Source organism: Stegodyphus dumicola, chromosome 8 (genome assembly GCF_044657685.1).
Source record: "Stegodyphus dumicola isolate Sdum_Otavi_A_Nest chromosome 8, ASM4465768v1".
In the NCBI taxonomy this organism is placed as follows: Eukaryota; Metazoa; Arthropoda; class Arachnida; order Araneae; family Eresidae; genus Stegodyphus; species Stegodyphus dumicola.
Genome location: NC_140775.1, coordinates 47932159 through 48068730, shown reverse-complemented (window position 1 = coordinate 48068730; position 136572 = coordinate 47932159). Strand labels below are relative to the sequence as shown.

Genomic DNA, 136572 nt, shown 5'->3' with positions numbered 1-136572 from the left:
CTTTAACACATATTCACAATAATTTGCTCTTTTTACAGTCACACGAATAAGTTAAAATTTTTGGCATTACTCTAATATTTTCACTTTTAACATATCATAGTATTTCTTAACTTTTAAGATAACAGTTCACATTGTATATAAGGACATATTAACATGCCGTTAATTTTACGCATTTTAAAACATACATTAGTAGTACATTGTTAACTTCTATTCTTTTCCAAGCAAGTGCCAATTCTTCTACATTGAAATACTACATTTAAAAAGTCTTTCAGATTAAAACTTCTTTCTTGCCAGAATCTTTTAAATAAAATTTTATACAATAATTTTTACAATTTTCATAAGGTACCTTTCTAAAAGATTATCAATGCTTTTACAATATTCAAGTATTTACACATTACTATTATACATTAATTTTAGTTTTACTCGCGAGTAATTGAAAAAACATAATTACCAAAATAGGTAACAACTCATTTGTCGCCTTTTTGGCGATAAAGGTAGGCCTCACATGAGGTAAAACTTCTTGAATTCTGCCACTTGCAGTAAGAATGAAAAATTAACTTAAGGTTTCAAAGTAACATAAAGTTTTACTTATCTTTGTGATATTCAGACATCCTTTTTTCTGCCCAGTCCTGGAAAGTAGCGAAGACTACAGTCTGGTTTATCTTCCTTCTTGTGCGGGTTCGCCCTTCGGTTCCTTCCTCCCTGAGCTTTCTTTTTCTTCCAGTTCGGTCATCCTTGAAGACCTTCTTTTTAGCATCTGCTTGTGGTCTCGGCCGTTTGATGGCAGCTGGTCTTGGCGGAACCGGGACAACTCTCTCTCGTTCTTGCCTGGATCTCGTTGCTGGCTGTTCAAATTTTCCTTGCTTCTTTGCATCTGCAGCTGGTCTTCCTTCATCAATTCGTCGACATTTGCTGCGTAGACTCCTATCCGATGTGTAGATCTTCCGTTTTGGAGCCGTGTTATAGTTGCTGTCATTTCTCCTGGCTCTCTTTGCATTAGTCGTACTTCTCCCTTCTTCATTCTGGGGGTGGTCGTGAAATCTCTTTTCTGGTCGGTGGAACGGCTTCTTTTTCTTGTTACCTTCAGTTTTCCAACGGGGAAACTTTCTTTTCAATTGCTCCTGTCTACTAATGGCTTGCCCTTGTGATTGTCGTTGTTCCAGCTTGTGCCTGCCGTGCCGGATCCTGCAAAAGATCTTGAAATATTAGCATTTTATTACGATTATAAAATGGTTTTATCTGGTCAACGTTTGCGGTGCAGGTTTCACCATTCCTGGCGTTTAACACCACTACAGCCTGAGTTTCTTTTTCTATTACATATGGTCCTTCAAATCGTGGATAAAATTTGGCAGTTTTATCTTCTGGTGCTGAAGAAAGTGAATGCTTAATTTTTAACACTTCATCCCCTACTTTATAAGTTACTCCTCGTCGTTTCATATCATAATAAAGCTCCTGTTTTCTCTGTGCTACTTCAGTGTTCTTTTTTGCTTCTTTAATTAATTTTTCTATATCGCCCATTTTAAATTCTGGGGCTCTTTGTTGAACATAAAATAATTTATCTAACGGCGTTATAATCTTTCTGCCTGTAAAGATCATGACTTATAAAGATCGAGACTTAAAGAGAACGTGAAATATAAATAATAGGACAAGAACTTGCATTTTACGGTGTGGCAACAAGAAGAGGGTTCGAAAGATTTTTATATATATTTTGTTTTAGAGAGTTTAAGATTTTTTGAGTATTTTTAATAGTTATAAGAGTTTTAACTGCAGTAATTAAGAGTTTAAAATTTTGATAGTTTAGAGCTGCAGTATTTATTTTTTTTTGTTCTGTTTTAAAATTTAAATAAAGGTATTTTGTTTATTCTGAAAAATTAGCTTTATTCTTCCTACAAGATTCAATATTCATAATATTGAAATAAGGAAAGGATTTTTACTGGCGCAGCCGGTAGGATCGGAGTTTCCCCGCATATAATTACGAACCAAAATAACTCAGGTGAGAGCTCAATTTACCTTGGAAACGTAAAATAGTTAATTAAGATTATGGAAAGTTAATTATTGTTTCCGTCATGGAATCTTAGTTTATTTACTTTTCAAAGTAATGAATACGCCAGTGTTCAAATGTAATTTACAAAGTAATGAATACGCCAGTGTTCAAATGTAATTTTCAAAGTAATGAATACGCCAGTGTTCAAATGTAATTTTCAAAGTAATGAATACGCCAGTGTTCAAATGTAATTTCGTTTGACTCGCCAGAGTAGGTGAACAACACATTAAGTATTGATTCTACTGATTGATTTTCGTGTCGAATAAAATTAAATTCATTGTGAATTATATTTAAATAGAAAAAGAAAAGAAAAAAAATAGCTTTTCATAAAACTAAGAGTCTATTGGCTGAATAAAATCGAGACATGGCTTTTATGGGACGTGGGAAAAAAGAGGATTTGCTGGCTTTAGCTGCTGAATTAGAAATTCAAGTAGATCCAAGTATGAAAATCGTGGCGATAAAAAATGAAATAATTCAAAGTGATACATATGATGAAGCATTTGCTAAAGAAGTGTTTTTAACGATTATTGAAGAGAGGAAAAGAAAAGAAGAGGAACAGCGAAGAAAGGAGAAAGAAGAGATTGAGGAACAGCGAAGAAAGGAAAAAGAAGAGATTGAGGAACAGCGAAGAAAGGAGAAAGAAGAGCTTGAGGAAAGGCGAAGGAAAGAAGAATTAGAAGCACAGCAGAAAAGAGAGCAAATGGAGTTTGAATTGAGGAAACTCGAAATTGAATCTCGTGTTCGACTAACACAAACTCCACCAACAAATGAAAATGGACATCATAATTTTGATTTAATTAAGCTTATTCCCAAATTCAATTTAAGACACGATGATATTGTGATTTATTTATCCTTATTTGAAAGACAAGCTAAAAGGACAAAGATTAATCCTAAAGATTGGGTTTCATGTTTATTGACTTTAATGCCATCTGAAATCATTCAATTAATTGGTAGGGAATCTGAAGAAAATTTTGAAGATTATGAGTACATTAAGGCCATTTTATTGAAGAGATTTAAATTAAATCCTGAAAGCTTTAGAAAAAAATTTGTGATGCACCAAAAGAGCGCTGAAAAATCATGGAGAGATTTTTGCTACGAAATTACAAGTTATTTTGAAGAATGGATCAATGGTCTTGAAATCACAAATTTTGCCGCGTTAAAAGACTTGATTATTACTGACCAAATTAAGAAAAGAGTACCCTATGAAGTAAGAGACCATCTTCTGGACGACTGGGCGAAATTCGTTTCTCCAACCAAATTAGCTGATAAACTTGACGAATATGACAGTGTTCGTAATATCTCAAAACAGAATGGTGGTAATCCATCAGCAGACAGAAACCTTTTAAGTTTAAGGGTGAAAACATGGAAGATTGAACAGAAAGTTATTCGGATGACAGCGAAGAACTGGAAGACGAGAAAGAAACGGAAGGAATTGCTGAATTAATAGAAGAGCCCGAGTCCGAGGTAGACGATCTACATCATGTTGATGAAGAATTATTAGAAAAAGCAGTAGAAAAAATTGCTGAGATTTTTTTTAGTTTATAGGACTTTCAGCAAGCACAGAAATCCCATATTTGAAGAAATTGATAAAGCTGAAACAATTGATAAATGGTATGAGCTACTTGACAAAGCCATTGGAAAGATAGAACAGAGGAAAGATGATAAGGAACAACAGCTACTAGGATTGCCTACCATAGGTAAGAATGATAATAAACATAGGCCATTTACAAAAGAACTGCCCATAGCATTTTTCAGCAAGAAACTAACGCCCTGTCAACAATGATGATCAACCGTCGAACGAGAAGCATTTTGTGTCATCGAAGCCTTGAAAAAATTTGACACATGGATTTTTGGTGCCAAAGTGCAGATTGTGTCTGATCACAATCCCCTCACCTACTTGACCCAAAGCGACCCTCATGGTGCTAAACTGTCTCGTTGGGCCTTAGCGTTACAACGGTATAACATGACTGTGACATACCGCAAAGGGAGTTCACATGGGAATGCTGATGCTTTGTCAAGGTTAGCTGTTAACTCTTTCTCTCTCAATGAACTCTGAGCAACATTGTCTCTACGGTGACGAATGTGCTTCTTGTGGGGGGACTTGTAAAGATCATGACTTATAAAGATCGAGACTTAAAGAGAACGTGAAATATAAATAATAGGACAAGAACTTGCATTTTACGGTGTGGCAACAAGAAGAGGGTTCGAAAGATTTTTATATATATTTTGTTTTAGAGAGTTTAAGATTTTTTGAGTATTTTTAATAGTTATAAGAGTTTTAACTGCAGTAATTAAGAGTTTAAAATTTTGATAGTTTAGAGCTGCAGTATTTATTTTTTTTTGTTCTGTTTTAAAATTTAAATAAAGGTATTTTGTTTATTCTGAAAAATTAGCTTTATTCTTCCTACAAGATTCAATATTCATAATATTGAAATAAGGAAAGGATTTTTACTCTGCCTAAAAATAACTCAGCAGGAGTTTTGCCCGTTGTATCATGTTTTGCGGTCTTAAGGGCGAAAGCTAATTCATTGACATAGTTATCCCAACTTTTATGAAAATTTTTAACATAACTACGGATAATTTTCACTATATTTCTATTGACCCGTTCCGCTATATTTGATTGCGGCCGATACGGACCATTTTCAAATGACGTATGCCCAGTTTTTGGCACATGTCTTCAAATATATTACTTACGAATTGAGGACTATTATCAGATATAACTTTTACGGGCGCCCCGTATTTTAAAATATATTTATTTAAAATAGAATCAGTAACTAATTTCGCGGAGGCTCGTTTTAAGGGAACAATTCGGTCCACTTACTAAAATGATTGATGTACGTGTGAGTAACACGTGCATTAGAAAATATCCCTAACATTAACTAGGAAAGCCGAAATCTTAGTTAAGATAGACATGTACAATTAATAATCAAATTTAATAAGGAAAAGTAACAGTTGCCGGGTACATTATAACGGCTTAAGAAATTCAGAGCACAGTACAGATGCGAGTACACAAGTTCACATATCTCGGCGAAGCAGAGACGCACACATTTGTTGAAGTAGTTCCACTTGACTGCCGGGGAAAATTCCTCTCTCCCCGTCAGCCTGTAGGTTTGCCAAACGGGTTTACTGTTTCGCCAATTGGCGCTTTTCTGTACAGTTTTTAAGTCCGTATCGCCTGTTTGGCGCTGCCGCTGCATACTCCCTCCGCAGTGTCAACGAAATGTGACATACCGATGCGGGGGTCGGATTAATCGTCCAGAACGGGTGATACAATTGTCCGAAGTTTTTTTCACACTCTTGGAAGCAACTTGAGAAGAGTCCATGGTTACAAAAGCGGGTTTCAGTCTATCTATGGAGATCGTTTGCTTAGTCCCTTTTATTTCGAGATCAAACGTTTTATTTTGTCTTTCTAGCACCTTAAATGGTCCATCATAAGGAGTTTGAAGTGGTTTTCTAACTCCGTCGTGTCGAACAAACACATATGTGGACTTGTGAAGGCGTGGATGAATGAAACATGTTCGCTGGCCGTGGCTAGAAGTCGCGGTCGGGCGGACACTGGCAAAGTGAGATTTTAAATCCTCCACAAACTGTTTGGGGGACGCATCCGGAGGTGTCGGATTGAAAAATTCTCCTGGGAGACGGATAGTCTTTCCATACACCAGTTCAGTAGTGGTTGCTCCTATGTCCTCTTTGAGAGCGGCGCGGAAACCCATCAGCAGCGTTGGAAGGGCAGCCATCCAGTCACTGGTATCGTGCGCTTTTAAGGCAGCTTTCAAAGGACGGTGGAATTCCTCGATCAGTCCATTCGCCTGTGGGTGGTACGGAGACGTCCTGATCCTCTTGATTCCCAATAATTGGGAAAGGGCTCGAAATAAGCCGCTTTCAAACTGTCGCCCTTGGTCGGTAGTAATAACAGTCGGACGACCAAATCGAGTAATCCAGTGGTCATAGAAAGCCTGTGCTACTGTGCGTGCTGTTATGTCTGGTATGGGTACTGCTTCGGGCCATCTAGTAAATCTATCTATCATAGTTGGACAGTAATAATTATTTTGAAAAGGAGGTAGGGGACCAACAAGGTCAAGGTGGACGTGATCAAACCTCTGTGATTGGTCTGGAAACTTCATTAACGGGGTTCTAGTATGCCTGCTTACTTTTGCTTTCTGGCACGGAATGCACTGCCGTGCCCATTTCGCGCAATCTTTGCGGATGGAAGACCAAACAAACCGTGAACATACTAACTTTGTTGATGCGCGAATGCCGGGGTGAGACAATTTGTGCAAGGTGGCAAAAACTTTCTCACGGAATGCCGGAGGAATGTAAGGACGGGCGTTACCTGTTGACACATCGCAATATATCGGTAAGCTACAATTCGATAAGGTAACTTTTTTGAGGTGTAGAACTTTTGACTCTTTAAGCAATGTTTGTAATTCTGGGTCGATTTCTTGCATTTTAGCGATTTCCTCATAGTCGATAGGGTTAGGCATGCTTATTGCTTCTATACGCGAAAGTACGTCGGCAGCGATATTCTCCGAACCTTTTATATGGCGAATTTCAGTGGTGAATTGTGAGATAAAGTCTAACTGCCTAGCCTGACAAGGTGAACACTTATCCAAACGCTGTCGGAATGCATACGTGAGCGGTTTGTGATCGGTGATTAAAGAAAAGTTCCGTGCTTCCAACATATGCTTAAAATGCCTAATAGCAGCATAAGCTGCCAATAGCTCTCGATCATACGCACTATAGTTCCTTTCCGCCTGCGAAAGCTTTCGTGAGAAAAATGCGAGAGGCTGTAAATTTCTATCAACTATTTGTGATAGCGTTCCACCGATCGCGAAGTCTGACGCATCAACCTGTAAAACCAACTGGGCATCTTTCTTCGGGTGTGCCAAAAGAACAGCATTAGCGATTAGCTGTTTGCACTTTTGAAATTCACTCCGCGCTTCCTCAGGCAAATTCAGGATTGTCTTATAATTTTTCTTAGCCCCTTTTAAATACGAAGTTAAATGTATTTGATTCTGGGCTACGTTGGGTAAAAATCGACGGTAAAAATTTAAAAATCCTAAAAATCTCTGCAAATCTTTTACCGTTTTAGGAAGTGGGTAGTTAAGTATCGGTTCCACTTTGTTCGTCAGAGGCTTGGTACCATCTTTATTGATTATATGGCCTAAAAAGGATATTTCCGGAACGCCGAAAACACATTTAAGCGTTAATTGTCAATCCATATGAAGTTAATCTTTCAAAAACAGTACGTAGGTGAGATTTATGCTCATCTCCCGTATCACTAAATATCAAAATATCATCTAAGTAGACGTAGGCGAATTTTAGATCTCCAAGAATTTCGTTCATAAACCTTTGAAAGGTTTGAGCTGCTCCGCACAGTCCGAAATTTAAAAACGGAAATTCGAAAAGACCCAATGGGGTGCAAACTGCAGTTTTCGGTATATGATCTGGATGGACTGGTATATGATGATATGCCCGAACGATATCAATTTTTGAAAAAATTGTCTTTCCGCTAAGCGTATTATTAAAGTCTTGTAAATGCGGGATAGGGTATCTGTCGGGTTCGGTGCACGCGTTTACTTTTCGGTAGTCTCCTACTGGCCGTATGTCGCCCGAACTTTTAGAAACTACATGAAGAGGTGATGACCATGCTGATTTTGATGGTCTACAAATAACTTGATCTATCATAAATTGAAATTCTTTTTTTACTGCTTCGTATAACTTAGGGCTTAACCTACGCGGTTTACTGTGCACAGGAGGACCGTTTGTTTCGATGTAATGAACCGTACTATGCTTTACTCTACCCGAATCGGATTTTAACTTCAGTACTTCCGGAAAGTCTTTCAAGATTCTGTGATATGGTGAATCACCAGATATTAACTTTACCGAAAAATAATTTTTAGAATCGGAAAGAGAACCAATACGAGTTAATTTCGTAGTATTATCGATAAGCCTACCTCGTTTTAAATCGATTAAAAGATCAAAATGCCTTAAAAAGTCGGCTCCTATTATAGGCACTGGTACATCGGCGATTAAAAACTTCCAAGAAAAGTTTCGTCTAAGTCCTAAATTCACAGTTAACAATTTTGTTCCATACGTAGAAATTCTGGAATTATTCGCGGCAAATAATTGAAGCGAATCAGGATGCATTTTCTTAAACTTAGAAGTCGGTGTCACACATGAAACATCCGAGCCCGAATCAATCAAAAAGTTTAAATTTAATCTGTTATCGTAAACATGTAAACGACATGCATGTGCGACTGCCGATGAATTTCGATCGACAGCCGCTACTACTAGTTTTCCTGGGCCGTAGTGTTCTGAGAAAAGGAACAAGGTGCTCGACATTTTCGTGCATTATTACCGAATCGCGAATGAAAATAACAATAATTGTTCACACGCTCTCGGGAATGCCCACGCGAAAAACTACGTGTTTTGTTATGTTGATCCCGGGGGAAATTATTCCTCGTTTTTCCGCGGGAGAGTCGTTCGACTTGTTTACTTAGGGCAGAGATTTCACTCCTTAAGGCCTTAAGCTCCTCGGGGGGGGGCACCAGAATCGTTAGGGTTTCTGGGGGAACTGCCTGGACCGCGAACACTCTGTTGTTCGTTGGCGTGCGCACTTCAGCTATCTTATCAGCCATTTTTGCTAAATTGTCTAAGGATTCCGAACTTAAATTGTCTAAGGATTCCGAACTTATTGATAAAATGGCATGCACCTCGGAAGGTAACCTTTGCAGCCATAATGATTTTAAAAATTCGTCAGTTATACAGTTTCCACCTAATTCTCTCATTTTTCTCAATAAGTGAGATGGTTTGTCGTCCCCTAAATGCAATTCAGAAATAAGTCTGCGTATTTGCTCGCTTTCCGAAACTGAGAATTCTACTATTAACCTAGCTTTAAGGGCATCATATTTAGCCGTCGCTGGGAGATTAAATAAAATATCTGATACTGCGGAAAGAGTTTCAGGGTCTATCGAAGAAACTACGTGGTTGTATTTTGTACTATCGCTACTAATCTTCGCTAAAGCAAAGTTACTTTCAACTTGAATAAACCAAAGTTTAACATTTTTTTTCCATAAAGGGGGAATTTTAACTGCCACGTGTGAGATTTGTGGCTCCTGAACCGCCATATTCGATTCCTCGTTGGTTTGGCCTTCCATGGTTGCCAATTATAAATATATCGTAAATCGTAAACTTAATGTTTTGCACTATACCTTATCAAAACAGTATCAATTTAGAATAAAATAATGAAGACATTCAATATCTCAATAAAAGTGTGAGCACAAATATTACCCAAAGATCAATTTTAAACAATCCATAATTAAATTAAAACTATAATTTTAGAGCAAAACATATCACAAAAACATAATTAAGACCAATCACAGATAATTAAAAAAATTTGACCACATACCTGTAAATCCTCCTTAAGTGTGATAAACCACGTGTAATCCGTACGCTAAAATGAGGAGGAAATAAATAGGGTGGAGCCTTTATCAGTCATAAGGAAGAGCATTGGCATCAAAATAAGGCATATTTTTAGATTTTTAACAAAGATTGAGACAGATAGTCATTAGGGATCGAAACAGAAGGAGCGAGGGACAGGGTCACCAATGATGTACGTGTGAGTAACACGTGCATAAGAAAATATCCCTAACATTAACTAGGAAAGCCGAAATCTTAGTTAAGATAGACATGTACAATTAATAATCAAATTTAATAAGGAAAAGTAACAGTTGCCGGGTACATTATAACGGCTTAAGAAATTCAGAGCACAGTACAGATGCGAGTACACAAGTTCACATATCTCGGCAAAGCAGAGACGCACACATTTGTTGAAGTAGTTCCACTTGACTGCCGGGGAAACTTCCTCTCTCCCCGTCAGCCTGTAGGTTTGCCAAACGGGTTTACTGTTTCGCCAATTGGCGCTTCTGTACAGTTTTTAAGTCCGTATCGCCTGTTTCGCGCTGCCGCTGCATGATCAACCATAACAAGGAGATACCGACTTTTATTAAACTGACTTTTTGGGAAAGGGCCCAATAAATCGATGCCTAGTTATTTCATTTGGAAATTCCGATTTAATGCTATTTAGAAACCCGGCCGGGTGGAAATTAATATAATTAACTGCTTGACATGTTGGGCAGGACTGGACATACGCCCTTGTTAACTTTTGCAGCTCAGGAAAATAAACTGCTTCGCGTACGCGTTGGATGGTTTTTCGAATACCAGAATGAGATGCTAAAGGGGAGTCGTGTAACTCCTGCAGTATATTTAATCTAAGACTAGCTGGGATAACAGGTCGAAATTCGTTGTTGGAATTCGTAGTTTTTGTATAAAATAATAGACCATCTATTAGTTCGTAATGGGCCGCCCTATTTCTTATCACCACAATATCTTGGTGGCTAAAATTTTCAGGATCCTTTAAATACTCATAAATATTTTTAAATTCAGGATCCTTACCCAGTTCGGTTATTACAGTTTCTCGGGAATGTATCGTACATGCTGTGAGCATTGTCACCTTTACAGTATTACCTTCTTCATCTATTTTTATTCTGGATAGGGCATCTGCTACGATATTTTCCTTTCCGGGGGTGTGCTTAATTACCAGATTATACTCTTGTAACTTGAGTGCCCATCTTATTAACCTTGGGGATAAGTTTTTCCCTGAGTACAATCTAGTTACCGCCGCATGATCAGAATACATCTAGCAGCAATAAATGTTTGTAAACTATTTGTTAACAGGAATTTTATGATTAAAATACATTATTTTGTCTGAAAAGGTTATGCAACAACGTCATAAGTCAATTCATTGAAATATAGCACCGCCTACTCGTGTTTAATATTCCTAATGAATTTGAATAAAAAAAATTCATTTTTAACAACCCATGATTATATCAATAATTTTATTTATTCAGGAATTATACCTATCATGTAGCTACAAATATACTATATATCGTAGATACCAATAAGCAGTGAGTAAAAATATAACAAACATTTAACAAAAGTAATAGGAAGAAAAATAAAAAAAATTAAATAACTATCGATTAAATCATAAAACATATTATCTTGCATACACACATATATATATTTTAACATATGCAGTGAAAGGAAATTGCAATACATATTCCTATTTATACCCTTTTTAAATCGATTCCACCAGTGACCGTGTTTCAAAATCGCTGAACACTGGTAGTTCGGTTCGAAGTCCGAATACTGCGAACGGGTTTGTTGCATTACCAATATATCTCTGATAACCAATATATCTGTCATTACCAACATATTTCTCGTAATTTCCAAAAGCATAAAAAATTAAGACATACAAAACCTGTTTTAAATAAATAACTATATCTATATATAAATGTATTATAAATATATTAATATATGCAGTGAACGGAAATTGCAGTGCATATTCCTATTTATGCCCTTTTTAAGTCGATCCCACTAGTGGCCGAGCGGTAAAATCTCCGAACACTGGTAGTGCGGTCCGAGGTTCGAATCCCGCGAACGGGCTGGACGCATGGACATGACAGATATATCATTGGTAACTTCCAGAAGCATAGGAGTTTAATGGCACAGAAAATCTGTTTTTTTTATATATATATATAATTGTATAAATATATTAACAGATGCAGTGAAAGAAATTGCAGTACATATATATTTATACCCTTTTTAAATCGATCCCATCAGCGGCCGGTAAAATCGCTGAACACTAGAAGTTCGGTCCAAGGTTGGAATCCCGCGAACGGGCTGGTTGCATGGACGTTTTCGTGGTTTTCCCCATGTGTTACGTGTATACGAGCTAGTTTCCCTTAGAATATCCTCCACGAAGGCAACTCTCACTTTAGGCAGATAGCCCTCGAGGCTTTGCCGTAATTACATAAAACCAAAACTAAGCACTTTTTAGATCTGAATAAATATACACAAAACTGATGCAATATCTAAAAGTTGACCACATTAAAAAATCTAATAACTAATTATAAATCTTGCATTATAATATTGACAAGAATTTAACCGAAACTTATACATAAATTTAACTTGTTTTATACAGGAGATTCTAGAAACTATTGGAAATTGACATTGATATCGGTACAGTTAAAATTACTTAAATAAATTTTTAACTCAAAGCAATTTAATGTAAATGTTGAATTTAGGATGTGCATAGTTTGAATTATATACTGCATATTCTTTAATGCATGTCTAATGTATTACATTTTTATACACTACAAATTCAAATAAAAGTAGAGGGAAATATATTATAATTTAAAAAATAAAATTTAAAAATTTAAAAATTACTCATCAAAACATGAAATTAGTTTAAAAATTACAATTTTAAATTAAAAGTATGCACCCCTTCTTTATATGTGAAATAGAAAAACACCAAAGATATTATTTTCACTAAAATTTAATTAAGGCATTGGTAATGTAGAATCGCCAGCATCAAATGCGTTATTTCTATAGCGAAATACTCGAGTTTTTCACAAATCTTAAGAAATTAAAATATCTATTACGTACACTTTCAAAAACAATTCGTGACATCCGCCGTCCTCAGTTTAGCTCTAAAACGACAATCAGAAACTTAAACGGTAGCTGTCCAGCTGACGGAAAAATTTCCGAAGCGTCGATCACTGTAATGATCGAGACAATGACACCACACTCGCTCTCTGTCGAGTAGATCGCAAAAAACGACCCGTTCTTCTATCTCGACGGTGTCCAGACTAAGGCCCTAAATTATGTGGCCACTAGAGTGTCGGAAAATGGAAAAGTTTTGCACAGAACCTTACGATCCCCCAGCTATGATACTTTTTTAATGGGAATAGTGTTCTCAATAGGGACTTGTAAAGTGCGAAGTATTAAGTATATATATGTATCAGCTTTCTAAGATCTTTATTTGCCGGAGATGGCATTATCCTTAATTTATGGGCATGAGTGTAGATTCAAAAATCGAAATAATCTTCATGTCATACAGATTACAGGAGAAGCAGCAAGTGGAGATATCAAAGCCGCGGCTGGGACATTGAGAACAATAATTGAACAATAATTCCTAGGGACATTGAGAACAATAATTGAACTATAAAACTATCCTCCAGAATTAGTTCTAAATGTCGATGAAACGGGCCTATTTTGGAAAAGAATGCCAAAATATATATTTCTATCTCCAGAAGAAAAACATGCACCAGGATTTAAAGCTGTGAAAGATCACTTAACTCTGGGTGCTAACGCCAATGGAGACTTCAAATTAATAAAGCCACTTGTTGTTTATTCCCCAAACGTAAGAACGATGAAAGAAATATCAAAATTAACTTTACCTGTAATTTGCGAGTCTAATAAAAAATCATGGATGCTATAAAAACTTCCTTAAAATATTTCTTGGTTTATATATGTATAAGTAAAATAATGAATATGTAAAATATAAAATATCTAATATGTAAAATATAAAATATCTAATATGTAAAATATAAAACCTAGCTTTCAAATAATAAATCAATAGCCCTTCCGTTTCATTCTAAAAATAACAGCAATAAATGTTTTTCCCTGCAGTTCTGATGATCACTTACCGATGAAATCTGAACCCAAAATCATGTACATTAATTTTCATGTGATCTGAAATGGAATCCGTATAAAAGCTTAATTGCGTCGCAGCTCTCCGTCTTCTGTCTTTTCTTTTGCTTAGTGACGCTGCTTTGCATTGCCGCTAGTTTCGTAGAGTTTACTTTTCTAAATTTAATCCATTCTTGAAGAAATGAGAGCTGAAAAAAGAATTCGCACCCATAGTGATAATGTACATTATCGAAAAATAAAATTAGGCGTGGAATTTACCATTATGTGTGTTCTTCGAGTGTCATCTTGCTAATTGCGCAGCAAAGTCTTCAAGTTATGATGCAGTCCTCTCCAGCACCAATCCGTTGCTACTCTCACCAAGTCATCTTATTTTAACAACAACGCGGTTTGATTACTTTAGTTTAGTAGTTTTATCACACACACACACACACACATATGTACATATAAGGTAACAGAAAAATGTTTGAAAGGAGTGTGGAAAAGTATTGCGCCAGATTTAAACAAGGACAATAGCATTAGAGATTAGGCACATAGCCCTCGAGTGCTTTGCCGTAATGTAATAAAACCAAACCAAGAGATTCTGTTGTTGATATGAACGAAGTAGTGGAATTATCGAAACAAAGAGGTTTAGATGAAGTAAATTTGGAAGATTTCGAAGAAATTTTGCAAGAAACAGCAGGAAATCTTCCTAATGATGAGCTTAAGAAGAGCACAAAAATATTACAAATAGTGCTTCTAAAGAAGAGCAAAAAGAACTTTCAGCTGCATTTCTAGAAACTAGTTTAAGTTCCATAACGGAAATTATGGATTTATTTACTGAAAACAATGCAGATTTTGACAGGAGTTCAAAGGCAAGACAAGGTGTCATGAATGTCTTCTCCTCCTTGCCTTTTATCCCTTGTCCCTTATCAACAACTTCTTGCGAAGCGCAAAAGGAAAACGCAAATAACATTCTTGATTACAAAAAAAAAAAAAAAAAAAAAAAAAAAAAAAAAGGAAATGCAGAAAATATGAATGACTTAAGATATAAATGGTGACTTAAAATTGTATTTATTTATATAGTATATTCATTTGTTAGGTTTCAGTATTTGTAAGAAATAAGTTTTTATGAATTAAACTAAATAACAAAATACTTGAAAATTTTTTTTTATTTTATACCCGTTGTCTCCTAACCCCATTATTTATTTACACGATCGGATGACTTTGTTCAAAGCCAATTTTCTTCCTCCTTTTATAAGATTTTAAATTCACGCGCTAGAATTTTCCAGTACTTTCTCGAAATCAAAAAGAGATATTTATTTATTTAATGCACGCGCTCTTGTATTTTCAATGTTTCGGCTTAGCTTTCTTTTAATATTCGTCACGCGCTGCACTGCGCGAGAAATAAAACCATTTAATTTATAATTGAACTAACATTAGCTTTTTAAATACCAAATTCGTAACAATACGTTTTGAATCACATCCACGGTATTCTTTTAAGAGCAAAAAGACGCTGTATTAGCTGCAAAATTAAGTGTTTATTTTTTGTTTTGATCGATTACCGGTGCATAACATTTGTAATTCCAACTGTTTAAATCCAAATATACATGGCACCTCCATTAAAAGTTAAAGTTTGTATATGTTTTAAATAGCTTTGAAAAAATATGTGCAATCTTTTGTATGTGTGAGTCATATTATATATTAACATGTGTGTGAATTATAAACATGTAAAATTATATACATTATTTAAGAAAACGAAAATATTTCGGCTTTTAAATATGATAATTAGGCAGTTTCCGAGAAGAAAGCAAGATCCATAATATCATAGAAATGGGAGCAGTAATGAGATTAATGTTCAGTTTCCATAAATCGTCAAATATTACAAAGTGAAAAAATCACTAGATTGGAATTTACGTTTATCATTAGTATTAAATTTAACAATTATTTTGTATTTATTGTTTTGATAGTACCACGAGTAATTTCTGAGAGAAAGAGGAAGACCAAAAGTATTTTTCGATAATGAAAAATGATTCGGTCTTTAATTTAGGGAAGAATAATGTGTTTTCATGCTGAAGAAAAATATGTATTTCCTTGATAAAGAAGCCATTACAGAAGCTGTAATTGACTAAGCTCAGTAGTCTGTTTGAAAAGGAAGTGGGAAAAATTTAAGTAATCATAAAAGCAGATGTTTGTTTTTAACCTTCTATATGTACATAGTTTTTTAGAATGTAGTGAATTTATGCTAAATGTATATTTGTATTGTCAAAAGTTACTGAACATTCACTATTGATATACCTTAAGGCTGTCATGGGATATCAGACTGATGCTTGTGTATTATCCACTTCGTGGGAATGTTAGTACTATTTTCTGATGACTTCGTGTGAATGATTGCATATTTAATTACATAGTGTAGCAGATTTCCTGGAAACCATTGTGTTTAGATTTTAATACAGCAGTTGTTGGATTATAATTTGCATTCTTTCATTTGTTCTGTTGGGGGGTATTATTAAAATTTAGGATTTGTTTTCAAATGAAGAAAGATATATAATTTTTTTTAAATGTCATGTAGTTTTTGTAGAAGAAAAATATCATTTGGTAGCTCAGAGCAGGATCTGTAGCAGCTTCAAATACTTCATCTGCTAATAAGGATGGATAAGATATATTCTATATAAATGATGCTCTCTTTCATCCCAAAGCTATTCATTGAGATTGGAAAAAGAGCGCTGGACTAGCCAGTATAGCTTTTTGATCTGCATGTCTTCAAACTGTAAAATTAGAGGCTTTGTTTTTTTGAACAGATGGGTTACTGAAACATGACTTAATTGTTGTTGAGGATAGAATTTTCTTTTAGCCAATATAGTTTTGTGTTCTTCAGGATTCAGTGATCTAGGGATTAAAACTTTTAATTTTAGATTGTTTTAAATATTGCAATATTATATTACATTTTTACATTACTAGTTTAAAATTTCACTGCTGTCTGGCATACTTGCACATACAATCTGCCAGAGATATTAGAGTTCTGCACAGACAATGCTGGAATGCCTAATTCTATATTTTAATTCATCACATCTGCCATAATATTCTCTTCCCTGTTGTTCTATAGCCTAATATGGCTATGTGTGTATAGTTTCATTTTTTTAAATATATTTTTAATTTTTTTTAAAATTTGGTGATAAACACTCTTCATGAGGTGTTGGATTGTTATCTGGAGTCTTCATATTTTATGTAACTAGTGCAATTTTTTTTTAAAAAATTTGTTTTTGTGGTAATGCACTGTAAAGCAAAATCTACAGACTGTAAAGTTCTTTTTTTTTTCTTTCCCCCCTTTTTCTTTCACAGGATACTACACTAGAGTCAGAAACAGGAGCAGGAAAAACTTTAGTTATCCTTGCAAAACCTCCTGATAAGGTAAAGTATTAAATGCACAATAGAATTTCTTTCTACTTTTCAAGAAACCTACTTTGTTGGATTAATAATAGCAATTTCTCTCCTTCAGAATAAAAGTAATCAAAGTGCAAACACCTTGACAACAAATCCAACTACTCAAACAGAACTTCTGAAATCACCAACCATAGCGCAGAAATCATCTAGCAGCTCAGAGCAGGATGAGATATCTGTAGCAGCTTCAAGTACTTCATCTGCTAATAAGGATGATCCATTTTCTGATGTAGTGAAAAATGTTGTTCAGCGTTTTTTTCATGTACAGCAAAAGACATCTGCTAGCCAGTCTGAAGGTAGTGATATATGATTGATTGTATTCAAATTTGTTTGACAATAAGTCATTAGGTCTCTTTACTGAGTTCTTTTCTTGGTATTTTCTTTCTTTAAAATGTTAAATTTTATAGTGAGAAGTTTTTTTAATTCAAGAGTAAATTTTCTGCCTGTGATTTATTGATAATTTCAAATGAAATTTTTATGGCTAATACTAATATAAACTATCACAAATTTTGTTTCTGTAATCAGAAGAAATATTTGCTATTGCAAACATATGCTACCTGATGCTGCATTTCAAATCATATCAGAATTTTCTTTCTTATAAGTAATTTTATATCTGAATTCTATTTTTATTTCTATTTTGAAAGCAGTCTGGTAGACTGCTTTCAAAATAGAAATGTACATTTCCAGACTGCCATGCATTTTAATGTACATTGATCTTGACTTCCAGCTAGACAGATGCAGTACGAAGTCCAAAATAATTAATATCCAAAAAAAAAAAAAAAAAAAAAGAAGTTACAGAATTTAGGGTAAAAATATATTTATGAGTGCCACTTGGGGAAAGTTGGCAATTTTTTACGGTACATGGATACCGAGTTTGTGCAATTCTTTGATTTGTTATTTTGACTTTGCGTAGTGGCAATTTTTGCTCCAAAAATCGCGGCTACACAAAGACAAAATAACAAGTCAAAGAATTGCACAGACTCGGTATCCATGTACATATCAATCTATTTTCACTTAAAAAAAAATCAGAGAATTCCACAAACTTGGCATTGTGCTCTCCTTTGACTTTGTCCATGTACACATTGATCTATTTTCACTTAAAAAGTCAAAATTCCTTAACAGCATCCAAAAACTTCCTAAAATTATCTGAACTATCATATCAGAATATACGAGGGCTATCCAGAAAGTAGATTACGTTTTGGAATAAAAAAATAAACAAAGTATAGGAAACAAATTTTATTATATACAGATGAAAGCCACACTCAAATACTACTTTTCTACATAGTCACCATACAAATTAAGGCATTTATCGTAGCGATGTACGAGCTTGGAAATTCCTTCGTCGAAAAATTCGGCCGCCTGCGCCTTCAACCACTTCGTTACCTCTTCTTGCCTTCCATCTTGCACAAAACTTGTGGTAACCAAGCTTTTCGCTGATGATTTCGTGCAACAAACTTCGCGAAATTTGTGGAAAACTCAAAGAAAGTTCCGTTATTGTGAAATTTCGATTTTCACGGACTTTAGCATCGACTTTTTCGAGAAGTTCGGCGGTCACTATGCTGGGTCTCCCACTTCGATCTTCGTCGTGAACATTGGTTCGGCCATTTTGAAATCTTATGACCCACTGACGCACTCCACCTTCAGTGATAATGTTGTCCCCATACACTTCACGAAGCTGCCGATAGATTTCTATCGGTTTACACTTTTTTGCAGTCAGAAACCTTATTACTGAGCGCACCTCGCAGCTCGCGGGATTTTCAATTAACGCAGACATTTCAAACCATCACAGTATCTGAACGGAGCACAGCACGAACCTCTCACTAGCACGGCTAGATGCAGACTGAGCTGCGCAACGCTCTGACCCCAAGATGGCCGCGCTAGCCCCGCCCATAGCGGACACAGACGGAAACGTAATCTACTTCCTGGATGGCCCTCGTATGTATATCAGCATTGCCACATAAATTCACAAAAATAAGACCAAAAAATATCCTCCGACATTCAACCATACTCATTTCCTTCCTGCAAACAGAACACTTATGGTTACTAAGTAAACCTTCATTTACACACCAGTCAATTAATGCTGTTTTCCCCCTTTTGTTCCAAATCGTACAGAAACTTCAATTGAATCATACCACATTCAGCCATTCTACCGTCTAAACCAGGGTTTCTTAAACTGTGGGTCGTGACCCTCGATGGGGTTGCGGCACCTGCAGCAGGGGTTGCCAAAAATTTTAAAAGTTTTGATATTTTTTTAAGTTATTATAATCATTTTACAACTACAAATATTTTTACACAGTGTAAAACAGATAAAAATAAAGCAATACAGGCAAAAGAAAACAAAAAAGTTTCGACACATTCTTTTAATAATATAAATGTTATTTTCTTTGCTTTGCACATTACGCTGTCATTTCTTCTGTTTCTTATTTAAAAATTTGACATTGTTCTATGTCTTAAAATTAGAAACTAAAGTTAATGACCTAAAACTGCAATAGTATATTACAGTACAAGTGAAAAAATTGACAGTTTCACTCACGCATATGTTGTATTTGTACAATACTTATGGCGTCCCACAAAATTTTTGTAAGTATTATGGTGTCCTGGGGGTCACGAAAAATGCGACTGAGAAAAGTTTAGGAAACCATGGTCTAGACTACAAAACAAGCAATGTATTTCCTAACCAACACACACCACAAGCCCTAACAAATCTTTCCCATCATTCAAAATTTACCGCAACCATGCAACCAATTATGTCATAAAAGGGTTTCCATAACATTCAACTACATAAATAAAACAACAACCTGGCTATAAATGAAGCAACAATTTGGCGATAAATGAAACAGCAACTCCCTGATAATAAAAAGGGCACCCTTCAATCTACTTTAACCAAATTTAGAAATGGAGACTATAGTACTCAACAAAAAGAAGCAATTTGGGCTTAAATATGATTTTTCTCCTGATTGAGATTCCAGTATGTCACTTCCAAACCCTTGCTAGCTAACAATACATTGATTGGTAGTGTACTGATGTTAGCCAGGTTCACATTTCCAGCCCTTGAGTGGTTGTGGAGCAGGGGCAAAGCAAGTGTTATGCATTTGCTGGCCTCTGCAATATCTGCTAAGTCCTGAATTCTGCTGCCTGGCAGCTCCTTAAATTCTAAAAATTTTCCTGCCATTAATTTCTTTTTTCCCATTTCCATTTCTAAAAATTTTGACTTCTCTAATTATTGCTGCTTGGTGTTCCTCTAAATTCTAAAATTTTTGTTACCCCTGAATTCTGCCATCCAGTGTGGCCACACTGGCTCTGGCACCAGCCCGGTTGGGAACAGGCTACCATTTTTCTCATTGAGATAAACAATAAGCAAAACTGCAGAAAGGCCATGTCTGCATGTCATCTAACTAGATTTAAAGTGATGATCTACATTCCAGAAATTTCTGAAACCAGGAATCGCTGAAGTCATGACGATTCTGGATCTCAGCCTTTGTACTGTAATGTGTTAAATAGTATTTATAATGATTTATATATAAATCCTTATGAAAACTAAAGCATAGTCTGATAAAGTATGCCTACTCGTTAAAGTTTTTAATTAGTTCCCCGTGGTGTAATTATTTATGCAGGTTATCTGTGAATTAATGCAGAATTAAATTTCTGTGCACAGTTTAGTAGCAGCCTTGTTGAAATTTGAGAATATAATGTTGTCTAAAGTTAATGTGATTTCCGAGAATGATCAGTATTCATTTATTATGACTCAAAGGAGAGAAGGGCAAAAGTATTGATTAGTTGGTCGACTCGATGGGAAGACAAGTATAAATGGAGGTCGTCCAAGATCTGATTATCCTGATAATAATCTCGATGAAACTATCATACTTTGGAACCACTTTTTTAACCCTCTGAGTGGCATGGTTTGGATCTGCTCATGAAAACCTGAAGTAATAAATTCAGTATGTAGATTGGTGGCCAATTGCAATAACTGCATTTTGTGTTTGAGGATTGTGTAGTGTTCTTATCAGCTCAAAAAAATGATTTCATGAAAATGAAAGTCACTTTGAGAGATTTACTTGTAGACCTTCAGGCTGCTAGAACTTAACTCAGCTATTCTACTGCTACACAAAAGCTTCATGAGATATGGCATTATGCAAGAAAACTAGTGATTTGTGTCCCACTCACTTAATCTTCCAAAGGGGCCTGATTAGGGTGGTGTCACTATCATGTTCAAATGAAGTTAAAAGAAATTGGATCATGCCTTATTTACTGAAATCTGGATGTAGACCAAATTGTGATCCTTGACATGTTTTGATTTGGAAAGAGTGATCCATGTCAAGTAACTTGCCAGAAACATGTACTTGCCTCTTCTTATTCATGAAAGATCACATTTTTATGGAAACAACGTCATGGTTTGGTGGGGAATGATCAAAAATGACTACATTGAGCTGTTGTTGTTGTAATCCCTGAAGTGGTCTAGTCTGGTTAGACCAAATCCATGAGTTCAAATACCCCCAAAAGGTGTAAAAAGATAAAGTTCTGTAAAACTTTATCCAAGGTAAAATCGAGGCAAAATAAAATATGATCAGGTGATGCCCAAACAGCTGTACACTTGGCACAGGTTTTAAAAACTTTCTGCCTTGTTCGTAGGAGAGACTCCTCAAGTGTTCACTGGCAAAACATGATATGCAAGTCTGCTGGCTTCTATGGCTCCCAAAAGTAGGGCATCACCAGGGCAAAATCTCAAGTACGAGCCATGTACTGGAGGGACATTCCAAAGACCCTTAAGTGATTTCTTACACTAAAAAAAAAAAAAAAAAAAAAAAACTCGCTGTAAGTGCAAAGCATATTTGACTGGGGAGTCTTTAAAGCAGCAACCTTTGCCATAGAATCCGCAATCTCGTTGCCAGTAATGCCAACATGGAAAAGATTCCATTGCATGTTCACCTTGGAATTAACTGAAAGGCAAGAAAGTATATTGAGGATAGGTATGCCCACCCTGTCCCCAATCTTTGTCCAGTCACTTAGATGTTGAACTGAGGATCGGCTGTCCGTTAAGATCCATACATCTACAAAATAAGGTTCAGCAGTATTTTCAACATAGTTCAGGCCTCTTTTGATAGTGATGAGCTAGATCTAAGCACAGCACAAGAATTTTAATTTCTATTTTAAGTCTTAAAATAGAAGTAGGAGTCCTGATGAAGACATCACTACCAGAATGACCTTGATCACACCTGTTGCCATCTGTATATATTTGAAGAGCATTTTTAGGTAAATGATTGATAATTTCAATGGCCATCTGTCTCATGAATTCAAGGTTGTCAGTATTTTTATGAACTTGATTCAAAAGCTCAGTGTGAAAGTGTATGCCACTAAAGTAATAGACAGGTCAAAAGCATGGCTTCAGAAAGTGACATTCAGTCGAGAAAGGGGGAAGCACAGTTAAAATGTTTTGCAGAGTTGCCTGAGAAAAGTGACTGTTTTATCTTCAGGCCTTGGTTATTGATCCAGCTCATCAGATAGGAAGAGGTTCTATTCTTGTCACCGTAATAGAAGCTTATAATACTGCACAAGACAAGAGTTCCTTCTTATACTCAACGGCTGGAGGTCATATTCAAATAGAGCAATATCGTTAGGGCAACTATGCCTCAATCCAGAAATAATTTTTGCCACACTAACTTGAACTCTTTCCAGCCTGCTGAGATTAGAATCTGCAGTACAGAAGTAAATAGGGGAACCATATTCCAAAATTGGTCTAATAAGGGAAGTATAAGTTAATTTCTGAGATGGGGCATCTACTCCCCAATCTTGCCCATAAGTATATTTTAGTAGATTTAGCCTCTTCCTGCATCTCATCTCCAGAGTCTAGATGTGCCTGTTACTAAGAAACTCTTAGTTTGTAGTAAATCCCTTATACTTAGCATTCTTATCATAAGGCAAGGTTTTGCCATTCATGACAATAGTAGGTTGATAATTATAAATGTGTTTACTACTAATATAAAAACTATGTTACAGATTTGGAAGTATGTGCACATTAGCAAAATCACTCATGTCTTTATGAGTGAAGTTATGTCAGCATCATTGGTCTTCATGACAGCCAGAATACCACAAGATAACATCTTCAGCAAAAGTTCCAACTTCGTGTCTCTTAAATATAACCTTTTCATATCCAGCAAAGAACAGTGAAAAGAGCAAAGGGTCCAAGACTAAGCCTTGGGGAATACCCTGACTAAGGGTGAAGTCCTCAGCCAGAATTAGCAGGTTAAATTTAACAAGACAGAGTCTTGTTGAATTTAACTCTGATAATTCTGTCTTTTAGAAAATTAGAAATACAGGATAGGGCATTGCTCCTCACACCATATTTATCAAAAAGTTTTACTCTAAGTTTATTACACCATACCCTGTTAAAGGCCTTAACCAAGTTCAAGAAGACAGCCACTGTATGACTTATAGGCTGTAAATTGTGGGCATCTTTAACACTCTGACAAAAATATAAAATTTGATCAATGATATAGTGTTCCTTCCTAAAACCTGTTGATGCTTTAGAAGCAGCTCATTCTAAACTTGATTCAAGATAGTATGCAAGTCTATTCAGCCATATTTTCTCCATAATTTTGCATGGTATACAAGTTTAAGAGATGGTGTGTTTAACTCTCAGGTGAGCTAGCAACTTTATCTGTCTTCCTAATTAGAATAACAATCACCCTTCCCTAGTCAAGTGGTATTTGACCACTCCTCCATGAATGATTAAAAATATCTAACAGTCTAAGTTTATCGTTAGGGCCGAGCATTACCATAAGTCTCGCTATATGTCAATAAGTCCATCAATTGGTTTGTTTGAAACATAAATCATTCAATCGGTTTGTCATTTTTGTTGAACATCAATTTGCTCATTTGCTTGTAATACCCACCTAGAATATTGGCAGCAACTTTATCATTGTGCAGTATTTGTCCATTTGGATCAATTATAGGATTACACACTTCCATTTGAGGATGTTCCTTTCTTAGAGCTCTTGTGAGCTTCTACTGCTTTGAGCTAGGTATTGTAGCATTAATATTACTGCACTTTTTTCTTCAAACTTTTTGTTGATGTCATAGGCTCATTTGAGCTCTGTATTGTTAAATTCGATTCTAAGGTTGCTACAATTAGAATTTTTAAACCCCTGAAGCAACAAATTTGAGTCTTCAATCAAAGCTGTAATTTCAGGGAAGAAAAATGAGTACAAGTTCCTAGGCCATTTAAAATTGGCTCTTGAAATGAATTGTTTAGCACAATACATAACTATCCTCACAGTCATCATTAAAGCTGACATCACTTAAGTTCCATTCAGTCAATTCTGAAAAACCTTGCTGGTCTGCTTTGCGAAAATTCCAAAAACTTTCTCTAATGGCAGGATTCAATTGTTTACTCTTAATCTCAGTCAATATTGGTAGGTGGTCACTGCCTATATTATTTGGGACACTCCATTGTCATTCTTGACATAAGTCAGCATTTACAAATGAGATGTTCAGGGCTTCAGTACTGTTATAACTGAAAAAGACATTAGTATGAGAGCCATTATTTAGAAATAAAAGTGATTTATTGTCTCCTGGTTTTAAGAGTTCATCATCTCTATTATTAGTAACTGATCCCGCCCAGTAAATGGTGTTTGGCACTGAGATCATATAGAAAGATGCTTGGAATATTGTCATGATTTAGACAAAAATGAATTGAGCAAACAGCCTTGCTTAGGAAAGTGATACATATTAAAAAATTGCAGTTTCTTTTTATTCCAATTGATCAAGATACCCTGCATTTCAAGATCAGAATACTTAGTAGTAGAGAGGATACCAATGTTCTGATAGCCCACATCTCTAATTAAGAATGCCAGGCCACCTCCTTTGTCCGGCTTATCACAATGAAAGATGTGGAAGCCATTAATATTCAATTAGGAGAGCTCTCTAAGCTTTATCTTCTGTAATGCTATAATGAGTACATCATGGGATATGGCTAAATCCAGAATCTGGTCCAGCTTCGCCCTCATGGCAGTAGTAGTCAATTCATTGAAGTATTTTAAGAGATCTTTCTTTAGATGGTAGAGACTGTAGTATACTTGACGAACCTAGCTTTCTGCTTAAACCAGGAACGTGCCCCTGATTAATCTGCATGACACGTGATTCAATATAAAAACTGGAAGAAACTGAACTCATAAAGAGGGAAGCATTACAGCTTCTGTGGGCCATAAGGCCTGGAGCACCTGAGGTAGAAATCTGAATTTTCTTCTAAGCTTTGCCTGCTAACCTTAGCTAAGCATAATAGAATAACTTTCATGTCTAGGGTGGCCTACCAGGAGCCAAGTTTCCAATTTACTTCACTCATTCTGTCCATTGACACCTCCTCCCTGCAAAGAGGCAGCATAGTAGGGACACTGAGCTGAATATCTTTAATGGAGGTTTTATAACCAGTCATAGATATAAGAATGAGATCCTAAAATTCTGCAAAAGACTGTTTAAGAATGTTTGATTTCACATTTTGTAAAAATTCATCTCAAATAATTGTCGAGTTTACTTTGAACCCAACTGAGTATATGTTTGATAGCTTAGACTGCTGAACTGCAATTGCCAAATTCCTACCCGGACTTTTGAGGATCTGAAAAGTGCTCTTTCAGAAGAGTGACATGCAGTTCCACTAGACTTGATCAACAATTTCATAAATTCTCTGAAATCAAGGTGTAAATTTTGCATTGCTCTCAAATTTGACTAAATACCACATTAACGATGTGTTGCAAAATGGGGAAAATAATTTTCTCATCATTTTAAAATTTTCATAAATTTGACTTATAAATTTATATTAATCAAATAGAAAATAAGTTAATTTATGTTATGTTTTTATACAATTGTCTTTAATAATTTTTCAGTAAGTAACAGTTAAATTTTGTTTCAATCAGTGTTCTTTACTTTTGATGAGCAGTGTACCATAAGTATAGTATGTAATAGAAACTTAATCTTCAATGTAAAGTGTAAGTTTGAATTAACTGAAATTATAATTATTAGTATGCTATGAGAAAATGGTATGCAATTGTTTCAGAAAATTCAAATCAAATACCTGTTCTCCTTTTTTTTTCCTTTTTTTTATGTAACAGTACTAAAAGTACTACAATTTTCTGAACTGTAAATGCAACTACCTATAATGTGGTCATTATTTATCGAATTACGATTTCATGATTTTGATATCTGCAAGAGTCTTAATTTTTACTACCCCAATTTGTGTAATATTAATGACCTAAGCCTACTTTTTAAACTTGACTGATTTGTTTTTCACAAAAGTTAATTGATCTAAAGTTACTTCTTTGCCTGAAATAATTTATTATAAGTATATTTAATTTAGTTTTTTTGTTTTGTTTTTCTATATTTATTACTGTTTCAAGTTAAAAAAATATTAATATATCAATTGATTTTGTTTTGTACAATTATGATAGGGGAGCAAAAATTGTCATCACCTCCTGAGATGTCGTTTCCTGTCAAATTAGTTGATGAATCATTACAGTGGTGTGATACAGCATTGGAGGTGATTATATGCATCTTTTAGGGTCATTTTTTAATATACTTATAAAATAATAAGAGAAATTTATTTTTTGCGAAAACTGGAGTACAAAAGAGTGTAAACTATTACATATTTTTTCTTTTAGTATCTTCATGATTCAACAGACTTTTATGTAATTGGTGTTCTTGGTCTTCAAGGTGTTGGTAAATCTACTGTCATGTCAATTATTGGTGGCAATTATGGTGAATCATCTAAGTGGTATGTATGCTGCTAAATGAAGATCTTATGTTTATTATATTTTAAAATATTAAGAATTTTAAAATGCAGTATATATATATATATATATATGCATGCTTAAAAATTAAAAATCTTACTATTGAATGATTAACAATTGTGTATAATCATAATTTTTTTTACCCTTCAACACATGTAATTAAGTTGTGCAAGTTGTACACTTTTGATCAGTTATCTCGAAACACCCATGGTTTACCACATTTAGAATCTGCTGCCATTATTTTGTGGATCTACCTCCAGGGCAGCACTATTAATAGCACTCATGATTTGAAGGTATTGCCCAGTATTTTGTTTTACAGACTGTTAATTTCTTATATTCATTTATATTAGATCCCTTCATATCAATACTATCTTAAGAGATTAAAAGGTGCAAAAGACAATGTTAGTACTAACAAATTCCAGCTGTGATACGTCAACATATGTAAAGATTTTATGAGCTGAGGTATCTCTTACACAAACACCAAAAGATGATTTTAAAGCATTTTGCTGAAAAGCACTCTGAATTCCATTAAGTTATTGAAAAATGCCTGAATATTGAACAGCTATATTGCAATTTTTAAGTTTTGATAGTATGAACAGGGCAGGGTCAATAAATTTTAAGCCGAATACACTTCTGCAAGATAAATGCTTAAAATATCTCATTTAAAATTTCTGTCTAGTTCCCTTTCGCATTATAGTACTTTGTACAATAATCCGTTAATCAGATTCTAATAGAAAATAATGTTTTTCACAGTGGCGAAGTCAACAGACGAGAGGTAGCGTAAATACATTTATTTGGTTTCTGTTCTAGGCTATATGCAAAAAAATAAAACTTATAAAATATTGTTCTTACTGAACAGCAGGGGAGAAAATATAAAACACAAAACAGATATAGTGCAAATGTTGTAGAGTTTTATTTAGATTTACATCTCTTCTCCTGGGGGTTGCTGTTATGATTCCAGGGCACAAAATTCTGGTGCTGCATACCACCTTGTGGTTGCCTTTTTTGGCCGATGGTGGCCAGTCCGAGCAGGTTGCTCTCTAGTAAGGTAGCGATGAACTTGGCTACCATCCACTGAGTCTCTTCGCAGAGAGATATAATTGCTCTTGGCAGAGCGAAAACAAAATTTGCTTTTGACAGTGATGAAAAACATGAGAGAAGGCTTCTCTCTCGACACTGCGACTAACTTTCATTCTCTCTCTAACTAACTGGAACTGTGTTGCTTATTTTTGTTCAAGTTTAAAATGGCATGTCGGGATGATTTCCAGAATCCTCATTTGCCCATAATTTTTAACAGTATCTCTTGATTGGCGAGAGCCTCTTGATTGAAAGCTGGACATAAGGGTGACAGGCTTGAGAAAACTCTGTTAGAATTTTCAGTTCTGACTTTGGACCCAAACTGGGTGGTCTGTGACAATGCACCTATAAACTGATGTAAGAGAATGAAACAATGCCTCTTTTTTGGACAACTATAAAGGAACAAAAACTTGAAATTGGTATGTGACTGCCACTTATGTTCATCTTTCCGAGAACTCTTAAGTGGTCGGTAAGAAATATTCTTTTTCTAAGAACTTTTGAGGTGGTTGTTAAAAGTATTATTTTTCTTAGAACTTTCAAGGTGGTCGGTTAGAAATATTCTTTTTCTCAGAACTTTCAAGATGGTCGTTAGAAATAACTTGAGACGTTATAATATCAGTACCATCTTAAGAGATTAAAAGGTGCAAAAGAGAATGTTAGTACTAATAAATTCCTGCGATAAGTGAACATCTGTAAAGATTTTATGTGTATGAGCTGAGCTATCTCTTACAGAAACACAAAGACATGATTTTAAAGCATTTTGTTAAAAAACGCTCTGATTTTCATCAAGTTATTGAAAAATACCTGAATATTGAACTAGACAGTGCACTTATAATGTGATTTTTAAGTTTTGGTAGTATGAACAGGCCAGGGTCAATAAATTTTAAGCCAAATACACTTCTGCAAGATAAATGTTTAAAATTGCTTTCTTAGTTTTTTTGTCTAGCTCCCTTTGTCCTTATTGCACTTTGTACGATAATCCATTAATCAGATTCTAATAGAAAATAATGTTTTTCACAGCCTTCGAAATGTTTTTGAGTGACGCCCTTAAAATTATCACTGTTACTCTAACATGAACCACAAGAATGCTGCTTCAGTTTTTGAAACCAAAAGAAGGTACTTGGGGCCAAATCTGAAAAAGGTAGCAGAAAGGGAAGAAACTAAAATCAGCAATGCTGATTAGCAATTCGAAAAATATGAACTCTTTATGCTGGAGTTAGGCAAAAGCAATATTTTTCTGCTGAGTCTGTTATCACATTATGCCTTTATGGCTTGTCTGAGTTGAATCAACAGGTTAATGTGATAAACTCATATTATCATGGTATATGGCAAATAATCAATGAGGAATAGCTTTTCTTTATCCCCGAAAATAGTGCCCAAATTCTTCCTAGAAGATTTTGGGGTGCTAGACTTAAAAAGTTGGGCAGATCTATTGTTTCCACAATATGTCTCTTATTTTGTCTAGTTTTCTGGTAAAAGTGATGGATAGTGACAGGAGATAAAATTATATTTTGTTTTCTCTCACTATCTGTGAATAAAAATCTTTATCATAGATAACAGATCTTGAGAACATCTATATTTTCATCAACATTTCGGGATCCATATGGTACAAATTTTTGATGTTCTCAGTTTTTCATGCACTATTTTTTCTTTGATCCAACACTGGTGCATATTTTCATAGTAATTTTAAACACTATCACTCACATATTTGTGTCATATATTCCTTAGCTTTGGCATACATTTCTTCAATGATCAGGTATACAGCTGGATATGGATATGGTCTGGAATCATCTTCAGTTGACATTATTTTTCATCTAAAAATGAAATCCACCTTTTGATAGTGACATTGGAAAGGAGTGTATCACAATAGAGTGCAGCCATGCATTCAAAAGAAGGCTGTTATGCCTTCTTTTGTCAAGAACTTGTTATATGAATATTAATATATGAATATAATTTCATTGCTAACAGACATCAATGACTAAAAAATCTCAAAAATCAAATTGGGGTGTGTTGCTTTCCATTTTATACTATTTATATTATTTTTTTAAGGATGATGCAATAATTTTAACTTTTTTTTGGGGGGGGGTCTTCCCACAAGTATTACATCAATTTAGGTTTAAAACTTTTTGAAGGCCTCTTGAATGAGATTAAAAAATGTTTCAAATGCAGACAAATTTGATATGTTCACTGTCAAAGCTGATTGAGTATGTCCATTCACACATGTCAGGATCACACCTGCATTTTAACCCTCTGAGTGGCACAGGATTTTAGATCTATCATGAAGACCAGTATTTAAACAGTATTTATTAATTGAATTTGTATAATTACTTATTTTAGTCCATATTTTCATTAAACTTACATTCATTAAGATCTTATTTACAATATTAAAGAAAGTAAGAAAGTGAAATATCATAAATTATAAGCCAATACATATCAAGTAGCAGAACTTCTAATGACCGGATAAAGCCAGTCATAACGCTCAGAGGGTTAAGGCTTTTAAATTATTTTCTGTTGGTCTATTATTTAAACATAGATATAACAGATTACTTAATTGCTTGTGTGAATTAACTAAATTCACATGAATATAGTTGACATGTGAAGCAATATTTTTATTCTCTGTGGCAAGTATGCGATAACTTGAAACTAGATAAACAATGCTTATTCTTTTTTGCATTCACACCAAACTCCTAACATGAGATACGTTTTTTTGCATTAATCATATATAAGTCACCAAACAAGAATCTAGGGAGTCCACTTATAACATTCCCTAAGCAAATAAAAAAAAAAAAAAAAAAAGTCTTATAATTATGTTTTGAGAAAATGAGCTATTTCAGTACATCAAATGTACTGTCAAGTCCCTTTCTCTGCCAAACATCTAAACAATGCATATAATTACTATGGCAATATTCATACTCAGTTGTTTAGATGAGGCAATCAGTAACAAATTATCTCATTGCTGGCAAGTAAATCCAGCTTAGCAACTATGCGAAGGTAGATGGCAGGAAACATAAAATAATAAACGTGTCATTCTTATTTAATTCTTTAATCTATCAACATGTAGCTTTAAGAGTGCTTGTCTTCTATAGTGGCCTTCCAAGAAAATGAATTTGGTATGCTCTTGCATTGGCAAGGAACAAACGCTTACTAGTCTGAGCATGTGCAAAAAACAAATGGCTAATGATCTAACTGCTTTTTCATATTCACACTGTGTCAATATAGTTGTTTTTTCTTGCAAAATATTCATTATATTCACTATTTTCAATCTTCCATCAATTCCAACAATAGAAAATGAAGTTGTAGTTGATGTTTGGAGCATTTTTAGTAGCAGTTGTCAAACTGAGGTCTCCAAAAAAAGTCTAAAAAGTTAATTTTTCAGCATGTTTACATATTTTTTGTAATAAATTGCTAATGAAATTGTATTTAATAAAATAATAGATAGAATTTTTCAGGGTGTTTAATAATAAATAAAATCTCCCTGCCTGTTTATATATGTTGCTATTTTAAGTAAATTCCTTAAATAATTTTATTGAATACAGTAATTAACGTATACACTAAATAAGTTTAAAAAAAAACTTATTATATAAAAATAAACTTTTGTTATTTTAAATGAATTATTGTCAAAATAGTATTAAAAAAATAATAGATCAAAATTTATATTAAATCCGCCCTATATGTATACATTAAATAACTTGTATTTTATAGATATTGGATGAATTTTTTATTTATCTTTAGCCGTAGTCAATTTAATTTTCATGGATGTTTATAACATTTGGCAACAAATCACACATTCTTAAGCCTGAATTGTGGCAATGCCATTTTCTCTGACCAAGGCCACTAGAGAAGAAAAGTACCACTTTAAGTTTGGTTCAGTTTTTCAAACTGCCTTAAATGTTTCTGAAATGTCGAATATCATTGAAATAGAATTTATAATATTGTACACCTAAATAATTATTTTTATTAATGGAATGAACAAGATTTGTCATTAATGAAAGAAAATCCAGGTCTCATTTACAGAAAGTAGCTATACTGCACTCTTACTTTCTTTACATATGTTATCGATTATTTAAATGCAGAGACATGTAATCATGTAAATTTGTGATGTTAAATGATACAAAATATTTCTTTCAAACTGTATACTCACTAGCTGGTAGACATTCTTGAGATGTTATGAAATATATTAGAATTATAAACATAAATATTTGGCATGCAGTACACTTAAATTTCTTTTGAAGCTTTCAGAGCAACGTGCCAAATTCTTCAGCTCGAATTTCAGTTCATATGGTCTTGACACATAATTAGTAAACATTGTGGCAAAATGAGCCGGTCATTTGAAAAATATCTGAAGGAGAGCATTAAATGCTCTGCATATTAATAGTTAATGTTTATGTTTAGGATGAAAATGTTAATGTTTAGGATTTAGTATTACATGTGTTGATTAATTTTTGAAAACATATTATCATCAAATGGTATATTAAAATCATACTCATTATAATGCTTAAAGGTGAAAGAAAAATCTTAATTGAATTCAAAATTCATTTTGTAATTGTAGCAAGGATTTTTTTTTTTGGGGGGGGGAAGGGGCAGGCCCGCGCTAAGTCTAATCGGCACCGTCATGCAAATGCCTAGCGAGCGCCTTTATGCAGTGACGATATTAAAGGACATTGCTTATGGGTAACATTTAAAATGAAGCATTATTAACATAATAATATGAAAAACCAAAAAAATTACATTTTATCTTTTAATTTGTATAAACATGCAAACACTTTGTGCTTTGTTAAAACCCACACTCAGACATATTTATTGAAGAATTATACATACATTTATGTTATAAAAAGCCACCCAACTGGTATAGTGGTTAACATTGCTGACTGCTGTGCCGAAGGGTCCGGGTTCGAAACTCGGAGAAGGCATGGATGTCGGTAAATGCATTGTGTCTGTGCAGCATGGTCCTCTTGAAGGTTGGTGTTAAGGGAAGAGGGTTGGGATACGCTCGAACCCATCCTGCCAGGATGTTCTCCATCAAAACTGGGGGCAAAACTGAGCTAAATCGCCCTGTCCCTGTAAGGTGCTCAAGATCTTATGCTCCTTCCCACGAGGAATTTCGTGGGCTTGAGCTGATTATAGATCAGACAAGTGAGCATTAGTCAACAACAACAACATGTTATAAAAACATAACACTGCAAGCAAAGCGAAATAATATGCTAAACGCATTGGATACCAAATATATTGCTGAACATTATTTACTATCTTAAAATTAAAAACAAATTAATTCAGATATCTAATAAGTCTGCACTGAATAAATTGTTGCTCGCAGCGTAGTTTACGACAAGGTTCAAACTGTGATTACAACAGGTCACAAAAAATGCGCTAGGGCTATATCCCTATGTTGTTGACAACAATGTAGCTTAGAGTTTCAACTGGCGATGCTACATTTCCTACATTCCTCTATTCAGACCTGGCAATCTCGAGGCTGCCTTAACACAGTTAAATGCCCCAACAACCCCTAGAGGTGATCCGAGAGGCCGCTAATCTATCGGTCGAGCTGACGAGCTAAGACTAAGCTGAGTCGATAGGAATACTCAGCAGCTCACATTCCATGTCCCCATTCTGGAGGATGGTAAAAACATCTGCCATCAACAGGGGCCCCAACCCCAGACAGCAGAACGAATTCACTTAAACACTGTCAAACCGATCGTGCCACCAATCTGGCTGCTAACACTACGTCATGATATACAGATGTTGGCTTTAGGCACCCCAGGGGAAATCAAGGAAGGATATGAATATGTAGTTTTGAGGCTCCAGGTGCCCACTGGAAACCTCGAGATTCGCTGAATTCACCAACTCCAGCAATGGGGATGTTTCGCCCCAGACAACCATAGATATATAGCTTAACCGCAACCAGCGGAATGGTACTTGCCGAGCCTGAAACCATATGGTCCCTACCGAGCCTGAAACAGCCATCGCTAGCAATGACTCCAGTCCTGTGTAAACAGATTTTAAACACCCGTGGCCAAGACTGCCTAGGTACAAATCCTAATTAGTAGTTTTCCAGGTTTTACCTCATTCGACCTCCGGAGAGGCATTCAAATAAGAAAAGAACCTGTCTGTTCAGACAGGCAGCAAGACGAACTGCTTGTTTTAATGATTGCCCGGCGCCTTTTTGACTTAGCGCCGTCGTGCGGCTATTCTCGTCGCAGGCCTGGAGAGGGGGATAAACTGCACTTTGAAGAATGTGATTTATTGAATCCTGATTTGGTTTACAGCTTTACATACCAAAGTCCTAGTGCAAGGTGGTACCAAAGGTGGCCTTACAGGATTTGTTTTTAAGCATCAAAAGAGCTGTCAGATGTGTAATTAAATATTAAATTAAATTTGAGAAAAGTATAAAAATATGTGTGAATAGATTTAAAATAGATGATCAAAATTAATGTAAGAGAAACAGTCTTATCACTTTTGAATAAGTCACTTTCCAGTTTGTGCTATGTGAAACATGTCTCCCATAGACATGTTTAGCATAGTCCTGGGGTTGGTAAGTGAGCTGCATGCGGCTTAGTAGAATCATATTTGTAGCTCTTGAAAGATTGTAGCTCTGCCTGTTAGTTTAATAACATTGAAGAATTAACTGCAATATTGCCAAAAAAATTTTAATTATCCTGTGCACTCATCAAAATGCACGGCAGGTCACATGCATGTAAACCTAGCTTTAGCTAACCTTGCTCCTCACTTCCACCAAGGTCACAATTGGAACTGATGGCTTCGCTTCAGCAAAATTGAGGTATTGGTGATTGACTGCTAGTTTCGACCAGTCGTTACTGGCAGTAACTGTGAACTAATTTTTTGTACGCGACGATGGCTATAGATGCTAGGAATGGAAGTAACAAATTTGGTGGTTTGTTATTGACTATTTTAAGAGGATTAAGTGTTTCTTTTTCTTATTTTTTATTTTAAGTTTAATATTAAAGAAACATAACGTGATTGGCAAATAAGGCATTTTAATATATAGTAAAATAATAAAGGATAATTTTAGAAAACAAAGTCTTTCGTATAGTACTATCATGGCTAATAATGTCTTTTTTTCAATCACACTCGAGACACGTACATTTTTTTCCTATGGCAACACATAAAAAGCAGCATAAAATTCAAGATGAACATTGTGAATTTAAAAGTGAATGGACGGCAAACTATTCATTTAAACAAAAGGAGTCTGTGTCTTCCAATATGCCTATTCTGCAATGAAAAATTATCAAATAATAAACAATCAAATATCAAGCATGAATTTTTCTAATAAACCATGAATCATTTTCAAGAAAGTATGTGCTCAGGGATGAAAGAAAAACAGCAGTGATGGTATTACATTGTAGAATGCAAAAATAAATATCTTTATTTAGCAGCTGGTTGCACTCTTCTACTAATATTACCACAGCCAGTTGAGCTCTTGTTCAGGATATAGCCAAGCATAAGAAACCCTTCACCAATGGAGAATGTGTAAAAAAAAAAAAAAAAAAGAAAAAGAAGAAGAAGAAGAAGAAGAGCTTTTTGAATATGGCTGATCACCTTTTTCAAGATTTTAAAAATAAAAATGACATAATGAAGAAAATGAATGACACTTCATTATCAGCAAAGACCATTCGTGTGGTAACTGTCCAGATGGAAAGTATTTTCTGCATTTTGTATTGTGTGTGATAAGTCATGTGATGTAAAAGATGTAGCACAAGTTACATTAGCAGTGCAGTATGTATTCGAAACATATCTTCGTGAAGAATTATTAATACAACTGCCTGTTAAGGGTCAAACTCAAGGTGAAGGTGTATGTACTGCTATTTTTGAATGATTGACAAGAAATGAAATTAACCTAAATAAATTGGTTCCTATTTCTACAGATGGAGTGGTAAGTAGGTAAGTATGATGAGAAAAATAAAAGGCATTATGTCACTTTTCAAAGGAAAGGTGGATCATGACGTGCTTTCATTTTACTTTGTGATTCAACAGGAAGCACTTTGTGCACAGACATTTCCAAAAGAGATTATATATAGATTTAGTCACTAAGAAAGTGACTAAATCTATCACATATGTAATAGATTTAGTCACTAAACTAAATAATGGCAAAAAGACTCACAGACAGTTTTCTGGGTTATTAGAGGAAACAAGCAGCCAGTATTCTGATCTTCTTTTGCATAGCAAAGTGCCTTGGCTGTCCAGAGGCTCAGTACGTAAACGTTTTGCTTGTGCCTTGAACGTATCAAGAGATTTCTACTTCAAAAAGGAACTGAATATTCTGAGTTTAGTGGAGGCTTAATGAGTGGCTGTAAAATTTTTATTTTTCCATTCATGTAATATCACATTTAAACAAACGGAATAAAATTCTAAGTAACATTGTACATACTCTTTTAGAAGCGATACTTTCATTTGAACAATTAAAATTATTTGTTCAAGATATGGAGAATGGACACTTTTGCATTTGAAACTTTTAAGAGATTATGGAAGCAATTCAAGTTGTCATATTAATTTTGTGTGTGTGTGTCGCAGCTGCTGTAAAAATGCAAGAGTCTTTTAACACTTGTTCTAAAGATTTTTGATCTGAAAAGCCTATTCTTTCATTTTTAACAAAGCCACTATTAGTGAAGATGTGCAAGTTGAATTTTCCACCATTCCCAACCATTATAGAGCTCAATTTGAGTTACAGTTGTTAGATTTGAAAAACAAAGATCTATGGACAGAAAAGTTTGTAAATTTCCAGTCAGAACTAGAAAACTTAGCTAGAGAGAAAGGGAAATTGGCTGTCAGATACCATTGGAGATATTTTTCAAAATGTAGGAAGGAGGAAGAAATTATATTTGAAACATGGAACTGTTTTCCTGATTTTTAGTATCAAGTGAAAACATGTGCATTTAGCATCTTGACAATTTTCGAATCTACTTAATCTACTTAGTGAACAATTATTTTCAAATATGACCATTATTATAAACAAATTGAGAAGTATACTTAATGATCAAAGCCTTGAACGTTCCATGAAGATTATAAGGTATTTTCTTCCTCCTTTCTGCATGCCTTTGCTGTGTAATGGTAGCACACTTGACACATATTTAAGAGGTCCAGGTTAGAGTTCCAGCAAGGGCATTGCACATTTTTCATGTCTCCTGCTTCCAGATAAATGTTTCTACAGTGGCACCTGAACTAAAAAGTGGTGAATGATGATTCTTCACCACCAGGGTTTGGTGACTGGGTCCCCTAATCCCCAATAGCCCTTTAAAAGGGGGAGTATATAAGATATTTTCTCCCTCCTTTGTCTTCATGGTGTAATGATAGTACACTGGGTGCATATTCGAGAGGTCCAGGTTGAGGGCATTGCTCATTTTTCATGTCTCCAGCATCAAAATAACCTAATGACTCTACAAGTTAAAAACTTCTGAATATCCATTGAAGTCAAAACAGCTTTGTGCCTTTACTCAACCTCCAAAATCTCACTAATATTACATATTTGCATTTCTGTTCTTTTTTATGTTTAAATTGCATTTTAAGCAAAGCTATATAATGTTCTGAAATTAAGTTTTTACTGTTAGGTTTATTTTAATTAGTTATAAAAAAGTTTATCCATTTTCTTTAATATGTTGAATTATATGTTCTCTTACTACGTAAAGTAAAATGTTTTGATTTGTCAATAAATACATGTTTCACAGCAGATAACCGTTATATTACTTTTTCTAATATTACCAATGTATGTACTTTTATTTGGCTCTGTAAAAAAATATTTTACCGCATCGATTAAAAAATAGCTCTTAATTCCAGAACAGGTGACGATCCCTGGCATATGGGTTATTAAACAGCGAGTTAGCAATAATATTATATGTTTAAATTCTGATAGTCTCAGAATCTTCATATTACTGTCATATGAAAATTTTTTTTTTGCCATATTTGCTGTTTTTATTTAAGTAATTAATATTGTAAATTACAGGCAATTATTCAAGCCACAGACTAATTATAAAGAAATAGGAGAACATTGTACAACAGGAATTGATATGTATGTAACTAATCAGAGACTCATATTACTTGATACTCAGGTATGCATTTGAGAGATTAAGGGGTATGATATTCATAATATTTTAACATTTCACATAAAAATGTTTTAAATGATAATGCATATATAGATCAGGTTTTTTGAAAATTTCTTTTACTTCATATTATGTTATAAAGAACAGATTATGTTATAAGAATGTTATATATATGTTGTCAACCCATTTTTATCAATGTATGATTAAGTTACCTTCTGAATCATTTATTGATGTATACATTTTTAATAAATATATATTTATTTTCAATTTATCATATTTATGGCTTTCAGGCTGTTGATTGTTGAAAGCTAATGACGGTGTTGCTACTTTTAAATACCAAGCATTTCACATCATAAAAAGATAATAGTTTCTGCATATTATCAATTAATCTAAAAATATTTAGGTATTTTCTTGCTTTTCAAGCAAATTATAATTTGGTAATCTTATTAAGCGTAGCAATCTATACTATCTTCTAAATAGTTACATTCTTAGGTTTATATGGTTTTGTGGTACATTCTCAATATCAAATGAAGAAAATAAGAGTTTTTTTTTTAGTAATTTATTCATCCCTTTCATAGATTAATATCTCATGTACCATGATCTACAGCTAATAAATATTACATGCAAAAGCCATACTGAGGCAACTGGAAAAGAAACATGTCAACATAAGATTTTAAATTTAAAAAAAATTATTTTAGTTTGGCCTTCTGCTTCAGACAACATCTATCTAAATGCCCTCAAAATTCAGAGTTTTATTCAAAATCTCTGTCAAACTAAAGTTGCTTTTCTTTTTTGCCTAATTTTGAACTATATTGACGATCTTATACTTGGTTACATTATTAGAGATGACAGGGATAGGTGTTGCAGGATATCAATATTTTGCAAGATTCTAGACTTTCTAGACTAGGGATTTCTAGATTCTAGACTAGGGAAGAGGTTCCAAAGTGGCTAGTAAATTGAAAAATGCTATGAATAAGATTTGCCAATAGACAAAACAGGACTACCATAATTGTTTGACATAATCTAGACAGCGGCTCTCAACAGTTTGGCTAACATGTACCATCTAACCAAAAATTGAAAAATTTAGTACCACCACTACATTTTACAATGATTATTTTTCAATTTCTCAATAGAAATATTTAAAAACATGTATTTTACCATTTGAAAAACCTGTTGGCTATTTGTATTAAATATACACACTTAAAATATTAAATTAAAAATTAGTTACCATTTTAATTATCAAAATTTAAGTTATATTACTTTAATTCAAAATTTGGGACTGTCAATTTCTTTATGTCTTTTAGAGATCAATTTCTTTGTGTTTGGTCTCATTTCATATAGTTTTAACCTCAAATTAGGATCCACTTTTAATTTTGTTTTGTATTTATTTTTCAAATATAACATGGAAGAAATTCTTGTTCATACAAATTGGTTGTGTGAAAAGGCAGTAAAAATGTAATAGGTTTATTTGAAATGCCTTAATTTTTTTTTTGGGGGGGGGGGTTCAGCGAAAAGTTAAGTGAATTTTCGAAATCCTCTGTTAGAGTTCGATCACAGGAAATTTCTATCAATTGCTCTTTTTCTTCATAAGATAAAATTTCAGGTAAATTTGAACAAAATGGATTTCAATCCAATTTTCTCTTTCATAATCTCTAGAAAAATACATGTTGACATTATTTATTAATGAAAAACTGTTAAGCTGTTTAAGGTTGGATGCTAATTTTTTTGTTTTCAAATTATTTTCGATTAGAAAACTCTGAAAGCAGTAAAATGCTTAACATATTATCCAAGTCTTTTATGGATTAATATCTCGATTTTTTTAATTGTTGCATTTGTTTTATCTCTAATGGTAAACAAATTAATGCTTTGTCCTTACAATCTGAAATTTAATTCAATTATGTTTCCAAAAATATCAGCTAAATATGCTAAGTATGACAACTATAATTCTTTAAATAAACATTTTTGCAATTCAAATTTTGAATCACAGAGGTAAATTTGAGTTTCTGATCAAAGTTAAAAAATAAAAAAGATTTAAAACTTTGCCTCTGGATAACTGCCTTACTTTGGAATGTAACAAGAGCGATTTTGATTATGTGATTAGCGCAAAGCCTCAAGGGCTATCTGCCTAGGGGAAGGGATGCCTATATGGAGGATGTTCTAAGGGAAACTGGCTCGTATACATGTTACACATGCGGAAAACCATGAAAATGCTCATTCAGCCCTGTCGCGGGAGTCGAACTCGGACCTAACTACCAGTGTTCAGCGACTATACCACTCAGCCCCTGATGGGCCTGTAACAAAAGCGTCCGATATACTTTGCCCATTTCTGGGCATAAAATCATAAATATTCTTGAATCTAAACCTCGGCTTTGAATGAAATTAACAATTTCCACAGCTTGATTCAAAACGATTTTCAGGTTTCAGCGATTGTTTTGGCTACTAAAGCTGCACAATAAATGGAGCACTGAGTAAATTTAATTTCAGTTGCAACTTTATTTATTTGAGAAATGAGAAATAATACCAGAATGGTTTCCTGTTAAAGCCTGAGTTTCGTCACTGAATACAGAAATGCACTATTTCAATATCATTCCGAGACGTATAATTGTCAAGTACTTTGAACATTTTATTGTAGTTGTTCTATCATGAAGGGATTCACAAAATAAATACTTTTTGACAATTCATTTATTTTCTTTGAAATGTATGTAAACTAACAATTGAACAAAGTTTGTTATATCAGTACTTTCATCCAATTGCCATGCTAAACAATCACTGTGTTTTATTTTTTGAGTAAGTGTCTCTTTTATGGAGTTTGCCATTTCATGAATACGTCGACTTACTGTATCATTTGATAATGGAATATTATTAAGTTAATTAGTTGCTTTTTCATTGAATAATGCTAAAACGATATCTTTAGCTGCTGGTAATATAAGGTTTTCTTCACTAATGTGAGCCTGTGCAGTCTTGGCAATTCTCAGGCTTAGGTAACTATTTTCCAAAGCTTTTTCACTTATACTGTTTTTGAACTCTCATAATTTCCTTTTAAAATATTCTCCAAATTTATCCTTTAAATTGTTTAGATTCAAGATTTCTTTTAAGAAATAATGGTTTCATACTTTGGCTAATAGTTCAGCACAAACAACACATTTATTTATTTTCCATACCAGGTAAAGCCAAATGATAAATAACTTTCATTGTATTTTTTATAAACAATTTTCCTTTTCCTTTCAGTATTATTAGTGCTTGTAGATTGTCCTGGATCTATAACCTGTGAATCATCACTTTTCGACTGTCAATCCTAGCCATTTTTCCATTTTGAAAAATCTAAGTTCGTTTGCTATTTTTTCACATATATTTAAGTGCAGAATATATTATGAGTTCTTCAAAAACAAGTGATAATATTCTCAAATCGTGTAGAAAAGTAGGAACTACAAAGCGACAAGAAGACAAAATACCTCTGTTAGAGACAGCAAATCGACATAAAAAATTATTCTAATTGAAAACAGAGCAATATAAGCCCGGAAATGGTGCAACATAAAGTGTAGGCATGCTAATAAATATATCAATTCTAAAAGAATTAATGAGGTACTATTTTCTTTTTATGGGAATTTATATTTATTTCCAATTACATAAAAATTCCATTTCTATTACTCCATTTATAAACATCATTTATGACCTATTTTATTATGTCTATGGCTAAAAGAATATTTGTAAAAATAAAAATGGATTATTTTGCTAAAGTCTATGAGTGGCTATTGACCTTGAACAAAGCTCAGATCACATAAATTTACATGAGTTTGAGAAAATCTTAAACAGCATATTGGGGTATTTAATAGTTAAAAGTATTTTGTTTCTTTGTGTACCACCTATTTTTCTCTTGCATATCACGGTTGAGAATCGCTGATCTAGACAATACAGTAATTAAATGCACATGCTCAAGAACTCTCAGCAGAGTTATAATATGTAAATCAATGTTTTAACTGTTATACATGGTCACCCTGCACAAAACAGGCAGTTTACTGTATGCATTTTTTAAGTCAACATTACATGCAATCCTGTCCTACCATTTTGTACTGAACATCTTCGTACAGGAGAGTATGCTGCTTACCATTCAGGTTATGGTTTTCCTGGATGGTGTTTTTCTTACACTAGTTATAATTCATTCCCACTAACATTGTCAAAGGAAAAGTGGAATGATTTGAATAAAAATGCATTAAATTCATGATACATCTAATTAAAAACACTCATTATTTTTATAGAATTGCATCATATATTTTTTTCAAATGCACAGAAGATACAGAATATCTGTATATAGAAGTTCCTGTGTTAGTCTCAATGTGTATTCATCTAGTAGTCTATAAAATGTTTCACTGTTCCATCTGGGTCATCTTCATTGATAATCTATATTGACAAGCCATATTAAACTTTAAAACAGCTGTTTTAAGCAACCATTAAAATTAAACCATTTCAGATTTAATTTAAAATTTTTTTTTTTTTCCTTTCCAAAATTTGTTTGGTATTTAATTCTGCTTAATGAATAGCAGTGTTCATGCTCATGGGATTAATGTAATTAATGCAGGAATACCTCCTTGACTATGTAAGGATACCCATAACAATCGAGCTTAATATAAACCTTTTAAACCTATTTTTATGACCCACTGCTCGTATTGCCTGTTCATAAGTTTTAATTTCATAGCTCTTAATTTTTTACATTCACTTTCAATTTTAACTAAGTTTTTAGCATCCTGTAGCCATATATCTTTCATGGGTAAAATTTTACATGATGTAATTGCATTATCCATATTTACAAAATTATTAAAAATTGCATTGAAATTCATTTTATTTCATTATGTTTTCCAATCATTTTCTTCAATGTGCAAATTATATTTCTTGATCTTGGCACCATCAGAAGATCGTGCTTTATTAAAAAAACAGTTTAATATTGCTTGACATGACTAATGCCCATACTACCATTATATAATGTGTAGCTTTTGACACAGCTTGGGTATCTTTTTTGAAATGCAATGAATTAGTCATTATGCAAGAATGTTGTATGATTATATTGATGATTTTTTGGTCCGTTAGTTATAACACAGAAACAAAATTTTCCTGCAAAATAATTTTTTTTTTAAATGATTGATGTTAATATGATGTACAATTATTCAAAAAGAATAAAATATTTCTGCATTCCTCTTTCATTTTTTTAATTTATTCATTTAAATATTCTTAGGAAAATTACATTCACATCTACATATTCTTGCTGCTGTTATAATTGCATGGTAATATTTGAACAGTTTTAAAACACCAAGCATATTTTGCTTTTCCTCTTATCAACAAGGACAATTTCTATGTATCTTTCATAATATTTCAAAAAGAATTGTTAAGCATTCCTTGTTGGACATGTACTGTGGCATTTTTTGCTTTTATAAGTATTTGCCTTGCCAAAAAGCATGTTGAAAATCAATCCATATTCATCCATGTTAATACCTTTTGCTTGATATCCGGAAAACAGTTCTTCTAGTTAGGTATTACATTCAATTGGTATCTTTATTTTTCTTTTGATGTTTGCAGATTGATAGACTGCCAGCACACATTTTCAACCTCTCTATCCACTCATTAAATGAAGTATTCAGTTTCAAATTTCCTTGAAATTTAATTAGCCTTTTTCATGTGGAATAATTTTTTTTTTTTTTCTGTTTGTTAGAATGTTTGCTGGGTTTGCTTGCTTAAATCATATGATTAATTTTTCATATTCTCTTCATGTTTTGATTTTATGAATTTCTTCAATTTTAGTGATATTGTACTACAAACAACATGTTATTTAGAAACAGTCCTGCTTAAAATAGTAACTTCTAAATTTAATTTATTTGAAGTTGTAATTTAAGTAAATGGGAATTTTGATCCACTTTTTAAAATTTTTTTATGTTTTTACTGAAAATAGCCATTTTTAATGCTTTTTAATGGCACTTTTATACAAACTTTTTAAAAGGAAAGTCTGCAGCTTAGAAGAAAAGTCTTTTAATAAAAATGAGTGTTCTCTTCTTTTGAAAATGCCATCTCAAATTTCTTAGTAACTGACAATTACATTTTAAAGGAGATAGAAAAGGTAGACAGTTGATGCTCTTCTAAGCAGCATTCTTTTTAGTGTCATGATGGGAATTGACTTATTATTTTTGAGCGGTTTCTTAACTGTATTATATTATTTTTGAGCGGTTTCTTAACTGTGTCTTGATTGATTAACTCAAATCATCTTCTATTTTCATGTTACATCCTCAGATTTTAATCTAAGGTTTTCTTTAAAGATTGTGTGAGTAGGTTAGAATATTTGCCAATTTAGAACTTTACTTTCATTTTGCATTAAAAGTCTGTTAATTCTACTAAATGTGCCTTCTTTCATGCTTTTCTTTGTAACTGTGTAACCTGCTTATTTAAACTATGGTATAATGCAGATGCAAATCCTCTTTGGTCTGTGTTTGTTTGTGACTGAATACAATCTGGATGTTTATGGTAGGATAATGTATATATAAATACAGTGAAAACTATAAGTTTTAACAGTTGTAATCTATTAATTTCAGCCTGTCATGAGTGCTTCTGTCATGGATCATATGATTCAATATGAAAAAAAACCTCCTGGTGGACCAGATTATCATTCTGTTGAAAATGCTTTACTAATGCAGGTATGAGTTCTGTTTATCAGTAAGATACTGCACTTACTTCTAGGATGGATTTAATGTAGCATATTGTAATAGGTGAAATTTCACAGTTGAGCAAAGGCTAAAAAACATCATTTGTAAATGTACTTTTTATAATATTATTTTTATTATTTTACAAAAAAGTTGTTTTATTGTACTCTAAAGACAAATAATTATGCATAAATCAAATTCTTTACCCTTTTTCTCTTTTATTTGTATACTTATTTTATTATGTTTTAGTCCTTGCAGCAGGCAGCATTCCTAATGGCTGTATGTCACACAATTATTTCAGTACAGGATTGGTTCATTGATCTTAATTATCTAAGGTAATTATAATTTTTTTCCCTTAACTTCTTTCTGAAAATTTCCAAAAATTTTGTGGAGTAGGGTATTGGTTTGATTTATTGGAGACAATCCAAGTTATTTACTTACAGCTTTTGGTTTGTGGTTCATGCTTTTACTTCAGAATTACTTATGAAAATTACACTAATGGTTGTATCATCTTGGTGTTTCTCGACTGTTATTCAAACTAATTCTTTTTCTTTCTTCTTTTTTTTTTTTTTTTTTTTTTTTTTTTTTTTTTTTTTTTAAATTAGGGGATTTGAACATTCTGTATAACAGAAATTTTTCTGTTCTAAAGTTCTTTATAATTAGCCTGAAAATTAACAATATTAACCTCTTAATATACCAATAAAAATTTAGAAAGTGGTATTTTTCTGCCATTTTTTATTCTTTATTTTAATACAACCTCTTTCTTTAAACTCAAATTTGTAGCAGATATATTATGTTGTATTCATGCCTGGAAAAGCATTTTTGAACACAGTTTACTCAGGTGCACAAAAATAATTTAGTTCTGTGTACACAACTTGAGTGAGAGGTTAATGCCAAACCTTTTTGTAATATTAGTATAAAGTTAGGTTAATATTTATTTTATATATTATTCCGAAATTTTGTAGTTTAGAACATTATATTTATAGCATGCTATTTTCACATAGCTTTATTGAAAGGGGAATATTATATTCAAGCATCTGGTGACCTTCATGAAACGATGTCAAATTAGTATTATTTTTTAAATAAATTAGAACTTTTGTGACCTAGATATTAAGCTGAAGTTTCAGAACTCTTTTTCTTATGCACTGTACAAAGAATTAAAGTGGAGTTCATTCAGTTTTCTCTACAAGTACTATTTATTAAGAATTCATTATACAGTACAAAGTCCGTAATGCGGACTCGTTGGGACTTCGGCGATTCCGGATTAAGGGTTTTTCCAGATTATAGATCATCAATTTAAATCTGGTAACATGGCATGCAGAAATTATACAATTAAAAATATGAAACCGTAATTTATTAAATAAAGAGCAATTATAATGTAAAGGGTATCAAAATAATAAAAAAAAAAACTTAATATTTATTTGTTTAATTTATTAAACATTTCTTTCAGTGTAAGTTGTTTAAGTTGCTTTGTTTTTTTGTGCTAAATGCGTATGTGTAAAAACATTATTAAACGTGCATGTGTAACATTAAACGTGCATGCGTAAAGCAGACAAAAAAATGTTTGTGGATTTGAGGTCCAGATTATAGATCATTCCAGATAATGGACGTTCAGATTACAGACTTCGTACCGTAATTACATTTTAGAGCCACTTCAAGATTAAAAATATGTTTGCAGATACTGTTGATGCAAGATTTTGTAAATTATATAACAGTTTTCTCTGGCAGATAAAGAAAAATTTATTTCAGAAGTCAAACAACAAAAATCAGCGTTATATTTTCAAAATTTCACAGGACTAGTTTCGATGGTTTTGCCAAACCACCATCCTCAGCTGTAAAAGCACAAATGAACAAGATAGAATATAATGATCAGATAAGATAAGAAAGCCTGGACAGAAAATAAGCTAGTGGTGCCATCTGTTGATAAAACCAGAACTAAAACATAATTTCTTTAAAGGCCAAAGGCAAAGATGGATTGGAATTAGGATCGTTAACTAGAACAGAAAGATTTTTTTTAATGTGAAATGCTTTTAGAAAATCCAGTTCTCCAATGGAAGTTGTTTTTTAATTAATTTTGGCAGTAGAAAATTTGAAAATGTGATTTTTGGACCAACAATGTTGGGCAATAGAAGTGTTTCCTTTTTTCTAACATATGCGTCATGTTCCTTGACGCAAAATTTTAAGGCTCTCTTAGTTTGGCCAATGCAAATTAAACTACACTGGCAAGGAATCCTATTAATACCTCAGGAATTCATATCCGGAATGGGATCCTTGAGTATGGAACTCGGAATTTTATTGATCTGAAAATAAACAACCCGAAAGTTAAATTTACTAATTTTAATTATCAAAATTTAAGTTATATTACTTTAATTCAAAATTTGGGACTGTCAATTTCTTTATGTCTTTTAGAGATCAATTTCTTTATGTCTGGTCTTATTTCATATAGTTTTAACCTCAAATTATTTAAATTTCTGTGTTTATTACCATTTGATATTTTTCACTTTATACTGTGCTTTGTCAAATTATATAGGTTAAGACCTTAAGTTATTACCATTTTAAATTTTTAATTCATGTTTTTCATGAATCTTGAAAATGCAATGGTATGCAAAGTGCTTAACTGCTAGCAAAATTATTTTCTTGATCTGAGTTTTGTGCCAGAATGTTTGGTTGTGAGGAAACATTATTTCTGCATACTTTCGAGGAATGTGCAAACTGTTCTGTATAATAATAACAAATACACTAATTTTATATGAATGTGTCAAAATTTTCATTATTTAATTTTCTTAATTTCAAATTTAGATTCTTATTATCAGCTGAAATGCTAAAGCCAACAACACCGATTAATATACATGACATGAATCCAATTCCTGAAGAAATGTCTGAATATTATCCTCACATTGGTAAGTCTACTAAAATTTTTATGAGGCTATTTTCATCATTTCTTCATGTTCATTTTTAAATGTTTGCGTACAGCATTGCCTCACATAGTCTACATCAGCGTTTCTTAAATTGTGAGTCACCAAAAAATTTAGCAGTTTTGATATTTCTTTAACTTATTATAATAATTTTACAGTTACCTAATATTTTTACACAATGTATCTGAAAATAGATAAAGATAAGACAATACAGACAAAGAAAAAAGGAAAATGTTTCGATGCAATTTTTTTATAATAGAAACATTCATTTTACTTGCTTTGCACATGACGCTGTCATTTTGTCTGTTACTTATTTAAAATTTTCACATTGTCCTATGTCTTAAAATTAGAAATTAATGTTTAATGACCTAAAACTGCAATAGTATATTACAGTACAAGTAAAAAAATTGACAATTTCACACACGCGTGTGTCGAATTTTCGCAATGCTTATGGGGTCCCACAAAATTTTCATAAATATTATGGGGTCCTGGGGGTCGCAAAAAATCTCAGCGATGAAAAGGGGTTGCGACTGAAAAAAGTTGAAGAAACCCTGGGCTACGTAATCGGTTCTAACAGTATCCTAGACTGTTTGGACCTAGACTAGTCAAGGATCTAAATATACACAAAATATGGTAATTGGTTCCCAAAACGTTTTTCTTCCTGTTTTTCAATAATTAAAACATGATTAAGAAATTTAAATATCTTTATTAAAAGTAATTTTTTAAAAACGCACTTGCTTTGTAATTCATTTTCTATTGCCTAAAAATTGCAATACCTGCATTTGCACATTTTTCTTTTTAGTCTTTTCTGTTCATACATTTTATAGCAGTAAATTGCATTGTTCATGATATCGTTGTGTGCGTACAGGTTCGTTTGAATTGAATGCACCAGTCTGATGAAAAATGAACAAATTTATTATTATCATAACAAAAAAAAATACTTAAATTTCCTCAAATATTCGTGCTGTATTACAATATATCACAGTAGTTATCTTCTAACTACTCATGCGTTCAAGAGAACTTAATTCAAAACAGCTAAAGAAAGCTAATCCGTGAATTCGCTACAATTAACAAAAGCAATTTTCTAAATAACAACAAACTAAGTAACTAAATGCAAACTGAGAGGTTTTCCTCTTGTGATAAGATATTAAAAACGCGTGCGAGAATTTTCTAGTACTTTCTCGAAATCAAAAAGAGATATTTATTAAATGTTTAATGCACACGCTCTTGTATTTTCAATTTTCCGGCTTAGCTTTCTTAATGTTCGTCACGCGCTGCACTGCGCGGGAAATAAAACCATTTAATTTATAATTGAACTAACATTAGCTTTTTAAATACCAAATTTATAACACTGCCCCCTTCCCAAGGACTGCACGTCCCGGGCTGTACAATCCCGGGACAGGAAGCCAAACTTACAACTAAGGCATGAATACAATAATAAGCATTACATTACATTAATAAACAACATGAACAATAAATGCAATAAATAAAACAAATCAAATGCTATCAAATTCAAATCCAATACAAAATACAAATCAAATACTAAATGCACATTTAGAAACAAAAAGGACCATGGTATTACACTATTTACAATTATTTACATTATGTACTATGGCCATAGTAATGAGGTAACCTGTCGTAAGAGTTCGAAGACTCACAGATCCGAACCACGACGTCATTCAGCCTGTTTAGGACTGTGTGCAGACCATCCCAAGGTGATTGTAATTCAGGCCTGACTCCTTTTCGTTGAATCGGGTTCCACAACCACACCTTGTCTCTTTTGTTGAATCTATGTCCAGTAGCTCTTGTGTTGCATCTGGTCTTCACTTTCTCCGTCGCCAAGTTTACTCGCTTTCATGCGGAATGGTACATCACTTCAAAACGGGCCTGGACATCTTGGATGTATTCCTCAGGCGATGAAGGCGCATCCGTACGGTGACCAAACAGGCGGTCACAAGGCTGTTGCTGAAGGTCTCGACCAACGAGCATTTGGGATGGAGAATAACCGGTAGTCTGATGTTTCTCTCTGACCCTAGTACGATTTCGGCAGCTTTCTGAGCTGGATCTTTCAGACAAGGCGTCGGCATTTCCAGGTGAGGATCCCTTCTGAGGATGGATAGTCATGTCATCAGATGCTGAAAGCAGTTTGTTGTTTTTGAAGTCTAAGGAAAAATTGTATTTCCTTAAAATGTCCAATCTGAGTATGCATGGAACTGTAATATCCGCCACCTAAGCCCTGTGATGGTAGGCGGCACTTCTAAACGTGATGTTCACGTTTAACTTCCCAGCTATGTCGATCTTATCACCAGATGCAGTCTGAAGGGTAACAGAGGATGGCGTCCAAAAAAGTTTATCTTTAAACTGTTGAGCTAAATCTCTCCGAGTGATGGTAACATTAGCTCCTGTGTCAATGATCATATTGCAAGGAACTCCATCAATATGCCCATTGATGGACAGTCCATTACTGTTGCCACTCACAATAGAAATCTTGAGCGCTTTAAAACAAGGTTTTTCATTCTCTGGCAACCTCCGCCCCACGAGATGGCCACTAATTACTTTCCCTGCTGCTTGCTAGGAGCGGTCTTAACATCCGTGCCTTGGGGTGTTCTGCAGTTTCGTCGTATGTGCCCTTCGGCACAGCAGTTCCAGCATTTTATGTTCGGTTTCTTGTCACCAATGTTCTGTCTCAAGGCATTCAATTGTCTAGTTAAATCGTCTAGATGAGCAGTGACTTGATCCCCTGGCTCCTGGACTTGAGCAGCTCTGACTGGGTGGCGGTCTCAATGGGTGGCTTGCTGGGCTGCCTCAAATTTCATGGCGTACACTAAAGCACTTTTCAAATCTTTAACATCCACCATTCGCAGTGCTTTCTGTATTTCAGGGTCCTGGATGCCATCGATGAAATATTGCAGCGACAGGATTTCTCTTGTTTCTGTCGGGCACTCCCAAGGGGCGTGATGTGACAGCCTTTCAACATCCGTGGCGAGCTGCTGAAATGTTTCAGTGGGCTTCTGCTGACGGGATTTTAGTTGAAGCCTGCTGTAGTCTTTCAAACATTTCTCCCCAAAGCACAGCTCCAATGTGCCAGATAAAGCTTCAAAGTCTTAATCTCTGGTTTTCGGGAAGCGGCTGCAGGATATCCGCTGCGTCTGCTCTCAGGGAAGCAGCGAGATGACAGGCCTTAGCTTGGGAATCTCATCCATTCGCATCCGCAACTATAGAAAATTGGGTCATATACACTTGCCAGGATGTCTTCCCATCATATGTGGATAGCTTCAGAGATGGACGAGCAGGCATCGGTAGAAATTTTAAACCATCCGAATTGCTCCCTGCCATCGCTACGAATTTCTTTAAATTATCAACTTCTCTGGCAACTGCAGAAACCCTGTCATCAATTTGTTGTTCGATATGTTCTTGGACGACATATACTTTTTCGTCAATTTGTTGTTCAATTCGATGTTGGACGGCTGAAACTCTTCTTTCGATTTGTTGCTCCCCTGCAGAAACTCTCTCTTGAATTTCTCCAACTTTATTTTCAACGGCGTCTATTCTGCCTTGTATAAAATCAAATTTGTTTTCTATTATGCACGTAATCTCTTCCTTAACAGCTTTCATCTTGTATTTAATAAATTCTTGGCCCAATTTCATTTCTGCTTTAACAGCTTCTTTCATGTCTTTAAGTGATGCTTGGCCAGCTTCCATCTTTTCCTAGCTGGATTTCATCTCTTCTTTCATTTCTTCTTGTCCCGCTTTCATTTCTTCCTTAAATGAGGCAAAGGCTGATATCAACTGCCTTAACTGGTCTTCCATCGCTCTTGTTATTGGCATTCAAATCCCACTTCTAACACCAAAAATTGTTGCATGCGTACGGGTTCGTTTGAATTGAATGCACCAGTCCGATGAAAAATGAACAAATGTATTATTATCACAACAAAAAGAATACTTAAATTTCCTCAAATATTCGTGCACTATTACAATATATCACAGTAGTTATCTTCTAACTACTCATGCATTCAAGAGAACTTAATTCAAAGAAAGCTAATCCGTGAATTCGCTACAATTAACAAGAGCAATTTTCTAAACAACAACAAACTAAGTAACTAAATGCGAACTGAGAGGTTTTCCTCCTTTTATAAGATTTTAAAATTGCGCGCGAGAATTTTCTAGTACTTTCTCGAAACCAAAAAGAGATATTTATTAAATGTTTAATGCACGCGCTCTTGTATTTTCAATTTTCCGGCTTAGCTTTCTGTTAATATTCATCATGCGCTGCACTGCGTTGGAAATAAAACCATTTAATTTATAATTGAACTAACATTAGCTTTTTAAATACCAAATTCGTAACAATATGATAAATTGAAAGGCTACATTCAGTATAGGAATCAGTTCTATAATATTCTTTGAAATGATTTACGCCATTCCAAATATTTTTTATGGTGTTCAATTTTTAATTCTTATGCAGGCATTTCAACACAGTATATGAGAAATGCATCTGTTCTTAAAAATCTTGTAGCTCATCTATTTTAATATCTGTTTTATCTAGTTTATTAGTTTTCAATTTGATTCATCCATGTACATTGATCAAATGTAACTCATTAACTCTGAGTTTCTCTTCAATTTATGTTATGAATAACTCTGTATCCTCTAACAATAGCCATCAGAACTCAAGAATTAATGGCCTGAACATAGGTACACACATATAATGAAAAAAGTATTTTCATCGGCTGATAACATAGATGCATGATTATAGAGCTTGGTGCATAAAAACATAGCAGCAGTCATGGCTAATTGAACACTTGTTTTATTATTCACAAAACATTTCAGATGCAGTTACATATAGCTGAGATGGTACAAGACATGTATGATCTGTACAAAGTGACAGATGTCTGTTCTTTAACAAAGTGAAAAAATTGAAATATATATCTTATTGCATAATATTAGAGCCACATAAAAATGCACTATACAAAAAGAGACTGAACTGTATAAATGGGAGGGAGAGGATATTTATATGCATCAAAAATAATTGTATATACTATTTTTTGTAGCATTTATTTTTATATTTTACAATTAAAATTTAATTTGTTTAAAAATTTTCAAACAAGATAATAGTAAATCCAAATTAATCAATCATGGAGTGTGTGAGGTATTGCTGTGTTTATGTGTTAAAAAAATCTTTATTGCTTTTATGGCTGAAAATGATGAGATTATTCGACAGCTTATAAAAGTAATAAAATATAAAAAAAATTGGAAATAAATTCAGAAATTTATGTAAGTCTTTTTAAAACTAATGTCTATAAATATTACAACATCCTTAATCTTTTTTTTTTTTAATGTATGTATATATATTTTATAGGCTAAATGCTATTAACACAAATTTCTTTTATTTAAAAAAGTGCCATTTATAGCAATTATTAATTTTAGAGAAGTTTTGTGTAAACCGTTTATAATTGTTATGCCATGAAGTTATTCGTATAAAGTTATAAGTGTAGTGTTTCTAACTTTAGAAAGGTTCAAAGCACTTATTACAATTTCCAAAATTTTGTTTTGCATTTGTTACAATTTCCAAAATTTTGCTTCAGTATTTAGTATTGGCTTTTTGCCAAATTTAAGAATTTATTTTCAATAAAAATGGATTTCAGTCATTCTTACCGTGAGCTATTCAATTAATCTTTGTTTTTTCTAGTGTATAAGATACCCCAAACATAATGCAATATTTAAATTTACAAACTGAACCTTTATTTATGCTTAAATTGGCAAAGTTACACGCATTTTTAAAGAGTGAACACTGATTAACCCTTTGCGGTGCACTATACGTTAACATCAGAATTTCAACAAAAAAAGTTGTATGCAGTCTATTTAGTCCCTAAGGAGTATACAGGTAAAATTTTGTAAAAATTGCACTTACCGTTTATTCTGTGGGTGTTTCATGAGGTGAAACACTGCGCCGCCAGAGCTTTTAAAAGTGCGACTAAGCGAGCATTGCACTGAAGCACGAAAATGAGTAGAAGTGTTTGTATAAGAATGAAAAAACTCTGTATTATGGCTTTATACATGGTTTCCTGGATATACACAATATTTTTGAATATATACGGATAAATGAGATAAATATCTATATACACAAGTCCTATATACAAAAATATTTACAAATTTTCCTATTTCTTAGTTTCGTGAAATTGTTAAAAGCAAGTCACACCTTTTTGATGGAAGCACAAACCAACTTTGCAGGTTTTGCGCATAAAACTTGTTTTGTGCAGCTTCTGCTTCATGCTACAATGTGCATATCGTCTATGCGTACCCTTCACCGGTATGTGTTCAACACTACTGTAGCGTTTTCTCCGAAAACCTTTACTCTATGCCTGGGAGTATCTTCAGGTATTGAAGGAAGTCGCCTCTTCAAAGTTATCTCTGATGCTTTCATGGTACAGAGGGAACACAGCAAATTTAAACGGAAATCTTTGAGCTGCAATCCGAGGGTAATTCATGAAACACTTTTAGCGCTTCGGAAAGAGTTAGACCTCTCCGCCCCATTTATAGAAAATTAATAATAAAAAAATTAACTACGATTAATATTAACAATAAAGGAAAAGTAAGCCTATAATATATACATACATGAAAAATATCTGCACAATTATTGAAAATAAATGGGAATGAGAATAAAAAGCGACAGCAAAAAATTTGCGCAGGTCTAAGTAAAGATGAGTCAAGCTACTAATAAAATTCCCCCCTAAAAACTACTCCCAAAAAATTCGAAATGCCAATATTAGGGCTTTCATAACACAAAACACACCTCACCCCTCAATACTGCTTTGTTTGAATTCATCCCCCCAAAAAAAAAACAACGGAAACAGAAAACTTAAACAACAGATGTTCTTTCCTAAGCACAGATGTTCTGATTCGTAACAGCATGAGATCGCTAAAGGCACAGTGTTCCCAGTAATGGAACACCCAGTTTTATTCAATGATTCTGCATATGGTTTCTGTATGAAAGCTTAAAAAAATATAGAACAAATAATTTGGAGTACAGCCAGCAAAATTATGCCCAATTTTTTTTCCAAATAAATTTTTTTATATCATTAAAAAACAGAGAAAATTACTTGAAAAAAGTGGATTTTAATAACACATAATAAATGAATACTCTGTGTCTCCTTGTGATATGCTGCTATCTACTGTTTAAAAAGAAAAGTTCAAAGTATATTATAAAGGCATTTTTATCTATTTATGGTTGAATTTAAAGGTTTCAGAAACGATTCAATTTGGGTGTTCCATGTAGTGGAACACTGAGCCGCAAAGGGTTAAGTATGGAAAATAATATCCGGAAAATGTCCTTCGCATCTCATATGACACTTGTGCATTCTTAACACCTAATTTTTTTCCCCTTTAAGTTCAGAAATGTTGGTATGTATTTGCTATAAACCTTGGACTGAACAAATCCCTATAGATTAAAATCACACAGTGTAAGATCATATGACTGATGGCCAGTTGTGAAAAATCATCCACCCATAAAATTTCTGCTGTAAGACCACATTCGCTTCATGTGCCCAAGGTACCCAAGGTTCAGCAGCATTTAAAATCAGTTGGCTGAGTAGGTGATACAAAAATTTTCTTGGTTATAGACAATTTGTCAAATATGTCATTTAAAATTTCAGTGAAAGATAGCATCTTTATGTGACTTTTTCCTCTGGATTGTATATTCATTATTTAGCCAATGTATATCATATTTTGTGTATACTGAAATATAGATATAAAGCAGCTGAGAGTAATTAGTATTCAGTAGTTATGGCTCAAAGGCATCATTTAAGTGAAACTCAAATTTGACGAATAATTAGTAGGAACAAGGGAAGTAAAACACAAATGGAGGTCTCCCAAGGTTTGAATATCCTTCAAAGTGTCATATCAAAAGTTTGGAGTAGCTTTTTAAGCATTAGATCAACTGATAGACTGCCTGGTCAAGGACAACCAAGAGCAGCAACTGTATCAGAAGACAATTTTCTGTTGCTGTTGGCTTGTAGAAAGCATGAAGTGACTACAAGAGATATGGTTTCAGACATTCAGGCTGCCAGAGGAATGCAAATTAGCTGTTCTACTGCTGCACAAAGGCTTAACAAGGTTGGACTGTATGTGAGAAAAACCAATGGTTTATGTCCCTCTCACTCCAGCTTCCAGAGGGGTCTGTTTTAACTGGTGCCATAATCATATTCAGTGGAGCAAAGATGGCAGGACCTGAGTATTGCTTATAGACAAGTCTAGATACAGTGTGAACAGGAATTATAAAGGCGTTTTGATCTGGAGAGAGGAAGAAACATGCAACTTGCCTTCCTTTATCCGTGAAAAATCTGACCATAGCTTAATAGTTTGGGGAGGCATCATGACAAATGGCCACACTGAGCAGGATATCTTTCAAGGAGGTTCTGTAACCACTCAGAAATATATATATGAGGTACTGGAACCCCAAGTTAGACTGTTTAGGAGTGCTGTTGGCGCAGAGGTTTTCTAATGGATGACAATGCTTGGTCCCATCGTGCATATGTAGTGTAAGAATACTTGCAAACAGAAGATATCACTTGAATGGATTAGCCACCTTACTCACCTGATTTGAACTCGATTGAGCATGTATGGGATGCCTTAAGGCACCGAATTTCAGTACTCCAAATTCCTCCTTGGACTCTCCAGAAACTGAAAAGTGCACTTTTAGAAGAGTGGCATGCAATTGGACAACACTTGATTAAGGCTATAGTAAAGTCTATGAAATCAAGATATGAGGTATGCATATCTGTCCGAGGTCACCATATTAAAGAAAAATGCTTTTCCACAAGAGGTGACTTAATTTTTTCCATAATCTTCCAGTTTCTATAAATTTGGTTTTAACCCTCTAACTGCTTAATTTATGGATCGAAATTGCTTCAAAAATTGTGCAATTTTTTTCATATTTTAAATATCTATATATTGGAGAATTGCAGTATGCATTTTTTCTTTCTAGAAAAGATTTTTATATATAGATTTTTATCATGAGAAACCAAACTGTTAGAAAAACTAATTTCAGATGTTATCACATGCACAAGATTTTTTTAAATAAATTTCAATTAAATTATAGTTAATTTCTAATTATTGCATAATACAGGGTTTGTACGGTCCTTAAGAATCCTTAAAACTCCTTAGATTTTTTTGAATTGATTTTTGGTCTTTAAAAGTCCTTAAATTTGGCCAAAATCAACAGAGGGTCCTTAATTATAATCATCTGAAATTTCTGTCTGTTTTTACGACTGTCATTTTGAGTGTGAATTAGTATTTTGAGGAATATTTTTGGTGATTCACTGCCGTGTATATGGTAATTTTTTGAATGGGTTCATGAGTTATAATTTATTTCTTAGAAATATAAATGATGGGATACTCGAGTTTCTAAGCAAGAAGTGAAACATAAGCATTTTGAAATTCATTTTTTCTAGTAAAGAGCTCTTAAACAACTTTTTGCTTTTAGGGATGTGAATAATATTAGCTTCTATAGAAACTTTTTAATTCCAAAATCTGAGAATTTTTCGACAATTTTTTTTTAAACATCGTAACATTGATAAATTTTATTAAAATAATGGTAATATATTGAAATTAGGTAAAAGTTTACTATTGCATGCCCCTTGTTTTTCGGCGATTCTTTTTTGACGCCAAGATCGGCACCAGGAAGACATAATTTCAAAATGGCCGCTACACTAAACCAAAATAAAAAGTCAAAGAATTGTATAAACTCTGTGTCCATGTACACATCAATCTGTTTTCACTTAAAAAAAACATCCCGGAATCGCACAAACTAGGTATTGCGCACTGTTTAAATTTGTCCATGTACACATCAATCTATTTTTATTTTAAAATAATCAGGAGGCTAAAGCAAAGTTACACTATCATAGTAACCAGAAATAAAATTTCATCGCCAAAATTTTACAAAAAATTGTCACTAATCGAAGGGGCACCCAATTCTACACTAGAGCCTGAAATTATATTTAAAAAATAACATTAAAATAAAATATTTTTATTTTTCACTGTCATATTATAAAGTTTCATTTTGGCAACTTATACAATATTTTCAATCTGAAAAATAAACAAGGTATAATGCTATAAAGCTCAATTTACAAAACAGCTCTTAGCAAAAGCAAAATTAGCTATGTAATTAATTAAAAATGTCTTGTTTTTAATGTTTTCATAGTAAGAGTTTTTCCCATGTAATTGTCTCAGAATATTCAAAATTCTCAGAATGTGCATCAGTTTTCTCTATAAAATTAATTTTATACTTTTTCCCTCCTACTTTTTGTCCAAAATATTTCTGGCTTTTTCTGTGACAGAAATGGTAGGGATCATTTTTCTTTAGGATTTTAGACATTGCAGCTTAGAAAGTTCAGAAGGATGTGAAGGCAAGATTTATAGACCCACGATTCTAGAAGATTCGAGAAATATGTGACAAAATGAAAAATGTCTCCATTCAATCAGCACGTAGTGGATGTATTTTACAGAAGTTTGCAATGAATTTCTTAATTTTGGGAGAACATCTGGAAGAAAATGAAAACATAATATTTGAATGTATTACTTCTGATACTAGAATCTTAACAAGTTTACCTTCTCTACTTTTCACCAGACAGAAGCATGGAAAATATCAAAAATGCTTGTGATCTTATCACATGGGCAGGCATTATAGAAGGGGATTTTTTTATTAATAAAGAAATTGAAAACTTACAATTTAAAAGATTCATCTAATATTTCTTAATGCATCATATAGCTGGCACTAGGCATTTTCCCACCTGATGTAATCTCTGGGGATCCTAAATTCTGCTTCCAATGCTTGCTCTAAATTCTAAACGTTTTGCCATTTCTAGATTTTATTGTTCGGTGTGTCACTAAACTCTAGAAATTCTGCTACATCAGCTCTGTAACCGTCCTTTACTATATATATATTTCATATTGCTTCTTAATGTTCATATTACTAAAGGAATAAAATTAGCCGCTTTTTCTGTACATTCTAAATGCATTTAGTGTTTTTTAGAATAATGGAAATCCTTAATTAAATCCAAAAATTCTAAAATGAAAAGGAAACGTGTTGAAGAAAGAAACTGAGTACATAAAGGAAATTATTCTTTAAAGATATGTGCAGTTATTACCCAATTGTTTATGATTTCAACCTTTACTATAATTTTCCATTTCTATTTCCTCATATGATAGAGTTATTGAGCCAGATTAAATTACAATTAAATTGTATAATCTTTGACCACTAGTCCACATTATTAGTTTGAATCTGATTGTTCTTGTTTAATTACGTCACCGTGAGCTGTAATTGATTTTGTTAGCATCAGAACATGCCTTTATGTTCTAAGTTCTTTTTAAATAAGAGGCTTATTTAAATCTTTGTCTGATATTGTAGTTAATTTCAGACATAGCGATAATATGCTTCACGTCTGTCGGGGGTTTTGGACTATTTAACTTTTACCAGATCAATTAAACCCTCATAGGTACATTATGGAGAGGTTGACAAGTTAGGAGATGAAGCACGCAGAAACTAGTGAGAGCATTGGTTTGCATATTGAGACAAATCTCTAATTGTTACAAAAGATGCTTAAAAGAGAAGGAAATGGATATAAACGTTCAAATATGATTAACTATCATAAGTGTAAAATATTTAATGCTACGTGATAAATTGCATAGTTTATTTTATTCTCAAACTTATTAACAATTATGTTAATTAATTTATGTTTAGTAATAATGCGTACTACTTAGGGATCTATTTTATTTTTAGGATGGTATTACAAAAGTGAAATTCAGGCATAGATAATATCTTCAATTGAATTTATTCAGTTCCCGTTTGCTCGTAGGCCCTTAATTTTTTTACTAATGGTCCTTAAAAGTCCTTAAAAGTATTAATTTCCGTGTGCAGAAATGTGTATGAACCCTGTAATATAAAAAAGTAAAATGTATAAAACTTAAGAAAATATAATGCACTGATAAAAAATACCCTAGAAATGTAGTTTGGTATGAAAGAGTTCTAAACAGGGTTGAAGGCAAAGTCAAACTTCACAGTCATCATCAGAGTCAACATCAGATTCGCGTTTCTTTGCAAGTTTTTTATCCATTTACATCTTTTTTCCCCCCATTTGCATTATAAGGTATTTCTCCTGCCTTCCTAGCATGCCTTTGTGGTGTAGTGGTTCTGCATGCTGGGACGGTATTCCAGAGGTCCGTGGTTCGATTTCTGGCAAAGGCATTTGCTAATTTTTCAATTCTCCTACTTCCAAAAATATACCTAATATCTCTACAGTGGCCCCCGAATTAAAAGGCTGTGGGATAATGATTCTCCACATGCAGGATTTGTGATTGGATCTCCTAAAAACCCCAGTTGCCCTTTAAAAGGGGGAGTATATAAGATATTTCTCCTGCCTTCGTGGTGTAGTGGTTCTGCATGCTGGGCCGGTATTCCAGAGATCCATGGTTCAATTGCCGGCAAAGGCGTTTGCTCATTTTTCATCTCTCCGGCTTTTGCAATTATCCTAATGTCTCTACAGCATCTTTCTTTCGGCAATCACTGAACGTTTTCTAGCAGCCATTTCTGATTAGTAAAAAGCAGCAAACATAGAGCTGTAAATACCAAGTATTTTCAAATGCTACAATTTAGTGGATCACTAATAGCATCTGTTGGTCAAAACCTAAATTAAACATCTAGTACTGCATATAATTTATTTCAGTTGTTAAATGGTGAAAAGGCAGGATGAGCTCCTCAATAAAGGAATAAAAGCACATGCCCACAAAAATCGTGGCATGAGCACATTTTGCTACCTTTGAGTTGTCCATGGAATGAGCAGCCAGAGGGTCAATTTCAATATTTTGCAAATAATCAAGCATTATAATTTATGTTAACTAATGCTTTTGTACAAATTTATGTTAATAATTTTTCATTAAGTATTATCAGTTATGTTTTATTTCTGTCATTATCATTTAATTTTGATGACCAGTGTATATATTCATAGAAAGAAGCATGAGTTACTTTAATAACTAAGTAAACACTATTTTAAACTACACTCATGTCCATAAATTAAGGATAATTCGGAGTCACGCGGAAATCGAACCCTAAAATAAATATATCACCTGTAAAATCACTACACACATCTTCAAGAATCATATGCAAATTTCAGGGAGTAACCAGACGACACCGATGGTACATCACAGTGACGAGAGTGTAAGAGAGTGATATACAAGGAATACAGGCAAAGAAGTAAAATTGTTCGCAGGCACTTTATAAGCATTTCAGTGCAATAACCGAATAGTTATGACACAAAGGACACATTTGGATGATTTTTTACATGGTAGAATTATCGGCGATCTGGAATGTGGGCGTACCCAACTGGAAGTATCAGACGAACTTGGAATTGCCCAGAGTGTCATCTCCAGGCTTTCGCAACGATTCCAAGATGATGGTAATGTGAGTAGACGTTACAGCACAGGTCGCCCCAGAGGTACAACGCCGAATGAGGACCGGTATTTGTCAGTTACTGCCAAAAGAAACAGGCGGAGCACAGCCTCAGACCTGTCTCGTCAGCTCTCTTCAGCCACTGGTACGACAATTTCAAGGCAGACCATGTACAGACGCTTAGGGCAGATTGGTCTATATGCTCGTAGACCTGTCAGATGCGTTCCACTTACTGCAACTCACTGTCGCCTGCGGTTAGCCTGGAGTAGAGAGCATACATTGTGGACACCACAACAGTGGGCTTGTGGGATGTTTTCCGATGAGTCCAGGTTTGCAGTCTGATTCTCGCCGGACTTTCATATGGAGAGCTCCAGGTACCCGTTAGCACCAAGAAAACATCATTGAACGACACCGTTACGGTGGTGCAGGAGTGCTCGTTTGGGGTGGGATTATTCTGGGTTCCAGACCTGACCTGCATGTTCAAATTGGAACCGTGACAAGCCAAATCTATCGGGACGTCATTCTGGAACAACATGTATGTTTGTTTCGGGGCGCCATGGGTGCACAATTTGTGTTTATGGATGACAACGCTCGTCCTCACCGTGCAAACATCGTAAGCAAATGCCTTCAATCGAAGGATATCACCGGTATGGACTGGCCAGCATTCTCATCGGACTTGAATCCAGTAGAGCATGTGTAGGACATGCTTGGCCGACGAGTTGCAGCCTGTCAACCTCCTCCTACATGTGTACCGGAACTTTGGAGAGCATTGCTTTTTGAGTGGTATAATATCCCCCAAGATCAGATCGATAATTTGATACTCAGCATGCCTAGGCATTGTATGGACTGTATTGCATCGTCTGGGGGACATGCAATGTATTAACAATCATACCAACCATGTAATATTGGTTTTTTGTAAATAGTTTTTTTTTTTTTTTTTTGTAATTTGCTCTAGGGAGAAAAAATTGCTAATTGTTTTAGTAATATCAAACATATAGCATCTTTTTTTTGCTCTTTACCTTTTGTTTAATAAATAAGCTTTACAAATAGGTCAAATTTGTTTTGCTTCTAACTCTTCCTTTGCCTGATTTTGCATTATCCTTAATTTATGGACATGAGTGTATATTAAAACAGGAAAAAGTTAAATATTTTTATATATATTGCTGCTTATATATATATATATATATATATATATATATATATATATGTATAATTACAAAATATAAACGTGCCTAGTATTTTTGTGCATTAAGCTGCAGAAAAATTATCATTAAAGACGAAAAGTAAGACATTTAGAACTAATATTTTATAAAGACCAAAAATTGAAGTTCATAATTAATAAATTTCAAATAAACTTATAGATGCAACAAAGAATTAAAAAAAAATTCAAACCAAAACTCAAGCAAAAATCCCAGTTAAAAAAAGAATGAAATTTAAAGATAAATGAACAAACACAGAAAAGGAATTCAATCAACTTCAGTGCTACTTCATCGGGGGGAGGGGACATTGAAATCTGTCATCTACAAAAATCCTTTCTTTTCTGCGTCCAGAATTAGCCGATGAACCATTTCAATACATTTTAATTATAGTAGTTCATCCGAAAATTCTGGCCCTTCCCCAAAGCAAGGATAAAACAAGTAAATTTTAATTAGAATAATAAATAAAGAGAATTCTATTTTATTAGAAGAATTGAAAACAAAAGTAAAAAAACAAATTACTTCAGTTAAAAATTTTAAATCAAAATGTTTACCTTTAAACAGATAATCCAATGAATAAAGATGTGAGTGAATTTATAATACGTAGTTGAAAGAACCTAATTAGAACACACAAGAAGTAATTAACAACTTCGAGCACTTTCATTAGACAACAGTCTAAACTATGAGATGCGAAACAGTAGGGGCGTACAGGTTTGCCATTTTGGCTTCATTGGCGAAACTAAAAAAACCTTTTTGAGAAAGTAATCTCTCAAAAGCTAAAATTTGGTACTGTATATTTATATATTGGTTTAAGCCCAAGCTTTGTCTTTTGGTCCCTTTATATTAGTCAAATTGTTTAATCATTATAAAGTACAAAAGGTAATAACAGATTAAAGCTAATTAAATAAATCAACATCTGTAATGCTAACTCTGCACTGTTAATGGAAGGAAAGCATTGGATGATCTCTTAACAAGAATTCTAATACTTGTTTAAATATTATTAGTTATGTATATATTTTTTCTTTTTCTTTTTTTTTTTTTTCAAAACTTCCTATGGCTTAAAATACTAGAAAATATAGCTAACTGATTGACGTAACAATCATGTTAGTTTATTTTAAATCAATTTTTAAGGAATTATACAAGGGATGGAACTTTAATAGTGGCAACTATTTATTTACAAGGAATGCAAAAGTGATTCATGTCACCATGTTTTACAGTCCTTCAATATAGTCGCCAGCATTGTGTACAACCCGTTTCCAACGATGTGGAAGTCGCAGAATACCTGTAGCAGCGCCTGTTTTGTTGATAGTTTGAATGGACCTGTCTACTGCCGCAAGAATCTTAGGAACAGTTTGGAAGCGAATGCCATGAAGTGGTTCCTTCATAGTCACAAGGGCTTAGATCTGGGGAGTATGGTGGATGGTAAAGCACTTCCCAGCCCCATCGCTTGAACAAATCAGTCACAGCTTGCCGAGCATTGTCATGCAAAATGAGAGGAGCGTTCTGTAGAAAGTGTCGCCGTTTTTTTTTCTCAAAGCTGGTTGGAGATTGTGCTCCAAAAATGAGCAGTAATACTGCGCAGTGACAGTCTGCTGTGGGGGAATGGTATGCGTTAGGATGACACCATCACAGTCCTACACGAGAATCACCATAACTTTCACATTGCTGGGGTTCTGACGAAATTTCGAACGTCGTGGTGACCCGTGATGACGCCATTCGTTTGATTGGCGTTTCAGTTCTGGCTGGTACGATCGGGCCCAAGTCTCATCCAGCGTAATGATACGGCGTAAAAAAGCATCTCCTTCACGCTCATAGCGCTCCAGGTGGGTTCGGGCAGCATCGTATCGTAGCCATTTCTGCATATCCGTCAATTAATGTGGAACCCATCATGAAGCAATTTTTCTCATGGACAGGCGTTCCTTCAGAATGTGCAGCACAGTCATATGCGCTAATCCTGTTTGTCCGGCCAGCTGACGAATCGTTTGGCGGCGATCACTGTCCATTAGTGCGGCAACAGCTTGCATGTCTGCATCGCTGACACTCGGACAACCTGGCTGCAGCATGTCTACCACGTTTTGGCGTCTTTCATTGAATGCTTTCACCCATCTTGCTACAGTTCTGTAAGGCAATGCAGATTCCCCGCAATCCTCTTGAAGGCCTTGATGACACTGTCGTGCTGTACGACCTCTGGTACATTCAATTTTTATCCAACATCGTTGTTCTTGTTTTGAAAACATCCTGACAACACTTACTTTAGACGACGAGCTAATACAAGGATCCGTTCTTTGCGTCACTCCGCATACGCATGACATAGGCATGACGACTCTTTTTGCTGAGAGGTAAGGTAGGTATGTAGTTCACGTGTGGTATACGCGATATTCTTTGGTTTTGTTGCGTAGCGTTTTTTCAGCTGTGTTGCCACTATTAAAGTTCCAACCCTCGTATGTTGATCTAATATCCAAGTGCATTAAGAATTTTTTAATTAATCATTGAATGATTTTTTAACTGCCAAAAACATTGTATAGACTCCTAAAAGTTGGTATGAACTTCTTTCAAGATTTTAGTTTTAAATTTTAAAAAATGTGTAAAATTGAATAAGATGCTTTTTACTTATTAGGCGCATGTGATGGGTTAACAGTTATATATAAGTAGATGCTTATTTTTTAATATATTTTTAATATAATGATGACATACGCAAATTCGTCGATTGTTCTCATTTTAGTTTTTGTGCAGAATCAATGCCAAAGAGAAGACTTTTATCCTGATTCTATAGCAAAAATGCAAGACACTCTATATCTATCCCTACAGAAGTCAAAACTGAAATTTTCAGGTATGTTTTATTAGAAATTATTAGAAATAAGTCACCAAGTATTTAAAAATAAAGCATATTGGAAAAAAATATTGGCAAACTGAATTATTCATTTAATCTATCATTGTTAATCAGAACATTAGTTTTTTTGGGGGGGTTGTTGTTGTTTTTGTTTGTTTGTTTATTCAGTTTTCTCTTTTAAACTTCTTTAATTTCTGGTAAAGCCAGACATTAGACTTCAGCTATTAGTGTTTCTACAGGATTTGGCAATTTGAGCTCAATCAGCAGTCTTTGTAAATACATAAATGGTCTCTAAAGAATTAGACTTTGTCTTCTAGATTAGAAGAAGTCTCTTTCATATTAGTACACAAGTTTCCTTTTTTTTTTTTTTTTTTTTACCTTGAGTTATAGTTTTGTTAAGCCATTGGCTTACTTCTGTATTTTATCTATTACAGAGCTATTTTTGCCATCCCTTCTATCTAAAGCTGACTTAAAAATTTCTCAGTGCTCACCTTTGGATTGGTCTTCATTAATGATTTGATAGTTTCATGATACTTTGTGAAACAGAATATCACCTTTACTAATCTATTTTATAGAGTATCATCATTTTTGCATTAGCCATCTTGAGTAAAGCATGGATTTCTCCATTTTCATTGTTAAAGTATATACTTTTCATGTAGTTTTAATGATCAAAAATAAATTTTGAAACAAGCTGTAATAAAAATATTCATTTTGTTAAATATATTGGCAAGTAGCAAACATGTGAATATTTATCGCTTGTGCATCTATGCGAGGGGTGGCCAACCTTCATGTCAGTGAGAGCAGCAACTAAATTTTCCAAAAGCCACAAGTCCATATTTACATCATTTTAAAAGTAGTAAAACAGGTTTCAAATGGAAAAGAAAAGGTCTGGTAACTTTGTGAAAAGACTTAATTTATCATAGTTCAAACATATATATTTTATTCGAGGCGCACCTTGTGAGCTACACTATGCTATCATGATCTGTGATCTCGTGTATACCTGTAATTTCGATAATGTTCCCCCCCCAGGATCATCTATGGAATCTATGAATATCAGCTGGTTTCAAATCTTATACTGCTAGAAACATGATTACGCATAATGCTTTCACCTGTGAAAACCTACAATTATTGTATTATATTTAACTTGTAAGACAGGCATGTACAAAACCATGCAGTATAAGTAGTGATTGAGACTGCTAACTGTTGCTACAGCTGCTCTGTTCTGAAAATTCAGATTCCTTAACTTACATGAATGAGCCTTGTATTATAAATATAGGTTAATAATTGAGTAACTAAGATATAATTAATCGATCATTACAATGTCGTCTTACAAGCTCTTATTTTTTAATGAATTTCTCAAAGAAATTATTTTTACTCAAATAAACATAAGCTGTAGGATTCAAAAGTTCCAGGACTGAGTCTACACTCAAAATTTTTTGCAGTAGTGCGACTGCGAGAACGTTTTTGCGTTACTACATTCTCTCCCTTTTCTAAAAGTGGTTTGTCCCAAATCTTGTGGTCGAAAAGCAAAAGGGTGTCTGCAGCAGGACATGCAAACAAGCAGCGAACAATTTACCAAATAGCAGAATCAGTTGGAATATCAGAGGCCACATGTCAGTGAATGCTGACTAAGGAACTTAACATGCATAGGGTGTGTCAACACATTATTCCCCGCATGTTAAACGTAGACCAAAAGGGAATTCAAATAGAAATGGCGGGAAACTTAATCCCAGCTGTTGACAAAGATCCTTTCCTACTTGGCAAAATTGCTACTGGAGCCGAGAAACAGTGTTTTTTGTACAGCCTGCAAACCAAGAGAGCATCAGCAACGTGGAAGTCACCACAATCTCCACGGAAGCAGAAATTCCGCCAAGATCGCTCTAAAGGAAAGGTCATGCTAGAAATATTCTTTGATATCCAGGGCATTGTTCATCTGGAATTTATCCTGAACGACACACTGTGAACAAAGAACTCTATGTTGAAATCCTGCGTCGTTTGTGTGAGTCAATCCGGAAGAAGAGACAACAAATGTGGGCTGAGCAGTCATGGGTGCTGTTGCATGACAATGCTTCTGCTCATCGATCCCTACTCGTCACTGACTTTCTTGTGAAAATTAAAACAACTGTTTTGCCTCATCCTCCTTACTCACCTGATCTCGCACCCTGCAATTTCTTCCTATTTTCTGAACTGGCAAGATGCTTGCAGGGTCGTTGATCTCAATCTTCAGATGAAATTAAATGTGCATAACAGGCTGAATTTAAAGGACATGGCCAAAAGTGGATTTCAGACATGCTTCAGTGAACTTTGCAGGCACTTGCAAAAGTGTGTTATTGCACAAGGGTCTTATTTTGCAGGAGGATGTGTTTCTGCAATATAATTCATAATATTTTTATGTTATAGATTCGGTCCAGGAACTTTTGAATCCTACCGCGTACATGTTTTGAATTATTCTAAATATTTTTACGTATTAGAAAGGTTAAAAAATAATAAGAGTAAAATATCTGTATTCTACAAAAAATTTTCAGAATGACACTTTTTACCTTATGACTTTAAATGGTAGCATTACATTTTAACAGTATAATTAAACATGTTTGGTGAAACAAATGTATGCAATTATAAAATAGCATTTCAAAAATTCCCATAGGATCTGTGAATTGTGGTACATATACTCGTTCTCAGAAGGATTCATCTCACAAAGTTAATTTCTTCTTACTGCCTGAAAAAGAATTGCCTGAATTTGGTATGTTATGCTTCACAAATTATTCATCTAAAATCATAATATTGTTATGAATTTTATATATATGTAAATAATGTTAATGAAATTATATGTGAAGTAGTAATATCTTTTGCATTATATCACATGAAATGCTTTAAAAAGTGAAGCTTTGCCAGAAAAAATAAGGTTACAGGGCAAGTCTTTTTAACATTAATGTAAATGGTTATCTCGCTAAATTGGCATTGTATTTCCAAGTTCACGTTTGCTAAATCTTGTATAAATTCCAGCCTTGAAATAGTATAAAGTTTTTGATCTTCTTTGATGGGGATAATTTGTAGCAAACTGAATTATATAGTCATTGTTGATGGTGATGTCCATAAGGAACCAAAACACATACATCCACGTCTGGACGATTTTCTGGCAACTGTTATAATATTTACATCTCTGGTCTGCCAGTTCTATTCTTTCCATGTGCATGTTATATACTGCAAATGAACATGGGCAAAGGACTTCAGTTTTCTACACTCTTTTTCTTCTGTTAACATGACACGGATCATTTGGTATATTGATTGATAGCATTTTTTTTTTTTTTTTTTTTTTTTTTTAATCTAACCAAGGTATGCACACCAAATATGTAAATTTTTGATTCTGGTAAGTCTGACTTTCACCTGGGATTTTGAATTTTAATGTTTTAATTTCAATTGGCAAGTGCTTTCTTTTCAGTGTAAGGGTTCCATGTAACATCAACTGAACTCTAGCAAAAAAACCAGGAAAACAGAGTTCATGTTCTTAGTCCTTAGCTTGTTAAGGGTTTTATCATATGTGTGAATTTTTACTACCTGGATCCCTAGCTCAAAACAGAAATTTCTGGTTTGCATAATGGAGTAATGTAAGAATTTTAACTACTTGAACAGTACTGGTAGCCTCGGCACTCATCCGTCTATCAAGAACCGTCATCTCGTTGACAGTTGCTTAGGTAAGTGATAAGGTGAAAATCATTAAGAAAAGTGAAGTGCTTGCTGCATGTACTCCAATGACCTGTATTAAGCAAACCAGTTGTTCTCCAGAGTTTGTGTCTTCGGGCAGCTTAACATCGAAGTTATTGCAGAATTCACATCTAAGAAGGGAGGAGTTCTGCCAAAAGTATTATTCAAGAATTTCAAGGTGTTTTCTCTTACACATCTTCTGAAATAGGTTGAACCAGTATGGCTAAGCATGGAATTGATACGGGAGGTCATCCACCAATCAAGCAACATCTGAGATGTCTGTCACTTGCTAAACAGAAAGAAGTAGGAAAACGTCTAAAGAATATGCAAGAAAGCTACGTTATCGAGCTTTCAGGAAGTCCTGGTGCCTCTCCTATCATCCTGATCAGAAAGAAGGGTGGTTCAAGTAGATTTTATGTTGACTATCCACCAGTTGAATGACATCATGAAGAAAGCTAGCTACCCTGTTCTTAGAATTGATGACATTTTGGACTCACTTTCTGGAAGCAAGTGGTTTTTGACTCTTGATGTAAAAAATGGATATTGACAGGTAGAGATACTCTGATGGCTGAAAAAAGAGGGCATTTATCATCGAATAAAGACAGTTCAAGGTGATGCCGTTTGGATTATATCAGGATTGCCATGCTACCTGGAAAACAGGGAAAAGTCAGTGAATTCGAAAATTGACCAGAAAAGTCAGAATTTAAATATTATAGTCAAATTCTGGAAAAGTCAGGGAATTTCATACTGTGATCCTCAAAAAAGCGATTTTTGTGCTAACATTGGAAGCAATCACTTTCTTGGCAAATTATGTATCGCTTGAGCATAATTTGCGCAGCTGATGTAGAGCCAGTTTTTGCAGCTGATCACTGTTTGTCTTTTAAAAAGGCAAAGCAAGTTTCCAGCAACTTTGATTCCCAGTAACCTCGAGAATCGAGAGACTTGCATGCGCATGTGCAGTGCATGTTGAACGAAAGAAAAGACCTTCTCATTCTCATATAAAGCAAAACTGGCTAAAAAGTCATCGTTCCTGATTTTAAATAATTTTATCAAAGTGCGTAAACCACATTTGGTGCTATTATTGCTTATAACGAACATGCTAAATTTAAAAATGGGCCAATATGTAAATTCTTGTATATCTTAGAAAATTTTTAATAAAAACTTTTAATTTTTTGCTGGTGTGCCTAGAAATACATATACTTTAAGAGGATATTAAAAATGTTATAGGTTATAATACAAAATTTTTTCAAAAATTAATAAAAATATTTAAAAATACCAATAATAAAAATAAATCTTAAAAATGTGCGAATTATATTTGGATTAAGCCTAAATTTCGAATTCTGGAAGAATTAATCAAGTAAGTTTAAGGAAAAAAAGAGATATTAATAAATATATATCAAATTCGAATAACAATGAGGAGCTAGTTTTTTAAAAACTAATTGTGTGATCTTTACAAAATTTGATAGTTTGGCATAATTTGAGTCGTAGAATCAAAATATAGAAAAGAAATAGCATGTCATTTCAGAAAAGTCCGATTTTGTGTCAAAATACCTATGTTAGAATAATGCTATATATAAATCTAATATATATTTTTTGAGGTAAATATTATTCACGATTATATTATATATATTAGTCGAATAATAAATACATATTATTATTCGACTAATATATATTTATTTAGTGCATTTGAGACTTGAAAACGCAAGTTGAATTTTGTCAATCGGCCCAATAGAACAAGACATATAGAACTGCTTTTTTTGGGGGGGGCACATTGTACATCCAAGATCTCCAGGCATGGTTTAAAGTGATGCAAAATTTTGTAGGAGAGCGAGTCAACTTGGCAATGGAGAAGATGGAGACCCAATCTGACATGAGAGCTATGAGACATTGATTCAACGAAGGCGACAAGGTGTGGTTATGGTATCTAATACAGTGGAAAGTATTCTCTCTTAAACTACAGTCACCTTGGAATAGTTCTCGTGTAGTCCTAAACAGGCTGCACGAAGTTGTAATTTGGATCACTAAGTCATCGAATTTTAAGCCTAAAGTTGTTCATTACAACAGACTAGCCCTTTACTATGGCCTTATTACATACTCCCTACAGTGTATATATGTAAATAGCATACTAAGATCATGATCCTATTTGTTTCTAAATTTGTAAATTTCTGTTGTCATTTATTCAGTTTGTTTTATGTTATTTACTAAAACAAACAAATACTTTGGTAGTTTAGAATGCTATTCGAATTATATAATGTGCTAGCAACATTTGAGCACTTCATGGAGACTGTGTCGAGAGGTCTTTCCCAAGAAGCCTGTCTGATGTACTTGGATAACATAAATATCACCGGCAAGAGTTTTGAAGAGCACTTAGAAAATATTAGAAATGTGCTTCAGAAATTGAAGGAAGCCAATCTAAAATTGAGTCCTGACAAATACAAATCCTGACAGGAAGTGACTTGCCTCGGACATGCCATTTCTGCTGAAGGTGTGTATATGGATTCAGCAAAAGTGTTAACAGTTAAATATTGAAGATGCCCAGAAATGTCCATCAGCTGAGAAGTTTCCTAGAGCTTTGTGCCTACTATAGGAGATTTTTGAAGGACTTTTCTTCCATTGCAAGACCTTTTCACAAACAGATAGAACGTAACCAAACGTTCTTCGAGACAAAAGAGTGTGAGGATGCATTTAGCAAACTGGTGGAAGCTTTAACATCTGCTCCAATTCTGATGTATCCTGAGCTCAACAAACTATTTATCTACCACGAGTACGAGCAATGAGAGTGTTGGTCCTATTTTAGCCCAAGAAATAAATGGTAAGGGCTTGTAGCATATTGCAGCAAGTGTCTGTCTAAACTGGAGAGGAATTACTGTACCATCAAGAATGAGTTATTGTGCTACATAGTTAAAATCGTACTACAACTCCAACATTATTTCTATGGCAGTATTGTCTTGCTTGATACAGATCTTGCATCGTTGACATGGATATTAAATTTCAAGAATCCCAAAGGCCAAAGAGCCAGATGCACATAGACAGTTCAGGAATATGACATAGCTATCTATCTTAGGAAATAATCGTCACACAGAAGCACTGATGCCTTGTCCAGAAAACTGCTGATGTTGTGCCCAGGTCGAAGCAAAGTATGCGCTGGTTAATCCAGTCACACCTCAAATTACAACTTCAACATTATCTGACCCAGGCAAATGAAGTGACGAGAAAGTTAGGAAACACAAGATATTACATCTTTCATCTGGTGTTTCCTAACTTTCATAATGATTTAATGGAATCTTCAAATAGTCCTAAAATGAAATAATATTTGGTTCTCTGGGACTAACTCTACATTCAGAATGGCTTCTTATACCTCAATTTCAAATCGGATGACAGAAAGGCATTTTGATGCAGCCTGATACTTCCAAGATCTCCAATCCTTGGGCCCACCAGCAGCTGAGGAATAAATTTTCTGAACACTGTTAGTTCAGTACGAGGCTCAAATCCTGTGAACAGGCTGGCTGCATGGGTGCTTTCTTGATTTTTCTCATGTGTAATGTGTATACGAACCAATTTACCTTAGGAAGTCCTCCACAAAGGCATTCATCCCCTTAGACAGATATCCCTCGATGCTTTGCCATAATCACATAAATAAAACCAAACCAAACCTGGATCCCGGACATCCTTAAAAAACTACATTGCAGCTCAGCAGAAGGCCACTTTGGAATAATGAAGACATTTCATAAAGTTTGAGACCATTTCTACTGGAGTAATGCAAGGGCTGACATGCAAAAGTGGTGCTAATCTTGTGATGCTTGTGTATGTCAGAGAGGACCAAAGAAACACAGTCGAAGGAAGGTACAACATTACAATATAAGAGCACCTTTTGAACACATCACCTTTGACATCCTGGGACCTCTGCCACAACATGCTAATGGCAACAAATACATGCTCGTTGTCATTGATTACTTCACCAAGTGACCTGATGCAGGTCATATTCCTGATCAAGAGGTTGTTACATTAGTAGAGGTATTGATACACCATTGGATTTCCAGGTTCAGAGTTCCTCTTCAGTTGCATTGCTTTCAAGGAAGGAATTTTATATTAGTTCTAATTAATGAGCTGTGCAAACTACTCGGCATAGACCAAATCCAAATGACAGCTTTACGTCCACAATCAGACAGATGGCATGGGAGAGAGGTTTAATTGAACCACCCTTAATAACCTCTCACTGATGGTTTCCAGAAACCAACAGGACTGGGACCAGAAGTTGCCTCTGTTCTTACTGGCCTATCTCAGTACTGTCCACGGGACTACTGGCTATTCCCCATCCTACGTACTCTGTGATCGTTACCTTCGTCTGCCTTGTGATCTGTTAATTGTTTGCCCTCCACATGTGCCTTCATTGCCTGAGGAGTACATTTAAGATCTGAAGTGATGCACAATTTTGCACAAGAGCGAGTCACTTGCCAGTGGAGAACAAGAGGACGTGATACAACACAAGAACTACAGGGCTTGGGTTTAATGAAGGTGACAAGATGTGGTATGGAATCTAATTCAACAGAATGAACTTCCTTCTAAATGATAGTCACCCTGAGACAGTCAGTCACAATCCTAAACAGGCAGAACGATGTGGTAATTCGGATCTGTAAGTTATTAAATTCTAAACCTAAAATCATTCATTACAACAGGCTAGCCCCTTACTATCGCCATAATATGTAGTTCCCATAGTGTAAATAATGAACTGAGACCATGGTTCTGTTGGAATGTAAATTTGTAAATTCATGCACTTAATGATTTAATATTTGATTTGTTATTTATTGAAATTATTGTTTTAATATTGCATTGATTTGCCTTAATTGTAAAGTTTCCTGTCCAGAGATTGTACTACCGAACATGTGCCGTCCTTGGGAAGGGAGCAGTGTTACGAGTTTTGTACATAGAGAATTTTAGTGCAGATATATGTGAAATTGTTTTATCGATTATATAATGCAACATAAAATGCTTGAAAAAGTGAAGCTTTGCTAGAAAAATAAGGTTACAGGGGCAAATCCATTTAACTTTGACGTAAATAGCTATCTCGCTAAATTAGTGAGGTATCACCAAGCTGCTCATGGTTAGCGCAAAATTTAGAGAGAAATCACCAAAAGTTGCCAAATGTGATGACATTTGGTTCCGCTCCCCATATAAGTATAATTGGTACTATAATTGAATAACTGTAGTCAATCCCTACATTTAACTGTTACTATATCTGGCCATTATATGTAATTGTAACCATACATACCTTCCAATAATTTCAAAAAAAGGTAAAGTACTTGGAATTTTGTGACTGTCAAGGAGAACTATATGACACTTTAGAGAGCATCAGTTCTCAGTTTTTAGTTCAGAGTTAGATCTGTGTACAAGATTTACTGTTTTAATTGTGTTCTGTTTAATGTTGTTAGTAGTTTAAAGTGGTAACTACTGATTGTGCTTTGTCATAGAACAGATGTACAAGTACTTTTGTGGACATTTCTAGAACCATAAAGTGTTTCTTTTGTGAGGATAAATTTTATCAAGTTATCATCATACCTGTGTGCATTCAATCCATGATGAACCCATATGCATGCAACAATATATATTAAATTGTTTGCAGTCTTAATTTGAATAACCTTGACAGCATCTTGATGATTGGTCAGTTCTGGGTGCTTTGCTTCAGGTTCCTTTTTTAAAACTGCTGTTTGGAAACAATATTTTTCTGAATTTATTAGCTGATTTGATGGCAACAATTCATAGTGTACAATTCCTTCGTAATCCTACCGTACACCAAACATTACTTTTGGAGGTGATTTACCCTCTGTAGATGTTACTAAAAGGGGTTCTTTTAGCTTATTCTGTAATCTTTTTGTTGTAACATTATTGTATAGTAGCCACTTGTTATCTCCAGTAATGGGTTCTTTCAAAAAAGGAGCTTTGTTTCTTTTAAGCAAAGAATCACACAATGAAACTCAAACATGACATAACCCTTACACCCTTACACCAAGGCGAATTACATACCCATTGTTCTTCAAAAGATCATTTACTGTACTTTTTCGAATACTTAATCGGTCTGATAGTTCCTGAAATGTATTACGTGGATTTTCAGTGATTAACTTTCAGTGTTTAATTGGTCCTTGCTTACAGAGGATGGTCTTCCAGAATGAGCACCATTTTTAAGGCTGAAGTTTCCGTACTTAAACTTCTGAAACCACCTTCAAAGTGTATGTCATCAGAAACAGCTTTTTGCCCATATGTATCTGACTAGCATTTTTCTGTTTTTTAAAATAAAGGAGTATATGACAAAAAATGAATTTTTGAGTTCTTCGATTTCATTAGACAGGACAAAAATTATGTCACAACGCATCCTAGAATTATGCAGTGCAAGCAGAAAAGACTGTATTTCAACATCTGCTTCAATTACGGTCACTCGTTATCAGCAGTAACAAAATGATTATAAGAAAACATACTTTAAGCTGAAAAATCATAGAACTTTATGCATGACTCAAAAGTTAGTCTAATTAATCTTTAAGGTTTAAGTAAATATGTTTTCCTATAGTTTAAAAGTTTAAGGGTAGCTAATATTTTTTTAATATAGTTTTTAAAGTTAAACTCCACATACATATTTAAAGGCAAGAAAAATAATTCCTTATTATTTGTGCTATAAAGTATTGTTGCGTGCGTACGGGTTCGTTATGAAATGAATGCACAAGTCCGATGAAAAATGAACAAAAATTTATTATTATCACAACAAAAATGCTTAAATTTTCTCAAATTATCATGCAGTATTACAATATCTCACAGTAGTTATCTTTTAACTACTCAAATGTCCAATAGAACGTAATTCAAAACAGCTAAAGAAAGCTAATCCGCGAATTCGCTACAATCAACAAGAGCAGTTTTCTAAACAACAACAAACTAAGCAACTACCACAAACTGAGATGTTTTCCTCCTTTTATAAGATTTTAAAATCACGCGCTAGAATTTTCCAGTACTTTCTCGAAATCAAAAAGAGATATTTATTTATTTAATGCACGCGCTCTTGTATTTTCAATTTTCCGGCTTAGCTTTCTTTTAATATTCGTCATGCGCTGCACTGCGCGAGAAATAAAACCATTTAATTTATAATTGAACTAACATTAGCTTTTTAAATACCAAATTCGTAACACTGCCCCCTTCCCAAGGACTGCACGTCCCGGGCAGTACAATCCCTGGACATTAAGCTAAACTTACAACTGTGGCATGAATGCATTAATAAGCATTACATTACAATAATAAACAACATGAACAATAAATGCAATAAATAAAACAAATCAAATGCTATCAAATACTAAATGCAAATCAAATACTAAATACAAATCAAATCAAATACACATTTAAAAACAAAATGGACCATGATCTTATACTATTTACAAATATTTACATTATGGCCATAGTAATGTGCTAACCTGTCGTAATGAACGACTTTAGGTTTAGAGTTCGAAGACTTACGAATCCGAACCACGACGTCATTCAACCTGTTTAGGACTGTGTACGGGCCATCCCAAGGTGGCTGTAATTTCGGACAGAGTCCTTTTTGTCGAGTCGGATTCCACAACCACACCTTGTCTCCTTCGTGGAATTGATGTTCAGTAGCTCTTGTATCATATCGGGTCTTCATCTTCTCCGTCGCCAAGTTGACTCGCTCTTGTGCAAAGTTGTGCATCACTTCAAACCGGGCCTGGAGATCTTGAATATATTCCTCAGACGATGAAGGAGCATCCGGAGGGCGGCCAAACGATAGATCACAAGGCAGACGAAGATCATGACCGAAGAGCATTTGTGATGGAGAATAGCCGGTAGTCTCGTGGACAGCACTGCGGTAAGCCAGTAAAAAGAGTGGTAATTTCTTGTCCCAGTCCTGTTGTTTTCTGGAAACCACTAATGAGAGGTTGTTAAGGATGGTCCGATTGAACCTCTCTACCATGCCGTCCGACTGGGGATGCAATGGCGTCGTTTGAGTTTTGTCAATGCCGAGTAGTTTGCATAGTTCTTTGATTACTGCCGAGGCAAAATTCCTTCCCTGATCGGAATGTAACTGAAGAGGCACTCCGAACCTGGAAATCCAGTGCTGTATCATTACCTCAGCTACTGTGACAGCCTCTTGATCAGGAACAGGGTACGCTTCAGGCCACTTGGTGAAGTAATCAATGACAACGAGTATGTATTTGTTGCCATCAGCAGTTCGTGGCAGAGGTCCTAAGATGTCAAAGGCGATACGTTCAAAAGGCGCCCCTACGTTGTAACGTTGCAGCTTGCCTCGGCTGCGTCTCTTCGGTCCTTTCCGACCTGCACAGGCATCGCAGGATCAGCACCAATTTTGCACGTCATCCTTTGCATTATTCCAGTAAAAGCGCTCACGAACTCTCTGTAAGGTCTTCATTATTCCAAAGTGACCTCCCGTAGGGCTGTTATGTAGTTCTTTAAGGACATCAGGAATGCGGGATCTTGGAAGTATCAGCTGCCATCGGAACGTCTTCCCATCATCCGATTCAAATTTCCGGTATAAGGCGCCGTTTCGAATGTGAAGTGAATCTCAGAGTGCCCAATACTGTTTGGTTGTAGGACTACAGATAGAAATGTCCTGCCAGGTAGGTTTTCTGGTTGATGACTCCATTAAATAAATTATGGGTTTAATGTCGCGGTCTTCCAGCTGGTCTTTCCTGACTTCATCATCACTCCACGGTTCTCGATCAGCCGATGTTGATGTTGTAATTTGTCTTGCGACCGGAGTCAGCAGCTCGTATTTCGCTTCCACCCTGGAACAATATCGGCAGCTTTCTTGGCAAGGTCTTCTAGACAGGGCGTCGGCGTTTCCGTGTGATGATCCCTTACGATGACGGATAGTGATGTCATATTCTTGGAGTCTCTGTATCCACCTGGCTATTTGACCCTCAGGATTCTTGAAATTTAAAAGCCAGGTCAATGATGCATGATCAGTGCGGAGCAGGAATTTTCTGCCATATAGATAGTGATGGAACTGTTCTACAGCTTTGACTATGGCGAGCAACTCTTTCCTGGTGACACAATAATTCCTCTCCGGTTTAGACAGGCACTTGCTCCAGTACGCCACTACACGTTCTTGGCCGTCTATTTCTTGGGACAAAACAGCACCGACACTTTCATTGCTCGCGTCGGTGTCAAGAATAAATGGTCGGTCGAGCTGAGGATACGTCAGGATTGGAGCAGATGTTAAAGCCTCCTTTAAGTTGTTAAATGCATCCTCGCATTCTTTTGTCCACAAGAAACTTTGCTTGCTCTCTGTCAGCTTGTGAAGGGGTCTTGCGATGGAAGAAAAGTCCTTCACGAATCTCCTATAGTAGATGCAAAGCCCTAGGAAGCTTCTCAGCTGATGGACATTTTCAGGACATTTCCAGGATTTAACCGCTGATACCTTTTCAGGATCCGTGCGCACACCTTCTGCAGAGATGACATGTCCCAGGTAAGTCACTTCCTTTCGGAACAATTTGCATTTAGCGGGCCTCAGCTTCAGATTGGCTTCTTTCAGTTTCTGAAGCACCGTCCTAAGATTTACTAAATGTTCTTCAAAACTCTTTCCGACGATGATGATGTCGTCCAGGTATATCAGGCAGGCTTCGTAGGAAAGACCTTTCAAAACAATCTCCATAAGACGTTCGAATGTTGCAGGCGCATTACACAGTCCATACGGCATCACCTTGAATTGCCAAAGCCCTTGTCCCGTAGTAAATGCCGTCTTTTCTCGGTCTTCAGGCTGTATTTCTACCTGCCAATACCCACTCTTTAAATCAAGTGTTGAGAACCACTTGCTTCCAGAAAGATTGTCTAGAATGTCGTCAATTCTAGGAAGAGGGTAACTGTCTTTCTTCGTAACCTCATTCAACCGGCGATAGTCAACGCAAAATCTTGTTGAGCCGTCTTTCTTTCTGACGAGAACGATGGGAGATGCCCATGGACTCGCTGAAGGCTCGATGACATCGCCTTCTTCCATATCTTTTAACAGTGTTCGCACCTCTTCCTGTTTAGCAAACGGTAGACATCTTGGATGTTGCTTGATCGGGGGATGATCGCCGGTATCTATTCTATGTTGTGTCAAACTAGTTCGACCCACGTCAGAAGACGAGCGGGAGAAAACAACTTGAAGATCTTTAATGACGCGATCGGCAGCATTCTTCTCTTCATCGTTCAATTGCGCATTCTGCAATAACTCCAATGTAATGCTCTCTGATGAGGACACGGATTCTTGGATATTGCTCTTTCTTTCAACGCTGGTTACTGGAGTACATGCTGCAACCACGTCGTCTTTCTTAATAACTCTCGCCTTCTCAGTTACATTGGCAACTCTCACCGGGATAACCATTCTCGATAGGTCGACGAGTGTTGAGGCTACTAGTACTCCTTTCGGGCTATTACACTTATTGGTATATTCTATGATGCCGTAGCGGAAATCTCTGTTTTCGGCTATAGATCCAGGGAGTAAAATTTCCGTTCTTGCCGGTATTGTGATATTGTCTTGTGCTATGATTCTGTGGACAGATTTAACTTCTTCATTATTAATTCCAAATAACGTTATGTCCTCAGACGCAGAATGCAATTCGTTATTTTTGAAGTCCAAGGTAAAATTGTATTTCCTTAGAAAGTCCAATCCGAGTATGCAAGAATCAGTGATCTCTGCTACATATGCCGTGTGATGGTAAACGGCACTTCCAAACGTGATGTTAACATTTACTTTCCCAGTGATGTCGATCTTCTCACCGGACACAGTCTGTAGGGTAACGCAGGGCGGCGTCCAGATAAGTTTGCTTTCCAGTTGTTGAGCCAAATCTTTTCGGATGATGGTAACGTTGGCTCCTGTGTCTGTCGTCATATTGCAGGGGACTCCATTAATATGCCCTATTATGAAAAGTCCATTACTGTCGCCTCTCACTGCAGATATCTGAAGCGCTTTAAACTGGGGCTTTTCATTATCTGGCAACCTCCGCCCCGCGAGATGGCCACTAATTAGTTTCCCTGCTGCTTGTTAGAAGCGATCTTAACATCCGTACCCTGGGGTATTCTGCAGTTTCGTCGTATGTGTCCTTCAGCACAGCAGTGCCAGCACTTAACGGTCGGTTTCTTCTCACCAATATTCCATCTCAAGGCGTTCAGTTGTCTAGTTAAATCGTCTAGACGAGCGGTGACTTGATCCCCTGGCTCCTGGACTTGAGCAGCTCTGACTGGGTGGCGGTCTCGACGAGTGGCTTGCTGGGCTGCCTCGAATTTCATGGCGTACACTAGAGCGCTTTTTAAATCTTTTACCTCCGCCATTCGTAGAGCTTTTTGTATTTCAGTATCCCGGATGCCGTCGATAAAGTATTGCAAGGACAGGATTTCCCTTGTTTCTGTCGGGCATTCCGAAAAGGCGAGATGGGACAGCCTTTCAACATCAGTGGCGAGCTCTTGAAGTGTTTCGGTAGGCTTCTGTTGACGAGATTTTAATTGGAGCCTGCTTTAGTCTTTTAAACACTTCTCTCCAAAGCGCAGCTCCAAGGCGCCGGACAGAGCTTTTGTTTTCGGGAAAAGTCTGAAGGATATCCGCTGCGTCGGCTCTTAAAGAAGCGGCGAGATGACAGGCCTTAGCTTGGGAATCCCATCCATTCGCATCCGCAACGATAGAAAGCTGAGTCTTGTACACTTGCCAGGATGTCTTCCCATCATATGTGGATAGCTTCAGAAATGGACGAGCAGGCATCGGTAAGAATTTAAAATCATCACTCTTGCTCCCTGCCGTCGCTACGAATTTCTTTAAAGTTCCCATTTCTTTGGCAACTGCAGAAACTCTCTCATCAATTTGTTGTTCGACTTGGTGTTGGACGCCACAAACTCTTCCTTCAATTCGTTCCTCCACAGCCGAAACTCTCCCTTCTATATGTTCTTTTACAGAAGAAACTTTTTTTTCTATTTCTTCTTTCACCGAAGAAACTCTTTCTTCAATTTGATCTTTTACGAAAGAAACTTTTTTTTCATTTTGTCCAACTTTATTTTCAACTGTGTCAATTCTGCCTTCCATAGCTTTAAATTTATTTTCTATTATGCAGGTAATTTCTCTTTTCATTTCTTCTTGACATGCTTCAATCTTTTCTTGACCAGCTTGAATGGCTTTCATTTCGTCCTTAACGGATTACTGGCCCAATTTCATTTCTTCTTTAAATGAGGCAAAGGCTGATATTAACTGCCTTAATTGCTCTTCCATTGCTCTTGTTATTGGCATTCAAATCCCACTTTTGACACCAAAAATTGTTGCGTGCATACGGGTTCGTTATGAAATGAATGCACAAGTCCGATGAAAAATGAACAAAAATTTATTATTATCACAACAAAAATGCTTAAATTTTCTCAAATTATCATGCAGTATTACAATATCTCACAGTAGTTATCTTTTAACTACTCAAATGTCCAATAGAACGTAATTCAAAACAGCTAAAGAAAGCTAATCCGCGAATTCGCTACAATCAACAAGAGCAGTTTTCTAAACAACAACAAACTAAGCAACTACCACAAACTGAGATGTTTTCCTCCTTTTATAAGATTTTAAAATCACGCGCTAGAATTTTCCAGTACTTTCTCGAAATCAAAAAGAGATATTTATTTATTTAATGCACGCGCTCTTGTATTTTCAATTTTCCGGCTTAGCTTTCTTTTAATATTCGTCATGCGCTGCACTGCGCGAGAAATAAAACCATTTAATTTATAATTGAACTAACATTAGCTTTTTAAATACCAAATTCGTAACACTGCCCCCTTCCCAAGGACTGCACGTCCCGGGCAGTACAATCCCTGGACATTAAGCTAAACTTACAACTGTGGCATGAATGCATTAATAAGCATTACATTACAATAATAAACAACATGAACAATAAATGCAATAAATAAAACAAATCAAATGCTATCAAATACTAAATGCAAATCAAATACTAAATACAAATCAAATCAAATACACATTTAAAAACAAAATGGACCATGATCTTATACTATTTACAAATATTTACATTATGGCCATAGTAATGTGCTAACCTGTCGTAATGAACGACTTTAGGTTTAGAGTTCGAAGACTTACGAATCCGAACCACGACGTCATTCAACCTGTTTAGGACTGTGTACGGGCCATCCCAAGGTGGCTGTAATTTCGGACAGAGTCCTTTTTGTCGAGTCGGATTCCACAACCACACCTTGTCTCCTTCGTGGAATTGATGTTCAGTAGCTCTTGTATCATATCGGGTCTTCATCTTCTCCGTCGCCAAGTTGACTCGCTCTTGTGCAAAGTTGTGCATCACTTCAAACCGGGCCTGGAGATCTTGAATATATTCCTCAGACGATGAAGGAGCATCCGGAGGGCGGCCAAACGATAGATCACAAGGCAGACGAAGATCATGACCGAAGAGCATTTGTGATGGAGAATAGCCGGTAGTCTCGTGGACAGCACTGCGGTAAGCCAGTAAAAAGAGTGGTAATTTCTTGTCCCAGTCCTGTTGTTTTCTGGAAACCACTAATGAGAGGTTGTTAAGGATGGTCCGATTGAACCTCTCTACCATGCCGTCCGACTGGGGATGCAATGGCGTCGTTTGAGTTTTGTCAATGCCGAGTAGTTTGCATAGTTCTTTGATTACTGCCGAGGCAAAATTCCTTCCCTGATCGGAATGTAACTGAAGAGGCACTCCGAACCTGGAAATCCAGTGCTGTATCATTACCTCAGCTACTGTGACAGCCTCTTGATCAGGAACAGGGTACGCTTCAGGCCACTTGGTGAAGTAATCAATGACAACGAGTATGTATTTGTTGCCATCAGCAGTTCGTGGCAGAGGTCCTAAGATGTCAAAGGCGATACGTTCAAAAGGCGCCCCTACGTTGTAACGTTGCAGCTTGCCTCGGCTGCGTCTCTTCGGTCCTTTCCGACCTGCACAGGCATCGCAGGATCAGCACCAATTTTGCACGTCATCCTTTGCATTATTCCAGTAAAAGCGCTCACGAACTCTCTGTAAGGTCTTCATTATTCCAAAGTGACCTCCCGTAGGGCTGTTATGTAGTTCTTTAAGGACATCAGGAATGCGGGATCTTGGAAGTATCAGCTGCCATCGGAACGTCTTCCCATCATCCGATTCAAATTTCCGGTATAAGGCGCCGTTTCGAATGTGAAGTGAATCTCAGAGTGCCCAATACTGTTTGGTTGTAGGACTACAGATAGAAATGTCCTGCCAGGTAGGTTTTCTGGTTGATGACTCCATTAAATAAATTATGGGTTTAATGTCGCGGTCTTCCAGCTGGTCTTTCCTGACTTCATCATCACTCCACGGTTCTCGATCAGCCGATGTTGATGTTGTAATTTGTCTTGCGACCGGAGTCAGCAGCTCGTATTTCGCTTCCACCCTGGAACAATATCGGCAGCTTTCTTGGCAAGGTCTTCTAGACAGGGCGTCGGCGTTTCCGTGTGATGATCCCTTACGATGACGGATAGTGATGTCATATTCTTGGAGTCTCTGTATCCACCTGGCTATTTGACCCTCAGGATTCTTGAAATTTAAAAGCCAGGTCAATGATGCATGATCAGTGCGGAGCAGGAATTTTCTGCCATATAGATAGTGATGGAACTGTTCTACAGCTTTGACTATGGCGAGCAACTCTTTCCTGGTGACACAATAATTCCTCTCCGGTTTAGACAGGCACTTGCTCCAGTACGCCACTACACGTTCTTGGCCGTCTATTTCTTGGGACAAAACAGCACCGACACTTTCATTGCTCGCGTCGGTGTCAAGAATAAATGGTCGGTCGAGCTGAGGATACGTCAGGATTGGAGCAGATGTTAAAGCCTCCTTTAAGTTGTTAAATGCATCCTCGCATTCTTTTGTCCACAAGAAACTTTGCTTGCTCTCTGTCAGCTTGTGAAGGGGTCTTGCGATGGAAGAAAAGTCCTTCACGAATCTCCTATAGTAGATGCAAAGCCCTAGGAAGCTTCTCAGCTGATGGACATTTTCAGGACATTTCCAGGATTTAACCGCTGATACCTTTTCAGGATCCGTGCGCACACCTTCTGCAGAGATGACATGTCCCAGGTAAGTCACTTCCTTTCGGAACAATTTGCATTTAGCGGGCCTCAGCTTCAGATTGGCTTCTTTCAGTTTCTGAAGCACCGTCCTAAGATTTACTAAATGTTCTTCAAAACTCTTTCCGACGATGATGATGTCGTCCAGGTATATCAGGCAGGCTTCGTAGGAAAGACCTTTCAAAACAATCTCCATAAGACGTTCGAATGTTGCAGGCGCATTACACAGTCCATACGGCATCACCTTGAATTGCCAAAGCCCTTGTCCCGTAGTAAATGCCGTCTTTTCTCGGTCTTCAGGCTGTATTTCTACCTGCCAATACCCACTCTTTAAATCAAGTGTTGAGAACCACTTGCTTCCAGAAAGATTGTCTAGAATGTCGTCAATTCTAGGAAGAGGGTAACTGTCTTTCTTCGTAACCTCATTCAACCGGCGATAGTCAACGCAAAATCTTGTTGAGCCGTCTTTCTTTCTGACGAGAACGATGGGAGATGCCCATGGACTCGCTGAAGGCTCGATGACATCGCCTTCTTCCATATCTTTTAACAGTGTTCGCACCTCTTCCTGTTTAGCAAACGGTAGACATCTTGGATGTTGCTTGATCGGGGGATGATCGCCGGTATCTATTCTATGTTGTGTCAAACTAGTTCGACCCACGTCAGAAGACGAGCGGGAGAAAACAACTTGAAGATCTTTAATGACGCGATCGGCAGCATTCTTCTCTTCATCGTTCAATTGCGCATTCTGCAATAACTCCAATGTAATGCTCTCTGATGAGGACACGGATTCTTGGATATTGCTCTTTCTTTCAACGCTGGTTACTGGAGTACATGCTGCAACCACGTCGTCTTTCTTAATAACTCTCGCCTTCTCAGTTACATTGGCAACTCTCACCGGGATAACCATTCTCGATAGGTCGACGAGTGTTGAGGCTACTAGTACTCCTTTCGGGCTATTACACTTATTGGTATATTCTATGATGCCGTAGCGGAAATCTCTGTTTTCGGCTATAGATCCAGGGAGTAAAATTTCCGTTCTTGCCGGTATTGTGATATTGTCTTGTGCTATGATTCTGTGGACAGATTTAACTTCTTCATTATTAATTCCAAATAACGTTATGTCCTCAGACGCAGAATGCAATTCGTTATTTTTGAAGTCCAAGGTAAAATTGTATTTCCTTAGAAAGTCCAATCCGAGTATGCAAGAATCAGTGATCTCTGCTACATATGCCGTGTGATGGTAAACGGCACTTCCAAACGTGATGTTAACATTTACTTTCCCAGTGATGTCGATCTTCTCACCGGACACAGTCTGTAGGGTAACGCAGGGCGGCGTCCAGATAAGTTTGCTTTCCAGTTGTTGAGCCAAATCTTTTCGGATGATGGTAACGTTGGCTCCTGTGTCTGTCGTCATATTGCAGGGGACTCCATTAATATGCCCTATTATGAAAAGTCCATTACTGTCGCCTCTCACTGCAGATATCTGAAGCGCTTTAAACTGGGGCTTTTCATTATCTGGCAACCTCCGCCCCGCGAGATGGCCACTAATTAGTTTCCCTGCTGCTTGTTAGAAGCGATCTTAACATCCGTACCCTGGGGTATTCTGCAGTTTCGTCGTATGTGTCCTTCAGCACAGCAGTGCCAGCACTTAACGGTCGGTTTCTTCTCACCAATATTCCATCTCAAGGCGTTCAGTTGTCTAGTTAAATCGTCTAGACGAGCGGTGACTTGATCCCCTGGCTCCTGGACTTGAGCAGCTCTGACTGGGTGGCGGTCTCGACGAGTGGCTTGCTGGGCTGCCTCGAATTTCATGGCGTACACTAGAGCGCTTTTTAAATCTTTTACCTCCGCCATTCGTAGAGCTTTTTGTATTTCAGTATCCCGGATGCCGTCGATAAAGTATTGCAAGGACAGGATTTCCCTTGTTTCTGTCGGGCATTCCGAAAAGGCGAGATGGGACAGCCTTTCAACATCAGTGGCGAGCTCTTGAAGTGTTTCGGTAGGCTTCTGTTGACGAGATTTTAATTGGAGCCTGCTTTAGTCTTTTAAACACTTCTCTCCAAAGCGCAGCTCCAAGGCGCCGGACAGAGCTTTTGTTTTCGGGAAAAGTCTGAAGGATATCCGCTGCGTCGGCTCTTAAAGAAGCGGCGAGATGACAGGCCTTAGCTTGGGAATCCCATCCATTCGCATCCGCAACGATAGAAAGCTGAGTCTTGTACACTTGCCAGGATGTCTTCCCATCATATGTGGATAGCTTCAGAAATGGACGAGCAGGCATCGGTAAGAATTTAAAATCATCACTCTTGCTCCCTGCCGTCGCTACGAATTTCTTTAAAGTTCCCATTTCTTTGGCAACTGCAGAAACTCTCTCATCAATTTGTTGTTCGACTTGGTGTTGGACGCCACAAACTCTTCCTTCAATTCGTTCCTCCACAGCCGAAACTCTCCCTTCTATATGTTCTTTTACAGAAGAAACTTTTTTTTCTATTTCTTCTTTCACCGAAGAAACTCTTTCTTCAATTTGATCTTTTACGAAAGAAACTTTTTTTTCATTTTGTCCAACTTTATTTTCAACTGTGTCAATTCTGCCTTCCATAGCTTTAAATTTATTTTCTATTATGCAGGTAATTTCTCTTTTCATTTCTTCTTGACATGCTTCAATCTTTTCTTGACCAGCTTGAATGGCTTTCATTTCGTCCTTAACGGATTACTGGCCCAATTTCATTTCTTCTTTAAATGAGGCAAAGGCTGATATTAACTGCCTTAATTGCTCTTCCATTGCTCTTGTTATTGGCATTCAAATCCCACTTTTGACACCAAAAATTGTTGCGTGCATACGGGTTCGTTATGAAATGAATGCACAAGTCCGATGAAAAATGAACAAAAATTTATTATTATCACAACAAAAATGCTTAAATTTTCTCAAATTATCATGCAGTATTACAATATCTCACAGTAGTTATCTTTTAACTACTCAAATGTCCAATAGAACGTAATTCAAAACAGCTAAAGAAAGCTAATCCGCGAATTTGCTACAATCAACAAGAGCAGTTTTCTAAACAACAACAAACTAAGCAACTACCACAAACTGAGATGTTTTCCTCCTTTTATAAGATTTTAAAATCACGCGCTAGAATTTTCCAGTACTTTCTCGGAATCAAAAAGAGATATTTATTTATTTAATGCACGCGCTCTTGTATTTTCAATTTTCCAGCTTAGCTTTCTTTTAATATTCGTCACGCGCTGCACTGCGCGAGAAATAAAACCATTTAATTTATAATTGAACTAACATTAGCTTTTTAAATACCAAATTCGTAACAGTATTATTTGGGCTAGTAGACTATAATTCATCTACCTCTTGCAGATGAGGACTGAAATTCTTATGCTCGTAAATAAAGTACATTTACATTGGTTTACACTTAAAAGAACTAAAATTTTTATAAAATTAGTAGAAAATCAAAACTGGATTTTGCAAATTATTTGATTTGAGGTGGCTGTGCTTTCCTTTTATCTTCAGTTTTAGTAATATAATTTATAGATTAAATATGTATCATATCTTGTTTCTCTATATTCATAACTATGTTGTAATGTTTCAGATGCCTCAAAAGATCAATTTCCAGAATATAAAGGTCACCCTGGATTTAAATGTCTTGCTGATTCACTAAGCCATCAGGTTTTATCTATGCCACGATCTCTATTGACACACACAGCTTTATCTGAAAAAAACTGGTATGCGCTGTTAAATCTATATGAAGTCATATATATATATATATATATAAGGAAGTCTTTTATATACATATAAGGACCTTCGATTGAGGTCCAATGAAAGTGCTCAAAGTTTTTAATTACTTATTGTGAGTTTTAATTAAATCTTTTCACCTAAGTTTTATAATTTCACTAAAGTTCAAAATTCTTTGGATTATATGCTATATGTTTAAAGTTAAAATTTTGATTTATATCTTTCACTGAAATATTTTAATTTTTCACTTTCGCTTTCAATTCCTTAAAAAAATAGAATTCTCTTTATTTAAGGTACATGATTCTAATTTACTTTTTTTTTCTTTGCTTTGGGGAAAGGCCAGAATTTTCAGGTGAACTATTGTAATTAAAATACATTGAAATGGTTCAAAGGCTAATTCTGGATACAGAAAAGCAAGGATTTTTGTAGAAGAGAGACTTCAATTGATTTCAGTGTTCCTCTTCCCTGATGAATTTGATTTGATTTCCTCTTATGTTCTTTTTTCTTTAAATTTCATTACAAATTTTTTGAATTGGGGTCTTGCTTGTTTAAAAGTTTTGGTTTTAACATTTATTAAATTCTACTACATTGATACAGCACTTGCTGAATGTTAAAAATTGGTAGTGATCAAAATAGTAATCTTGAGATGTCTGTATTTATCACTTCAGTTCAATGAATCTACCAATTATATTGATGTATCTTAGTTTTTACGATGGATGGTTAAGAATGAACGTGATTGCTTGATTATACTAATATGACTGTTCCAGTTGGAACAGACACTTGCCTCTGAGTGGCAGTGCGAAAATCAGTAGAAGCACATAGAGAACACTAAGTGGCAACAATGTGAACTTTGAACTTCCTTTTGATTTGTTTGATGCAGCTCAAATGCCCCCACCAGTGGCCAAATGGTAAAGTCGCTGAACACCGGTAGTTCAGTACGAGGTTTGATTCCCATGAATGCACTGGCTGCCTGGGTGTTTACATAGTTTCCCCATGTGTAATATGTATATGAGCCACCCTTAGAAAGTCCCTCCATGAAGGCATCTTTTCCTTAGGCAGATAGCCCTCAAGTATTTTGCCATAGTCAAGTAAACCAAACCTAACCAAACTAGGAGCTTAAATGCTGCTGATGAGGTATTAAATAAATTCTAAATTGGATTAATTTGTTATGGTATTTTAATAAATTCACTTTTCAACTAGATTGAATGTGGATTTAGACAGAAATACTGTTGAACCACATATGTAGAAATTTAGATTTATTGTAGAACTTTATTAAATATGCTGTGTCATTAATGTCTCTTGAATTATTAACAAAGGAGCTTCTAAAATTTAATAACAGTTAGAGCTCATGCTCTTTAGAGATCCTTGTTCATATGCTTGATATTAGCTAAGTTACCATGCTTCCTACTCTATATAATATATTCATAGGCTAAGATGTGCCTGTTTCATTAAACTGCAAACTGCAATAGTTACACTTTTTTAATAAATGTTGCAAAAACTATGCTGAATGTGAACTTTTGTTTATTGTGAGATTTTGTTTTATTTTTATTTTATTTTATTTATTATTTTTATTTATTTATTTATTTTATTTTATTTGTGGCTAACACAGAAAATATCAAAAAGCTAAATATTTGTTCCTGCTTGAAGCAGAAACTGGAGAAATAAATTAATTTTAAAACCTACTCTTTAAAACCTACTCCACATCCAAAAAAATATTTCTTTTAAATTGAATTTATGATTTAAAATTTTTTGATATAGTTGCACAGTTTGTTTTAGCCTTTTTTATGAATATTATCACTGAAGAGCTAATTAATTGTGTCACTGATAATTTTCAGGTGAGCAGAATTCCAATGTGATCATGTCATTTCAACTGCAGCATTTTTGTCCTGTGAATAACTTAATAATTGAATTTCATGATCGTGACAAAATATCTTATAAAAATTTTAAAAAATGCTACTCTTCTCAACATATTAGATGATAAATTGTACCTTATAGTTTCAAATAATTTTATATATGTTGTTTGTTAGTGAATAATTCATGTAAATTTTGTTTTGAAAAACCTAAAATTTTAAAGGGCCAGAATTTCCGGGTGAACTGTTATAATTAAAATACATTGAAATGGTCCATCAGCTAATTCTGGATGCAGAAAAGCAAAGATTTTTGTAGAAGGGAAATTTTAATTGATTTCAATATTCCTCTTCCGTGATGAAGTGGTACTGAAGTTGATCTAATGATCTATTTTACTATATGTTTATATATTGCTCACATCTCTACTACATGCTACAATCTTAATTAATGCGTAAAATTATGAAAAATCGGTTTAGTAAGTAATACAGCACAAAGTCCAAAATCTGGAATCATTAAGACTTGGTAATTCTGTAAACTTCCAAATTTTAGAACATTAGTTTAAATCTAGTAAGATGGCCTATAGACATGGCAACATTTGGGCTTTAAGTATTTATGTCAGATAGAAAAATGCTAAACTCCCATAATGACATGAAGGCTGAAAGTGCAATTGCGGCCACCATTAATATAGCATCAATCAGCATATTGTCATTTGCCACAGTTCAATACCCTAGCTAGCAGGTGTTTGAAAATGACATGCAGGAATCTCAGCTAGTCAAGAGAAAAATTGCATTTTCAGCTTTTACAGTACACATGTCTCATTGTGTCAAGTACTACAATCTCCTTTATTTTATAAACTTAGTAAGATCAGATCTTTCTGAATATCAGAATCCGGATTAAGACTTTGTACTGTACCAAATCAATTAAAATTCAAAGTTGTCCAAGTACTGAAATTGGCAAACAGTATTGTAGATCAACTTTGTTAATGTCAGTGAATATAAATGAAAAAAATTTACAGATTTTTATATTAATAATTTTTATTTAAATTTTTTAGGTTTCATTATTCTGCTAGGATATGGGAGACGGTAAAAAAATCAACTCTTTTCCTGGAATACAATAGACTTCTGCCTTAAATTATAAAAAAAAATAATTATAAGAATGTGTAATTATGATGATTATTTTTCATCTTATAGATATTTTATTTTTAAATTTATATGTGTATAAAGCTCTTCCTGTCCAATGAGATTGTCTTCAAAGGGGATTATAAAATCTTTTACCAACAAATACCAATGAAAAGGATATTTCACTTACTGGAGCAATTACTTGCTATGGTCTCATATTTTATAAATTCAAAACTGGCTATGTAAAATATTAGATGTACTGGAATTATACTATTTTGTTAATAAAAAAAGAAAGAAAGCATTATTGTCACATTATTCATATCCCATCTGTTAAATTATGAAGACTTTTTAATCATGCGTTATTATATAGTGGAACTACAGTCTGTCCAAATACCTTTGTTCTGCATGGCAGACATCAATTTACTGTGATACAAATGAAAGAATTTTATCTAACAAAGATTATGCTGTTAAAAGAATGCTCCACTTCATTTCAAAACAATTTTTTTGTGGCAACATAAAGCAGTAAAGTTATTTTTAAACACACAAACCATTTTTATAGGCCATAAAACTGAATGTACTCATATAATCAACAGCAAATAATCCCTCTAACCTTTTTTCTTTCACCTATATAACAAGAAGTTTCTTTACATGTTCTTGGAAAGTGACAAGCATGGTAGGGCAATCTAATATATATCTATATATTATGTATTACATTCTTATACATGTCTATATGTATTCTTATACATTTTAAGGTATTTTCTCCCTCCTCTCTGTATGCCTTTATGGTGTAATGATAGCACATTCCCCGCATATTCAAGAGGTTCAGGGTCAAGTCCCAGCGAGGGTATTGCTCATTTTTGATGTACTCCAGCTTCCCCCCCCCAAAAAAAATAATGACTCTTAAATGACTTTTCAACATGTCTATAAGAAAACATATCAATAATTTATTAGATTTCAAAATATATTTTTAGAACTATTGCATATACAACAGCAACTGAAAGAAACTGGAAACTCGTGAAGTTCTCTTCACACAATATAAATGTTCCGTTGATCACATAAAAAAATGGAAGTAGTATTCAAGTTGACTTTCATGCATTTTTCTGCCAATGGTCATCACAGTTGCATGAGCATTATTTCAGCAATGTCGTTGGCTGTGGGGATGTGTATACAGACATGGTCCTTAATGTATCCTCTATGAAATCATATAGATTTAAATATGTATTTAAAATAGACTTATATTAATTACAAAATTTACTTTTTAATTAAATTTTCATAATGATGTAAAATCAGACCTAACAGATTATCCCATGAAAAGTACTGAATGTACATATTTACTGTTTCAGTATTTGCTGCATGACTAATATGGCACACACAGAGCATCATATGCAATAAAAGGAGACAAATGCTACATATTTTTAAAAAAAATGATTAATTTTTATAATAATCGTCATTTGTCCAATGTACACATTATTTAAAGGAATATTTATCAGCTATTATCACTATTGAATAACTTGGGGATATTAAACTTTCTCACTAAAAGAGAATACATAAATAAAAATTTGTATAATTTAAATTACATCTTTTCTTAAAACATATGAGGTAAAAAATAGGTGAAAGTCATTAAAGTAATTAAATTTAAAAAAATAGGTGAAAGTAGCAAATGTTATAACAAAAGATACACAACCAAATTTGCAGTGCATATAAGGCATGGTCGATTTAAGATCTTTAAGGGGCTTAAAGATTAAGGGTCATTTAAAAGATTTTGGTGCCCCACATATGTTAATGATTTTTTTTTTTTCCTTCATCCATTCTGTTTCTCTGTTTTGGTTTAGCTGCAATGGGTAACTGGCCCCATTCCTTAATATTCTAAGCATGTACTTATATAATGGTTAATACAACCCCAGCATAATGAAAAGCAGGTCAGTTTCTTATTATTTCATGTATCAAATATTATTGTATATATAATATTTTGAAAGTCAGTGAATCATTTAAAGTAGTCCTTTACCTTCATCTAAATCAGCTTAATACATTCTCGAAATTATAAGCACTTATGTGTTATATGTCTATATTAATTATTCAGATCACTGCAAAATTAAAAACAAATAAATAAATTCACCCAGAACAAGCAAATAATTGGAATTCTTCTTAACATATGAGGGAAAAAAACCCTGTCCTAAATTTTCTTTTTATTATTTACCTTAATATTCACATGAGTTTTATATTTTATTATTACTGAATGAATCTCTCAATATTAATTTTTTCACAAAAAATTTATTGCAACTAATACAGTTGGTATTTTCTATCCTACAAGAGATATGTTAAGTATATAAAAATGGTGAATCTTCTACGTATATAACTAGGCATTCATTAAATTTAGTACAGAATGATTTTATCTGTTACTTATCTATTTATTGCTAAAAATGGATACTAATAGCTCTCAAGTTTTTAATATTGATACAATACCGGTGGTAAAATAACTATATTTGAAAGGAAAAAAACAAAGTTTTTTGGGGGAAGGTAGGGATAAGGCTGCTACATACCAGGCTGAATCATCCGCCATTCACGAGTCCAATTGGGAATATTAATGGCGGCTGCATAATTAGCAACTTTCAATTAAGCATTAAGGTGGATGCATAGTTAGCAACAACAATATCTTGTGCATTTTTACGTAAAATGGGCAGATGTGCAGCTGTTAATTGCTCAAATCATTCATGGAAAGGTCATATATTGCTAAAATTTCCTTAAAATGAAGTAAAAAGAAAGATTTGGGTAAATAACTGCTGAAGAGAAACTGGGAACCTGGTTCAGGTGCTCAACTTTGCCTAATAAGTATAATATTGTTACGGTTTTTGTATTGAATTAGTTATTTTTAAATACAATTAATTGAAATTGTTTTATATTACCGTGTGATGCAGCACGAGACTTATTTGGAGACAAAGCTACGCCGGAAAAATTAAAAATAGAAGAGCACGCGCATTTAATAGATATCTCGTAATTGTCCTCTTTTGTTTTCGGAGAAATCTGGAAAATACCAGAATATTCTCCTGCTTTATAAAAAGCTGGAGGAAAACATATCAGTTCAGTTGTTTAGAAAACTGTTGTTGTTTATTGTATCGAATTCGCTTTATGCTTTCTCTATTTTGAATAAGTTCCATTGAACGTTTTAGTAGTTTAAAAGATAATTACTGAGAGATACTGCAATATAGTACGAATATCTGAGGAAATCTAAGCATTTTTTTTATTTGTTCTGATAAAGATAAATTTTATTCACTTTTCATCGGACGTGTCTTTAATTTATTACGAACCCGTATGCAAACAACACTTTTTGGTGTAGAAGTGGGACATTGAATGCCAGTCACAAAAGCGATGGAAGAACAGTTAAGGCAATTCATGGCAGCCTTTGCTGCATTTAAAGAAGAGATGAAAGCTAGATGTTGGTCAAAAGGAGGTGTTACATCTAAACTCCGGACTATCAGCGCCACCACATCTAAACTCCGGACTATCAGCACCATTACATCTAAACTCGAGAATAATCCTACGTAAGAAAGTAGTTAGAACTCTGAACCCGAACTCGAATCACTGTTAGAAGGAGAGCGCGTAATTTTTATGTAACCTAATAATTGTATATAAAATGCATAAATGTATCTAAATATAATGTTTATTTATACAGAAGTGTCAATCTTTATGCAAAAACTTCGAATAAGAATTTAGAATGGAACAAGCTCGGCTCCCGGGTAAAAGAAAAGGTAAGAGATCTTTTTTTACCTTTTTAGAATTCTATTGAGAGATACAACAATATTTTTTGGCTTGAGCTAAGAATAAGAATTTAAATTAGACAATAAAGATTAAGAATACAATTATTGATTACTTTTTTGAACTGTTAAGAACATGTCTGAAGAGATCTTAAATAAGTTAAAAAAGAAGCGCGCAACTCTCCGAACATCAGTAACGAAATCGCTTAAAGATTTGGAATCGCAGCTTTCGGAAATTGATCCGAAAATTCATGATTTGGAAGAAAATTTAGAAATATTAAAGAATAATTTCGAATCGCTTAAGTGTCGATACAGAATTAGAACCGCTTTTTAAAGTCGAAGAATTTGATGCTGAATTCCAAAAATCTGAAGAATGTCGTGAAAAAGATCGTTAAAACCCCTTCGAGCCGGGTAGCGAAAACGCGCGCTTATTGCGGAGGCCGGCAGTGTCTTCCGCAAGCGTCTCTCCAGGGCCGGGGGCTTTTTTGCTACTAAGCCTAAATCCATGAAATTTCCGAAGTATCAACGCATTGTTTAATAATGCTCTATAGAGTATTTAAACGGCTTTATAAATATTTTTATATATATACTTTAATTACCTTATTTCTTGTTTAAATGCATATTTTACACATTTTATTTTAATTACTCACCATTTTATGACTTTTAACATTATACATCTGAAAACTAAATATATTAACATTATACATCTGAAAACTAAATATATTAACATTATACATCTGAAAACTAAATATATTACTTAAATTTTTTTTTCGTATGAAAAATTTTAAAACAGGGATCTACACACAGTCCTACGTTACATTCCTTGAACTCGTAATAACTCATTTGCCGTTTTGGAGGACTTTTCCGGGAATGTGAACAAACGAAGCATCGTCGTCTCATTTTCTTATCAGTCTCTTCCGAACAAAGTTTTGGAAAATGTCTTTCAGTTAATCTTTCAGAATCAATATCAGAATTTCAGAATCAATATCTGAAATATTTTGCATCATTTCTGCTATTTCATGCTCTGTTAAACATTTTCGACGCTTCGACATTGAAACGGTAAAAACAGAACGAATTCACGTCTAACAAGATCTAATTATTTTCTAAAAACTAAACTGTAAACGGAAATACTCAACGCTTTAGCGCATATAAAACTTCTACTTACAATAAACAACTACCACGTGCGAGTAAAGTGCGATTTAAAGAGACGTCATAAATCACGCCATTCGGAAACATTTAGTTCCCCGTTTGTTTATATAATCAAAAACACGTGTATGTGAGTCATGCTTCTCTTATTTCGAGTAGAAGGTCTAATGTACATGTATCTGAAACCATATGGACATACAGTGCCATCTTTTGGCAGAAATTATAGTTTAAAAAATGTTCCAAGGTACTGGCACAAATACGTGACAGTCGGTAGAGAACGCAACAATGCTCTGGCACGTCTGCGTGTCGGCCGGTAAATAAGTGTGTTCGTTGCTGGCACGTATACGTGACAGTCGGCGCGAAGGGGTTAAATGCAGTTTCCGTACCTCCAAAAGGATCGACGAATTAAAACGCAAATCTACTGAAACGGTAGTAAGTAACCAGTTCAGTACTGACAGTCAAAGCGAACCAAAACATAACGAGTCTGTTCGAATTAAATTAACTAAGTTAACTTTAACGAAATTCTACGGAGATATAAACATTTGGCTAACCTTTTGGAACAGTTTCGAGTCTGCCATTCATAAAAATGATTCATTAGATAAAATAGACAAATTTAATTATTTGGAAGCTCATTTAGGTTGTTCTGCTTTAAATACAGTCGAAGGATTACCGATTACTGCTGCTAATTACGATTCCGCTATTGATCTTCTAAAAGAAAGATTTGCGAAAACAGATGTGCACATTTACACTCACATAAATAACATTTTGAACACTAAACCGTTGAAAATCTCGAATGATGTTCGCGCCTTTAGAAAATTTTATGATAATATTTCTATCGAATTAAGATGTTTAGAAAATTTGGGTCAGTCTCTGGAGAATTTATCAAGCGTCTTATATCCAATAATTCTGAAATCACTTCCCCAAGATATTTTGCTTGAGATTAACAGAAGGAGTAATGGAAGTGCGTATTGTAATATTAAAAGCCTGTGCTTGATTATAGCTCAGTGTTTAGATTCACGCGAAAGGCCGGAAGTCATAAATAAGAATTCAGAGCATTCGACAGCGAATAGTGGGCGTCGGCAGTCTGCGTATGCAGTCTAGAAAATAAACACTCGTCATTTCAGCGATGGAAAGAGCAATAAATTAGAAACGAAAGCTTCTTCTGCTTCTGATTTAGTGTCCACGGGTATTAAAAATAAATTGATTAAGGCATGCGTTTTTTGCGGAGATTTTTCCCATTCAAGTCATAAATGTCTCATTACCCAGAAACTAATGAATGACGAAAATGTTGAAATACTACGAAAAAATGGCACTTGTTTTAGGTGTTTACAAAATAAGGGTCACATCAGCAAATTTTGTGATTCTAACATTTTTTGCTCCCATTGTCTCTACGATTATGCGTAACAGAATTAATTCCGAGAGTAAAAAGGGAACGATCAAAACTGTCCAGGAAGTTGAAAATAAAGTACTTTAGAATCAAAGTAACCGTTCTGAAGTTTATTTACAAACTTTGGTCGTAGGGATAGCTGGGAGAACCTTAAAGGGATATTTAAGACTGTTAATAGACACCGGAAGTCAGAACACGTACATAAGTCAATATACTGCTAAAACGTTGAAATTAGAAAAGATAGAAACTGGAAGAATTAAAAATGGGTTATTTGGGGGTGTAGAAGTTTCGGAAGATCATAACCGTTATCAAATAGATATAACTAGTTTAGATGGGTGTAAAATCGAAGCACTAGACCAGAGGAAAATTTGTTCGTCACTACCTAAGGTCAAAGACGAAAAGTTGATTAAAGTAATGGAAAAAAGGGGAATCCTTGTCAACGACAATCATGAGAATGTAAATCTCTGTCTGTTTCAAGAAAATCCGGAAGAGATTCATATGCTGTTAGGAGCGGACACCGGTGCACAATTGTTCACTGAACGAATTGAACATTTTGCGGGGGATTACGTAGCTTTTGAGACCAAGTTAGGCTGGACTTTAATGGGCAAGATTAAAGAGAATGCGAATACGTCGAGTTCCCTGTCCGTTCTTTCTTTATCCTTATATGTTTCCAATACAAATTTGTTCAATCTTTGGAGTTTCGGAATCTTTGGACTTGGGGATTTCAAGTGAGGAAAACAAAACGAAAAGTGTCTTGGAAGAAGAAACTCGAAAACATTTCTTAAAAAGTGTAAAACGAGATAGCTCAGGGAGATATGAAGTAACTTTACTCTTTATTTTAGATAAATCCGTTTTATCCAGTAACCGTACTATGGCAAAAAGACACCTCGTCAAAACCGAAAGTAAAAACACGCGCAGAAGAAAAGATTACGAAGAAATATTTGATGAGTGGGAAGCGAAGAACATTATTGAGGTAGTAACTGAGGAAAAGGAAGAACTTGTTAGAGGAAGGAGTGCACTAGTCACACAGACCTGTAATAAAGGAGCCTAGTGAAACTACAATGATACGGCCTGTTTCCAATGCCTCTGCACGTTCTAAGAATTCACCCTCTCTCGATGATAGTTTGAGTAAAGGACCTAATTTAATAGAAATTATTCCACGTATATTGAATCGTTTTCGAAAATATCGCATAGGAGTGTCATCTGACATCGAAAGGGCCTTTTGTCAAATCAAAATAGCAGAAAAGGATAAAGATTTTTTAAGATTTCTATGGTTGGGTAATCAACATAATTTTAAAATTTACAGACATAACCGAGTTGTTTTTGGACTCACATCAAGTCCGTTTCTGCTAGCCGCTACACTTAGTCACCTATTGACTACAGTCCCAGAAAAGTTTGTAGAAACTTCTAATATTTTAAAGGATTCATTTTACCTCGATAATTCGTTAATTAGCTTAAATCACGTAGATGAAGCCGAAAATTTTGTTCAAGAAGTGAGATTGATTTTTTCTTCGGGGCATTTCAATTTAAGATGTTGGCGATTAAATTTTCGCATTGACATGATCGATGAGATAGAGAACCAGACGAAAGTTGTCCCAGTATTAGGATTAGTATGGGATTTAGAAAAAGATAGTTTGAGTTGCAAGATCGAAGAAACATTTAACTCGAGGGAACCTATTACCAAAAGAAAAGTTTTGTCAATTACCCAGAAAATTTTTGATACTATTGGCTTTACTGCATCGATAACTGTAATTCCTAAACTAATTTTGAAAGAAACCTGGAACCAGAAGATTAAGTGGGATGAAGGTCTTCCTCTTCCCCTAAGTGAGCAGTTTGGGACTTGGTTGAACCAATTGCCTCTGCTATCTCAGATTGAAATTCCTCGTTGGTTAAATATTAATTACGAAAACGAAGATACCGTAGTGCTCCACGTTTTTTCGGATGCTAGTAAAAGAGCCTATACAACATGTGCATTTTTAAGAGATGAAACCATCAAAGGTGTAAAGGTTCAGTTAGTAAGCGCAAGAAGTCGAAGAGGCCCAATTAAGGAACTTATGATTCCACGTCTTGAACTTCTCTCCTGTCTGATAGGTGCCAGGCTTGCCAAAACAATTCTATCAGATTTGAAACTTAAGAATTGTAGAACAGTGTTCTGGAGTGATTCTTCTACAGCTTTGCATAAGAAGAGATCAATCATGGGGTACGTTTGTTCATAATCGAGTACAAGAAATAAGATCGCTTACCAGAATATCTGACTGAAGGCATGTACCTGGAAGTTTAAATCCAGCGGATCTCTCATCGAGAGGATGTACTATTGAGCAATTACAGAAATCGGCATGGTGGGAGGGTCCATCGTGGCTTTACCTACCAGAAGACGAGTGGCTCCATGTAGAAGAAAAGCCTGATGAAGAACTTATAAACAAAGAAAAAAGGAAAACGATTCTGACTCTTATAGATCATTGAAACAATTTGGACTGGTACTACAAATACTTCTCTTCATATAGAAAAACCGTGAGAATGATCGCTTGGATTTTCAGGTTTTATCACAATTTAAAGAACGAAAATAAAAACTTAACTCCTGATGTCTCAGTTGAAGAATTGGAGAATGCTGAAAAGGCACTTTGTAGATTGGTACAGAAAGAATCATTTACAGGCATAAACGATCCCGCTATTCGTGCGCTGAGACCAATCGTAGACCGAAATGGAATTTTAAGAGCCAAAACGAACGTCCTACATCGTCAAGATAATGAGAATTTCCGATATCCTATCATTTTACCTTCAAAACACCTTCTTGTTGAGAGACTAATTTACGAGAAACATCTAGAACTCCAGCATGCTGGTGTCAGCACTTTAATGACAAATCTTAGAGAAAATTTTGGATATTAAAATCCAGGAAAAGTATTCGAAATATTATCAGAAAATAATGTAAAATGTAAAAGATTTGTTAAGCAAAGATTGGAAATCGAGCCAGGATTTCCGCCCGAAGACTGAGTCAGAGAAGGGGCGACTTTTGAAGTCGTCGGTGTAGATCTAGCGGGTCCTCTCTATCTCCGTGAGGGGTCTAAATAGTAGATAGTCTTGTATACTTGTGCCATCTATAGAGCCATTCACCTCGAGCTAGTTACTTCTATATCTACGGAAACTTTCATCCAATCTTTACGTAGATTCATTGCCAGAAGAGGTAGACCTTATGTGATATATTCCGACAACGGAACTAATTTTGAAGGGACTAACAGTGTTCTTAAGAAAGTTAATTGGAACGGCATATGTTCAGCTGCTTCTATCCAAAGGATACGATGGAAGTTCAACCCTCCGACCGCCGCCTGGTCGGGAGTTTGGTGGGAGAGGCTTGTGCGAATGGTGAAAGAAAATTTAAGAAGAGTATTAGGTCGAACGTCCTTAAATTATGAAGAATTATATACTATATTATGTGACTGTGAACAAGTGATTAATTCGCGACCTATCACATACGTATCGGAGGATAATCAAGATCCATCACCACTGACTCCTATGATGTTCCTGCAAGAATTGCCGTCATCAGACGTTCCTGATATGGACTACATAGATTCCAAAGAACTAAACCATCGAACCAAATACCGACAGAGAATTTGACATGATCTACGAAACAAATTTCGTAATGAATATCTTGGTCAGTTGAGACAATAAAGAAGGGAAAATTTCAACAGTTGCAAGTAGGCGATGTCGTTCTGTTGGAAGATAGCCAGAAACGACGCATACATTGGCCTTTAGCCAAGATAGTCGAGCTTTTTCCCAGTAAAAACGGAATAGTTAGACTAGCGAGGGTCAAGACAAGAAATGGAACTCTGCTTCGTCCAGTGCCCAGGCTTTTCCCGTTGGAGATCTCTACTTCCGAATCCGTTGTCCCTCCGTTCCCCGACAGATCACCTCGAGAGAGAAACGACCATGCAACTGGTCAGGCTGATCAGGCTGCTAGTATTCCAGAACCTGCTTCAAGTCCTCGAGTGATGACCAGAGCTGGACGAGTTGTTTGGCCTCCTCATCGACTGAACATGTGTGTATTGAGTTCCTCCGCATCGTCGGATCTCAATGGTGAGAGGTGATGTTACATCTAAACTCTGGACTATCAGCGCCACCATATCTTAACTCCGGACTATCAGCACCATTACATCTAAACTCGAGAATAATCCTACGGAAGAACGTAGTTAGAACTCTGAACCCAAACTCGAATCACTGTTAGAAGGAGAACGCGTAATTTTTATGTAACCTAATAATTGTATATAAAATGTATAAATGTATCTAAATATAATGTTTATTTATACAGAAGTGTCAGTCTTTATGCAAAAAGCTTCGAATAAGAATTTAGAATGGAACAAGCTCGGCTCCCGGGTGAAAGAAAACGTAAGAGATCATTTTTTACCTTTTTAGAATTCTATTGAGAGATACAACAGAGGTGAACATGGGCCAAGATTCGGTTAAAGGAGAGATGAAACGGTTGAAGTAAAGATTGAAGCAGGTCAAGACGAAATGGAAAGAGAAATTACCTGCGTGTTAGAAAACAAATTCGATGCTATGGAAGATAGAATAGACTCGGTAGAAAGTAAGGTTGGAGAAATTGAAGAAAGTGTTTCTTCTGTCAAAGAACAAATAGAAGGGAGATTTTCTGCTTTTGAGGAACGAATTGAAGGGAGAGTTTCTGTCGTCCAACATCAAATTGATGACAAAGTTTCTGCGGTCGCCAAAGAAGTTGATAATTTAAGGAAATTCGTAGTGACGGCAGGGAGCAATTCGGATGGTTTTAAATTTTTACCCATGCCTCCTCGTCCCTCACTGAAGCTATCCAGATATGATATGAAGACCGCTTGGCAATTATATAAGACACAATTTTCTATAGTTACGGAAGCGAATGGATGGGATTCCCAAGCTAAGGCCTGTCATCTCGCCCCTTCTTTGAGAGCAGACGCAGTGGATATTCTTCAGACTCTTCCCGAAAACAAAAGGCTAGATTTCGAAGCTCTGTCCGGCGCGTTGGAGCTGCGCTTTGGGGAGAAGTGTTTAAAAGACAACAGCAGGCTTCAATTAAAATCTTGTCAACAGAAGCCCACCGAACCACTCCAGGAGCTCGCCACGGATGTTGAAAGGCTGTCCCACTTCGCCTTTACGGAGTGCCCGAGAGAAACGAATGAAATCCTGTTCCTGCAGTACTTTATTGATGGCATCCGGGATCAGGAAATACAGAAGGCTCTGCGAATAGCGGATGTGAAGGACATAAAAAGACTCTGTTGTACGCCCTGAAATTCGAGGCAGCCCGGCAGGCAACTCATAGAGATCGCTACCCAATCAGAGCTGTGCGAGTCCACGAGCCAGGGGATCAAATGGCTGCTCGCTTAGATGATTTAACGAAACATGTCTGTGCCTTGAGATGGAATAAGACTGACAAGAAACCAAATCTTAAATGCTGGAACTACGGTGCTGAAGGCCAAATGTCTCGTTTAGATGATTTCTGCTGTGGAGGAACAAATTGAAGGAAGAGTTTCTGCCGATCAACACCAAATCGTACAACAAATTGATGACAGCGTTTCTGCGGTTGTTAAAGAAGTTGATAATTTAAGGAAATTCTTAGCGATGGCAGGGAGCTATTCGGATTTACATTTTTACCCATGCCTGCTTGTCCCTCACTAAAGCTGTACCCCACACCACGTGTAATGGGAAGACCTCCTGACAAGTCTATAAGACACAATTATCAATAGTTGCTGAAGCCAACGGTTGAGATTCCCAAAATAAGGCCTGTCATCTCGCCGTTTCTCTGAGAGCAGACGCCGCGAATATCCTACAGACTCTTCTCGAAAACCAAAGGCTAGATTTCGAAGTTCTGTGCAGCGCACTGGAACTGCGCTTCGGCGGGAAATGTTTCAAAGAGTACAGCAAACTTCAATTCAAATCCCGTCAACAGAAGCCCACGGAAACACTCCAGGAACTCGCCATGAGTTTTGAAAGGCTGTCCCTTCTCGCCTTTTCGAAGTGTCCGACAGAAACAAGGGAAATCCTGTCTCTGCAATACGTTATCTGACGGCATCCGGGTTTCTGAAATACAGAAAGCTCTGCGAATGGCAGACGTTAAAATTTGAAGAACGCTCTAGTATGCAGTATTCCCAGCTCGTGTGATTTTTCCCAAATTTGCGACTTTTGACAAACGTATGGTGCTAAAATTTTAATATTTGCGAAATTTTTGCAACATCCATCATTCTCTTATGCTACTTTTTGCGACTTCAAAGATTTTTTTAATATATCGTAAAATGCATTTGTTAAGATAATGTATCAATTAAAAATTATTTATATTAAAAAAAAAACAGTTTATTTAGGCTTAAATAGAAGTTGGTATCTAGCAATCTGATTTACATTTGAGCTTTCCTTTACAAGGCTGCACAGCGTGACGCCGGTTTAACGAGAAAGGGGTACGAAAAGTGAAAAAAGTGGAATGAAAGAAAAAAAAGCTTCCGGACCTCTCACCACCTTCCCTCGTGCCCCATACGATTTGTTTTTAAGCCAGTTTCCCCTCTCCCATTTCTATTGTGATAATGAATCGAACCAAAGAACTTGCGCGCCAAATATTGGTACCTAAACAGAGAAAGAAATGAAACTCATATTCCTGATTATAATATTGCTAAGAACTAAGCAATGGAAAGCAACGGCATTTTTCTCAATAACAACACAAATTAATTTAACAGTGAAAGAACAAGGCTTTCTGAAATAACCAGAATCTGAAATAGATCCACCACACAGAACGGAAAACTCACTGAAAAGCACTCCTCAATTAAAAGATTCACAATAAAACAATGAATTAAAAAAATTAACTGCCAACTCAAAAAATTTAGTACAGAAGCGCTAACAGTTCAAACATGTGGAATCTCTTAAGAATGGATATTGGCAAATTAATTAAAAGTAGATGAAATTAAATGAGAATTAATTAAGAAAAAAATGGCTATTTAAACAATTGAAAATGAGAAACATTGTTTTGAAATTTTCGTTAAAGCTAAGATACATAATTAAAAAGATTAACAATCGAATACAGTCTGTAACTTTCAGAACCGGTAATTTGAGCTGAAGTCAGAGTTTATGTGAGCATGCGGAACTATGAGGTCTCAAAAATCACGTGATCTTTGACGTCATTTGCGACTTTTTGAGTCTTTTTTTGCTACTTTAGTTGAAAATTTTCTGGCAACACTGCTAGTGTATGCCATAAATTTCGAGGCAACCCAGCAAGCAACTCGTAGAGACCGCCACCCAATCAAAGCTCCTCAAGTCCAGGAGCCAGTGAATCAAGTTACTGCTGCTTCAGACGATTTAACTAGTCAACTGAATGCCTTGAGACGGAATATTGGTGACAAGAAACCGACCGTAAAGTGCTGGAACTGCGGTGCTGAAGGGCACATACGAAGAACGGCAGAACACCCCCAGGGTACGGATGTTAAGACTTCTCCCAACAAGAACAGGGAAACTCATTAGTGGCCATTTCGCGGGGCGGAGGTTGCCAGATGACGATGAGCCCCATTTTGAAGTGCTTCAGATTTCTGCCATGAGTGGCGGCAGTATCTTCATCATGGAACATATCAACGGGGTTCCCTGCAATATGACTATCGATGTAGGAGCCAACGTTACCATCATCAGAAAACATTTGAGGAAATGGAAGGTAAACTTATCTGGACGCCGCCCTGCGTTACCCTGCAGACTGTGACCGGCGAGAAGATCGATATCGACAGAAAATTAAACGTTAACATAACGTTTGGAAGTGCCGCGTGCCACCACACGGCATATGTGGCAAATACTACAGATCCTTGCATACTCGGATTAGACGTTCTAAGGAAACACAATTTTTTCGTAGACTTTAAAAACAAAGAACTACATTCTACCTCTGAGGACAGTGTTATTCGGGATTAATGATGAAGGAATGAAATCTGTCCACAAAATTATAGCTCAAGACGACATGGCAATTCCAGCAAAAACAGAATTTTTACTTTCTGGATCTATAACCTAAAATAGAAATGCGCACGGATCATGCATCAATAGCCTGGCTTTTAAATTTCAAGATTCCTGAGGTTCAAATAGCCACGTGGATACAGAGACTCCAGGAATATGACATCACTATTCGTCATCGGAAGGGATCAAAACACGGAAACCCTGAAGCCCTGTTCTGGAGATCTTGTCAGAAAGCTGTCGATATTGTTCCAGGGTTGAAGCGAAATACGAGTTGCTGAGTCCGGTCGCACGACAAATTACATCAACATCGGCTGATTGAGATCCTTGAAGCGACAAAGAAGACAGGAAAGATCAGCTGGGAGACGTCGACATGAAACCTATAATTAATTTTATGGAATCCTCAAGCAGAAAACCTACCTAGCAGGACATTTCGATCTACAGTCCGACGCAAAACAATACTGGACTCTTTGGAATTCACATTCGAAACGGCGTCTTATATCGGAAATTCGAATCGGATGATGGAAAGACTTTCCGATGGCAACTGATACTTCCAAGATCCCGGATTCCTGATGTCCTTGAAGAATTACATAGCAGCCCTACAGGAGGTCACTTTGGAATAACGAAGACCTTGCAGAGAGTTCATGAGCGCTTTTACTGGAATAACGCAAAGGATAACGTGCAAAAGTTGAGCCGATCTTGCGATGCCTGCGCAAATCGGAAAGGACCGAAGAAATGCGACTGAGGGAAGCTGAAACGTTACAACGTAGGCGCGCGTTTTGAACGTATCGCCTTTGACATCTTAGGACTTCTGCCACGAACTGCTGATGGCAACAAATGCATCCTCGTTGTCATTGATTACTCAACCAAGTGGCCTGAAGCGTATCATATTCCTGATCAACAGGCTGTCACAGTAGCGTCCGAAAATGCAGGTCGGGAGCTCTTCACAATGGCGTTAACTCTTGCGCATCGAGAGAGGGCAAAATCTCTTTTTTCCCCAAACATCGAAAACGCCCGTGTCTAAGAATTTCTCCTGGAATGCTTTTTCTTCCCCCATGACAAATTGAATACTACAGCGCTAACAATAACCTACTTAAGTAAAGCAAGAACTTCTTTCTTGGACACTTTCATCCTGTGTGAAGTTCCCCCTTGAGACGGGATTGCAACTTCGGGCATCAAAAGCTAAACACTGACAGTAACGAAGAGAAGGTGCATTAAAATAATAGAAGTACTTTTAGTAGCTTCAAAATAATGATTTACATGTCATTTAAAAACACCTGAAAGCAATGAATAATGCAGTAACGTGATGGGGGAAAGCACTAGGTAGGAAATTATTCAGCACTAGGTAGAAATTAGGCATTTCGGGCGTCCAGCCGATGTCTGAATGCTCGGGCGTTTGAGACGAATTCGATGCGGAAGAGTTAAAGTCATCTTGGGATAGTCCTTATACAGTCCTAAACAAGCTGAACGACTTCGTGGTTCGGATCCCCAAGTCATCGAACCCTAAAGTCGTTCATTACGACAGGTGAGCTCATTACTATGGCCACAGTACGTAGTGTAAGTAATTGTACATAAAGACCATGGTCCTTTATGTCTATAAATTTAGTATTTGAATTGATTCAAAGTGCTTAATGTAGTTATTGTACATTCGTGCAATCCTTGGGAAGGGGGCAGTGTCAACGGTTTTTGTATTGAATTATCTATTTTTAAATAGAATTCATTAAAATTGTTTTATATTACCGTGCAATGCAGCATGAGACTTATTTGAAGAGAAAGCTACGCCGGAAAAATTAAAAATAGAGGAGCACGCGCATTTAATAAATGGATATCTCGTAATTGTACGGTTTCTTTTCCGGAGAAGTAGAGAAAATACCAGAATATTTTCGTGCTTATTAAAAAGCTTATAAAAGGTGGGAGGAAAACAGTTCAGTTGTTTAGAAAACTGTTGTTGTTTACTGTAGCGAATTCGCGATGAAATCGGATTAGCTTTCTCTATTTTGAATTAGTTCTGTTGAACGTTTTGGTAATTTAAAAGATAACTATTGCAAGATATTGCAATATTGAGGAAATTTAAGTATTTTGGTTTTATTTGTTGTGATAGAAACAAATTTTATTCACTTTTCATCGGACTTGTGCCTTCAATTTTGTTACGCACGCAACAAGATTATTTACTCCTTCATTTAGAGTTTACAATCTTCTCAAATGTTTATAATGTACAAGTAAAGTGAAATTGTTGTGCACAATAAACTAAGTATCTTCTAATTTCTGTCACAATAGCTATAATTAAATTGGTCTAGGGTTAATGTACCCGTCGCCAAACATCGCCAATGCCGATGTTTTCAATGTGGAAAAGACATTTTGCTTTTAATTTAATATGTAGATTTTGTTTTCCTGTGCTTAATTGTGGAAATTATAGGGTGCTACCTTGGTAGAGGGTAGCACGGATTTTTGGCGATTTACTTTGGCGCGGTTTTTACAATCGTCAGCCATCTTGAAAAACGCCGTTTTCACGCTATTTTTCGCATAGTAAAAAGTATTCGAAATTTTAAAAAATAAATATCGTTAAAAATAATGGATTAATTTTTTGTTGCAAACGTTGTTTTTTAAGATGGCAGGCAAATGTAAATAAATACATTTACTACTAGTATAAAATACTAAAGAAAGGTTAAATTATTACTTTCATATAGCACAGAAATAGAATAAAAATACAGCTGTAAAACCATTGCGCCAACGTTTAATTGGATTAAAATATTATGTAAATTGAATATCGAATTAAAAACCATCATACCAACGTTTAAAAGAATTAAAATATTACTTAAATTAAATACTTTAAAGTAAGTAAATAAGAACACTTCGTTCACTAGAGCTAAAATGACAGCAATTAGTTTATTGTCGGTAAAAAAGGAGAAATGTCTAATACTTTTCTTACCGTTGCAGCGGTTATTTCTTCCAACATGACCACAATTCCATATACGGCAGTCCTCAGAATCGGCTCTTCTAACGATCTTCATCTGTGATGTACATTTTCGCTCTTCATTGAAGAAGCTGTGAAGTTGAACCTCTACCTGATTATTATCTTTATTTTGATGTAATTTAGTAAATCGCGATTGGCAACAGTTGAGTTTTTGACATCTACGCTTTCGAGTTTGTTCTATAGTTTTACTTTTTCGTTTTAAGTAATGAGAAAAATGACTTTTTGAGATGTTTTTCCTGAGTATTTAAAAACTGATGAGTAATATTTTATGCCATTTATGTTTTGAGTATTGCTTTGAGGTATCAAAGCTAAAGGTAACACTTAATTAGACTTGTAAATAGAATCGTAATATTAAACTGTTTGTGTTGTGACGAGATGTCTTTCATTGGATAATTGATTGTATACTCATTTTCCATCATAATTCTTCTGATATCGAAGGTAAAACGGGATATCTGGCGTCCTACGACAGGACAACGGCTGCATTATTAAGAGTGAGTGAAAAAATATTTTTATATTTTCTTTTATTCTTTGTGCATTATGGATATTGTTTTGAAAGATAGAAAGCAACTTAGAAGGTTGTTTACTCGAGCATGTAATGCTTTTGATGAGGAAGAAATCAAATTAAATCGTGCTGATAAAATTAATAAATTAAAGCTAATTGAAGAGAAAGCTTTATTAATGATAGCATGTGAAGAGAAATATAACCATTTGTTGTATTCTGAAAATACTTCCGATACCGAAATAGAGAAAGCGGTAGATGAGTCAGAAATGTGTATTGATCGATGGAGATCTTTAAAACAGAAGCTAGAAACACTAGTGAGTGAACAATTATCTTCTAAAAATGAAAATTTGAACATTGTTTCGCAATGTTATATAAATGAATATAACCATTACGTTACCCAAAAATAAAATAAATAAAACCGCAATAATGAAATATAACCATTACGTTACCCAAAAATAAAATTACCTACTTTTGACGGTAGTGTACGAAATTGGCTATACTTTTGGGGTCAGTTTCAAAAAATTGATGAGGACATTAATATCGATTTTCACGATAAATTTTCGTATTTATCTCAAGCAATGGAAAAAGGCAGTCCTGCTGAAGAATTAATTAAGAGTTATCCCCCAGGGGATAACAGTTACGAAAAAGCTTTAAAACAGCTGAAAATGCGTTTCGGCAGAGAGGAACTATTGATTCAGGTATATGTCAGAGACTTATTAGTATTAGTTCTTCAAAAACAGAACACTTCTAAAAATTCATTAAGAAAATTGTTCGATGAACTTGAGAGTAAACTGCGATCACTTGAATTATTAGGTGTTACTAGGGAAAAATATGCTGCAATGCTTTTTCCACTAGTTGAATCATCATTACCCGAAGAAACTCCTGTTGCTTGGCAGCGCTATAGATCTGCTTATCGTAGAATTCGAGAAGTGAATTTAGATGATTCAGACGAAAGTAAAACTATAATTGAGAAAAGTGATTTAGAATGCATTTTAGAATTTTTACAAGCCGAAGTCGAAGCTGAAGAACGCATTTTTTTAGCCTCTCAAAGTTTCAACACATCGAAACCAAAAGCAGAAGTAAAACATAATCTTTCATATGAGAAAAAGGTAATAGAGAACAAATGTAAGAGTAGAAAATTTTCAAATATACCTAGTGCAACAGACCTTCTAACTTCATCTCAAGTATCAAAACAGTGTATATTCTGTTCTAATTCACACTTTTCTGGAGACTGTCTAAAAGTAAGAAAAATACCTTTAAGGCAGAGGGAGTCGCTGGTTCAACAATCTCACAAGTGTTTTATATGTTTGAAATCTGGACATTCAGTCAAGGATTGTAACTTGAAAGCTGGTTGCTTGTGTTGTGGTAAAAAACAGATAGATGTGATAATAATGTAGATAATGTAGAGAGATGCATCAAATAACTATGTCAAAAAACGAAGAATCACCTGAAGTTGGAAAGACAACTGAGATTAGTGCTGAAGTGGATCAAGCTCTTTCCAATTTATCTTCTATTCCGGACGTAATGCTTCAAACATTCAAAGTTATAATTAGAAGTAATGAGAAAAAACGCGTCGCAAGAACTATTATCGATACTGCTTCACAGCGATCATATTTATTAAGAAGTACAGCTAAAGAAATGAACTATGAACCTCAGAGTTGTGAATATTTACAGCACTCTTTATTTGGACGGAAGGACTCAGGTATATGCAAGCATGATGTATACACTTTATATTTATCCGAGTGTGCATGGGAATTATAATTGCAACTTTAAAGTTCTTAGTCAACAAATTATTTGTCAGTCAGTGCCACCTACTGTCAACAAGCTTTGTCTGAAAGAGTTAGCAGCCTGTAATATAAATATTGTGGATGATTGTCAAAATCCTATTGAGATTCTTATTGGGACCTATGTAGCTGGAAAACTCATGACAGGTGGTCGTCGTGAGTTGCCTTGTGGTCTCGTAGCTATTGAGACCAAATTTGGATGGTCAGTTATGGGACGAATGCCGAATACTTCGAAAAGTGAGTTTTCATCATCGTTCTTAGTTACATCCTTGTTATCTACTGTGGAGACCATAACAGATCTATGGACTTGGGATCACTGACCCATCAGTCAAGAAAAACCAGACTGAACTGCAAGAAGCTGCTCGGTTACATTTTCTAAATACAGTTCGTATAGTCGATGATCGTTTCGAGGTTGATTTGCCCTGGTTGGAATATCATCCACCACTAACAGACTATTTTGACTTAGCCGAGAGGAGACTGAACAAAACTGTTAAACGTCTTAAAATCGAGTCCAATTATGAAGCTTATGGAGATGTTTTCAAGGAATGGCTAGAAGAGGAAGTAATTGAAGAGGCCGATAAAAATTATCAAGGGCAAGTTCTTTACCTTCCTCATCGAGAAGTTATCAAAGAGAATAGCATTACAAAACTCCGACCGGTATTTGATGCTTCGGCCAAAGTAAAGGGATTTCCTAGTCTTAATGACTGCTTAGAAAAAGGCCCAAATCTTAATAGAACAGCTTCCGAGTATTTTAACACGCTTTCGAAAAGAAGAGATTGGTGTTATTGCTGATATACGAAGAGCCTTTCTTCAAATAAGTGTTTCACCTACTGATAGAGACTTTTTGCGGTTCTTATGGCTTGATAGTGATGGTCAACTGAAATTGTACAGGCACTGCCGTGTAGTTTTTGGTGTAGCAAGTAGCCCTTTTCTTTTAAACTCTACTATTCAGCTTCACCTACAAACTGTTTTAGAGAAAATAAAAACCGGTGAATCCTTATATACGAAAGGTGTCGTTCAAAAACTTATGCATAGTTTTTATGTTGACAATTGTGTCAGTTATGTTAAAAATGAAGAAGAACTCAATCATTTTATTAGTGTATCAACTGAGGTAATGGCTGAGAGAAAATTTGAGCTTAGAGGGTGGGAGTTCAATGATATTAATGCTGATGCTTCTGCTGATACAAATGTGCTCGGTTTAATATGGAATAAAAAATCTGACACTCTAAGAATAAATACTGGTAGTATAAAAGAGTTATGTTTTGAAAAAGTGACTAAGCGCTTAATCTTATCTACAGCTCATAGATTGTTTGATCCTCTTGGTATGTGTTGTCCTGTTATCCTTATTCCTAAGTTCTTACTTCAAGAAACTTGGAAGCAGAAGATAACATGGGATGAAGAAGTTGATACCTGTACGAGAACTACATTTTTAAAATGTTTGAAAGATATTGACTACCTGGCAAAGATCCGTTTTCCAAGATATTTTGGTTCAAGGAGTACGAGTGAAAATACTTCAGTACATATTTTCTGTGATGCCAGTAAGCATGCTTATGCCGTGGCTGCTTTCATTCGTATAAAAACTTTTGATTCTACTAAAGTGCAACTGATACAAGCCAGGAGTAGAGTTACACCAACTGGAAAAGAAGAAACTACTATCGCGAGATTGGAATTACTTGCAGCTACTATAGCGTCTCGCCTTTCGTCCTCAATTTTGTCTGAGATACAGAGTGAAGAAGTTTACTCCTGGACTGATTCTTCTACTGTTTTAGCCTGGATAACGAGAAAAGAAGCTTGGAGTGTATTTGTCCAGAATAGGGTGAAGGAAATAAGAAGACTAACAAATAAAGATTCTTGGAGACATATTCCTGGTTGCATGAATCCAGCTGATCTTCCGAGTAGAGGTTGTTCAGCTCTCTCCTTATTGAAATCTCAGTGGTGGTTAGGTCCAAGTTTGGCTTTACTTGCCTGAAGAAGATTGGCCTAAAGGTGACTTAAATTTAGATGAGACTGAGATTGTTAGAGAAAAGAAAAAAAGCATAGTTTCTTCTGTAACAAAATGTTTAGTTTCTGCATGCTTGGTTACCAAGAGAGACTGGTATTATAGATATTTTTCCCAATACAAAAGGATAGTTAATCTAATTGCCTGGATCCTAAGATTCACCTCCAATTGTCGAACTGAAAAAACAGTGAGAAAGCATGGGAACCTTGATTCTGATGAAATTTTTGAGGCTGAGAAGTTATTGATCAAAATGGTTCAAGAAGATTGTTTTGTGAATGAAAATGATGAGAAATTAAGAACTTTAGGAGTATTCAAGGATCAAAGTGGAATCCTTAGACTAAAAACTAAACTTACCTTTCGTGAGGATACCGAAGACTTTAAAACGCCAGCTATTCTTCCATCCAATCATGAGGTTGTCAAGAGACTAGTGCGATACTATCATGTGAAAAATGCACATGCTGGTACTCAAATTTTAATAAATATTCTACGAGAGAGATTTTGGATTCTGAATGCTCGTAAAACTGTGAGATCTGTCATCAATCAATGCACAGTGTATAGAAGATTTTCTGCAAAGAACCTAGAAACTTGTACTGGGGCTCCTCCAGAAGATAGATTGCGGAAGCAGCTGTATTTGAAATCTGTGGAGCTGTATTTGAAATCTGTGGAATGCACAGTGTGTAGAAGATTTTCTGCAAAGAACCTAGAAACTTGTACTGGGGCTCCTCCAGAAGATAGATTACGAGAAGCAGCTGTATTTAAAATCTGTGGAGTTGATCTTGCGGGACCAGTAATCTTGAAAGGCAACAAGAAATCTTGGATTTGTTTATTCACCTGCGCCATTTATAGGGCAGTCCATTTAGAGTTGGTTGAATCGATGTTTACTGAGAGTTTTCTACTAGCTCTTAGAAGATTTATAGCTCGTAGAGGACGGAGCAGAATCATATTACTGTGACAACGGAACCAATTTTGTTGGTGCTTCAAATGTACTTCAAGACTTGAACTGGAAGCAAATCACTGAAGACACATCTATACCACCAATTCAGTGGAAGTTCAACCCACCAACTGCCTCCTTGTGGGGAGGCTGGTGGGAGAGATTGATAGGAATTCTTAAGAAATTGCTGAGACGAGTATTAGGAAGAGCTTCGCTAACTTCTGAAGAAATGAACACGAGTCTCTGTGACTGTGAAGCAATAATTAATTCCCGTCCATTGACATATGTAACTGAAAGTGATGCTACTTTAATGCTTTTAAGTCCATCTCTATTTCTGCAAGATAATCAAATAAGCGGTGTTCCAGATCTTGATGACATTGGACATAAAAGTCTTAATAAGCGAGTCAAATATAGAGAAAACTTGCAAAAGGATTTGAGAAACAGGTTTAGGTCTGAATATTTAGGAGCACTTATTCAAAAAACAGGAAACAAAAAATCTGTGAAAGTGAATATTGGTGATATTGTATTGATAGGAAGTGATAACACCAAGCGAATCAATTGGCCATTAGGTAAAATAATTCAGATTCTTCCAGGAAAAGATGGAATTACAAGACTTGTCAAGCTTAAAACAGCTAATGGACACTCGCTAAGACCAATTCAAAGATTGTATCCACTTGAAGTTTCCAACGATGATCCCATTATTGAGAAATTTTCAACCGCGAAGGTGGGAGGTGAAACCTGTGCCAATTCTTCCTTTGATAACGTGTGTGGACCTGAACCTCAGATTCAAAAGACTAGAGCAGGTCGTACAATCAAAGTACCTAAGAGACTGGACTTATGAACTACTTATAATTTTCTTTTTGTAACTTATAAAATCTTCACAATTTTCTTTTGTGAACATCATAATATATCATAGTGTCCAACACCGTAATTTGCGTCTGCAGGTTGAGAAGGTGAGCTTTCAAATCAGAGTTGTTTAAATCGGGTAGTCCATTGTCCAAAGCAGTTATCGTATCCTCTTGATATTCATCAGTAGGCGCACTCCAGTCAGAAAGGCATTTGTCCGACGGAGGAGCGTTGCTAGCCGAATTAGCATCATGGCTCGCCATGAGAGCTAAAATAAAGTGACCTTCGGTCACGGAGGCTGAAGGCAGAATCCTCTCTCTCCGAGCCGAGATGGAAAAGTAGGCGATTGGGGAGGGCTGAATCATTTTTTAGAAAATATAACATGTACAGTCAATAACAAAATTAAAAAAAAAATTACTGAAAATCGTTATTATTCTTACGTTAAGTAAATACTTAGCCAATATATCTCTTATTTAATATATATTTATAGAAATTTTTATTATGATCTTTACAATTCTTTATAACATATACATAGGATATGATTGAATTTATGCATATTTTCAAACAAATATGACAATATTTGTCTTCATTTTTCAAAATAATGTAAATATGTATTTAAATATAGATGAGTTATATTTTCCTTACTTGTATATGTATTTCTTTTCATTACCATAATGAATAGACACTGTATAATATAAATTATTCTAATAAAATGCACAGAATTATGTCTTCTTTCTTTAAATACTCTTCATTGAATTGCATATAATACAATAATGCTTTAGATGCAGTACTTCCTAACAAAAAAAAAAAAAAAAAAAAAAAAAAATTAGCTGTATAGAAAAGTGGGATAATCTTAGGAATATGGTAACAGGTAGTTTGGCGACATTTTGGTAAGGCGATAAAGGTTACTAGCTAGGACTTTAGTAATAATCTGAGAAGTACACAGTTCCAGTCACAGATTATTTTGTGGTGACTTTTATAATGGACACAGTCCCGGATCTAGCGGGGGGTGCAAGTCGGGGTTCGTGCCCCGGGCGGCGACTTTCGAGGGCGGCAAATTCAAATATAACGCTGGATCGTTTTGGTATGTTGTTTGCTATAACAGCTCTGTAATTTTAGTACAATGTTAATAGTTTTAAAGCCATGTTTAAAAACCTTTTTTGCAGCTAGTCGGCAACTTAGGCTCACTTTGGTTTGACTCGGAACAGTGGAGTGCATTTTGGATTTTTAAGCTAGATTTATTATTTTTACGGTTTTTTAGTTTTTAAGTCTCTTCTGTACTCTTTTTTTTTTTTTTTTTTTTTTTTTTTTTAAGATGTGCTTGCTTTTAATAGTCCGCACTATATTTAGCGAGATGGGACCATTTATTAAGAGGCAATTTTCGTAGTGAATTTTATTTAGATTAAAAGAAACCATCTGCGCGCCGAGGGGGAGAAAAGCGGAATTCGGAAAACGAGCTAAAGATAAAGCCAAACAAAGAAAAAAAAAAAAAAAAAAATTCAGCTAAGATGAAAAAATAACTTCACGAAAGAAGTAAATTATCAGACCCTGTCGCAATTCCGATTATGCTGAGATTCTAGAAAGTATTAATATTTCTTGCAATTTGCACGACCAAACATGACTGCATATATCATCCCAAACAATCTACAATTTAGCATTAGAAAAAACAACCTTCTTCATCGACATCAAACGAATAGCTGAAACCATGATATAAAGATCTCTTCATTTATATGGGGGGCGGGCAGCAGAAAGACGAAAAACTAAAAATATTTGATTTGCTGGAAGCATGAAATTGGCTCGTCATAGAAAAAAAATCTGTTGTGTACACCACATGACTTCCTTGTACGAAATATTAAATTATACGCACTTTTTTCTTGAATTTCATTTAAATTGATTGGATTGAATTAAATCTACTTCGTCGACAGCGCATATACCACAATAGAATAAATGCACTCTTTAAAATTCACTATATTTGTTTACTATAACGACACTCTGAATGCACAAAATTTATATCATTTGAAGAATTATCGTTGCCACATGTTCTATTTAAATACTATAATAAAGCTAAAACGATGTATGAAAGAAATTAAGTAAACAAAACAGAAAAGAAAGTTTTTCACAGACGATTTAGTAAATCTCATTCAATTAATTCAGCTCTCACTTCGCGACAAGGCAAAAATACATAAAAACTCAAAATATCTGCATTAAAAATTACGAAGTAAATCTTAAACTCTTATTTCCTCGAAAAAATTCCAGAAAGGATTAAGCATGATTTAATTCGCAATAATAAATGAAGGCGTTATTTTTGTGTTGCGAAGCTTAGTCTCTCTAGATTGGCAACAAATCTACAATTCTGCTGTTTCAAATGTAAACAAATATGTCCGCCATGTTATTTAAAACTTAACCGCACTTAAACAGCTTTTAAATTGTTGATAATTGTACAAATATTGCTTCCAGAATTACGAAAGGCATAAAAACCTTAACCGGGAGATAAAAACAACATAATTCAATCATTTTTAAAGCAAAAAATGTACAATTTACAAACATATAAGAGTAAAGATACTGAGATCACTGAGCCGTGTAACAGAGTGGATATATGTATAAATATATTTATATACGTTTGGTGCGGCCGATTGCAACCAAAATACGAGGTGCACATCTACATGTTATAGCAGTCCTATATACAAAATTTCAACGTTCTGAGGCTACTCGTTTTTGAGTTATGCGAGATACGTGCGCACGTACGTACATACGTTCGTACAGACGCCACGAAAAATTCTCTTCAGAATTAATTTTAAAGCAGTTTTATAATTTTTTTGGAGGAAAGGTGTCTTTTATTCTGTCCTTACGCACAGATATCACGCAAAAACATCGTTAAATTGCATTCGAAAGCGGTCAAAATGGATATTTTCGTTGAAATATGCTGCCTGAAGCTTTTCGCGATTACAATACTTCCTTTTTACTTCGTACAAGGAAGTAAAAATGAACGGTCACCAACAATCTTTCTTAAGCAGTCAATCAGTATTATTAGCCGATAAACATCCGGTAAAATGTAAACCTTAATCCCATTGAACGTGATGGCAGACATTTGACATGTAATACAGAACATTAGTAAATAATGAAAAGCTTAAATCTTGGTTTACATATTCTAAAAACAAAAATGCAATTTTTTGTACACCCTGCAAGATTTATCAGAAACGTGGTACTGCCGTTACACCATACAACAGGATTCATTAATTGGAAAAACGTTTTAGCAAAATTAACTGCGCGCAAAGCGTCTGGAATCAACAGAGGTGCATGATTAAGTGGAAAATTAGAGTACAACAAATGAAATCGTGCCAAGGCATCGATTACGACACTGAGCGACTCATTTATACAGAGAAAGAAAAATGGAGAAAAATTCTATATAGTCATGGATGCGGTACGCATGTTCCTAAAACGTACTCGCTGTACCTCCTGCTGTGATAGCTGCTTCGCTGCTATTTGTTAGAAGAATGTAGACGTAACATAGAGCCAAAGAAAGCTTTTGGCTTCATTTGTTTTGTCAAGTGGTAAAGCTTCTCTTTCAAAGTAGCATGTGTATAACTGCCACTGAAATCACGGAAAAGCTTAAACTATTTAATACAGAAGTTCCTAGATTACGCAAGGCGAATTACCTTGGCGTTATTATTAATGATAAATTTTCCTGGAAGGATCACCTGAATCATGTCAGGGAAAAAACACTAGGAGTCATTCAGAGTCTCAACCCACTTATTAACGAGTACTCTAAACTGGACTTAAGAAGAAAACGGCACTTATACATCTCTGTTATACGGCCAATCTTCACGTATGCTTCCCCTGCGTGGGCATCAGTTAGAGACAGGGACATATCTAATTTACAAATTACACAGAACAAGTTGCTGCGCACCTTCACGAATGCGCATTATTTTGTATCTAATAGGACTTTACACAAAGATTTGAAAATTGAAACTGTCATAGAGCATCTTCATCGCCTAAACTCCAGCTTTGTCCAGAAAGCAGTTACATGCCCTCACATGACAAAATTACATGTATTTGACTACATTCCACTACCGGAAGATAAAGAGTTACGACCGCTGGCAGTCCACCTAGCAGAGATCTTAACTTTCCTACATAAAGTAGAACATTCCTGTATATAGTTGTACATATTGTATATAGCTTATATGAATACTTTTCTTATTAGTTCATCGAAACTTCTATATGATTTCTGATCTTCCAAACTATATTTTTGTCACTGTAACTCTATATTTGCAAATGTATGCTTTTGAGAGTTTGTATTCTTAAAACTCGTTCTGTCATGTAGTATACGTCATGTGCCTACTGCCTCTCCTCATGAGCTGGAAACAGCGCGCTTCGCGCGCTACTCCAGCCATACTTGTTCGGTTCGGATAGGATCGGATATGGATTGGATTGGATTGAAATAAAAAACCTTTTATGGCGTACAGCGATTATGTTTTAATCCTTTAAAAAAATCAGTTAAGAAGTCAGAGGTGATTTTATGTACAACTGAATTAATTCATATGTTAATATATATTTTTACTTTATGCAATACACACTTGAGAAATACCGGATCATTACAAAGGAAGGAAAATGGGTTATTTGCTTGAGAAAGTTATATCCATATTCTATTTTGTTAATGGAATGTTGGGAAAACAATATTTAACATAGTTTATTAATGTTTTATCGTGATACTACATTTTTAAGAATAAGCTTACAATTATACACTTAAATTTATCTTAGTTTTCATCCTGAGATGGAATCCCAGGGAAAATATTGTTAATGGTGGACTAGATCAAAGTAGTGATATAGAGAAAGCATACATCGGATCTTTTCCTTTACTGAATAACATTTGCCAGTCAATTTACAGCAAAATATATATGCCTACATTGTGTACTGTCCATTAAATTAAATATAACCTTTGAATCTCTCTTAATATTATTCTAGTTTTAAAAGTAACTGTTGTCAGTTAATTCTATCAGTAACCTTTAGTATGCATAAGGTAGTAAGGAATATACTTTTTAGACACATAAACATATCTTGGATTATCCTAAATTTTCATTTATATTTTAAAATACACAGTGTCATTTCCATTATCTATTTCTACTTCATTGCCTTTTCCCCCCTAAAGATGGGGATTATCTGGATCTGTGACAAATTGCATTTTGAATGTATTTTAAATTTACCATTAATATTTTAAACTACATTTTGCACCAATATTTATGTTTTCTCTCCCATTAAGGGAAACATAGCAATAAGTTTTTGTGTTTAAATAGAAGTTATTAAATTAAAATTCCTGTGTTTAATTCCATCTTTAACAAGAGCCATAAAATATATGAAATTTACTCGTACATTCTTACCACAGATCCACTGAAAAGTCATGAACTCATTGGCAACTTTGAGAGCATTTGCAAACTTGTTGGTGAGTTAGGAGAGGGATGTTTGTTTGCATATTTTTAAATTTATTTCAACGATGCCTCCACCACCACCTATTGTTTTACATTCTTCTTTTTCAATACAAGACACGCCCAATTGTATGCCTTTTTTTCACCGTTGTTCTCCCTATAAATCTTTTTACTAAAAAAAAAATCAGAAAATTGCAAAATTTTGGCACCAGAATCCTAACATGAGAAAGGAAAGAGAGGCATGTGATGCCTTTTATGTTGTATGTATGCAGAAAGCTACGTCGCCAAAGATTTTACCAGAGACAACAGAAACTGCAGTATGTGGTCCACCCCAATGCTGAAGTACTGAAATCCCCATAGAAGGGATCATAATCTGCAACTACACTTGTGAAAATATCTGGAGAAGTGCTGTCTGGGAGAATGCTATGTGTATATTTGGGTTGCCACATAAATGATTTTTAGTGACATGTGTAGCCACATAAATTTTTCTTCGCAACATGGTTTAGACCATCAATACTTTTTCACAGCATTCTGGTGAGGTTCAGAAAATTAGAAAGTACCAAAATTCATCATTTTAGAATTACTTTGAGTAAGTTGTACACTTTGTAAACAAAAATTAATAAGCTGTGCTTCCCTCAAATCAATTTCCTTTCTTTCACATAATGATTTATTTGCATATATGAGAACTTTACTATTGCAATATGCTTTTGGAATGATTATAATTTCATTCTATGAGATTTTTATTATCCCATGACATAGCAGACTGAAACTAGAAAAAATGAACAGTTTTCTGTTTTCATTATTTTTAGCAAAGCAATAAGACCCATATTTATAAAATGAGAACATGGCTAACAAAAATGAAATATAAAATTACATACACAATTATCAGAAGTCAGTTATGATTATACATGACTGTTACAGTTTACTATTTATTGCCACTTAACTACCAAAGAAAACGCACAGACAGCATTGCTGGGAAATATCTACTTATAAAAATCTGAGTTGTAGTAAATAATCAATAGGTACCTTTGTCACAATTTGAATTATCATTTTTTAAGCACATTGATACGTAATTATTTTAAAAGAAAAAAAGAGCGCTATCCTACTTGATCTGGTTTTCCTAAAGCTGGTGAATGCTTAAGCAATGAACTCACTAGTTTGACTCATTGATTAAGACAACATACATCTGTATGTATGGCTGTTACAGTTATATTATTCTTCAGTTCAGAATTAAGTAGGTGCTACATAGCAAAAAGTTAAAGTAGTTTTTTTAAAGTGACCATTGTTTCAGCTAACTTTGGTAGAAAAAATAAGCAGCCCTTATGTGTTTTGCCATATTCAAATAACCTAACCAAACCCTCATCAGAACATTATAAATGACTACAGCTATAGTTGTGCATAGAACTTTGCAAATAGAAGGATAAATAATATAAATTCATTTTTTCCAGATGAATCTTAATACATTAACACCATCAAGGATCACATCCATGGTCTGCATCAACAAAATGCCACATTATGTCATGCATTATGCATCCCCATACAGGTCTGAAACCAAGTGTAATTGTAAGGTGCCATTACACTCCAGTTGCCTTCACGTTTAATGCTCATCGGTGGCAAGGGTACCTGTATGAGCGCAATGGGCAGCAAGACATAGGAGCATCAAAATTTTTAGAATTTTGGCAGGAACTGGAAGGCATAATTTGCAAGCAGCAGTTATTCTATTGGGTGATAAAATGTCTACCTCTGGCTTCGCTAGCAGCCAAGCAGTAAAGTTGTTGAATACTGATAATTCGACCTGGGTTCACATTCTGGGGAATTGGTTGGCTGCAAGTGTGTTTTCATAGTTTTCCGCATATATGAAATAGGTAAGCTAATTTCTCTTTGAAAGTACTCCATGAAAGTATCTCTACCCTTAGCCAAGTTACTATACTGTAATCAAATAAATTAAACACCGCCCCCCAAAAAACAGCCTCTATGTTTAATGTGCAGTTGAACAGGCGCCATTGTTTAGGGCTACTGTAAATGACGTATCGGATTTGGTGGTGTTGGTGTATTTAATTATGGCAAAGCACACGAGGGCTATCTGCCTATGAGGAGGGATGCCTTTCGTGGAGGACTTTCTAAGGGAAACTGGCTCGTATACACGTTACACATGGGGAAAACCACGAAAACACCCATGCAGCCAGCCCGTTCGCGGGATTCGAACCTCGGAGCGAACTACTAGTGTTCAGCGACTTTACCGCTCTGCCGCTGGTGGGCCTCGTATAAGATTTAAAAATTCTAATATTGAAAAATATTATGCATATTGTAATGATTGAATCCAAATAAAGAATGAGAAATTATCCAAATTTTCTTTACGTACAACAAATGTTTTGCTGTGTATGTTACGTGAGCACCAGGTACATTATGTACAAAAACACCATGTGAGCACCAGGTACATTATGTACAAAAACACCATGTGAGCACCAGTTACATTTTGTACATAATGTATTACCAGTACATTATGTGTAAAAATGCACTCCTTAATGTTTGCCCGATTGAAGACTTCAAATGTGATAGATGATGCAGTATGGAAACTCGGGGTACAAAATGTGACATCAATAGCCATTTGGAAGTGTGCTATGTGATCAATGTTCATAAAATGTCTGTAGCATGCGAGGTATTTTTTTAGTTTCTAGTTCATTTCCGTAAATTGATTATTGTATGTGTACTACTTATGAAAAGGTAGTGTTTTTAAAATCTGATGAATCATTTATTATTACTCTGATGTTTTCGAAGCTCACTGCTGTCTATCTTTAGAGGTTGTCTAGAACTAGTGATCAACAAGGAATGTCTGGCACATAACAGAGAACCACTTCTAAATTCCCACCATTTTTTTATTGATCTATTTATCCCTTGATCTATGATTTCATCAGATCTGTTATCTACTGAATATATCAGGCCTATGAATATAAAAAAACTGACACACCACAGTCTACCCATGGCTACATCAATTGAACAATGGTAATGATTGAAATCTCATTTTCTCACACATTCTAGGTGCACATCCAGTAACTGTTTATTCTTCATGCAATGGCTGTACGAGGTGGTGTATTCCAAACCTAACTGTTTTTTAAACCATGTACTTTAAGTCCAACTGATTCGCTTACACATGTACAGTTAAACCATGTATTAAAAAGTTATTTGTATAATAAATATGGCTTTATCTCCTGTCTTCAATTATGTTTTGCTTTTAATGGCCGTCAGTGTTTTATGATTAATACAGTTATTTATATTAATGTTAATACCCGAAAATATTAAATCACTGTGGAAATCTACAAATTAAAGAAACTGCAATTATCATTTTCTTCTAATATTTGATCTAAGACAGAGGTTCTCAACCTTTTGACTAATGCGTATCATCTAAACAAAAATTGAAAACCTTTATGCTACCACTACAAAGTACTACTACCACCACCACTCTTAACAAAGAGCTCAGATCGCATAAATTTACAAGTGTTAGAGAAAAAAATCAGGATGTTGGGGTTTTAATTTTTGAATTTAATAGTTAAAAATAATTTGCTTCTTTGCGTACCACCGGTTGAGAACTCCTGATCTAAAGAAATGCCCCCATGTTGTTTAGATTCATCCACACTCATTCCGCAAACTAACTGTGGTAATTTTTACATTTGTGTCCATTAACAGTCATATGGTAAGTGCATTCAGTGTTAATTTCAGTAGAACTTATTCGCTGCACTGATGATTTTCATACTTTTTCTAAAATGTACACATATCTACTAATAATTTATTCATAGTAAATCATTAACAGAGGATTTTACTCTTTGATTTTACTACACATTTTACCTAACTTGTTAGCTTTTATGCACTTTTTAACATACATGTACACGTAAGTTTACATATTTCCTAATTAATATTTCTTTCTCTTTATTCAGCATTTCCAGAAAAACTAGTATTGCTGTTTGGTGTTTGTTATTAATTTTTCATTAAAATGCATGCATAAGTTTTTTTTTTCTTTTCTTCTCAGAATTTTACTTCTCATGATGAATACGCATTATTTCCATCAACTTGGAAAATTTGGATATAGGAAAGTATAAATTTTGTCCAGTTTTGTCAGACATCATTCTACTTCTCAAAACAAAGCTATAGCACACTACTTCAGAGACAATTTTGATTAAACTCTGCGCAAAATAACATCAACAAGAGAAATTATCCTAGCTGTATCAAAGCAAATGTTCTGTGATACATATTTATGTAAGTACAGTCAAAAGTCGTTAATCCGGACACCCATAATCCGGAATGATCTATAATCCGGACCTCAAAGCTACAAACTTTCTGCGCATGCGCATAATACGTTTACGCATGCGCGTTTAATGCATAATGGACAAGCTAAGCTAAAATTATCTAATTCTCTAGTTCAGTTAATGTTGCAGATTTCGTTGTTCCTTAATCTTCGAATTGGAACCGGCTTATTATTTTTTGCAAATTGTTAGAGCAATTTTATAAAAGTAAGTTGGAACTTTCCATTATGTCAAATAGAATTTCCGATGCTGGATGTACAAAGGGAAAGCATGTTTCGATGTCCATCAAACAAAAAGTGGAATTGCTGCAAAAAATGGATGAAGGTTCCTTTGTTTCTCTAACCATTCCGAAATCTGTTTATAAATTTCACGCTGCTCTGCGCGGGGGGAGGGGCGTCGCGGCGCGCAATGAACTGGAAATTGACCTGTCAGCACTATCCTTATCTTCAGGGCAGATGTTTTTATTTTATTCGGCTTATACATAGTATTTCATCTCGATTTATCCGTCTTTGATATGATTTAAATAAAATTCCTCGTCATTATAAATATCACGAATACAAATCAAATAGTTTTCTGATTGAAATTTTCTAATTTCGACTATGCGTAATGTATGCTTTACGCATGCGCGCGTTGAAAGAAATGTTCAATAAAGTAAACAAATAAATATTAAGCTTTTTTTTGTAAATTTTGATACCCTTTAGACCATAATTGCTCTTTATTTCATAAATTACGGTTTCATATTTTTAATTTTATAATTTCTACATGCCATCTTACCAGATTTAAACTGATGATCTATAATCCGGAAAAATCGATAATCCGGAATCGCCGAAGTCCCGACGAGTCCGGATTAAAGACTTTTGACTGTATAATATATTTACGATATATTTTATTATAAAGATTAAGAGTTTTACTAAACATGCATCACTATTACCTAGCTCCATAATCAAAGCCACAAAACATTCGTACGCTGATCTCAGGCAGGTCATGGCTGGCTGGTTCTTTCATGTATTTTCTAATCGGAAAAGCAGATATGAGACAAATATCATTTAGTAAGATAATCTCCATGAGAGCATCTCTCAAGCAAAATACTTGCCAGAATTAATTAATTACCTTTTAAAGGTAGATTAAAAGTATGATGTTATGAAGAAGAGAAAAGTTCTACAAAGCCAAAAAAAAAAAAAAAAAAAAAAAAAATGTAAAGTACAAATTAGCAGGAAATCCAGCCTTAGTCCTATGAAGCTTTATTATTATAGCATTATTAGATTTAGCGTTTTAAACTCTAATTCATTTACTCAGAAAAACCATTCTATTTAGAAATTTTATATTCTCATCATTAAGAAAAATATATTGTTTTAATATGTTTTTATATGACTACTTCATTTTACACAATACATTACTTTATGAAGCCAAATAATAGATACGCAAGCTTTAGTTGAAAATCAATTGTGTAAACCATGTTTTGAAATTTTAATATATAATTAGGTGCTTTATTAGTGTTGGAAACAAGATTTTGTAAATAATTATTTTCTTTTCACAAGACATGCTGTATTTTTGTGTTAAATCTGGCTGGTATTTTCATGACGTTCACTGAGCACTGCTACTAAGGCATTAATTTTATATCATTTAAGCACAATGGCAAATGGTATGAGGACGACTAAATGGTTAGTCAATAAGACAGTGATTATTTCTGGTGCTTTTTATTAAATCAGATCTGTAGATTTCATAAGTATAATAAAATCTGAGATAGAGTTAATAATTTATCACGAATCAACCTGACTGCTTTATGTAATCTTAAACAATGCCTGAGACTTATGGAATAGCCACTTTAATGAGGAAGGATGTTGCTCGCGGGATATGCGCACATCCTCAGGACATCCCGGAATATCCCGCGAACCTCCTAAACACCTCATCCCGAGTGCTTAATGTCACATCCCGGGATATCCTCAGGACATCCTAACCGTGTCCCATCGACAGCGTGCGGGATGTTATTAGGATATGAACTCCTACTTACTACATCCTCAGGACATCCCACAAACCTCCTAAGCACATCCCATTATATCCTAAAAACATCCTATCTATGTCCCATCGACAGCATATGGGATGTTATTAGGATTTAAAGTCCTACTTACTACATCCTCAGGACATCCCGTAATATCCCAATTTCCTCCTAAACTCATCCTCCTGAGCGCTTAATGTCACATCCCAGTATATCCTTAGGACATCCTATCTACGTCCCACCGACAGCGTATGGGATGTTATCAGGATTTGAAACACTAGTTACAATATCTCTTTAACCTCTTAAATACATATTCTCAACTGCTTAGTGTCACATCCCAGTATATATACAGAGGAAAATTCCAGTGAAAGTAGTATGTGAAGGTGTGATGATCTAAAACCTACTTTTTTTTACACAGATAGTCTCAAATCGTTCTCCTATGGTTACTATGGAAAAATCAGAAATGTTGAAAATATTTATACAACTTATTTTGTTTTTAAATCTGAATTTGTGAATATATTAAAACTGAGCAAGGAAATTAAAATGAATTATTAATACAAAATATTAAAACTGAAAATTTTGCTTTTATTTTTAAAATATTAAAAATCTTTTGATCATTTTTAAACATCCAATAGCCCCCAAATTGAATTATTCATAATTAAATTATTTTACAAAATCAGTTTCTAATTTCAGTTAATTTGTATTAAAAATTGAATAATAAAATTACCCATTTAATAATCTTTACATAAATGAATCATCTTTCTTTAAAACATGTAAGGAATTTATAGTGTTTTGATGACACTGTTGGGAAATTGTTAAAAGGAATAAATTGTATTTTTAAAACTAAATCAATTCCTAGCCTCAGAATAAATAAATATGTTTTCGTAACATGAGAATGCTGCAGGCTTTTTTATATATTTAATATTTAGTTGTAAAAATTTGACATTATGTTAACAATTCTTTATATCATTCAAAAGGTAACTCAAGAAGCTCTTCTAAAATTCTATCTTTCTGCTCACACAATTAAAAAAAAAAAAAAAAAAATCTGAAAGGCCTCAGATTTTAGCAGTCACTCAAAGAGGCTAAAAGTTTATGAATGCATAGATTATCAATACAGATGAGGCAGTGGAAATAGCAAAACATTTTATAAGATACTGACACCAGAAAGTTATATATCTTCTATATATTTGAAAAGTGAAGAAATATATCATGTAATTATGTAGAAATATTAAAATGTTTTCAATTAGATATATCATGAATTAAATGCATTTTAAATCAATCAGATTAAAAATTAAAAAAAGCATTGTTAAGAACTGTGTGTAATGCTTTTAATTAGCTTGGCTTGTTAGTCAATAATATATTAGATTTTAAAGGTAAATATGTTAAATTTTGCCAAATGGCAAGACTTGAATGAAAAGCGAAACAAGTTTACGACTGACGATATGAAGTCACATTTCAAAACTAATAGCCCTTTTAGATTAAAAAAAAAAAAAAAAGTTCTGAAAATAATTTGCAATGGTTCATTAGTATTATTTTACACAAAATTCAGTAAAATGAAATTTACCCGTTGAAATCAGCACCAAATTAAACTTTGTAAATTCTAGCACATGTTAAAGGTTGTCTCATCCAGAATTTTATTACATTCATTTCAGAGCAAAATAAAACAGTAATTGCCATTTATATGACAATCAATATCAAAAATTTAAATCTGCATTTTACGCAACATAGAAAAACTTCAAAAGATTTACTGTTTACCATGCAATTAAGGCATTTTATTCTGCTATAAACTTTACCAATTATTAATTCCATTAAGTATATTCAGTTTACTCTTTCTGCTCAATATATTCAATGTAAAATTTTCCATAAATTTATTAATTCATTTTATTTTGAGGTGAGCTTTTATTCAACTCTCAATGTCAACGAGAATGTTTAATTCATTTTTTATTCGGTCTCAAAAGAGAAATCAAAATACGTGGATTTATGTACATGTATTTATGAATCAAAATACATGAGAAATCACAAGTGAGAAAAACACTGCTATTTTAAACTGTGATTATATATAACAAATGCAGTGAATTATAGTTAAAAAATAGTGAAAATATTTATATTTCTGAACTATTTCATATATAACATTTTCAGTTTCGCATATGTGGCAATTTAAGAACTTTTTTACGTATACCAATTTTTTGAAATATCTGCAAATTTTTGTATCTTCAAGGAAAGCTTATTCTTTCACCTTTAGTATATAAGTAATGGTAATTTACCAGATAAAATTACTTAATGGGGAATACAGAAAAATATCTAACCACTTACCTTTGTGACTTCATCTGCAAAGAGACTAAAAAAGTAGTTCAGCTAAATCTGCTATAATAAATATTTATAATAATGCTAAATTATGCAATATCTATTAATATGACAAATTTTTGTAAAGCTATTTATTTGGATGAAAAATAAACACATTCAGGAATTTATGGCACTATATTATGATTAACAGAGGAAAAACACTTTTCAAAATTCAAAATAGTTTTATTAATCCAATTTATCACATTTTATTTGAATTCATGAAAAACAATCTTATATCCATGTAATCTTATGTATATAAGAACTCTTGATAAATTGGATCTCTGTCATTGCCTTTCACAGCACCTAAAATAAGAAAACACTCACAATTACTATATGTGAATATAATTCATAATTAAATTTAAACAAATGACTATTAGAATGCAAATTAAAGGAAGCATTTAAAATATTTTAACATTTAGTACCTATAAACAGAGCAATTATTTGATTTTTCGATTATAGTAAAATAAACATGGGGGATGCCTTTTAAAATTTTTTATGTCAGAAAATAAACTCAAACCACCAGCTGAACATATGAGCAGTTTTATCAATCAGCCACTGGTAGGTAACCTGGATACTGAATCAACATATAAAGTTGCCAAGATAAAGAGAGAAACAAAATTATGATAATCACATCTTACCTATTCATAAAACTATTTTAAATTTAATGTGTAGGCAAGTCCAAAAAGAGTGAGAATGAATTTATTTTGCAACACAAAGTAAAGTCTTGCAGGAGCAAAAAAAACTTGTCTCATGAGATTGGCAAGTAAAAAATAATTAACTGCATCTGGTAACATTTATCTGACAACACATAAGTAATTGTTAGCTACATGCAGAAAATAAAATCTGATCAGGGGTGTAGCTAGAGGGGGGAAAGGGGGGCATCTGTCCCCGGGTGCAGAATCCAAGGGACGCCAAACTGATGTTAGAACATTTTAGAATTAAATGTTTTCCATCCTTGGCTAGCAGTAGGGGGTGCGAAATCTTCAGTTGTCCCTGAGCGCTGAAAACCCTAGCTATGATTCTGAATCTGATCATGTTAATGCAATTTTAAACTTTTGAATTTAACCGCAGAAATTTACCAAAGAAGTACTTGTAACAGTAGTAAATGAAGATGTGGCTAATCTTTACTGTATGGTACACCTTGGTTTCTGTCTGAAAAAAAATCGCAAAGTGGTATTGGTTGTTTGTAAAATGTGGAAGCCCATTGCGTCAAATAAGTTTTTCGGTAACCCTAATGTTGATAATGTTGGCGAAAGTAGCCTTTGGGAAAAAAAAAACTTTTTTTTTGTCAATAAAAAGGAGTTATTTCTGCAAATATTGCCAATGTGCTGTGATAAATTTAGTTTTGGGCTACTTTTTTTAATAGTAAACCTTTTGTACGGTCTCAGGTTTTTGATTCTTACCATTCTTTTCAATTGCTGTGTTTGGTTGCACGGAAGTGGTATGGTCTTGTATTTTGAACATACTATTTATTATTTTGGTGTGGGTACCATCGTTTGAGTATGTCTGAAGTGACTAAGAGACGAAAAATTTAATTGAATTGCTTACCTGGAAGATGGTGGTGGGAAGCCTAAACATATGCATGTGAAAAAAAAGGTATGTTAAAAAAAAATGATGTTTCATTTATTTTTTTGTCTCTGTGTGTTAATTTTTGTTAGAAGATTTGTTGTTTAATGTTTTTATGTTAGGAAATATGTATTTTTGGTAATTTATTCCTCTCTGTTTGTGTATTTTTGGTTGTCTGTGTGTTAAGACAGTGGCGAATTTTTTCTGGTAACTATGATATTTTTAACTTTCTGATTTTCTTAAAGTGAAAATAGATCAATGTGTACATGGACAAAGTTAAGGCAGTGCACAATGCCCAGTTTGTGCAGTTCTCTGTTTTAATAGGTCGATGTGTACATGGACACAGAGTTTGTGTATGTCTTTGACTTCTTATTTTGGTTTTGTGTAGCGGCCACCTTGAAATTGGTGCCGATCCTCTCAGGTGACGATCTTGATATAAAAAAAAGAAACGATTCACCAAGGGTTACAGTAGAGTAAATTTTTACCAAAGATGTTCTACCATAATCACCATTTCAGTGGTTTAAACACTAGTGGAGCAGTATGCAGAGATGAAGATTTGAGTTTTGTTTACACAGCATGATGGTTTAGGCACTCCAGCCATTACAGTGAACAAAATTATAATAAACATAGCCACAATAATTGTCTATAAATATTGATGTATAACACTGCATTAACTAATATATTTCTTATGCTAGTATATACAGAATCCTTAATCGAAGGGAAAATCAGAAGACTGTGCATGCATTTTCCTTTAACTGAAACATGGATTTGATCATACAAATCTCAGTCTTACGGGACATGCCACACTATGCAGATAGACAGTAAAAAGTGCTTGTGTTGTTTTTATTTGTTAGAGGTATGAAATAAATATACTTCTAGATTTTAATTTTTTCTTTTCTTGTTTTACATTTGGATTACCTATCAAAAAGTAAGGAATTCTGATATTATTACAATATCGGAGTTAAAATAACAATTATTGGACATGTTAAAGTAATGAAAATTTTAAATTAGGTTAAAAAGTAACCCTTAATGTGGCATATTTTTGAATTAAACTCTATCGACATTAAAAACAACAAAACGTCCCTCTTTATTAAGGACTTAATTAACTAATTTTAAATACAGAACTATGAATGAATTTTTTCCCTTGCATGTTATAATAACTGAAACAAAATTACTCTGATACAGTCAAAATTCCTAAATGCAAGTACATAAAATTTACTTTAGCAGTTTAAAGAGATGAGACACACTGAACAAATGAATAAATTTCTATCAAAGAATAATTTATTAAATTTGGCCCGTTCCATAGTAAACTTTAACCATTAGATTCATTATTACACCATGTTATCAGTTTGAAAAGCAAGTCATATGCCAGATCTTGGATGTAAAAGAAATGCACAAAATAATATACAGATTATTGAAAAATGATGTATACCAATGTTTATAGATATGATTAAATGTAACAGAAAATTTACTGTCACAACCACATTTTTAAATGAAATGTATTATTTTAACATTTTACAATATTTAAGGTATGGCATTAAATGCAATTATGTGCCTGGATGTAAGTTAGTAAATTAAAAAAAATAATAATAATAATCAAAGAATGAATGTCATGAAAAATTTCAAAAACAAGCAGAATTTAATTTAGAAGACCTTTAGACACTTATGATAAATAAATTTGAGAATTCTTCACCCAAAATTAAATTATAATTAACTAAAACCAGTTTGACTGACCTTCTACAAAATCGTTCAGCTGCAATTTTTTCTAGCTTGAAAACCAAATTCTTCTCCACATGGAAATAACATCTTAACCAGTTGAAATTCCTGCAGAAAGTTTGATAACACAGTAATAGAATTAATAGAATAGAAAAATTAACACAAAAGTATAGAACATCATTTAAACTTAACATTATTACAAATTTTGGTGCTTTCTGACTATCTGCAAAGCTGTGAAAATTGGCAAAATGGTTAGTTTATGGTTCATATCTACTGCTCTGTACACAAGTAGTAATTCAAATAAGCACTTTATAAGAAACAAGAAATTTTAGGATGCACACACACAAAAATATATACATTGGGTCAATATTCACATATTTTTCATCCAATGGAATACTATTCAGAAATAAAGATTAAATATAAAGCATGTAAATACACGTGTGTGGTATGCATATTCATAGTTTGCTATTATCGTGTGCATACTCTTGCTGTTTTAGCATAAGTTGAAGCTGTGAGGGCAGATGATAAGATAAGAAAGTATCAGAATTTTTCATGTATAAGAAAAGATTGCCCTGACAATAGTATCTCAATTGTTTAGCACTGACATTTACATAGCACATTAGAAATATATAGTAATATATGTATAATAAAAAGATAATTGCATATTATTAATTCATTTTTTTAAATGCCAAACTTTAACAATTCTTTCACATATACTTAAACAGAATTCTTTCACATGAACATCTAAAATCCATTCTTAACTAAAGAATAAATAATAAAACCATGTAAATTTCTTATCAAGCCCATCATTTCCGAAATGTCTACTTCTGAAAGTTCCCAGCATTTCTCAATATATTATTAAATTACTAAACTAAGCATCAATGATCGTCATGTTCGCTAACGTGGCAATATCTTTCACACTTCTTTGTTACCACAAGTAACAAGTAGGCTTCAATAAATCTTTAACTGTTACATGCTACTTTTGTCTAAAATTTGTACAAATAATAAAATTAAATGAGCTCTTTATAATATGCTCAAAGAAATAATTTTGTATGAAAATTTGTATGTTATATATTGGCCTGATTAATGATTCAGGAAATAATTCGGGTTTTCAAAGTGCTTCCAATAATTCAAATTTCAGCTTGTGTCAAAATAAAATCTATAACACAAATCTAAGCAAATTTCCTTATGAACAATGCATTTTAACATTATTCAATCACTGGCAATCACACAGTACTGATTGCTTCAATAAACATTACTGTAACTGTGTTATTTAAAAGACTGTAATGTTTTAATTATTTCCTTAATTAAAACATTACAGTCTTTTCCTCCTTCTAACACCAAAAGAAAACCCAGATAAGAAATATAAAAATATCAGTAAAAATAAATTATATTATTGAATGACACTTTACATTAATTACACTTATGCATATATTATTTTATTATAAATTATTTCAAAATCAAAGAAGAGAAAGGGGAGAAACTTTAATATTGACATTTCTAAAATGATATAAACATTAATCATTTAGTACAGTTTGTTATTTCAGGCAAAAAGAATTAACTTTTCTGGATAGCATTTATATTTCCATCTCACTTTCAATGAAACATTAAGAGAAATGCATATAATTTAAACACCAGTTTATTTTATTTATCAGACAGATTATGTCAACTCAAAAAAACCTATCGGTAAAATTCGGTAGTAATAATTCTGAATGTTAGGCAACTTGCAAGATTCAACAAAAATTATCAATACTTTTATTATAATGACAATACTACAGTAACATGAACATAAAATTAAACTGCATATAACTATAAAATAAGCCAGCATATAATAATGGTGCATTAGTTTCTAAAACAATGGGCTCGATGAAAAAATACATGTATTATGGTAGCTATTCATATTCTTCAGCTTTACTAATATTCTCATGTTCACTTTACATAACTAAAGTATCTAAAATACAATAAAAATGCAAACAATATTTATGAGAAAATGTTAAAAGCAATCATAAGCATTTGATTGAATGACCATATTTTGTCTTCCTGCAAGTCGAATCTTAAAATGATATGCAGTTTGAAAAATGCTCAATCCTTTTATAAAATATTCAAAAAAGATTAAAAAAAGGTACTGTTCTGTTATCAGGACCGGGTTCAGAATTGTATTTATGTATGCTTGTATATTTGTATGTTTGTGTGTCTATATATACACATCTATGCACATACTTACGAACACAGGTTCATACATTTCCGATTCTGGTCCCAATAACAGAACAGTACCCCCAAAAAAACTTGAATTACAAGCTAGATTAAGATAATGTTTCAACCATACATATTTTGGACAAAACAATGCAAACTCTTATTTTTATACAATTGTTCAAACTATTTAACATAAATGTATTGCTGCAATAAAATAATAAGCAATCTGATTACACATATTATTTTGAAACTGAATGCATAAACTAGACTAAAAAAAATTCAGTCATAAACATTTGGATAGCAAGGCAAATTAGATATTTGAAAAGACAGCCAGCCATTGAGATACACGTAATTCACGACAGAATGGTAACAATTCATAAAGCTGTGAAACATTTAACTGTCAAAATGACATAAATAACATAAATTCGAAAAGCAAAAAAGTAAACATACAAGTATTGCAACTGAACTTACCTTTCATGCAACAAAAAATATCCATACAAGTTAACATCATGGCGCAGCCATTTTGGATTTCGTTTCAAATCAGACAGATGTTTATGGATTTGCGGAAGAATACGAGGAACTAGTAGTTTGCCGGATACAATGTGCAATGACGCGACAGAATATAGTTCTGTAGAACTTCCTACATTATTCCGTAATAAACAGTACTATTTCCTAATTTTTTCTTTATCTAATTAATTAATTAATAGGGAAATAGTTAAGTAATGCCGAATTCATTTTTAATGAAATGTAAAATTTTGTATGTATGGGACGACCACCTTCCGTCCAATATTTCTGAGAATATAAACAAATTTTGGAATCTGAGAGTATCAGTAAATAAATATATAGAATATCGCCTCTCAAACGACCACTTCTGAAAGTGACCAATAGTTCTGAGATTATAAATAAATATTGATATTAAGCATTATTTCTATAAGACGACCATCTCTATATAAGACCAAAGTTTCTAGAATCTTGGATAGTCATCAGAGATGTATCTTTACTGCGAAATTATCGCACGACTGTAATTCAATATCAATAACAGATCGCGCGATTGAAAAACATTTTCTGTCCTGTAATTAGAGGAAAAATATTTTCCTTATGAGGTATTTCTCCCGCTTGCCTAGCGTGCCTTCGTGGTGTAATAGTTCTGCACGCTGGGCCGGTATTTCAGAGGTCCGTGGTTCGATTCACGGCGAAGGCGGTTGCTAATTTTTCATCTCTACGGCTTCACAAAAAAATCCTAATGTCTCTACAGTGGCGCCCGAACTAAAAAGGTGTTGGATGAGGTATATCCACACCCAGGATTTAGTGATTGGATTCCCCTTAAAAAAAAGTCGGCCTTTAAAAAGAGAAGTAATATGAGGTATTTCTCCCGCTTTCCTAGCGTGTCTTCGGCCTACCAGCGGCCGAGCGGTAAAGTCGCTGAACCCTGGTAGTGCGATCCCAGGTTCGAATCCCGCGAACGGGCTGGCTGCATGGGTATTTTCGTGGTTTTCCCCACGTGTAACGTGTATACGAGCCAGTTTCCCTTAGAAAGTCCTCCACGAAGACATCTCTCTCCTTAGTAGTGGTTCTGCACACTGGGCCGGTATTCCAGAGGTCCGTCCTTCGATTCCCGGCGAAGGCAGTTGCTAATTTTTCATGTTTCCTGCTTCTAAAAAAATACTAATGTCTCTATACCCAAATTTAAAAAAAAAATTCGTTTCCGTAATTAAATATATCTATATCTAATTTTACCTATATTTGTAGTAGGGTTTGTAATCTGTAAGTAATTATACATGTAATTTATACATTTTTTATATAAAAAAATATATGTTATTTAGAATTTTGCAAATATTCTAGAAAATGCTAATCCATTGAAAAAAATCTTTTCTATGACTAAATAAATTTTTAAAAAAGTCAAAAAAAAATAGCAGTTAAAATTAATAACAAAATAACAAGAATAAATCATCAATCATATCAATATTTTTAATGTACAGCATTTAGAAACAACTTAGTAAAATACATATGAAAAATAAAATAATGTACAAGTTTCAGATGTGCAATGTCAAAAAATTAAAACTGGTAAATTTGAGAACAAATATCCTCAAAATGTTTGACAACGAAAGTCCTCCGGACAATGGAGAATGAATGTCCTCAGGATGTGAAATTGGTGAACTCCTCAGGACATCTGAGAATCAACATCTTCAGGACATCCTGTCATATCCCGGGACATAGCGACTTAAATAAGACATCCTTAGGATGTTAAATTACGATCTCCTCAGGACATCTGAGAATCAACATCCTTAGGACATCCTACGTATATCCCGGGATATTGCGACTTAAATAGGACATCCTGAGGATGTTTTGTGCTATGGGGGATGTACACAACAACCTATTTTCACTTAAAAAAATTCCCAGAATTGCACAAAAATGGCAATACATATATATATATATATACATTGTATGTAAACAGTATGGCATGAAGACAATATGATTAAATTTGTAAGCAGTTTGAGGATTTACAGGGGTGCGAAATCAGTCGAAACAGCTGCCACATCTGGCAGTTAAAACGGCCCATTTAGGCATTGAGTAGAATTTGGCTTGAATGAAAGAAATCGGCATCTCATTCCATGTTGCTTCAAGTCTGTGCCACACTTCATCAACCCTATTAGATGGAGAGGGGTGCTGGGCCAGTCCTCAGCAAACCATGACCAGGTGTTTTCAGTGGGTGACAGAGCTGGAGACCGTACAAATCAGGGCAGCAATCAAAAACAATGTATATTGAGGAAGGTCAAAACACAACTTGTAATGTGTGGTCTTGCATTATCCTGTTGGAAGATTGCATTTGGCAGGCCTTAAAGATAGAGCACAACCACTGGACGTAAGATGTCAGAAATGCACCGATCTGCATTCAGATTATCATGGATCCGAACTAGAGTTGTGCCATGTGCCCAGTGGCTTCCCAAACCATCATAACAGGTTTTCTATGTCGACATCAAATGCAACCAGGCAATGTGCAGTCTCCTCGGAGCCTCTAGACACTTATACGGCCATTAGAATATTGTACGCAGAACCAGGACTCGTCTGAAAAGGCGACATTGTGCCACTCCTATATCCAGCTTTGTCTTTGGACGCACCAGAGTCGCCGTCTCTCTCTGTGCTGCATTGTTAAGGAAAGCCAAAGTAATGGACACTATGCTGATAGTCCAAGTCCAGGCTGATGCAAACGTTGAAGCACCGTACGAGCAGATAATAGGCAGAGTCGTAGCTAGGGTTTTCAGCGCTCAGAGACAACTGAAGATTTCGCG

At 34.8% G+C, this 136572-nt stretch overlaps 1 protein-coding gene and 1 long non-coding RNA gene across 3 annotated transcripts; one reads left to right on the top strand and one right to left on the bottom strand.

Moving 5' to 3' along the window:
* Positions 1–15054: 15054 nt before the first annotated feature.
* On the top strand, positions 15055–90777 carry LOC118181884 (nonsense-mediated mRNA decay factor SMG9). Of its 2 annotated transcripts, none has more exons than XM_085821819.1 (13): positions 15055–15210; positions 16919–16987; positions 17076–17313; positions 26455–26543; positions 26665–26777; positions 37823–37928; positions 44492–44593; positions 44849–44934; positions 47399–47499; positions 64868–64975; positions 67620–67715; positions 87368–87500; positions 90410–90777. In XM_085821819.1, the coding sequence occupies exons 1-13, from the start codon at positions 15187–15189 to the stop codon at positions 90486–90488; spliced, it is 1344 nt and encodes a 447-aa protein (XP_085677945.1). In that variant the 5' UTR covers positions 15055–15186; the 3' UTR covers positions 90489–90777. The 2 variants fall into 2 exon arrangements, with proteins under 2 accessions (XP_085677945.1, XP_085677946.1); XM_085821820.1 differs by having other exon boundaries at positions 15073–15204.
* Positions 90778–127973: 37196 nt separating this feature from the next.
* LOC146995810 (uncharacterized) lies at positions 127974–133836 on the bottom strand. Its single transcript, XR_015042564.1, has 3 exons — positions 133754–133836; positions 131108–131197; positions 127974–128110 (listed from the first exon to the last, which is right to left on the bottom strand). It is a non-coding gene; the product is annotated as an uncharacterized LOC146995810 (long non-coding RNA).
* Positions 133837–136572: the final 2736 nt, after the last annotated feature.

What these genes read in the sequence shown, in the direction of transcription:
- LOC118181884 (XM_085821819.1), top strand. Translation starts at nt 15,187, where the DNA reads ATGGCACCTCCATTAAAAGTTAAA. An exon ending in ATCTGCTAGCCAGTCTGAAG is followed by an intron (nt 17,314 to 26,454) that starts GTAGTGATATAT and finishes CAATTATGATAG; the next exon opens with GGGAGCAAAAATTGTCATCA. An exon ending in TCATATTACTTGATACTCAG is followed by an intron (nt 37,929 to 44,491) that starts GTATGCATTTGA and finishes TATTAATTTCAG; the next exon opens with CCTGTCATGAGTGCTTCTGT.